The sequence below is a fragment of the Centrocercus urophasianus genome, unplaced genomic scaffold (assembly GCF_019232065.1).
Source record: "Centrocercus urophasianus isolate 14NV4802_14NV808 unplaced genomic scaffold, USGS_Curo_1.0 seq_17, whole genome shotgun sequence".
Taxonomy (NCBI): domain Eukaryota; kingdom Metazoa; phylum Chordata; class Aves; order Galliformes; family Phasianidae; genus Centrocercus; species Centrocercus urophasianus.
In genome coordinates, this window is record NW_024884722.1 from 9,570,259 (window position 1) to 9,680,962 (window position 110,704).

General features: G+C 42.2%; 1 protein-coding gene across 4 annotated transcripts; it reads right to left on the reverse strand.

Moving 5' to 3' along the window:
* Nucleotides 1–6,228: 6,228 nt before the first annotated feature.
* Nucleotides 6,229–96,873, reverse strand: ADD3 (adducin 3). 4 transcript variants are annotated; one of them, XM_042818190.1, is made up of 16 exons: nt 96,796–96,873; nt 65,873–65,917; nt 32,546–32,769; nt 18,761–18,899; nt 17,785–17,936; nt 17,579–17,659; nt 16,136–16,285; nt 15,075–15,218; nt 14,888–14,986; nt 14,251–14,433; nt 13,746–14,003; nt 12,570–12,689; nt 11,605–11,694; nt 10,120–10,243; nt 8,837–8,932; nt 6,229–7,639 (listed from the first exon to the last, which is right to left on the reverse strand). In XM_042818190.1, the coding sequence occupies exons 3-16, from the start codon at nt 32,738–32,740 to the stop codon at nt 7,341–7,343; spliced, it is 2,130 nt and encodes a 709-aa protein (XP_042674124.1). In that variant the 5' UTR covers nt 32,741–32,769; nt 65,873–65,917; nt 96,796–96,873; the 3' UTR covers nt 6,229–7,340. The 4 variants fall into 4 exon arrangements, with proteins under 4 accessions (XP_042674124.1, XP_042674127.1, XP_042674126.1 ...); XM_042818193.1 differs by lacking the exon at nt 8,837–8,932; XM_042818192.1 differs by lacking the exon at nt 65,873–65,917 and having other exon boundaries at nt 96,796–96,816.
* Between the last annotated feature and the right edge of the window lie 13,831 nt (nt 96,874–110,704).

Here is a 110,704-nt window from a genome sequence, read left to right on the forward strand (position 1 = left end):
GCATTTCCACAGAAGTCCTCCCGCCCCCCCCAGCATTGCCCACTGGGCACCTTGGCTCGCCACATTCCTTCTCTCTGCTCCAGCTGCAAACAGGAAGGACAGGACAATCAAGAATTGAGGAGGCCTTGCTATTTCCCCAGTATCACACACTCAGCAGTCATGGTCCAGCACGTCACTGTCTGCATTTGCCTTCTCGTTAACGTTGTTTAACCTTTGAGCTCACACTGAAACTTCCTTGCCACCTCCCCAGGTGGGTGTCCCCACCCTCAGACACTGCACAGCACTGGCTGACGGTGCAGGGCTTAGGGGCCAGAATAGCTCTAGATTTTGGTCAGCAAAGGCCCCTGGGTGCACCTGTTCTCTCTTTTGTGGCTGAGACCACTGTAATCCTTTTATAAAATCCCACCTGCAGCACACTGCTGCCTTTTGGAAGGATGAACCTGTTTTCCATGCGATAATTGTGTTGCCCATCTGTCAAGGGCAGACATTCCTCACTGCTCAATGGCGATTAAAAGGTATAAAAAAAACCTGTTGGAGGGCTCTCACATCTCTCATTTTATTTTGCCATGGTTGCTGCGCTCGTGGATAAGCGATGCAGAGCTCTGATGGATCTGGAGTGACCAACTCCTAAAGGGTCCACCTTGCTGCTGGATGGCCCACACCAGGAGAGGAAAATCCTCAGTCTGAGCTAAGGAACATGGCTACGAGAAACAACATTTCACTTGAGAAGCCTTCCTTTTGCTACTCTGACACTGACCTTTTCACTTTCACGTTGCACACTTACCCCTTTTGGCAGCCTCTCTGGGCTTTTGTCTGTGGTTTCCTGCAGGATGTCAGGTGCTGGAGTTCAGCCACAGTCTCTGTCCACCTGTCCTGGGGTCACTCTGTCCCTGTCCCTACCCTAAATCCAGAGCAGTAGCAAGTCAAACACAGATAATGAGCTCCCAGCCTCAGGGAATGGAGAACGAAGCACTTATTGGGATGCTCAGTGTTAGCTATGGGATCAGTGCTTTTCCAGACCTTGGCGTAGTTCACTTTTGGCTGCACCTGGGCAGACAGGCAGGGCCGAGCCTGACGTAGAAAGGCTCTTAACTTCCTTCCCAGCTGCCATGCAGATTACAGCTGTTTCACCCCAGTCCTGCTGGCTACACTACTCGTTCGGTCACTATTTAATTGCTTCTCCTTCACAACGCATTGGACAGGGTGCAATTTGCCACTGCTGGGCAAACAATATGGATTAACGTGCTTTGCACGAAAAGGCCGTAGAGCAGGGAAACATCGCTATCTGCTTCTGCTCTCCTTCCCAGCCAACGGCTCCAGACATGGGTGGGGTGTGAAGCCACGTGTCGGCCCTCAGGATCTGCACGGCTGTGTGGGCCCAGCGGGGTGAGGGAGTTCAGAGCCCAGGAGCAGGCTGTGCCCTGCCTCGGCCTGGCTTAACCTGCATTTATGGCTGTGTGTAACGCAGCCGTGTGTTATAAAAATAGGCAGCAATGGATAACGCTCAATACTGATACAGACAGAAAGGCAGTTAGATAGATAACTGGGCGGATTTTAGTGTTCCTTAAATATTGACACAAACCAAGCTATCAGACAGCATCACTTTTACAGACCTGCAAATGCCCAGACCATAGCGAGCAGATAGCTGTGTCCAGCCTGGCACCAAGAGCAGAGAACGTACTGTCTAAGTTCTGTTTTCCAGATTTGAGGTATTGGTATGCCTTGACACCAGGGAGCCACGTGGCCATCACAACTTGCAGGGATGAGGAGTGGGCTGCTGGCCGGTGGCTCTGATGGATTTCCCCTTTCCAAGAGGTGGTTCACCTGGTCCCAGTGCTAGCTGTGCTGCTGCCACCCCACAGCCAAGCTGCAGATGGGGCCGTGCAGCACCTCGCTATGTTGGGAATAAGAATCAGGACATTAAAGGTGCTCAAGGTCACAACTGAATGTTAAGATAACGTCACGGTCTCACCGTTGCATGCAACCACCTCTCGTACCCACAGGGACATGACCACATGGGCCCCCACACCACCTCCTCCTCCACACACTCCCAGCTCTGTGCCCGTGTGGTTGGCGTGGTTCTGCACAAGGATATGAGCAGCGCAGCATCTTCACAGATGTCCAATTGGCTTGCAACAAAGATTTCTCCAATTATTACATATATATTTTTTTCTGTATACTCAGTAAACAAGCCATAACGAAGGCCTGAACCATGTCGGCACACTCAGAGCAGATGCCACGTCTGGCTGTGTTGGTACCACTCTTTGACTCTGTGAACTTTTGGCCTTTGACTCACATTACCTTTGACCTTTAGGACCTTTTGACCTCTGCCAACCCTTGACACAAAGATCTTTTGACCCTTGACCTTTGAATACCCAGTGACCTTCTGGTCTTGGATCCCATGGCTGTAAACCCTGGGAGCTTTGACCTTGAGGAATCAGTGCTGAGGGTGCCCAGGATGCAAGCAAGGGTGAAGCATGTCAACTCAAGCACCTGATTTTAGGTAATGGAGGAGGTGTCTTAGTGATGTGCCTGATGAGGGGGTCCAAGAGGGTCCCCGCAGTCACGTGCATCACAGAGTCATGTCTGCTCAACATGGATGCACAAATATCACACTGAATCATGGAGAAAAAAAATCTTCATCTGCTTCATGTGAGTTTAAGCCATTGGTTTTCTCTCCCTGAGTTGACCCTGTGCAAACACTGATCAGGAACAGGAAGAAGAATCTGGAGAAACCAGGCCAGACAGACTGGAAAGGAAGTTCTGCGAAACACATGTAGAAAAAACTCCTTGCAGCCACCATTTCTGGTTTACGTGACTTCATTTACAGGCAAACCTCAAGTACAAAACATCTGACAACACACTATTTTAAAAGTCAAACACATTTCTTCTCTCCTGGAGACAACACAGAGCATCTGCCTCTTTGACCACTGTCTATCTACCTACCCTATCTACCTACCCTACCCTTGTCTGGTTTCCCCTGCACAACAGCAACAACATTAACAGCTTTTCCCTTCCCAAGGCTGGCCATCACAGAAGCATAACTGTAACGAATCAGCATAGAAGTCTGACTTACCCAGGACCCCGTTTCCCACAGAGATGTAAGGAAGACACTTGGAGAGAATGCAGAGTCAACACCTTGCTCTCAGCCTCTGACAGCCTGCAACTTGTTTTCTGTGCACATGTCCATGGCTAAAACCCGAGATGAAGGGCATCAGCAAAGCTCTGCCCCAGCACCAACGCACCCAAAGCTGCATGCTCCCAGCCACGTGCCCCTGTTTCCATGGTGCCTTACTGCTTCCACTCCAGCCATCCTGGAACACTCAGAGCCCCCAGCCCGTAGGTGAGGTTGCTAGAGAGAAAGCATTGGGCAGCAGGATATTCTTCTGTGCAGCAAGCTTGCACGTGCAAATATGTGCACATTTTTAGCTCCAAAAACCATTGAGCTAAGAGGAGAAGCCCTGCCTCCGAGTTACATCTCCTTCCATTTCTGGATTTTGAAATGAATCAATCAGAAACAACCAGACCAGCAGACAGATGTCAGCTTTCATCTTGCTGCGCTGGAACTGGAATAATGCCCACCAAATCCCCACCAAAATACTTTCTTTGAAAGCTCTTTTGTTAACAGCTTTCCAACTGCAGGCAATGGGTGCAGCAAACGCGACCATCTGATGCCACCTAATGGCCATTTGAACATCCGGTTTTCGAGGGCTGTGTTTGACTTCGGCACTCAACCCTTCAATACACATCGCTCCTGCAGATGCAGAAAGACAAGAGGAGGAGTGATTAACTGCAAAGGGACTTGGAGAACCCAGCAATATTCAAAGGTAGTGCACTCAAACATTGCTGCAGAACAAGGCTGCAGGAAAATCCAAGTTTCTGCCTTATATTCTTGCAGTCTCCAAACTGCTGCTGGCTTTGCAACAGAGATTAGAAATTTTGGCAATTGACTCTGTGACTTTTATATTAGTGAAGTGCTTTTCACTTCTGCTGTGCAAATTTGGCTGCTCTGTGAGTCCGGAGGCTACGTATGCTGAGAACCACTGTTGCTAAGGAGTTCTCATATTTCCTGGATGACCTGTTTTCTACCGAGCAGCACACAGTGTTTTGGAAGCCTGCGATGGCCAAAACAGTGGCAAACTGAACTTTTGCAAACTGAGCACTGAGAGAAAGCAGCAACTCATGCTGCGTGCTCAATGCTGTGCAGTAACCCAACTAGCGAGGCAGGAAAATAACGGTCAGAATGGCCTTAACCACAATTTATCCTGTCTTCTTGCAACATCTAGAGACAGCTCTGAAGTAAATAATGTTTTGTAATTTCTAAGTGTGGTTTATAGACTCTTGGGAACGATGAAAGCTCAGAGAAGATTTCAGACATGCTAAGCCCTGCAGTGTAAGCTGCTCTGTGTTGGAACTGCATCCATCTCCGTGTAAATGCAGCACTGTAGTTACTCCTAGAGACAAACAGTAGTAAAAAAAAGTTACTTGACTCTTCAGATTTACCTAAAATGCTGAACCAGAATTATCCTCCCCCATGGGAAGACTGAGTTCACGCAACTGCCGCCAGACGCAGAGGACTTGGAGTTTGGCTTTCTTGCAAGCAAACAAAAAGCTGATTTGTGGACAGACAACGAAAACAAGAATTTGTTGTGGTTCTTAAAGATGTTTTACATTGTTTGTATAAATGTAAATGCTTAACACTTCAAATTCTGCTGCCTCAGAGGCACTCAGGTGCACCATATGCTAGCAGGGCTTGACACAAGAGCCTCTGAATAGCATTGAAAGAAAAGATATCCTACAAAGCATTTCGTTTCCCTTACTAACATGAAGGAAACAGTAACTTCCACATGGTATTTCCCTGACACATCACCGAAACCACCTGAGCCCCGCTTCTGAGGCTGTCAAGCTTAAGCTCATGCTTAGGAAGCAGCCAGACAAAGCATGAGGAGAAGTGGCAGCACGCCTGGGGTTCAGACTCTTGCCTGACAATGCCACGTTGTTTATCACAAGCCCATTCTCCTTCATCTCCAGGATCTAAGACAGAAAACAACAGCTCTCCAGTAAGAAGTAAGACCAGCCAATTTTCCTCCATAGCTTTCAGAATAAACCCCAGAAAACTCATCTTCAGAATAAATTCTGCAGCAGTAATGTACGTAACCAAAGCATCTTTCTACAAGCAAGAGATGCAACAGCACTGTATAAACAAACGGCTGCTTCACAAAACACATCTATTTAAAATACTGTTTATTTGTGATTTAACATTAATTAGCATTACATCTATGAGCAATTTCAGATAACATTTATATATTTTCCACAGGACACAAGAGTTGGCTGGCTCATTCTTTATGCCAAAGCAAGTAAATAGAGGCATTAGCAAAAGGTGCAAATAGTTCACGGTTGCATTTTAAAAAATATTTATGCACATTGCATTCATTTAGATATATTTTTAAAAAAGTTATGAAAAGCGTAGTTCACAGGTTACTGTCTCTACATATGTTGTAATACAACACAAATAATGTAGAACATAAAAAACAAAGTAAGCAACTGAAAGTTTCTACTATGATTAAAAACACTGATTCCAGTATTTAGTGATAGCTAGAAAATTGTTTCCAGGATCCATTCCAACACTGCATTATCACACTTACACAGTCAAAGCTAACCAGCCCCCAAACATGCTATATCAACATTTGTGCATGCCAAACCACTCTCCAGCCATATTTAACAATTACATATTGTATAATATTTCAACTGGTAATTTGGGAATCACACGGATCTGTAAAATGCACTTCCTATTGCGATGACTGATTTACAGACGATTTGACACAGCGAAGAAGAACCTATGTTAATTTCTATGTTTAGTTTGTATTTACAATACAGTAAAAGTAATAAAACGACAATACCAGTAAAAATGAGCAAGTGGCAGCACCACCGTACCGCCCTACCCATGGCACGAGGCTCTGGTTTGTTCTGGGTTCATCCAAAGGACAACACACATTCATGAGACCCTTTTACAATTCAAACAAAGGTGAGGAAAAAAACAACAAGTGTTGCACTCTGCATGAATCCACACAAATTATTTAAAACTTCTAATGTGGAAATGTCACTTTGCTGATTTAATAAAAATATCCCACAATCCATATCATATATTTAAAAAAAATAATCACCAAACTTTTACTTTCTCTGTCTCCTCCTATTTTCTCACTGTTTCACTTCCCTTTTAACAGCTTTGTTTCCTTCATTTGGTTACGTTAAGAGATTATTTTTCTTCATTCATTAGCAATACCATGAGGAAAAAACCCAACACAGTAAATTTTAAACTTGAATCCAGTTCAATGTTATACATTTTTGTCTTCTAATTTCTAAGTCCCTGGATTCCTGAATCATATTTAAGTATACTCTAAACCAAGCATTCTTAAATACACTCTACTATTTAATGCCTGGTTCACATGCCTATAATATTTTTATACTGAATGGTATACAAACATTTGAACATATAAAATCTTCTTTTTGTTTTGCAGTTAAACTAAATTATCAATGTTACGTGTATAAAATCCCCCTTCTTGAAAAATAAGGGTCTCCCCCTCCCCCCGACAGACAGAATAAAAAAGAAGTCTTCAAAAATTATATTTCACTAAAACGAAATATTTGGCAAAGAAGTTGTCAATGAATGGAGCTCTTTGACATTTTGAATAATTCCAAATAAACTTTCTCTTACACAGTTTTCCCCCTAATATTATGTGCCAGTGTATAGTATTTCTGTATGATCTAATCTTAAAAAAGATTTAAAGGTGTGCTGTTAATATGCACCCGCCCAAACAGGGGTACAGAAACATAAAGCAGATGGTCAAAAATCACAATACAAAAAGGTATGATCTGGTTACCAATTCAGACAGCAGTTGTTTGGTTTTTTTTTAAAAAAGAAAGTTATACGACCACCCAACAATAACTTTAATAAAGACTTTACTGTACTGAAAATGTCAAGGTCTGCAAAATACCTCGGGCAGAACTTGTTGCTGCATACTGAGATGGTATTTCATCTCGCTATGACGGTATTTGAGCACCTGCCAGTGTAGTTCAACATGAAACTAATGAATGTTTCAAACCCTCATAGCGATTTCGGACTCAGGTAAGTGAGAGATGAATTAATTTTCACTTAATATGAAAGTCTTTTTCATTTTTTTTGTTTGTTTGTTTGTTTCTGTTTTGTTTAAAGCAAAACCTTTTCCAGTTCCTCTTTGTTTCGGTTAAAAGTCCAGTTACTGCACACCCCTAACACTACTCTGTTAATGGTCAACTTAAACGTTTAAAATGCACACCACCTCCTCCCAACAGAGCTGCACTTACACTTCCACTTTCTCTTTCTTTTTATTCTTCTTCAGGAAAGATGGGGTGCGGAATTTCTTCTTCTTCTTCGACGGGGATTTGGAAGGTGACCCTTCAGGGGACAGGGCCTCTTCTATCTTTTCAGAGCTTTTAATGGTAATCTCTACGCTCTCCACAGTACTAGTGGTTAACTGACTGACCCTCTTGGTGAGGTCTTCTTCCACATCGTGTGCATCTTCCTTGCCGTTCACCACCACCACAGGTAGCTCTGCAGATATTAGGTTGGCATTCTGGGTGTAGAGATCCTCATGATTTTCTAGAGAACAGATAATTTTACTGTCATTTAGGTGCAATATCACGTAAAAAAAAAACAACCACCAAACAAACAAACAAAAAAAAGCCAACCCCAAGCTTGAAACAAAGATGAGAGTCTGGATTGCAATCCAAAGAATGAAATCCAAAATGCTAAGATGTTGGCTTTTCTCCTTTATATACCTGTTGTAAACAGACCTAAGATGTTACCACAGGATATTGGACTGAGGAAGCTAAACTCACCTCTACCAGGCGCATATGCAGGTGAAGCCGTTTACAGTATGTTACACAAACAATACACAGATACACAGTCTCAAGCATACTTGGAATTACGTTTTAGTCCAGAGACAGGTTTACAAAAGTGTCATCATTCCATGTAGAAATCTTTGGAACACTGCCCTTCCCAAGTGCCTTCTTAGATCTTTCTGGAAAAGCCTTAGGCAAACATATGACCTTAATCATAGAATGGCTTGGGTTGGAAGGGACTCCATGGATCATCAAGTCCCACTCTCCTGCCACAGGCAGGGCTGCCAGCTGCTAAATCAGGTTCTAGATCAGGTTGCCCAGGGCCCCATCCATCCTGTCCTTAAACACCCTCAGGGATGGGGCACCCACAACCTCTCTGGGCAGCCTGTTCTAGCTCCTCACCACTCCCTCAGTAAAAAACATCTAATCTAAATCTCCCCTCCTTCAGTTTAAAACCGTTCCCCTTGTCCTATCACTATCTACTTGTGTAAAAAGTTGATTTCCCTCATGTTTATAAACTCTCTCTAAATACTGGAAGGCTGCAATGAGGTCTCCCCATAGCCTTCTCTTTTCCAGGCTAAACAAACCCAGTTCCTTCAGTCTGCCTTTGCAGGAAAAGTGCTCCAACCCTTCATGGCCCTCCTCTGGACCCTCTCCAAAAGCTTCACATCTTTCCTGTGTTAGAGGCTCACAACCAAAACCAAAACATATCTATTTCCTCCTCCTCCTTATTAAGTAAAGTTCAGTACATCACATGTTATTTTCCATTTGTGAGAATTACGTATCAGAAAAACTTGGGAAAGGCAATTTACTGGATAGAGTCCCCACCAGCCTTTGGGAAAACAAGGCTCCTTTTTACTTATTCAATGACATAGACACATAAAGAACTCAGCAAAAAAGCAGATGACTCAGGTTATGAGAGCCATCAGCATTTTAGAGAAACTATACAGAATACCTTCTAATTTTTCTGGGACATTTTGCGGGGACTGAGTTTGTGACTGAATTTGTGACACAGATGAACCGTCATCTGAGAATAATTCCTGCTCAGCATCTGTAGGACAAGAGTTTGATTAGTAGCCATGCAGAAGTAAAAACAAAGCAAGCATGTCAGTACAAGTGGTACAAGATTTACAGCTCTGCTAGCATTGTGCTCTTTATACTGACAACATTAAGAAGTTACAGTGCACAGTTCAAATTATGTAGAATGATAGATTTACACGTTTCATCTGCTAACAATCTTTTTATATTAGTTCATTAGTACAAAGCACAAAAAAGAGGGAAGGTTTGCATTCCTTTGCATTTCACATAGCATGCCCTGTGGTTTTATCTAGCCTTAAGTCACACACGCTGCTGATAGAACAGGCTATCATGCTATACCCCTATGTGGTATATAGCAAAGTTGGTTTATTACACAATACTAATGAAAAAAAAAAAAAGCATAGTAAGTGATACTGTCCAAAAAAAAACCAATAATGAATTAGTAATTTCCTGCACAATAGCAGTACTGGATAAAAGATGTAAAAAGTAAAAGCAGATGAGTCGAGCACATTGGGAGAATAAAGGAAAAATTAAAGAAGCAAAGATCAAACATCTTGCAAAACTTCTGGAGGTAATAAATTACAAACACGAGCTCAAAAAGCACTGGAATTTGAAGGTCAGAAAGCAGAGAATCTATTGACAGAGCTGCACCAAATGCGAAGCAGCACAGCATATTTTTGTTCTCAGGGAGAGCTCAGTGGGTTTTTCCTGTGAATTCTGACACTTGAACTGGCATAAAACAAACCTCGAGATGACAAAGATTTTCTTCTACCTTGTCACATTTTTCATAATTAGGTGGCAAAAAATCATTTTCAGAGAGTCAAGTATTCATCATGTATCATTTAGATAACAGAACTTCCACCAGTGCAGAAGGTTACAGGTTAGTTTACAATCATTGTCATCACAGGCGGTCACAGCTCAGCTGGACAGGATCCTCAGCAATGCAATCCAACTCTGAAGCTAACTTCAAGGAGGACAGAGTGAATGATGGGCTTTTCCATCCTAACTTATTGTACAGTTCTATGAAAAAGGTCATTATGTTACAGCATGTTTTTGTCTTTCACTGCCTTAATTTTAGCATGAACTAAATTAAATAAAGAAAAAAAAATTCTACTTCCTCAAGGAATGACTGTTACATTTTAACAGTAGATATGAAATATAAATGAACTGATGATAGAAACGCAAACCCCAACCACTGACCTTCCAGCCCTAGCTGCTTGCGTTCAATTGTTTTCTTGTACTCTTCCAGTTCCTTTTCTGTGAGATGGCTGAACGGGTTGGGTGGTGCTGGTGGTGCGTGCTCATCATCTTCAAATTGCATCGGCTTGGAGAAAGAAAACCAAAAACTTAAAAGTTACAAAGAAAGCAAGCAGCATGCACATGGCAAATAGTATGATGTCTCCAAACCTAAAGAGAGAGAATACAAAAGCAAAAAAAAGCAAAAAACAGCAAGGCCAAAGTTACCCTGTTTAATGGACATTTACACAGTAGCTATAAATCACAATTCATTCATAATGGCACAATCACTATTTGAGTGGTTTTTTTTTTGTTTTTGTTTTAAATGAAGGGGAACAGCTTCAAAAGAAACGTGTACCTCAATAGCTTACTGTTCAGGGACTTAGATTCTCTTCAGAAGTGAAAATTTTTCAACAATAGGGATTCAAATGTAACACTTCCTATATTCTTTTGCAAATGCTCCAAGTATTCTAGGATGTTTCTGTGAGAAAGTTGCTGTGCTCATGCTACAGTTTAGGAACCTAACTGGAAGACGTCTTCTGAGATCAAACTTATAATAACAAAATTAAAATTATACTCACATTCAGAGACAACTAATCTGGAAAATATTCTTTTTGACTGAGATAAACATGCAAACTCTGTGTCATTGCAAAAGAATATTGGAAGCCAAAATGAAGAAATGAATGGTTGCCTAGAGAGGCGGTGAACACAACTGTCCTTAGAGACGCCCAAGGTCAGAATGCAGGGGCTCTGAGCACCTGATGGAGCCACAGATGTCCCTGTTCACTGAAGGGGAGTTGGACCAGATGGCCTTTAAGGGTTCTTCCAATTCCAACAATTCTGTGCAGTAACTCACAAATGGTGAGAAACTTAAAATTATTGAATGCCAACTCTAGTCCAACGTGGTTTGTTACATACCTTACCAGAGATATCCATCTTAAACAGAATTAACTATATTCTATTCAAGACAAGACTGGTAACAAACCCGAAACCCTCGCTCACTCTCACTCCATTAGAAGCCTGTTTCCAATGGCAGCTGTCTTCTGCATGGTCCCATCCCACCTTTTAAATTCATGTCATTTCTGAGCCTGAAATGTTTTTCTTTAGCAGTGAGTTCCACAGAAAAATGAAAAGTTATTTTTGGCACTGTGCAATGCAAATCCATCATTCTGCAGCTTAAATGGTCTTAGAGAAGGCTCCCACTACAATATTAAAGACAGGTATGCCTACTATGCATATCTCCATCTGAAACTAACATTTCATACCTCTGAGATAAAAAAATAAAAAGCATCTACATGAGTAGAACACATTACACATTCAAAACTTGGCATTAAAACTGCCAGTTCTAACTAAGTATTTAGAAAGAAAACAGCCCAGAAATGAAGCCTGAAAGAAAGCAAGGCAAAATAACCCAAATACACATAAATCAGTGAATTATGCCCTACTCACCGGACTTGGCTTTTTATCCACAACGATCCCAGCAAGCAGCTGAGACTGTGGTCCTGCTGTCTTCAGATCGTATCGATTTTGCTCCCGAATCTATAGAGAGACAGACCAAACATAAATATAAACAGAAAAATAGATCAGATACAAACATTACACAGTAGAAAAATGGGAGTCAACTAACTAATGAGACAGTGAATTCAGAGAGTCTTAAAATCACTGTCTGGAACTTGTAGCATTAATCTCTGGATGACCACAAGATGCCTTGCCAGCCCTAAGGAAGGGAGTTGTTCCTTGTGACTCCAGTTCAATCCCCACAGATACTGATAGGGTGCTTTCCAAGAAATAAAAGATTCTGTAATCACATGGAAAGCGTCCCAAGTATCTGCTAGCACAGTGAAGCCCAGGGTGGAGTATTTGGTCAGCCTAACAGTTAGCGCCTTATGTGCTGGAAGGGAAAAGCAGTGAGATATCTGTGATTACAGAGAGGTCCAACAATCTTTCATTTTCTTTTCTTTTTTTTTCTTTTCCTTTCTACTGCCAAAAGGGAGTGAAGTGGGGCAGAGATACTCCAGTTTAATACATGCTAGAAGAATTAGCACAGAGCAGAGCTCGCGTGAGACTGAATTGTGCTGTATCCAATTTACAGCAATTTGGTTCATGCTGGCAGCTAATTATCCACTAAATATAATGTTAAATGATGGGGACTACCATTTCCAATCTATCATTTACAGAGCCAATGGTCATCATTCACCAAACTACTGCATTCAAAATTTGTATGTACGTAGCATATACATACACAGAATTCATGTAATCACATGTTTAAATACAGGCTTTTTAGTGCCAAAATCACATCAGAAACTTCCTACTAAAAAACAGAACACTTGAAAATGTTAGGTTACTGTTACACATTATTTAACAAATAACTATATATAGAAATGGTACAGTTTTACTCATTATGCATCCTTTACCTTATTTCTCTTTTCCAGCACTTCACTGGGGTTTGTGTTTAAAGGAACAAACTGGTTTGGATCTTCAATTTTGATTGGTGTTCCTCCACTAGTCTTGGAAGAGTCGTCAGCTTTCATCCACTTAAAGGAAAAAAAGAATTGCACAGCATGATGGGGATGGACATTTCTCAGTGCTGTTTTATGGCTAAAGAGGAGAAGTAAAGAGGAGCCTTCCTGACTATTTTCAGTTTCACATGACATCCATGGAATACCCCCAAATCCTCACAAGTTTGTATGCTTACCCAGGGAAATCTAAGTTGCCTTGAGCACGTACCACCCAGATCACTTTTAATGAACACCAAAACACACTCCTGTATAACACAGTGCTAACTACCTACTAATGAAGCCGTGTTCAGAAGGCATCATGCTTCCTATCCACTAGCACATTGATCTCCTGGTTCCAGAGCTCATCCATCCTCTCTCATTTCCTTATTCACCTTCCACCTCTGCTAATCACACATTCTGGAGCTTTATTCCTCTGAAGCGAGGTTTCATATCCTGTTGAGGAGATTTCTCCCAAACACAAGTGCAGAAGCTCGCTAGCCTGCCAGCAGGAGGAGCTGATGCTTTACGGTTGTGCTGCGCAAATGGGAGCAGGACAGCAAATAATGTGCTCCTCAGCCCTGCAAAATAGGTGCTGCTCTCCAGGCTGGAAACAGTGGAAGCTGAAGGAAAAGGCTCAATCACCACGAGGAGTAACAACTGCATACTCTTTCGAGCCTGTTTTTAGCAGGCTCACAAACAGGAAAAGGATAGTCAGTGGCAAATCAGACCTTCTAGAGATGAGAGCAGCTTACAGGTGATTTAAAACCTTCCTATATTTGGTGGACAGTTTAAGACATAAAAACATACAGCAGAAAAATTATTTTCTGTCTTAGGAATTGGAGGAGCTCAATGCAAAGGCAAAATAATTGCTTATTTCTTAACGTAAACTGTTGCTCTTCCAAAGAAAGGCAATGCCCAATTTATTGAGGGCCATTAGTACTGATGTCACTAAACCTCCCACAAACCTATTTCCTCCTGCTTCAGTAACTGTTTTGCTAATCCTGTTAAAGAGGTCTTGAAAAGAGCTATGTGCAGTCTGCTTTTTCCCAAGCAGTATAAAACCAGAACAGCTGTCCTAAAGTATTGACCCACCGTGATCTTGGTCCTGGGACTTGCTTCCCCATTCCAGGACTCCTCAGGCACATTTACTTTCAAGTATGTGTTTGGGGAGTTCAGCCATCTTGTCTTTTCCCTCTGTTGTCTCTGTGCCAGGAATTTCAGCGGGGAGAGCGGGACTGCATCGTCTTCAAAGGAAAAGGCAGTCACAGTGGCTGGGATCTCAACGTCACTCTTATGTCTGGGCTTTTCCCTGACTAAGGGTTGTCTGTAGGCATAGCCAGTTCTGTATCCCTATGGAGAAGGAAAAAGAAAATAATGATAATTTAAGAAATAGAAAATTTAAAAAAAATTGAAAAAGTAACTGAAGAAGTAATCAGGTTTTTTTGTGCTGTCCTACATGCCTTGGGTTGAGAAGTTGTTCTACCTTCATTTTCAAACTCGCAAAGAAACCAGAAAGAATCATTTGCCATACAGCAGCTGATCCTACACTCAGAAGCTTACAAAGGCTGCCCAGACGTTGCCACGAGTGTGTTCTCACCAGGTTGTCCAGCATCCGCATGAGAGCTTCAAACTCCTGCTCCCCTACTTTCCATTTTTGCTGTGAAGACATATTAACTCCTCCTCCTCCACCTGCTGCCACACCATGCGTGAAAGGCTTGAACTTCTGCAGATCCAGTAGTAGGAGATTGTCTATCCCACCTGCTCCAGCTAATGCATGAACCTGAAAGACATCAATGAGTGTTATTTCACTTGCAGACATGCTTTTGGATTCTCTGCTTTTCTGAATAAACAAAAGAAACACAAATGCCTGCTGCAGTATGTCTCAGGCTTTCTTCTGTGTGAACATATAATATATAGCAGGTGATTCCTACTGAAAGGATGATAATGTATGCTAATTACCACACTCTAAAAGGAGTGAACTCAAACACAACTACTCAGAGTACCCTAAGAAAGTCTTTTTTCATCACAATATTAAACATAAATACACATTTCAAAATGAATGAGCAATTGAACTCAACATGAATGTCAGGGTGAGGGAGTGCTATTCACTCCTCCCCTCCAAACACATACTTGGGAATGTGACAGGAAATACATAAAAGCAAAGTGATGAAGTTCTGAGGATGGGCTTAAGCCCCAGTTATGGAAGATGAAGACAGTTGTGTATTCTTGCTCACCTGTGTTTCACAGGCCAGTTGCACGTTGAAAATATAGTGGAACGCTTCTTCCAGTGTCTCTCCTAGAGCTACAACACCATGGTTTCTCAAGACTAATACCTGGTAAATGAAGACACTAATGTTAAATGGTAGAAACTGTCACAGGACATGAAAATTGCCTTTGGGAAGCTTGAATGAGGCTGAATACCTTGCAACTGGGTCCAAGTACTTTCTGAAGCTGAATTCTCTCTTCCTGATCATCGAGAGAACCCTGGTAGTTGTAATAAGCAACATCTCCCAGAATCAGGGCCTCCTGTGATATTGGAAGGATGCCGCACTTCATAGACGAAACCTATTTCAAGAAAATGATGTATTGATAATTAGGGGAAAAAATTAAAGTCTTAAAACCCACAACATAACACGCAACTCTTAGCAAACTGTGAACGCCAGAAAAAGAGACACTGCACAGTGAGAAAGTTGAGAAATAGTATCTTTAGGCTTTCACTACTCTAAGTTACAAGAGGGTGACAGAACTGCTGCTACACAACCTTAGGACAGATTGATGATAGGAAAAGACAAATGAACCCCAAGTGAGTTTCTGTAAATTTTATCCGCGTTTAATTTTCAACACAAGCAGACAAAATGTTTTTTTCCTTCTTTCCCATACTTGCAATTTCAAAGAACATGTGTAAAAGAAGTTAGCCATTCCTTTATTTGTCTGTTGTCAAGAAATATTTACATATGTATTTACCTATTTATCTCAAATCAACGACTTCAAGCCTTCTTACATTTTTATAATTGTTGTGTGAATCATTTAACTTATATTTTATACATATACTTATATTTTATATATAATCATATTTTAACTGCAATTTTTCAGTAGTGGAATAAATCCAAACTGAGCACAACTACTAATTAAGCCAGTTAAAATGGAGTTGTGTAATATAAATGATGATGCATACAGCAAATTATATGGTCAGAGATACTATAAATGAAGCCTGGATAACTATCTTTAGTTTCTTCAGCCTGAGCACAATCATATCCAAGCATCAGTTAATTACCATTCATTTCACTGCAGTAGCCCCGCCCTCTCTGATTTCACAGCAGAGTTTTATTTTAAAGAGGAAAACAACAACGTGGAGCTGTGTTACAAACAAAACCAAAACCGCCACAAGCAATGATTCAGCTTCAGAAAGGTGATCTAGGCTCGTAAGATTAACCTGTTGGTATTTTTTTTTTACTCTTCAAGCTAGGAGGAAGAAGACTTACAGCTGCTGTTGCAGGGGTATGTATGTGTATTATACACCTGACATCAGGGCGTGTGGAATAGATGGCCACGTGTGGACTGAATCCTGCATTGTCGATACTTAGAGTTGTACTGCCCTGGTCAACTACATCTCCCAGGATGTTCACCTTTATCTGGAAAAGTCAAACAAATGGACAACATTCAAGAAGTCTGCAACAACTGCAATTATTTGAGAACTTCCCTCCCCTTCTTACTTGATACCAAATTTTCCCCATACTCATCAGGCTTAGAGCATGAAAAAAGGAGAGCCACCCGTGTGTCATTATGCCATTCTGCAGACATCAGTAGCATTTGGAAGCCCTACCATGAAAGAAGTAAAGACAAAATCCTGGTACACCATGCACTCCTCTTTGGTCAAGCTAATCTTTTGCTTAAAAGAAAGTGTCAGCAATTTGCAAACCAGAATCATAACTGGAATGGAAACCAACTACGAGAAAAGATCTGGTTCAACCTGTAAGAATATTGAGCATGTTTATGTAAGCCTCTTCCAACCATGCAAGAAAGAAAAAAAAGACATCTTTGATATTTTCATGGAAATTGCATACAACTACAGATCACTACTGACAGCCTCTTGTAAGGGAGGCAATCTAATTCTTCGCATTTTAAAAACAACTTTATAAACACTTTCTAAACTTTGACTATGAAAAAAATTCAGCCAATAAATTTCCAATAAGAATATTAAATGTGCAGAGAACATACAAACTTGTAGAAAAATTAGAATAATAATTCCAGGATCAACATAAAACAACAGGAGCACATTAGGCAGCGTTCTTGTGTTTTTATTTTGGTTTTCTATTCCCTGCAAGTCTATTGGCCTACCAGTCTTCCAACCAATACCCCTGCCACCTCTTCCAACTGGAGATCGCATCTTCACAGATATGAACTGACATGAAGAAAACGTATGGCAGCATCTATATCAAAAGACACATGAGTTTACAGCTACAGGATCCTAAATATCAACCTGTAATTTTACCTCGTTCCTTCGTAAGGACCAGGGAAGATTATTCAACTTTACTTCCCCATTTATAAAGATAAGAACTGATTCTACTGACACTACTCCTACAGAGCGATTTCATAAGAATTACCAGATTGTCAGGTTCTAAACGGTTGCTGCTACACTGAGGCTATTTAATGAGTTCCAGGAGACAGGAGAACAAAACTTTGCTGCCGTGCATTGATGTTGGAGACAGAGCAACAGAAAGCAAAGCTATATCCAAAAATAAATAACCAGAACAAAGGATGCTGCTATCTAAATAATTAATCAGCTTTGCATAGGGCGGGTAAACATTAAAAGCAACTACAATCAAGCAGTATGATTACAGCTAAGACCATTTTAGTAGCCACAAAAGTATTTCAGAAAACAGGTTGAGCCTTGGTGGTGATGTGAATGCAGGTGAATTACATACCAAATTGGAAGCTGAAGCTTCAGAAAAGGACAGACCTCTTGGAATGATTAGAATATGATCATGTTCTTTGCTTACTCTGACCTGAAACAGAGGGAAAAAACAAATTGGATTACCAACTTATTTCTGAATTTATATTATCTGGGGGAAATTAATGTGACTGAACAGTAAGGTCCCAAATCAACATTCTCATTCTCTGAAATACTTACAGTGATGTAGGCATTTGGCAGATGTGCCCACCCAAACAAGTCAGCCAGTCTGTATAAACTGGCTAATTTGCAACGAGTAAGTTTTTCCCCCTTAACAAACGAGGAGGTGTCTATCCCAGGTAGATCATTGATGGGGGTAATCATTCCATGGCCTGACAAACAGAAAAAGATGGTAGTCAATCAAATACCTCCCAGCTATGTCATGATCTTCCAGAAGTAGTATATTTAAATTGTCAGCAGAGCAACACCAGCAACTATTAGACTGTATCTGCATTGCTGGGACTTCTAGGGTCTTTACTGAAACCTCTGTTACTTTTGACTTTGATTGCATGAACATCTTGCAAAGGGGTATTTCTCCCCTTCATGAATGCACAATACCCCTTCGAGATACACTGCCTTTCTTACAGGGAAAGTTACTACCAGGAGCGAGAAAAGGTTTGGGTTTTCAATAGCAAGAGAATGCACACTTTGAGATTAATCACCCTGCTCAAATCCCCAGGTAAGGTTGCAGGGAACAGCTGGATCTGCAGGACTGGCTAGAGACATGGAGATAAGGCACTCTGAGCTCTCTGTCGTTCTTTTCCACTTAGTCTGTTGTATGAACTCTAAGGAGCCATTTTGAGACCAGTTCTCAAAAGATGCTGAATGCCAACAGCTGCCACTGTGCCTCAGGCTTGTAAGCTCCCATATCAAGAATTCCACCCACAGTGCTCAGGCCAACTTCAGTACTGTAGGACTTGGGAAGCCTGGAACATCCCAGCAACGTTTTTGTAACTACAGCACATTCTAAAAGTGATTTTAAACTCTGGGAGATATCCGGATAACGATTCAGTTTGGCTGGAAATTCCCCGTTTTTACAACTCATATGCAAAAGTAGAAAAATAATGTCATGTCTTAGTTTACGCTCACATTAAATTTCACTGGAAATAGTAAAAACAAAGAGAAAAAGGGGCATTCAAAGGCACATTTCACTTACTGAGTGAAGACGAGGAAAAACCTGCAAAAGAGCTTGCTGTAATGTAATCAGCAATCTGCTGTAATGCAAGCAGCCCAGTTGGGTTATTGCCTTTCTTCATCTGTTCTTGAATAAGGCATTCCAGATCTTCTCTAAAAGCCTGTGGAAACATTTGAGAATCATCAAGGAAACCTGGATTTGATAGAAGTAAGATTGTTATAGGTGGGGCTGGTAGATCTGCCTGTTATTAATGTTACACGACACTTCCCCTTAGACCTTGTTTTTAGTGCTATAACTCTGCCAAACTTTAATCATCTGATCTAAACTTTGTATGCTAAATATTAGCAATTTATGGGCTAAAGGGGAAAGAAGTTTGGTTAACCATTTCCAAGAAGAAGACAAGGTAAAATATATTTCTGCAAATGTCTGTATCAACAATTAAAGAATTAAATTATTCACCATGGTTTTGAAGAAGTACTTCAAATCTGACTGAGATATGTTGCTTTTAGTGCTGGCTATTTTTTTCTTTTAAATTCAGTAATCCCTCTGAAAATCCATCCAAATTTGATAAAGTTATAAACACATGGAAAACTGGAGTTCATCCACGCTCAAGTAGGATTGCAGACGTGCAAAATCTAGAAGGAAAGTCTACTTCTTTCTTTCTCCTCGGGGGAAAAGCCCTTCGCTCTTTCCCCAGTATAAAGTGTCCACAACCCCAACAAGATAAACTCATGCCAAATACATTATAAGAAGGGTTTTCACTGTATCAAATTTCATATACTTAGCACTGCGGACCAAGCCTGTTCCTTCCAGAAGGCAGATGAACCACCACTCATAACAAGCGCCAGTCTTAGGACTACTTCAGTCTTGATGTTTCTAGACTAAATAAATTCCGTTCTTTCAAATTTTTCTTAGTGGCTTTGTTTCCTAACCCTCTCATTATTTTTTTGGCAGTATTCCTCTAGCTTTTGTCTGAACACGCAGGACACAGAGCTGCACATACCACCAGCTAAGGTGTATGGTGACTGCTCTTACTGGTTCATTCCAGAAAGACATTTGGTGTCTGTACAGTGCAACTGACTCCTATTATAACTCCAGGCTACTCCCTTCATGTAATTGCTTCTTACAGTTTGCCTGCCTTAGTAATTATTTAGTCTCAATTAAAAAGGAAAAGAGTTCTGCAAGGCCAGTGTAATTTCTTCACTGAATTTTAATTCAGTTCTCTTGGCTGGGTAAAACCCATCAGTTCCATGACATTCCCATATGCTCATGACTGCTGTTGAACCGAGTACTGCTGCCACACTCCCCAAAATATCTGCAGGACTCTGCTTGACTTGGCCTTTCAGATGGGCATCCACAGCTACATTTAATTTTCAAGCACAGGCACTGTACTGTTTTCTCAAAGTAATCTCACTGGGATCACATGCACCTGAGACTTGCCAGATGCCCACAGATAAAGCCATGTGGAATGACTGGGAGGTAAACTGCTGTATGGGTTTCTCGGTGCAGATGGGATGCATGTAGAATCCCTACCAAATAATTCACAGCCCCTTACTGTCTTAAGACACATGGGCAAAACCTGATTTTTCTCTTCAGTGTCTGCTGCAGATAAGATCTATTCATCAAGCCTAGGGAAAGGTAGGGGGAAAAGGAGAAGAAAAGGGAAATTGAGTGAAAAAAGGAACCTAATGGGGACCGGGAGGAAAGAGGTGTGTCAGCACTAGAAGCCCATAAGGGTAAATAATGGAGGTAATTATGCAGGGATAATTGCTAGCAAGGTAAACAAATATTTGGGGAAAACAGCAAGTGGTTGGAGAAAATAACCAGCACTAACAGCAGTAGAGAAAGGAGGAAAGAATAGCAAGAGGTTTGGCAAAGAATAAGACAGCTCAGTAGGAGGAAGGAAGATCTCTAGACAGAAGGACTCCCTGGGGGAAGGAGTGTTATACAGTGAGGGACTGTAAGGAGACAGAAGTGAGAGGGTCTGGCTTAAGAGTTAGAAACAGGTGAACAATACAAATGGAGGGGATGGAATGCAAAGCAAAGACTGGAATACAGTGAAAACTTTGAAGAAAGATAAATGGAACAAAGTAAGAAAATTCTTTGTTATGGAACAGCCCAGCATCGCTCCTTCAGCACTGTGTGCATCACTTGGGGTAGGTAACTGTGAAGGCTTCTCCCACCCACCCAATTCAGCTCCAAGGATAGTCTCTCTTAATGGTGACTCAAGGTGCTCAAGCAGCAGAGCAGGACTGCCCATTTTCTCAGCACAGTGAGCACCTTCCTCAGTCTGGAGCCTGAACATGGCCGCAAACCCAGCAGTGCTGGAGGCCAGATGTGCAGCCATGTTTCTTACTGCCATGCACATAACTTTTAACTGCACCACACTTGTCTCTTCCCCATGCCCCATTTAACACACAGTGGTTGGTCCACAATAGAAAATAAATTCAGTATTTTTCCTCTTTTCATAGCTCAGCACATAGCCCTGTGCTTTATCTGCATGCCTTTCATACCCTGTTGTGATGACAATTATTATTTATCTGACAAGATTTTCTCTGGGGCAGATAATTACCGTAAATCTAAACGCTTCACAAGCATTAACTTGCTAATCCCCAAAACATGCCTTTAAGGTGAAGCAGGGCACTGTCATTGCTTTTACAGAACGGCAAGGGTGCTGAGGTCCGACAGTCCCACTGATTTGGGATATTCACTGTGAGATGCTCAGGGCCTGATTTGCAGAGCACTCAGCAACAGGTAGCTATTCACATACTCAATGCCCAATTCTTGGTGAAGGCTGGAGCACAACTCTGAGTGTCTGACACCCCGGGGCTGAGTTCTCAGGGGAACAAGCAGGAGACACAAAGCCCAAAACCCAGGAGGCCATGCAGTATTGCTAGTGTCAGTTGGAATGAGGTGCTGAGGCCAGAAAGGAACCTGGGTACTTCCTGCACTGCAACCAAAGTGGCTTACAGCACTGGATGGGGCTGTGAATAACATGATGTAGTGCCTGATTTAATGGCTGGCAACTCTGCTCACAGCAGGGATTTGGAACTACATGATCCTTGAGGCTCCTTCCAATCCAAGCCATTCCATGATTCTCTGACATTCAGACACGTGTGATCTCTGTGTAAGATATAGGGATTTCTCATGTAACCAAAAAAAAACGATTTTGGTGACTGAACAGCTCACAGCTGCATATAGAAAGGAGCCAAAGAGTCCAACCTGTATGTTTTACCAACCTGCCTGGAAGAGTACAATAACCAGAGGCACTTTCTTAGCCTTTGCACATCGTATTTCTGAGCTTACAGAAAGCTTTAGAACAATAAAACAATCTCACAACAAGAGATTTTGTGGCAGCTTACTTCACTCTGCTCTTAAGCTTCACAACACAACTGCTGCTCTGCTCTCAGAGACCTGCCAGAACCAGCCATTACAGAATCACAGAATCATAGGGGTTGGAAGGGACCAGAGACCATCAAGTCCAACCCCCTGCCAAAGCAGGTTCCCTACACCAGGTTGCACAAGTAGGTGTCCAGGTGGGTCTGGAATATCTCCAGAGAAGGAGATTCCACCACCTCCCTGGGCAGCCTGTTCCAGTGCTCCGTCACCTCACTGTAAAGAAGTTCTTACGCACATTTGTGCAGAACTTCCTATGCTGCAGTTTCCAGCCATTTCCCCTTGTTCTGTCTCCACATACTGCTGAAAACAGTCCATCCTCGCCATTCTGCCCCCCACACCTTAGATACTTACAGACCTGGATCAGGTCCCCTCTCAGTCTTCTTTTCTCAAGGCTGAACAGACCCAGTTCACTCAGCCTTTCTCCATAGGGAGATGCTCCAGGCCCTTCACCATCTTTGTGCCCCTCCGCTGGACTCTTTCCAAGAGGTCCCTGTCTTTTTTGTACTGGGGAGCCCAGAACTGGACGCAGTGCTCCAGATGAGGCCTCACCAGGGCAGAGCAGAGGGGGAGGATCACCTCCCTCGACCTGCTGGCCATGCTCTTTTTAATGCACCCCAGGATGCCGTTGGCCCTCTTGGCCACAAGGGCACACTGCTGGCCACCGTTGTCCACCAGGACACCCAGGTCCCTCTCCACAGAGCTCCTCTCCAGCAGGTCATCCCCCAACCTGTACCGGTGCATGCAATTATTCCTCCCTAGATGCAAGACTACACTTGCTTTTGTTAAACCTCATCTGGTTTCTTACTGCCCAGCTCTCCAGCCTCTCCAGGTCTCGCTGAATGGCAGCACAGCCTCCAGGCGTGTCAGCCAATCCTCCCAACTTCATATCATCAGCAAACTTGCTGAGGATGGCCACTCATCTCATAGGTGGCCACCTCATCAAGGTCATTGATGAAGATGCTGAACAAGACCAGACCCAGCACCGACCTCTGAGGAACACTGCTAGTAATTCCAGCCCCAGTGCTCTTTTCTCTTAGTGGCTCACCACGTGGCTGCAGTTCTATGGCACTTTTTCCTTCTATTACAGTGATCTATTAGGACAGCAGAGACAATGACTGGACAATATATTTCATCCACAAGTAACCCTAACCCTTTATTTTCAGACTCTGCCATTCCAAGACATTGAATTACTCCTCAAATGTTCCTAAAAGAGGCCCCTGCACAAAAATTCTACCATCTCACACTCGGGAAGGCTGAAATACTCCTTTACTCTTGTTTATAATCTGTATATAAGGAAATTGCACATTTGTAGTCTCAGAGGGGCCATGTGGAAGACAGAATTCATGAAATTTATGTCAGTATTTGCTTGGGAGGAGATGGAGAAAAACAGTTATCTGTGTTACATTAAATCACCCTCAATTCAGCAAGGACTATAGAAAGGATCTGCAAAAACATTCACAGCAAATTCCTATTCGTTGTATCCAGACTTTTTTTTTTCCCTTTTTAACTTGTCTGAGGAATGTCTATTGCAGGAAAAAAAAGATAGCATAATGTATTTTGGACAACTTTTGATGGAAAGATTTATTTTATTGTTATTATTCTGCCGCCTGCACTATTTTTATTCTTCTGATCTCAGTTTTGTTATCCAGAGTTAATGCAGTAGTGTCTCTTACACACTGAGGATACACTACAGGGGAGGATCTGTGGTTTAACAAAGTCGTTGATAACAGAACAACAAGCTTTCCTTAAAAGTAATTTCAGGAACATCAGAAAATTGGGACAATCCAGGGCAAGTATCAGATAGGCAGATTTGGGATGAATGGCAAAGTTAATAAGTTGAAATATGGATACAATACAATGAAGTATGCTACTTATCTACATGCCAGTGCACAACAATAATATCTAGCAGACAGCAGTCTTCAGCGCCACACATGACTCTATGTATGTTTCCATACTTCTATTAACTCTTCTTTGCTTCTCTCTCTTTACTGCTAAGACTGCTCTTCAAGAATCCCAAGCCCTGGAGGTAAGAGAGAAAGTCTGGGGACAGGAAAACTTCCCCGTTGTCAAAGAGGATCTGGTCAGAGATTGCCTAGGCAAACTCTACGCACACAAATCCATGGGCCCCGATGGGATGCAGCTAGGAGTGCTGAGAAAGCAGAAGTGATTGCTGAACTGCTCTCTGTTTTCTTTGAAAGCTCATGGAGAATACGAGAGGTGCCTGACAGCTGGAGGATAGCCAATGTCACTCTGGTCTTCAAAAAGGGCAAGAAGGAGGAGCTGGGAAACTACAGGCCAGTCAGCCTCACTTCTGTTCCTGGAAAGGTGACGGAACAACTTGCTCTGGATGTCATTTCCAAGCAAGTGGAGGAGAAGAATGTTATCAGGAGAAATCAATGTGGATTCACCAAGAAGAAATCACACTTGACCAGGCTGGTAGCTTTCTATGTCATGACCAGTTGGGTAGATGAGAGGACAGCAGTGGATGCTGTGTACCTTGATTTCAGCATGACTTTTCACACTGTCTCCCATAACATCCTCATAGGTAAGCCTAGGAAGTGTGAGATAGATGAGCAGACAGTGAGGCGGACTGAGAACTGGCCGACTGGAAGAACTTGGATGGTTGTCATCAACACCGCAAAATCTAGTTGAAAGCCTGCAACTAGCAGTGTTTGCCAGGGGTCTTGTCTAACAGCTTCATCAGTGGCCTGGATGAAGGGATAGAATGCACCCTCAGCAAGTTTGCTGATTATACGAAGCTGGGAGGAGTGGCTGACATAGCAGAAGGCTGTGCTGCCATTGAGCGAGACCTGGACATGCTAGAGAGCTGGGTAGAGAGGAACCAGATGAGATTCAACAAGGGCAAGTGTAGACTCCTACACCTGGGGAGGAGTAAGCGCATGAATGAGTACAGGTTAGGGGCTGAAGTGAAGGAAAGGAGCTCTGCAGAGAAGGACCTGGGTGTCCTGTTGTATATCTGCACGTAACCATCCCTCATGCTAACACAGCCTTCCTCGACTGAAAACTCCTGACTGGCATTCCCTTCTTCTGCAGAAGCGCTTAACCCAACTGTCACACATCAAATGAGTGGCATTTACCAGGGCTTCCATTATATAGCATTCAGTGTAAAATCACTAAAGAGAAGGGTTCTGATTTTAGGATCCAACCCACTGAGAAGTAGGAATCTACTTCTGGAAATACAGCTGCAGCCGCAGAGGCCTGGTTCTGCTGTAATTCATGGGACCATAACTCCTACTGCCCACCAGTGACCAAGAGGCATACTGCAAGGAGAGGTATTCCAAAAGCAGACACTGCTCCAGCACAAAGCAGCTAGTTTTCAAGTGGAAAGGTCACTACCAGTTTCAGATGTAGTGCCTGACAAGATAACGCTGACAAAGGAAAAACTGTACTGTCAGATGAATGAAAAACTATGTTACTCAGCTGTGTATGCTCAGCATTGCTCAATAAAGAGCTTCAGCTCTGGGATTTATTTCTCTGTGCTGGAACAGCACCCGGTTTACATGGAGAACAGCTCTCAGTGCAGAAGCTGGATGGGACATCTGGGGGGAAAGGAGCAGCCTATCTCCTCAGAGCCATCACACACCACAGCACGAACGTCCCCGTGACTCAGGAATGAAACACAGGGAAGCTCTGCCTCACTGCACGAGCTGTGAGATATACAGACATGGCAGCTCAATGTGCATGTTGTGGTTTTGCAGGGGCCACATGCTCAGCTGGATGTGGCACTGCAGGAATTTCACTGCTTCTAACACTCCAGCCGCTCCTTTGGGTGAGGTTAGGTAGGCACACAGCCTACAGCCCAGGCACAGCTTTCATTCACAAAGCTGTTGATCACACAATTAGCTCAAGCTATTTCTAATACCATAAAACTAATTTTCCAGAAATACATACAGTCATCTTCCAAACGCACATCACAAACGCAAGCAGCTTAGATGCTTAAGTCTCCTGTCTTACACATACAAAGGCTCTCTGAAACTCAGTGGTGAGGTACAGTTCTGACTCATTTAATTCCATTTAGCGTAAATATGAGCTGACAGCGTAAATGGGGACTTCTAAGAATCGAAGTAACATTTATATGTATTGGTTGACAACTGTTTTTCTACAGCCAACAGAAGCAGACAACTACAATAACCCACAGCATGCACTGCTATTTCTCTGTTTTATATATCTATATATATTTTTTTTTTACTAGAAAAATCTCTGTATTAATTTCTACATTTTGGTAGACAGCTCTCTGAGGACGTTAAGAGGTAGACAGACTCATAAATATAATATAAGTCCATAAGTAAGTACTATCTGCCTTACTTCTGCAGTAAACAAAGTTTACTATTTCCATAGGTATATGATGACATTTAATGACTCAACAGACATAGAAACAAAATGCAGAGAAAAAGAACTCCCATGTAAACAGAGAAGAGGACGGCTGCAGGTCACCTGCTAACAGCCCACAGCAATCTTGTAAGAGAAAAAAGCACATTGCTATCAAGGATAGTAAGAGTCCAAACTGATACCTCAGCCTACAGAACTAGATGAGATATGCGAGATCCCTGCTCAATAACAGCACTACTGCATGCCTAAAAGCAGCAGAATAACACAAGAAACCCTTTAGCTTCTTTTGCCCGCTTTCGATCAGAGCACATACACATGAACAATATCTTTTAACAGGCTATAATTCAACTTCCCCACGTACAAACACACGCACATGCACACACCCTTTGAGTCCAATCACTACCACGATAAAAAGTTTTAAAACTTAACTGGTGTTTTGTTCCAGAGAGCAAGCGGACGAGAAGCAAACCAAGCGCTGTGCATACAGCTGCTCTGGGAGGAAGAGCTGCACCGCCAGCAGACTGCACGACCGCACGGCCCTGCAGCAGCAGCAGGTGCCCCGATGGGAGAGGGTGGAGCTGCCCACAAAAAACCGCCAGAGAGCTGCAGCTGGCAAGGGGAAGATAAGGGCAAGAGGAGCGTTTGTTAGCTCTACGAGGAGGAGGGGACAAAAAAAAATAAAAAAAAGAAAAAAATGGCTTTGGCATTCTGCTAAGAGACGGGCTTATTAATAAGCGTGAGGAATTCGGTAGAGTTGCAGTGATCTTTTCAGTTGCAATGAAGCATGTGAGTACCTGGGCTAGATGGAGTGACCCAAAGATGCTCCAGGACTTAAAAATGAATGTAGCTAAGGAGGCCCTTTTAACTGTTGCTCATTTTCTGCACTGCAATGGTAACCCCCCTTCCTTCCCACTCACCAGAGTGACTTGGTATCTTTATTGGGCAGAATTCAGAAAACCAGCGAATGGAAGAAAAACAGATTTCATTACAGTGCATTTTATTTTACAATTCCATATCATTTACCTACAGAATTAAGTCTGATTGTTATTTACAACTAACAACTTTAAATGCAGATAGAGCCATAGAAAAGGCTCATAAGCCTTGGAGCATGTCAAGAGGACAACCAAAGCTATAAAGGGTCTGGAGCACAAACCCTATATGGAGCCATTCAGGGATCTGAGACTGTTCAGCCTTGAGAAGGCTCAGGGAAAACCTTATCACTCTACACAGCTCCCTGAAAGGAGGTTGTGGCGAGGTGGGGTCGGACTCTTCTCCCAGGTAACAGTGATAGGGTGAGACTGATGGCCTTAAGTTGTGCTGGGGAGGTTCAGGTTGGTTATTAGAAAAAAAACTTCTTCTCAGAAAGAGTGGTGAGACAGTGGCACAGGCTGCCCAAGGAGGTGGGGGAGTCACTGTCCCTGAAAGTGTTAAAGAACCATGGAAATGTGGCACTGAGGGGCATCGATAGTGAGCAGTATTGGTGGGTATGGACTGGGCTTGGATTAAATGATCTTAGAGGTCCTTTCCAACTGTAATTATTCTATGCAAACTCATCAAGAAAAAGGAGGATGGACTTAACTGCTTAATTATTTGAATGATCTACAGGATATAGGGCCAAGAATCACAGCATGATCTGCAGACAACCCCCTCCCAAGAAGACAAAAACTTCAATTCAAGTAAGTCAACAACACAAAGATCAGAAATATGGAAGGGGAAAAATACGTATGTTCAATGTGAAAATTGCTGACATCTGAAAACCTGAGTTCTAACTAAATGGAAAGCTGCAACCTGGAAATAAGGCAGAAGTCAAAGGTAATTTTAATTTCCAGTGTAACAGAGTGGAGAACAGAGGAGCAAAAATTTAAAAAGCCATTTTGATGATAGTAGGGCAGGAGACAATTGTGCAGTTCCCCAGCAGAAAGTTATACAAATGTCAGGGGAACCTGAAGCCAGCTGGGGGAGCTGCAGAACGAGAGGCTGCTCCTGCAAAAGGTCCTGCAGGAATGGGACCAGACCAAAGGGATAGAATGAAATGCTAGCAACAGGAAATACTCCTAAAGAATCAGAAGGGCTTTTTGCCTGATGGGGAAAGAGCAGTGCAAGCCAAAATAAGAGAGCAGCTGAAAGGACTTGGATATTTCATGAAAATGAACTGCCTCAGAAGGGAGTGGTGGTGTGAAAATACTGGATGCCCATGTGATACAAACCAAAACAAGCCAGACAAATGCGCATCCCAGGAAAAAAAAAAAAAGAAAGAAAAAGCTAAGTCAGACAAGCTGGAGGCTGGGCACATGCACACCTGTGGGCAGAAAGGTCAGGAGGACATTTGGTTGAGAAAGCCAATTTTGCAATACGGATGGGTACAACTGAATTATTGCCATTATGTAACAGCAATGTTGAAGAATCATTATCCCGATTGCCTCTTGTGTTGCACAGAGCCAATCAGCACTGTCACAGCCAGCACAGAATTAAAGCAAAGCATTGGGAGATCCTGCAGGCCAGCTTCCTCTCAGGCTAAAACCGAACAGGCTCCTAACACCTGAGTGTTTCATGAGCAAAGACACAGTGCAAATTCAGTGCAGCTTGACAAGCCACAAGAAACTTTCCTTTTCAAACTAACAGAGGAGAGATTTAGTTTGAATATAAGGAAGAAATTTTTTGCAGTAAGGGTGGTGAGACGCTGGAGCAAGTTGCCCATCCCCAGAGACACCTGAGGTCAGGCTGGATGGGACACTTGAGCACCTGATGGAACTGTAAGTGTCTGTGCTCTGTGCAGGGGGTTGGTACAGATGGCGTTTAAGGCCCCTTCCAATTCAAACAATTCTAGGATCTTACGAAAACGTAAACCAGGCATGCCAATAGTCAGTTTACAGCTGTTTAGCATATAAAGACAAAACTGTTTTTAATTTTAGAGAGTGAGATAGAAAATTTAAAAAAAAAAAAAAAAAAAAAAAAAAAAAAGCATTTCCTATTTTGGATATATTACAGCTGAAGTATATTAGAACCACAGAAAGCAAAGGAAGTAGTCTATTGCAAGAAAATATTTGTTCCTAAGAAAAGAACGATATAATACCCAAGTGCTCTGAACCTGCAGACATTAATGAAATAAAATCATACAACTTCATGTCCAGTGGTATTTCTGAGTTCTATCAGGCTCCACAAACTTATCTGAATGTCATTGCTTTCTACTGACTTAACACAGAACAACAAACATGCAGGTCCTGTCAGATTGTCCAGGCTTTCAGATGTACAGGGAGCATCAAGTAAACATGTCTGAGAAATTACTGATAATGTCAGGAGATTCTTCATGGGCAGCGTTAACAGAACAAATCAGCGTTACTGATTTGTTTAAGACTTATTACAAGCATTAGCAAACATCAGAGGTAATGAGTGCAGTTTTTCAATTATTTAATTTAGGAAAGGGAAATAGAACATCAGAGGGGAGTAGCCAGGCTGCACATCAAGCGTGCATCAAATGGCACATCAGAGAGATGCAGCAGTTTGATGTCTGAGGCTGTCTGGCCAGGGCTGTAGCCCTTGCAATGACATGTACTGCACAAAATACAGAGTGGCTTCTGAAATATATTTTCTAATATATTTTCTTGCTAAGGGATGTAGATTTTCCTACTTAAAAGGAAGGAAAAAAGCTTGTTAATAAAATACGAATACCTAAGCTTCCTCCTAGATGGTAGTGATTAACCTTTTAGCTTTATAGCATGATTCTTTGCTTGGAGAAAGTGTGTGTTCACACAAGCTTGCCTTTAGCCCATACGTGCTTGCATATTTTTAGGATAAGAAAGTTATTATCTTTGCTACATACACTTCACAGTCAGTGATATGTAATTATGATGAGTCAACAACTACCCTCCAATCTGAGTACACATATGCACATGTCAGATGAGATGAATATTCACCAGTAAGAAATCTCTTCACAAAAATGTGTCTGATGACCTCTCTTCCCCCTCTTCCCAAACACCAAACTAGTTCTTACTAAAGCTTTATGCAAACCTCTAATGCAATTCTGCAGCTATAGAACAGAAACACTGTACAGAATACAACCCTGGGCTTGTGTTATGCAGACCAGTAACAAGAGAAATGTTTTTGATACTTTTGTGAGAAAAAAAAAAGTATTCATAAGAGAGAAGATAATCATTTTTCATCTCATAATCATTTTCAGTCCTGACTCAAGAACGCTACACGCCACATTGCAGCCAGCCGCTGGAAGAAGAAATGCAGTTTCTACCCCCAGATCAATTAGGAAACTTGCTTGATGGACATTGGATGTTGTACTAAAATGCTTTTATTTCCTCACATGAGGAATCATAGAAGGGTTACTCCACATTTTCTGTTTCAAGAAGAGCCAGCAAAAGGAGAAAGAAGCTGGCAGCCCAGGCTCCTTCTGTCCATGCCTTCTCACACCCTGCATTGCACGTCCTTGTCTTCTCCCAGTCAGATGAGAACGGCCATGCAGCCAGCAGGCCCCTGGCTTATTTGGACAACCATTCCTTTGCACAACTTGCAGCTTACTGGCATCTCCAAACAGTGCTGGGCTCGGCTTGTCCTACAGCAGTACACTCAGAACTGCCTGGCTTCATCCTCCTGCTGTCTGTTAAAGCACTTACCCAGACTCAGAGGTAGCACCTCTTCATCCCTTCCTAAAACCTGTACGCTGACACTGTATCTCCAGAATACCAGAGACTGCAGCAAAGAGACATTTATTACACTTGGCAGACTTGGCAAAGGGCCACCCAAAATGCTGAGCAAATAGTTATGACCACCTGATTCAGTGCTTCCATTGGAAGAACCAAAGAACACCACAAACACAACCTCTACAACTTGTTTTTATCTTGCCCTATTTAAACAGGATAAAGATCCAGTCTTTGCTGTGAGCCCTGGCTACTTGTAATGTGAGTATTTTAACAGGAAGGAGCAGACTGATCACATTTTACAATCGAGTGTTTAACATAATTTTATCATGATTAAAGCATTATGCAATACCTCCTTGGAGTATTTTCTTTATAATAAAGGGGTTGGCTGCAGAACGAAACTTGCACAAATCGACTTGAAAGTCATAAATTCCTTAATCAACAGGTTCACATTATACCCAGAGCAACACACAGATCCAAGAGGCACTCCACGACAACACTTTAGCAAACAATCCTGTTATTCATGGATGACTATAATAGGGTGATTACTAACAGCTGTTTGCAATCTCATTACATATGGAAAAGCTTCAGAAAAATGACATGAGAAACACCCCACCTTATAGTAGAGCTGAACAGAAAATGATCTGCAAAGCTGCTTAACCCCTTCCAAGTCCTGTTGTCTTTGTTGCTCACCTTATAATCCCCACCCCAAAGGCTCACCCTCTATAGCTTCAGACCACTCAGGCGCCAGTTTTGCTTTCCAAAGCATTCATCAGGTTAAAATTCACACAATGTATACATTAAAATATAAATTAAAACTATTAAACCACCTCTAGATGAAAGTGTTACACGTAGCCTACAAAAGCACTGAACTTATGCAACCAGAAAGTAAGTGCTAACATAGAATTATTAAGGCCTTATATGGGTATGATTGCCCCCAAGTACAAGAGAACATATTCTAGCTTTTGAATGATTTTAGCCAACATTAAAAACGTAATTAAAGCATTCCTGATGCAAATGATAAGTTCATATTCAAAACCAGAGTGCAGAACTCCATCTAACACCTAATTTGTTCCTATTTGACCGGTGTGACTCCTTTACTCTCTTCCTTGAGCCTAAGTTTTAATTAAGTACCCTTCAGCCAGCCAGATCTTTTTGTAACACTGTAATGAAGCGTAAGACCATAAAAGCACCAGGAGAAAAAAAAAAAACACACCAGTGTTTATTCACAGACAAGAAGCTAAGCAAACAAAATGTTGGATAATCTGCTTAGCGACCCTTCTTATAAGACAGTCCAGGGTAATTCTAGCTAACAGTGACATCGCTTTCTTTTCTTAAACCTCAAGAAACTAAAGAGGAATCTCAAAGCCAGCACTCTGTAGTTGTCATCCTCCCCGTTAATCCTACTCACGGGGCTCTGCAGTATCTGAGTGACCCTCTTCCTCTGCTCCATCATGTTGAAGTCCTGTCGCAGGTCCGGAGACATGTTCCTCTCCCGGAGGTACTCGGGGTCGTTCTCATTGATGCGGTCAAAGTACCTCTCCTTGTGGGGCATTGTGGCTGCAGGGGGAGAAGTGATCACCACCTGACTGGCATCGGTACTCATGCTTCAGCTCTGCGGATGGGAGTCCTCACCTGCAAAACAAAACAAAAGCAGAACATTTAAAATAATGAATCCAAAATGCGCGTTAGATATTTTGTGACAAAATCTCATTTTACGCCACATTCACCACTGCCCAAGTTTGTTTGTTTTTTTTCACTACAGCTCTCCTCATTGACACTTTTAGCTTCAACACAGCACATCCACAAGGCAGGGCCTGTCCTCAACATCCGCTCAGAGCTCTTCTCCCAACTCCAGCAAAGGCATTCCTCAATGACAGCATTTCCAAAGCATCCCATAGCTTCAGCTTAGAGAAATGTGTGCACTTGTAAGCAAGGATTCTCACCAATGTTCATTACATTAGTAACAAAAAAAAAAAACCTAAAACAAAACAATTTTCACATCTTAGTAGAAAAATAAGTCTAAAACGCCTTAGAAAAAAAACACAAGAAAACCAAAAAACAACCAACTGATAAACAAACACAAATAGAAAGTGGATCAAAAGCAGAAAATCAGACATTCACATTTTCACACAAAGAATCAGGCTCAGAAACCCCATTTCTCAACAGGTACTGAGAGGAAGGTTTTCTCAGGTCTGAAGAACAAAGAGAAGCAAGATTTGTAGGAAGAGATAGCATATTATGAAAATACGTTTTAACATGCAAATACCTACATTCAATAATGTATTTAATATAAGACTATTTGCATACAAAAGCATTTAGTATATAAGCAATTTACAAAACATCCAAATGGGAAGGAACACTGCCTGTCGAGCAGCGTTAAGTGATGTGGTTCAACTGATACCTTCCTGTTAGTGGCTCAAAGCATCCTTCCTTCGGGTCACTGCGGCTGCTCTTTGGGATATTGTGGGAGCAACAAACTGACGTGGCATCTGAAGTGGGACAGCTAAAACCTCCCACTACTTCAAGATAAAAACATTTGGGAGAATCCCATTAAAGCAGTTCCAGCAGCACAAGCCCTGCTGCCTGTGACGAGCCCTGGGAATGAACTGGGATGGCTTTGATACGGATATGTTCTTGGGTTTGCTGCTCTCCTGCAGCCTGAGCTCATTCACTTCCTGGCTGATCATCAGGGTCTGCCTGCAAGACTGATTAGGGGGTGCTGGGGAGAAGGCAAAGCTGGGTTTGGGAAAAATAACCTCTTTCAGTGTATGATCTTTTCCTATCACAGACTATTTAATGTCTTCTCATTTGTTCTCTGCTTAGGGCAATGTACTATAAGTGGAGGTACAAAATGAGCTAAGGTTTGCTGAAGAATGAACCATTGTCTTTTGCAGCTAAGAGCACTGATGCAGAAGGATAAAACTCTTGGGAGAGCATTCAGAGATGCCATCACAGCTCAACAACAATGAATTATGGCTTTTCCCCCAGAAAAATGCTGGGGTTTAAGAACGTAGGTTCTCATGATGTCTCCAAATGCCACAAGGTACTAAGAGCTGAAGATCGGACCTGTTCTCCATCCTCATGGAGATAACTGTCTCACTGGGTCAGAACAGACCTTCCAGCACCTCCTGGTAACCGAAATAACCAGAAATGCAGAAGACAAGCACCTCACTTGAATTGGCAACCATCTGCAACTCCTCCATAGATACTCTTCCCAGGAGTTGTGTTATCCAGCTGCTTTTCCTAAAACGCTCCTGACTCCTGTTAACTCTGAGTGGTAAAGGGCTGCCCAACTACCAACCCATTTAGATGGCAGGAACAACTTACACGCATGTCTGAGCTTCAAAGAACTTTTATTATTATTATGATTATTCTAAATAGGTTTACAGGACACAATTAGTTCAAGTCCGTTACTTTACAATGCAGCCTTACAGTGACAGAAAAGCCCATTCATCTGTGAAAAGACACAAATGTGGCTGGCAATACTTAAAATCCACAAAAGAGATTTTCTAATTGTGCTGGACTTCATTTTTTTCCTTTTTTCCTCCAGACTGGATGTTAAGATTTCAACATTAAAGTCCTTGTACTACAAAAAAACTCCATTACTGAACATAATATGGGTATTGGGTCCAGTTGTTCCTATTAGACCTGGTTCAATGCCTTCTCTGTTGGGTCTGGGCTGACTCTTGCATAACCCCTACTGTTTGGCTGGAAAACTTTCAAACAAATCAGCCATTCTTGTATTATTTATTTGTATCTTGCACTGATTTTTTTTTCTCCCCCCAAAGAAGGTCATTTGTTAAAACATGCTCTGCTTCTGGGGATCTAGGGATCTGTACCTCCTTCTCAGCACAGGACTGACAACGTATTCAAAGAAAAATGGTTGCATCCTTTGATACCCTCATATAGCTCATACATACCTCATAAACCTTATATAGCAGCCCCAGCTTCTGTATTTTTGACCTGTGACTAGGCTGCAGAAAGTAGAGCACTGCACCTTTGTCAGGAGGATACGCATCTCTCTACTTAGAAGTTTTATTTAACAAAAGCTGCCAATTAATTGAAATAACTTGGATCTGTGCCTCGTAGGCTGCAAGATTAAGTCCTGATCGTGCCCATCTGACACTTTGTAAAGTCTGAGTAACATGCTGTGCTGCTTTTGTTGGAATAACTTTTTTCAATGTCAAATCACAGAAGCAGCTCAAAAATAATAATGAGGTCAGAGAAACATGGAGCACTTAAAGAAAAAAAAAAAAAAACAGAGCAAGAGACCAAACGCAAGGAAAATTTCTTGCCAAAGAACATCCCAGAAAGCACTGACTTAATATATTCTTCATAACATACAGAACACATAAAAGAACAAATATTACCACAACAGAAAGACAGCAACAGAAAAGTGAGTAAATCATTAGACTGCCTAGCAACGAATCATTAACCTACCTTTTAGCCTGACTGTTCATGGCTGCATTCAGCCATCCCCCTTTTCTCTATGCAGTGCAATCCACCTGGTAGAGTTTCCAGCACTGCAAACCAGCAGCACACGCACCCCATAACTAACTGCTGGGTCTCATTTCAGGTCTGAGCACTCGGGTTAGATGAGACCACATCTCCTTTAAGGAGCACATTGTTTTATTCTGCTCTTGCTATTTCTCGTCTGCTTGTTTTTAAGGAACAGTCTGCTCTTTCTTCCCCCCTCCAGTATCTTGTCTGCCAGGAGACTTGTTGGAAGTGAGCTGGGTGTCTCTTGATCTCAGTTCCAGCCTCTTTGTGAATCAGGCAGGTTCCAGTCTGAATCAAAGACTTGGCTTGAACCAGCATGGTCAGCAATGCAAGCTGGCAGAAGGAAACATGCTTAAGGAATACAAAGGAATGGTTAAGAGGAACAAAAAAATAAGTGGGGGAATGTGGACTGAGATGAAGGCCACCATCACCACCATGTGACATTAGGAAGTCATCTTGCAATCCTCTCTCCTATAAATTTTAGCAACGATGTATTATTGAGTAATCACATCTGTTCTAGGACAAGAAAATACTTGAATAACACCTCAAAGCCATTTATTTCCTTCTCCCTCTTTTTTTTTTTTTTTAAAAAAAAAAAAACTTACTGATCAGAACATCTGACAATGAGCTGGCAGATTGCATTGCCCCTTATGTTGTATGAAGCTTAGATTTCATTTATCAGTCTCGCTTTATGCACTGGTAAGAAGAATAAGCTGTACATTTATACATGAGCATTCTCTAAAGGTAATTGGTGGCACCAAAAATACTAGGTAATCATAGAATGGCTTGGGTTGGTAGGGATCTTAAGGATCATCATGCTCTGACCCATGCCCTGGGCTGGGTGCCACCCGCCAGATCAGAGCCCATCCAACCAGTTCTTGAGCACATCCAGGGATGGGACACTGTGACATCTCTGGGCAGCCTGTATCAGGGCCTCACATCCCTCTGAGTAAAGAATTTTTTCCTAACATCAAACTTGAATTTCCCTCTTTTAGTTTGAAGCCATTCCCCTTAGGCAGTTAGCATTATGCAGCACTCAAGGAAGTCAAACTGTCAAATTATACCCTTAAATCGACACAAGGCAGGATTTGCATTTAAAAAAAAAAAAAAAAAAAAAAGCAGACACACCTCCTGCCTTCCCAGCCATGCTGTAATCCAGTCCTTCTGTCTCTGCCACCTCCTCCCATTTGTGCTAGCCAGTGTGTGTAAGGCTGCAGTGAGATGGGTAGGAAGCACTCCTCTTGCACACTGTGCTGCCTTGGCTGCCACTGCCAGCATGGTGTGGGCACAGTGATGGTCGCACCACAGCTCACCCTGGCTGCAGACTGAATGTTCAAACCCAGCATCACATATTTAATTTAAGCCCTTCTGCTTTTAAACAGAGGAAGCTAATGAAATATCCATCGTCTGCTGCCAGACATGACTTTAAGGAGACCTTGTGCTGGCAAGCATAAGCTCCTTCTAACTAAAAACATGGGTGTATCTGAACCTGGGTTCTGTTTTTCTGCATTAAATCTAAAGCATTATTTTTACATAATTACAGTATGTAGTATTAAAGTCAACATGAATACTCAAACAGCTCAACTCACACTTCACCCAAAAAATATAAATTAAAAAAAGTGTCCCTAAAACTTCACTTTAAGAGAATGAGGTCAGTCATCCACAGATATGACACTGGTTTGTTGTTTCCCTGTCCCTGTAATTCTTCCTTTCAAAGCACACCTTCCTCTTTGTATTTGCATTTCCTCCTTTTATTTATTTGCTTATTTTTAGTTGCAATGTATTGTAGGGTACCTGCCTTAGCAGGAGGGGTGGACTCAATCTCTTGAGTTCTCTTCTAACCTCCGAGATTCTGTGAATAAGTACCTGACACACTGCAATTTACCAGACAGTTCTAATTTAAAGGTGAGTTACGTTTTGCTTACATGCAAAGTTGACTTACATATATAAATGCATGCATATATTTTCAATTGACATTGAACTCCAGCTGGGGCTGCCACCTCAGCCTGGGAACACAGGGTGACCACCCTGCAAAACTGTGTGGAACCACTGCGTGCCAACCTTTTCTGAGGCAATTCAGAAAATCATCTCCTTAAACTGAGTAAATGCTCCAGACCAGCTAATAAATTAAATCATTTGTAAAGCTGTAATTAGCTTCTGCACTTACTTGACTTGAAAAGCATGCCAGTGCTACCTCACACCCACTCTTCCTCTGTTTTTCTTCCACCTGCAATACTACAAAGCTCAAGAACAAACACAGTAAGACTGGACTTGAATAGCATTACATTAAAATTCCACACTTTGGTAAGGGATGTGCCTAAAGCACCTCTACACCTCTCTTGTTTCTATGCCATGGCATAGAAGCAGCAGCCTCCTGCAACTATGAGATGGAGCCCAGCAGAGCTGCCAGGGAGAGCTGATCCCACGGCAAGTGTGAACAGCTGCTCTCACAGCCCCACTGAATGGCAGTGATGGATCTGAAATTGATTTTTCAATTTTTTTCTCTCACTTTTACATTTTTCTGTTATTTGATGGAAGATGAATTGAACCTTTGCAAGAAGCACCCTCCTATCCACCACCAGGAATGACCACAGCAGCAGAACTGCTGCAGAGCTTCAGCTCACTGAGCTGCACACTTTCTGAAGCTGCATTCATTCCCTTGCAACAACGAGGGCTTCTGCAAAGGAGAAGGATCTGCAGAGATCACCTGATAGAGCAGCAGTAGCACTGGTTTCCAGATGAAGAGAGAAGAACCAGTCCTTTCCCAGTCTCACCTAGGAGCTCATATATTATGAAGAATGAACTGCTAATCCACGTTTAACCACTTCTAAAAGTATATTAAGAACACAGCTACTACTGTCATCTCTAAAGTGTACTTCTGGTTGATGAAAGCACACAAACATGCATATCACATCAGTGTGTGGGCAAGGTGGGCCCACGCAGAGGTGCAGCCCCACACAACGCAGGGCTCCAACCCTTTGTGCACTCCTAAGCATGGCCAAGGACAAGGGCGAGCCCTGGCAGCCTTTTGGTTGTCACTGACTGTTTTTCTATGGGTGACAGCATTTACCCACCCACGTCAAACCCGTTTGGATGCTTGGAACAAAAGACATAAATATTATTAGCAAATATGTACATGCTACAAAGAATCTGTTGGTGATCTCAGTACTAAGTAATTGGGTATTAAGGTTTTTATCCACTCCCAACGCTGCCTAGCGCCTTAGAGTATTGGTATCAGCAAGGGATGCAAGTCAACTTACAGTGCAAAAACCAGATTACCTGTGTTTGACCTTACTTAAATCATGGGACAAAAACCCTCAGAATAATGACAGGAAGCTATAACCCCAAAGGAGTATTTCCATTTTATTCTGAAACCAGAAATGCAGATAAGACATCAGCATCTGCTTTCAGTAAGAAGAATTGCTTTTCTTTTTTTTGGTTTTAAGGATTCTGATGAAACCTTGGCAACACACACACACTGCAGCACCAAAGCAGTTTCAATTTTTGGTTCTTTGGACCTAGCTCATGTTCATGCTGCAAACCAAAGGAGGTTTAGAAACAACCATCATCAAAGAACACAGTATATCACAGGCAGAGAAGAGAAAAAAAGACTGTATTTTAAAATTCATATTGTTTCAAAGATATGTGGGACTTCAGTAATGAAAAAACTAAGTACTATTTTCCAACACATTAAAACACAATAAGAAGCTTTTTTTTTCTTTTTTTTTTTCCCCCCTCTAAAAGACTTATCTCTGCTTATCTACATAATCACTTGTGGCTAAGTTACCTAAAAATATTTCACGAGTCAGTAGACAACAGAGAGCTAAATTAAAAGATTATGTTCTGGTAGCACTTATCCGTATTAAGCTGTGAAAGTACGCAAACCCACACACACACACACACACACACACACACACACACACACACACACACGAGCAAGGGCTGAACAATCTCCTTAAATCCTTTGGAAAAGATGAAACCTAAGTTCGTCTGCAATACAGACTAAAACTTATCTGTGAGAAAAAACAAACACATTTAGTTGGGAACGCTGACCGCAGTCAAAACCTTTCACATTTTGCAGCACTCTTCACCTCCCCCTCTGGTAACTTCACTGCAGCTTCCCTCTGAATGGTAGCAATGCAGGAATAAAATGGAATTCATCACTCTTTATGCTATCATACAGATAAAAAAAAATGAAGTTAGTAATGGAAATTTTTTTTTTTAATTCCACTGATTGACACCATCCTGGAAAGCACCATTCGGAGCAATGAAGGCTGCTTTGCCGTCTGCACGAGCCCTCATTCACTGGTACAACATGTGACATTAGATCACAGAGAAAAATCTTACAGATCCCAGGGCACATCAAAAGTCTTCTTGATTTATGACAGTTTGATTATTCTGAGAAATGCCATGGCCAAAGCAGCTGCCTCCGGGGTTTGGATGAGGGGTCAAAGGCTGTGATGATGGGCAACCCCAATGATCGACACGAGGCAACTGCTGGATTTCACAAATGGTCTCAGGGATGGCAGCATGTAGCCAAACCTTTTTATAGCCCAAACCTCTGGAGCTCATCCTCTTCACTCCAAGCCCTGACCTTTCCCATCACCGATACCTGAACGGCAGCTCAGCAAGGGCCTGATGACCACGCACCGACCCTACAGCGAGGAAGGGGAAACCCAGCCAACAGCTGATCTCAGCAGGGACATTTGTAATTGGAGACACCATGAAACTGTCAGCCCTTCGATCATAAAGTCTTCAAGACAAATTGTATCTTTATTTATGTTATGCACCACACCCTACGTGATTCTTCCAGTTCATCTCAGGATCTCTGAATCACTCCACTATAAATTTTAAATAGGGAGAAACAAGGGAAATAGGGAAGCCATATAAATAGACTGATCCCATTGCAATTATGTAAAGTAAATCGGCTAACTTCTCCAAAGAAAAGAAGTTAGACATTTTGCTGATCTGTACGTATATTTCCACATTAAACAGAAAACAACAGCACCTAAAAAAGCTGATTTATGATATAGTAAAAAATTAAGAATATTTTAGATAACACAGTGGCATATATTTATTTCATGTATGAAGAATGGGCACGGGGGAATGATCATATGCATGTGTGTGTGACTATGTATATATATATATTGTCATATACATACATATATATACATATATATATATATACACACACACACACACACACACACCTGGTATTGAAAAATAGTAATTTTAGAGATCAATGAAAGTATGGAACAAGTGATGGCAGCCAGCCCCAGGCTGGACTTTGCAGCAGGCACACCATCACTAAGAGAAGCATGGAAAAATACGTAGGCATTTCCCTAGAATACAGGCAGAGATTTACCCTAGGAAATGCTCCACAAGAGACCTACAGACTGAAGAGAGAAGGCACAGTCAGTATGAGTTTAACAGCTTATATTATTCATTGGACAGCATGGGGGAAAAACAAACAAAGAAACAAAACCTGTAGTGTGCCATTCCCAAAGCACGCAGGCATTGTCTTTTCTCACTCCATTCAGTCTCCAAAGGATCTCGCTTTTCTCTTCATTACTGGAGTTTTGCCTCAACTTACGGTACAAATTTTCCCCTTCTTGGTCCATTTGCAACCACAATTAAATGTTAATCCGTGTTAAAATATAACCAGAAGTTAACAAACACAAAGCATTTAATAGAGATTGTCAAATACTTACAAAAATCTCATCTGTAGAGGACTTAACTTGATAAGCACACCTTATGATACGATTTTTCATGCTTTCTTGTCTGGCTTGAGGTGATCTCACCCTTCTAACTCCTATTTCAGCTCTCCAAATGCCATCCCCAGCTGTGCCAGCACATCTGTCCATGAATTGGATACCGAAACAGAACAAGGTTAAAGATGATTTGGGAAAGGGTGGCAAGGGAAAGTATGGAGCAGAAGGACACATGGAGGTGGAGAGGGCAGCCAGGACCTCCTTTAGGAAAGTTCAAATGACAGCTATACTTAATTAGCCGATTCAAAGCATCTTGCTTTAATTATCCTTCTCTGGGAAATCCCTAGGATTTATGGTGGTGCAGGAACACTTCTTCTGCTTTTACTCACATTTCTAATACTGTCTTCAGCTGGCTTCAAAATAATTAAGGAATACTTGACTATCAAATCCAACGAATTTCCACTGCAATCAAAGTTTTACCTACATAAATACGCACATTAATCTCAATTGACTTGGCCCACATTTGACCTGCTTCTTTTCTACGGCACCTTCTGCAAACAGTGCTAGAAGAGCAGATTGAATTTAGAGAGGCAAAGGTCTTATATACCTTCAGGAATGGAAAATTACTCAGCTGAATTTCAAGGCAGCCAGTCTGAAGTCAAATGGTCATTTTGAACTTCACCACAGCATTGAACAGAGGAACAGATGTGCCCAGAGCAACAGTCAGCATACTCCTAACGAGTGCTGAAGATTAATTACCAAAGGCTTTGGTAGGGTGAGGGGTGTGGTGAGTCAGTGTTCAGCACGGTATTCTTTAGGATGGCAAAAGCAGAATGCATAAATACTTCATAATTAGATTACTATTATTTTCCAGTTCAAGCAAGCACTTCCCTACTTTAATTCCATAATTTCCTCCTCCATCATCACTTGTGAGCACTCAAAGTCTGGATAAAATAGGAGATGCTGCACAAAGTATTCCAATATCACAGCGTGGAGTTGCTCTGCATACCGTACACAGTCCTGGAGACAGGCAAATATCTGCAGTAGTTGTTTCTAGAGTGCAAAAGCAGCCTGACAGCTAAAACTGGAAATTTACACCATGTTGCCTTTCACCTAAGTAGTTGCATGAACCCTGAATACAGCTCGCAGGTTTTCAGGTCTGATAAGGAGTCAGACCAACATACCAGCAATAGAATTTCCTAACAGCCAAGGTGGCCCCAGCAAGCGGCTTCTCAAGATGCTTACTTTCTACTAAAACACCGTCATGCAAATAAAGAAAAACAACTTCTTGCTTTCTGCTAGAGAAGGAAACCAGTCTCTTAGATGAGCCACAGCACCAGCAACTTGGACATGCAGTGTCCGAGACCAGGTCAGGGTCACACATGCAGCGTGACTCATGCTCCTGCTGCTCCTTCCTCAAGCAATTCCTCCATTTCTGACTTCCCCCTACTTTTTGGTTTATAGTTTCAAGAACATACTTAGGCAAACAAATACATTAGATGGATCCATCTGTTAGATCCAAAGATTTCAAGATAAGGTATTAAGAAAAACCTCATAAAATAACTTAGAAGTTGTTTTATTTGAATTTTCTAACCTCATTTGTGTACCTACCCTGAAAAACGATATTTGCCTGTTTGCAATTAAACCTGCTTATGTCTATGCTGAAAGCTAGGATCAGGAGCATAACCCCTGGGTAGAGAGTTCAGAATTTGTGAGAACAGAGAGGTGGGGGCACATTCTTCTCTCAGTTATGTTGTTATGAAGCAAAAGCAAACAATGTAAAATTCAGTCAACAATCACTGCAGAAACGTCATTGTAATCTTACCTCTGCCAATGCCTGTTTTGAATATTTGAGAAACCCATGGAAATCATCCCAGGTAAACATGGTATTTTTCTTTACAACTTGAGAAAATTAATGAGAATACAAAAATGACAGGAAGGACACAGATTACACCTGCTTGAAAAGTGAAAGAAATCATATTCTCTGTGGCTTTCAGCCATCTTGTTCTCTTATATCTCAGGTTATTTTCAACATCTGCAAAAACCTGACACTGTTTTTGTTTTCATCAAGGAATTAGAAGCCTCCGTAGTAATGTAGGAACATGCCAGAAAATACCACAAAAGCTGTTTAATCAAGAACTGAACAATGATAGGTGATTAGATGCCTGCCAAAGGCTGCATTCACAACAGCACCCACAGACGTGCTGGAATGCTGCATCAAGCACTGCGCCCTTGCTGGCACTCATCTCCTGCTCCAAAAGGAAGAGCCGTCTGCAGGAGGGATGTTGTCTCCATAGTCTGGTCTGAAAGGCTTCCTGAGGGGTAACAGTAGATGCTTCTTTTGGAGGCACACTGTATTTAGACATTTTCTCTGTAATTAAGATGCATACTTTTATCTAGCTAAATTCTTGTGTTATTTTGGACGGCAAGGCTGCAGGATTTCTGTTTTTTATCATAATTACCAGGTAGCATTTTCAGTGTGCACTGGAGTAACTGTCTTCAGTGCCACTGTTGGGTTGTTGTGGGTTCTTTTTTCACTCCCTAACACAGCTATGTGTGTTATTATTTCTGCCTGCCTCATCAGTATTGTGTTCTGTGATAAATGACCAAAGTGGCTCAGTTAGCACTGCAAAGCAGTCAGAAAGAGGTGAAGGAAAGCATGCAAAGTGTTGTGCTGAATGAACAGGCTTTTTCCTGTGACTTCTGGCTTCAAGCTCAGAAAGTTGAGATTGGTAATGAAAAACACTCCTACCTGGAGCACAGCCCTACTTCAGAGCAATTATACTGCACTTGAAGATAGGTCTTCATTATGTGTATCCTATGTTCATTCTCATGTTACACTGAAAGTGCTTTTTGTGATCGGGCGATCTGAACTACAAGAACAGTGGTTCCTCAAGCTCTACAATGGGTGGAACTACTCCAAGTGGTCCATTTTTTTTCCTTTTCTTTTTGAAGTTATTCTCAACTGTCACACTAATGAGGCATCAGATACAAAGCTTTGCTTTCAGTAATTATATATATATATATATATAAATATACATATATGTATGATACCTAAAATGACAGAAGGGACAATGATAACTAAGTAAACAAACCCACCCTTTCCTGGTCTCCTCCTCTGTAAAGCAGCAAGTAATGCAGCATGCCCCACCGCCCAAAGGTATGCAAGCAGCTCTTGGAACTAACAGCAAATCTCACCCCTTCATTCTGTATCAGAAACTGAGAATAACAACTCTAAGACAGCTGACACAGTATTATTTTCATCCACATATGGGACACACACAAGGAAAAGTAATTACCGAGTGCTGCCTCATTTATTATGACAGCACAAATTTTTTTTTCTTTTTCTTTTTTTTCCCAAAGCTACCTTGTTTGGAAATGCAATCAATGCCTTTTGGTTACTTGTTTGCATTAGATATACTCCTAAGAGGTTTTGTACATTTTGCATTAGAATATAAAACACATTAAAAGTGAGAAATAAATTTTTCTCTGCTAATTTTATTTTGAGTTTGATTATATCCACTTTGACTAACCTTTTCTCACTGCTCTATGAACAGATGGAATGAATAACTTTACACCTCTCCGTAACCTCAGCAGAGAATCCTACATCTTTATCTTCGAATCAGACATCAACTTATGTTATGTGTCAGAGAATTATTCTCTACATTTGTACCAAGCTTGGCTTAAAGCAGCCAGCAGGTTCAGAAGGTACGTGATAGGAATGAGTACGTGCACAGACACTGTGATCACAGAAGACCTTCTTTTCTTAGAGGAGATGAGCATCATGCAGCTACCTGGACTTCTTGCTGATGCATGACATGAACCCAGACATCAGGGCAGAACCCAGTTTGGGCAAAAATAAAATAAAATCAGCAACTCCCGTTATAATTAAGCTTAACATATGAATGAGGATACTGAGTACAGTTTTGCAAACAGGGACCATCCAGGGGGAATCTGGGGAACCATATCAATGAGCCAACATTCATATTTCCTTTAATAATTAGTAATATTTGTGCCCATGGCAGTAGCATTTCCTGAAATGTGAACAAACATTGCAATAGATGTATTTGGAAATTGATGTTTGTAGTATCAAGACAGCATGAACAATCAAAGCATAATGAACAGCATTGCAGAGGTTCACACTTCAGAGAGGAGACAAGCATTCAAAATTTTTCAGCAAGTGCCAGTGAATTATGGCCTCAGACAGTTGGTTCTACCTGAACAACAGAAGCACTGAACAGAATGGGGAAATGTAAGAGCAGAATTGCTTGAAGGTGATTCTTTCATATCCTGTTCTTCCATTTACAATTGCATCATTATCACTAACAAAAAGATAATTCAGATTGTGATATTTGAGTGATTCCATGTTTCAAAAAATAAATCATTCACTATTATTCTTGAAGCCCGTTTGACCTCAGTACAACCATGACAAACATTCAGTTAAAAAAATATATATATCTGAAGAAAATGTGTGCTCAGAGTATCAGTTAAAAAATATAACTGCTGTGAAATATTAAAGGAGAACACAAAAGGGCCTCTACAATAGTATAACCTTTGCCTCTGTGTGCTAGCATCACAGTTTACACAGTTTCCATGGAAACTCTCTGCAAACATATGAATGTTCTGGTTGCATTAGATGCTGAACAGAAAATCCTTTGTGACCATTCCGGATGGCCATGGCCAGTGCCAACCTCCCAGTGAAATAATGCCCCTCACTATGCCTTGCCCAGCAGGCTCATGACACACTCACTCACATGGTACAGCTGCTTCCACAGCTTGTTTTTCCATCTCTGAAAAAGAGAGATGTACATCGTAACTTCTAAATGTTTCTTCCTGCATCGAGGGAGCGCTTTGCCCCTGCCAAGCTGATGGCCAGCTCCCCAGGACTGGACCTGCCGATGCAATCCAAGAGCTGTAAAACCAGGGCACTGGCTGAGAGACTTGCAGCAGGCTCCGAGTCAGGGCACTGAGGAATACATTTACATAACGAGTAGGCAACTGCCCAAAGTGAACACCACAATTCTTCATTATTAAATATCTTGAGAAAAGCAAATTAAAAACAAACCAAACAACAACATGGAGACAGAACATTCTCAGGAAGCAACAGGTATACCAGTCCAGAAGACAAAACTAGTTTCATCACATTATTCCTCACAGTGGACAGGTCAACTGATCTGCACATCACTTGGAGTCACAGAATGGCTGAGGACAGCAGGGACCACTGGGTCAGTGTGATCCAACCCTGGCTTAAGCAGAGCCATTTAAACCCACGTCCAGAACCACGTATAAGCAGATGAACAGTTCGTGTACTTGATGGACTCCTCCTGCAATGGAGGCAGAAAAACTCCATCCAAGAAAGCAGAAGTCTCAACAGAATGACAGGTCTCTGCTTTTGGCAGTTAAGGGTGTGTGCTTGAGAGAAAGCTGAGGGACCCACAGCACTTGTTTCCATTTAACATAGGAGGAGCTACAGTCAAACATCTAAACGTTGCGTACCTCCTGCACGTCCTCCTCCGCAGTTATAAATACACCAAGGTAAAAGCACATCTACTGAAGTGAATTAAAAGTGCACATTCAAGAGGTGCACCTGGCTGGGCAACATCTTGATTCTAGACTGAATTTTGTATTCTTACTTCTCTGAAACTGAGCAAATGGACAGTAGAGCGAGTTTGGCTCTAATTTCTGAGGTATCAGTGGTGTCACTCATCAGATTGCATACAGATGTGCCCAGACTGTGGCAGGACAAGATCTCCAAAGGCTGCATTCAGAAGACAAGCCTGCAGGCAGCGTGGGGAGGTGAAAGCCTCACTGCCTGAATGTGGGTGAAACAGGGAAGGCCAACACCTTTTAGCTTGTAAACAAGCACTTTTGTGATCAAGCCACTTTCATACGCTACCCAAGACCCAATGTCAGAAATCAGTAACAGTTTTGTGGTGAGATCCACGGAATGATAACCGATTTTGCACCGTGAAGAAAGCCACACTCTTGCATTGCCTCCACCCTCGATTTGCACGTTTATTTTTGTCCCCTTACAACAGGAAGCTCTGGCAGGAAGCTCCCGAAGTTCAGGCGGACACCACCCACCCGCCCCCCACCCGGCTCTACACGCACTGCTACCACGTTCCTCCCGCCCAGCCCGCTCCTCCCTTCAGCAGCACCTGCAGAACAGAGTAAACATTGGGTCAGCCCTAGCTCTGGCCGTTCCCCTGCTTTAATAACCCATTGTTCGCCTGCAGTTGCCTCGGTGAGATAAATCACCAACAGGCAGAACCTCCAGAGGGGAAGTGCCATCCCACGCATGTCACTGGGTGTAAGCCAGGGGCTGTGCTTCACGAGGGGCAGCCCCACGAGCAGCAGCCCCAAGAGCAGGTCCACTGCACAAACATCTGCCCTGCCCAGCAGCTCGGGCCATTTCTAACAGGTTTATAGCCATAACTGCTCCATATTTACTCCTCAGTGTGGGCTGGATGGGGCTCATGCCATCACCCCGCCTTCTGCTGTGGTCTGTGTTAGCACTAGGCTTTGGGTAACAGTGGCTGCAGGTAATGATGAAGTACAGAAGGTGATCACAGAGAATATTTGACCATTGGAGAAAAAACAGAATGGGCAGAGAAATTAATCCAACCATACAGGAAATGATAAAACTCGAGAAGTCACTCATTTAAGATTTTCCTCATATCCTCATGTCCAATAAAGAAGAGCACTGAACATAGTTAACATCTCACTAATGAGACATCCGATTGCCCAGAACAAAGCGATAATGAACATGAGCTGTGTTTCCACCAAATCTACCAGAAAGATTTTTAAGGGTCTGCTTTCCCACTGACACAAACACATGACTCCCATTAGCCTTAATAAAGGAAGGCTGCATTCAATGAGAGTAATTTCCCAGGACTGCAAAAGCAAACTGTGGCAGGACTGAGACACAGGAGAGATTGCTAAGAGAAGTTGTCTGCCACAAAACCATACTGACAGACCAAATTCTTTCATAATTTTCCCATGAATTTCTTCAGCTTTTGTTAAGCGTTTTTCACTTTAGGCCAGGAAAAATATTACGGACTTTTCTTATGCCAAAAGTTTGGAAAAACAAATCAGATAGTGGAACGCTTAGCTCACTTTTAGACTGAACTGAATATAACTTAAAACACGCACTTTTTGTTTACTTTAATCTTAATGCATTGTTCCTGTATACTATTTTTGACTCCGTGATACGTTAAATCTCACTTCTGTAACAATGCAAATTTGTTGACAGGATGGTAGGTTAAAGTTTATCTTTCAGCCTGCTTCCCTTGCACCAGTCAGAGAAATCTAGTTATGTCAATTTATATCCCTCTCTGTGCTCAGTGAGGCGAGGAAACGGAGCGGAATGCCAGAATGTGGAAACAATGCGAAAAACTAATGCCAGCGCTGAGCATCTGACGCTTCGGCCACGCTCTGTGTGCCCCCATGAGACTTTGAGATTAGTACTTTGCATCTCAAACCTGTGTTAAGAGCCGTCATTTATTCAACCTTCTAATAGCAGAAAGTTTGTTTTGCGGTCTTTTTTCTCCAGTTCAAATTTGGGAATTCAAAAATGAGTGCTTTTCTTTTCCTTTCCTCCCCCGACACCAGAAAATTCAATTTGGCAAGCAACATAAAATATTTCAGCATGTGTTTTCCACGAGAAACATATTTGATGCAATCAAGACATTCAATACAATTATAGTACACATCTATGAAGGCTGCTTCATGCACTCTCCTGTAACTTTACATAAGAATAGACTCCTCTACTTAGTGCACTGGCTAACACAGGAGAATATATAGTTTGTTACTACTTAAACTCATGAAAAAAAAAAAAATCTATTGGCACATATACTCACAGAATCTGAACTGCTTTGATATAAGAAACCAAGAAAGTGAACTGCAGTGCAACACTTGCTATAGCTGTGTGACTGGCACAATGCTGTATTTTAGAGCCACATATCAAAAATGTGTCTTGCCAATGAAATCAAAATTAGCTGTAAAGAAACGTGTTAAAATTAAAATCTGTAAGGTCAGTACAGCAAACCACAGTACTGTGCCATATTACAACCAGCCCTGTGCCCAGTGCAGCTCTGGCACATACTTGAAATCCAGCACCAGTTCTCCAGAGGCTGGTGCCCCGGTCTGCTTGAATGAAAGCCAAATCAGATTTCATACTCCTCAAGAAATAATAATAATAATAATAACATGCAGAACAACTGAGGCAAAGAACAGCTGATTTAAAGACAGGTACCAGCTTCAGTGAAAAATCTTACTCAAAATGAAATCATAACTCACCAGCCATGTTGCTGCTCTAGAAATAAAGATCACTAAAACGTGAAATAGAAGACAATGAAAATACAAGACAATTTTCTGCAGTTTCCATCCCCAACTGTTCTGTCAAATACACAATAGCACAAAGCATCTTTATGACAGGAATAAAAGACTCTTTAAATGCTCCTTTTATTTTTTATTGAATGAACGCACTCTCACACATAGCTCATGGAAGATGGCTTAAGCACTGGCACTGCCAAATCCTGTATTTGACTAGTCAACTATAGCATGCAAGTTACATGCAGAACAATCTGAAACATGTATTAATTGCACATAATGTGGCAAGTCAGGTGTTTGATCAGAAGACTGAAGCTGCAGCGTTCTGAGACACGCAGTCATCGTTAAGGTTAAAAACTGGTCAGTGGGTGTTTCACCACAACTGACAGAACACTTCTCAGCTCACAGTCACTGGCAAAAAAAACCCTCAAACTAAACCAGAAGGGTGTTCAGACCCAAACCCTCAGACTCCTCCCAATAAGTGCTGGGTTTGGTGTGGTTTGCCCTTGTCGCAGAGCCATGACTTGTTGCTAATGCTGCTGCTCCCTTCAGGAGGCACCGCACACCATACCAAGCCACACCTCCCCATCATTTGAAAAGATACCATCAGATGAGGCACTTCCAGAGAAATCCTCTCCTACTGAGTATTAGAGTTTACTCATAGGCGGAAAAAAAACCGAAGTTCAGTTGGACTCGCATACATGAACTCCTTCGCAGTTTGCACCAACCTGTCACGTAACCCACAGGCAAGTGCAGCCGCAGACTCTCCAGGTCAAGGTGTTCTCTGTATGATAAAATTACATTGCCCATCTACTCTATCTGTTATTAAAACTCTTTTTTTGACACTTGTAATCTCTCAGACAGAAAAGCACAAGATTAAAGTGCATCGGGAAGAACAGGGCATGAAGCCAGAGCAGAAACCAATCAAAGGGCCTCCAACCCTTGTTTCAGCAGCCCTTTCACTGGAAGGGAAACTAAAAGCGCTGCATGGTGCTTGAAGTGGACATGGACACGTTACTGGCCGTAAAAAACAAGTGCGGCTCTTTAATTTCTTAAATATTTACCACTCAGACATTACACAGTATAAAACTCAGAGCTGTGTTCCTGATGCTTGGACCCTTCTGTCAAAACACATATTGACATAAGACCTCCTGGTGAAAACATTTCAAAATGCTTTCACACTTTTGTTTTGAAGTACAGATCCGTTTTCTCTTCCCTTCCCCCTCCACCCACCCACTCTTCCAAACAAGTAAGTAATCCAACCTTGCACAGGAATTTTAATTGTTTCCATAACTCCTATCACCTGCCAAAAAAGTGCTCAGTATGACAGAGATTGGACAGGGTGCCTCTGCTGCATATATATATATATTTACAATATAAGTATGCACATATACACACACGCACATATATACATGAATATGACTTACATAGCAGTTCACTTCTGCGTAACTGTAAAGACCAGAAGACTTCGTAAGACCCAGCCTTACTCTCTGAAGTAGCAACCATGGCTTAAGCATCCTTGGGCTCAGATTTACAGCCAAGTTACTACAGCTGAACTTCCTGCCTCCTCCATGAGCCAGGCTTGGCGTGCTGTCTCCTTGCACAGCATTAGCCATAACAGATCCTAATTAGCAGTAGCGTGAGAGGCTAAACTAAGACACACACTGCAATGTTTGTTGCGAGTGAAGTGCGGTTCCACACATCTCCCAACAGCCTCCGAGAGCTTGGCTGATGTGGGTACTGTGATTGGACGCCTGGCTCCTTCCAAGAGTTGTGCAACTTCTTACATTTTATTTTTGTTCTTTTAATTTTAAGATCTTGGCCTGTCAATCCTTCCTCACACCACACATCATCTCTTACCACAAATAAGAGCCCTGGTTTCAGTGGGACCTTTGAAATACTCATCTTGTGGCAGGACTAATTGCACAACGCAAGCTTGTAAGGATATTTTCAGCATACCCATACAGCTTCATTTATTTAGTATTTTGGACCAGGTCTAAAGTAAAAAACACCACAACATTTCTCTAGCATTTGTTTAAACAATTCATTTTTTAATATCACGCTCCTTATAAATTTATGACATGTGATTACTGAATCTCAGTAAAATCCTAAGGACTGCTGTAGTTATTTAGGCAAAAATGCTTTTGTTACTGGAGCTTATACATGTTCCCTTGGGTAAGTTGCAAACCAGAGTAAGTTTGCTGACAGGGGAGGCCTAACAATTTCCATAGAACAAAAGTGCATTTAGAACAGTTTAATAAACAAGAGGAAAAATATCTCTGGGATTTACAGCATACTAAATTATTATCTTCAACAGTAGATACTACATTTTTCCACTTATGTTAAAACTACAACCAACATGCTGCAGCTTCTGACACTTCTGGCATTCAGAGAAAACTACTTTCTACAGCATCCTTTGATTTGTGATGGGTGGTTTGTTTTTGAATTGTTATTGGCTAAGTGAAGCCTTGAGGCAGATGTGCAGCATTGCTGATAACGTGCGTTTTCCAGCCCTGTGATAAATTTCCCACAGCTGCCGGCCTGCAACCTGACGACTTTCACAAGTTTGACTGTCTCACATTTAGACACAGCAGCGTCAGTCCATTTGATGTATGAGCTCTAGAACTCTAGATGGAAGACAAACATTTTCAGTACTGATTAGTTTCAACTGAAAACTCCTTCTGCTTCATTTCAGACAGCACTACATCTTGTATTCAAAAAGCCAAATCTTGCTGAAGAGACATTTCAAGCTGGAAGTCCACAGTCAGAAATGATTTTAGAAGCTGCAGTCAGGATTTGGATACTGATGTTATTTCACAAACAAACCCAAATGAGCACACACATTTCAGCACCTTTGCATCACTACCACCAAGGTCTATGTTGTTTTCAAAGTCTACAAAACTAGCTTTTCACAGCTGCAAAGGAAGTGACACAGGAAGAACAACGTGGGCAGCGTGTATCAGCAATAATTCCATCCGCTGCTGCCCAGCTGTGTGCACAGGGAGGAATTGAGCTGCTTCCTCTCCCTGAGCTGTCATTCGGGCATTAGGAATGCATGTGCTATGGCATGGGGCTGGAGGAGGGCACAGACACAGCGGCCAGCCCAGTGCGACCTCTCACAGCCTGCTCTCTTCTCAAACAGGACCTACCTGTGTATTGCTAAAAAGCACGTAAGATGTCTTTCAGAAATAAAGACCACAGTTCCTTAGTCGAAATGAGGTGTGCTGTTTTGGACTAGAGTGACTAAGGCTGAATTCAGATGCAGTGCAAGCTCCAAGCCTACATACGACTCATACTGCAAAACAGACCCAAGGTGACTGTAGTTGTGGGTTTGAAGTGGTACACAACTCTCAGATGTGCTACACACCAAGGATTTCACAGGGAGAGAACGCAAAAGGTGTTTAGAAAATCCATAGTTTTCCCAGCCAGCCACAGTGCGAGGAAGCTACAGCTACTCATGCTGTGAATGAGCTCACATGAATGGCCAGATGTGTGCCACCTACATTACTCAAGTATGGGAGGTGCTCAATGGTACCTAGAAAAAGCTACATCACGTAGGGGCTGAGGACTGACCTTGCCAAGTGAATCACCTCGCCTCACATGTAGCAGTAACAGCTCAAGAGTCACTGGTGACAATTTAATTTTTTTCTTCCCTTCTAAGTTTAAATCAGAACCAAAGTTGCCCAGCAACTAAAAGTTCCCAATCTGAAAGAAAAATTCCCGAATCCTGAAGTAATCGAGCTCTCATTCATCCTTCACATGATGCATGAGCTACATTGCTACCCAACATCGTCATGTGCAACACCCATGTTCACAAATTCACAAAGTCCTAGAGGGGGATTCTTTTTTGCTTCAGTTTGGATGTTTACAAACATTTGAATTACTTGTCTAAAGTCTTCCTTCAGGCTGCAGTGAATCATTTTCTAGACTTTGCTGGCTGTACTGACTTAACATAAATTGTAACCGAACTTGCAACTTGACATCCATATTGCTGCCATCCCAAGTTATGCAAGATGAGTGCTGCTCTAACACACCAACAGGGTACATGCAAGACAGGAAATATGTAGCAAGAAGAGATTGCTTAGTCAAATACCAGAGAAAAGAAGGAAAAAAAAAAAGATCACAAATGATGGCTTTTAAAACAAGAACTCATTAAATTCTTGCAACTCACACAGCAGCACAGGCAGGGCATTTTGGCATGTGTTTTTCCATGCTTTTTACTATCTTCAGGGGGTTTCAATCCACTCACAAAGCTCTATTACATCCTGATTTTCTGCACTGCGACACAAAGCAATGTAAAATGAGTGCACAGCAGATACCAAGCAAATACTGAGATCTGGCAATGGTGGTGTGAATGTAGATGTACAGCTAAAATATGCTGTGAGAAAATGTCACCAGCACAAACAGGCTTTCAGAACATCAAGTGCAGGAGCTGCTAACGTAACAGGCGCTAAGTGAAAATACATCTGATTCCTTAAAAAAATTGTAAGTCACAAAAGATGTCAACAAGCAGGAAAGAGAGAAAGAAGAAAGGGAAGAGGAGGAGGGCTGGGCGAATATAATAATTAAAGCTTTAGTGTTCCTGTGGTCAAAATATATGTTTATTTGATTAGGAAGCTGTATTTCCATGAGGAATACTACAGAGCAAATAAGCTTAGGAGGAAATGATGCCTAATGAATTCCATAAAAGATTTTTAAAGCAACTGTAACATTTTCCTTCTTGTTCCACACAAATACTTGAAGCTAGCATACATCCCTAAGACCAAGTTTTCTTGATTTTAGTATTGCTCTCATGAGAGAATAAACGAGCCAAAAAGCAAATGAATTACACAGCTCACACTGCTAGACCTCAACATGGTGTCAAAATCTTTGCATTTCACTGTTAGTATGGCACGTAAATAAGCAAAGTGCTGGTCTATACCAGAAATCCTTTAAAAGTTACTGTGAAAGCAGAGTTAAAGCAACAAACCCACACATCTATCAACCCACTACAAACATCCTGATACGCCATTTGGTAAAAGCTAATTTAAACCCAAGCCCTTACACCACTGCTTAGATATTTTGGGCTGAATTGGTATGATTAATGGCAACCATAGAACGTTATAAATTACAGTGAAGATGAAAGGATGTCTGAATAGTTTTCTGAAACATGGAAGTTTATCAGTGCCCACCTACTAACATATGCTTTCTCCCTATGACACAACGTGCGCAGCAAAACAATGGCGCACACTTGTTTTAAAAAGACAGCATGAACGTATCCACAGTGCTTTTCCCTATATCCTGAAAGCCAGATTTGGTCAAAGAAAATGCTTCAGTGGGAGGAACGTGATCTCTTCTGTTATTTTTCCCCATTTTACAATTCCTTAGTACAAAACTAGTACATAGCCAAGCAGTGGAGGAGTGTTTCTTCCAGTCTAGTTTTACTTCAAAGCCACCTCTCCATCTGTAGCAATTGGACAGATCAATACAGTGGGAAAGGTGTTACAACAAAGGTGTGATGACGGAAGGACCCACACGATAGAAAGGCGCTACAAAGGAAGGGAAGAAGATTGCTCACCCATATCAGAAGATTCCAGGTTCACAGGGGAAAGCTCCACCAAGGAGGGATCTCCAGAAAGAGATCCTTCCCCCGTGGCAGTCAGCCCTTAAATGAGGTCTAAGAGAGGTGCAGCCAGGCTTCACGCCTTCTAGTCACACAGCTGAATTGCCTTCACCTGTGCTCCCAAGGCTGACCCGGTCCTTTCCCCAGGTGCCCAATCAGTGGTTCAGGCTGTGACTCAACAGTTCCCATATACCATCATTACAGTATCACCATTTTATGAATGGTTGAGAGCTTTTTTCAGTTAATAATTTTTCAAACATTCACAGGTCATCAGCACTTCATCTGCAGTTAATGAAATGCAAATCCTCCCTGCTTAGACGGTAAATAGCTGCAACCCTCCCCCCCCCCAACCCGCAGCAGACAGCCTTGTTGCTTTGCAGAACTTTTTACTGTTTCAGGGGAGATATCATTGGAACAACTGCATCAAACATCTCTTCTGTTTGATTAGGTATTTTTCTCTCTGTAAAGCTCATTAAATGCATATTTTCTCTTTCAGTTCATGAATTTGTACACATATGCTAGACTATAAAAAAAAAAAAAAAGAGGCGTTTTATTCTTATACGGACTTTTTACATGGAAAAAATGTAAATCCATTCAGTCTATAAGCAAGGTTAGACATCTTGGAAAGGCTGCATCTATGGAAGATCCAGTACAAACCTAGAATTAGTCCCAAGAATCCTTCTGGAACCTTTGCCCCAAACACAAAGAAGACACTACACCTTCTTTGTTTTGTATCCTCTTACCAAGAGAAGCGAGCATCAGCAATTAAAAAAAAAACAAAACTAAAGATATCCTGCCTGACTCAGGCCACTCACATCTGAAGACAGCAGAAAGCTCAGACTTGGCAGATTTCATAGGGCTGTACTGACCGTGCCACATCCACCACTTGCTACAAAAGCAAGTTTACCTACATCTTGTGGTCAGGACTTGACCAAAATTCAACAAACATTCACATCCAAATATAGGTCTGCAGTCACAGACTTAAACCACATACTGGATAGTTAATGCATTCAATATAATACAGTTTATTTTAGTCCACTTTTTCTTATGACCTAATTGTTTACTGGCATCCAAACATTTTACAAGGAGTTACGCTGCGGTACGGCATATTGTCTCTGGTCATCAGGTTCATGTATTTCTCACAAAGGCACACAATTGCATGACAAATAATTGCTTTTTTTGTATTTTATGATACTGGCAGTTTCAATTCTGTGAGCTGAAGGAGTGGAAGAGACCCAGCAACCTGCATGTCTGCTGTAAGCTTCAAGAGCATCTAACTATTTGATGTACTTGTTCCCTTTTCCCAACACAAGATAAGTAATGTAAGCCCACGTATTTACCAGTTCCATAGTTTTTATTTGTTTGTAATGACACACACCAGCTCGCCTGCATAGACTGCTCTGTGGTACCTTGACTATTTCTGGAATGCTTTTAAGATACTGAAATTGTGTTTGCCTATTTTCATACCTCTGATCCTAATTTTAAGGAACAGATCACAGTTGCTAGCGTAGCATTTTCACATGCAGCTACCAGCATTTCACAATGAAACTCATTCTCAAGATTCACCTGTAAAGTTTCTGCACGAAGACCTCTCGGGAAAGGCAACTTGGATATAAATCATTCAGCTTTCATTTTGCACCTTATCTTCTCTGAGGCTTTCACACTTGGGCCATCTATCAGCTCTCCAGTCTGTCTGGCAGGATTTCTATTTCTGATGCATTCGAAATGATTCAATATAAGTGATTTATCATAGACTCTCAAGTCCTTAGTGATTTTTTTTTCTCGGAATATATTTAGCCAGACTCATTATATTTTAAAATTTAATTTGCAAGATGCTTTTTTTTCCTGTCTATTTTCTTTGTTTGGATATAACTTCAACTTTTGAAAAATGTTTCCTTGTTTCTAATGGATTCCTTAACTCTGCTATAAAAACCTCCTTGCCTCTTAACAACAACAAAAAAATGAGTAGTAACAATAATAAAAAATGAATATGTTCTGTTTGAGACATGGCATATATTTTATCCAACTTTTCATGTGAGGTCTTTAAAGAGCTGCAAGGTTCAATTTCCTTATAACAAGCCTCCTTACTTTATGCAGCACTTCTTTTCTAAATTCAAAACTCTACTAGAGTGAACTTTCTGGATATTTCTGAAAAGACCTTAAATTGCAATATATTATGGCTACAGATACAACATGACACCAAATGTTTGAAACTGTACTCTCTACCCAGGTCAGGATAAGCTCGAGCTGCTCCCCATCCTGTGGGTTCTTCTACTGGTTGCACTCTAGAGCACCTCTTTGGTCCAAAATGTTATTCTCTTTGTTCTCAATGAGTGATAGGTATTGCAATACCTAGGTATTTTTCATTGTACAGAATAAGAAATTTAAGTGATGACTGAAATATATCCCTTCTTTCCCCTCAGACTTTTCTTCATTGTCCAGAACTTAACAACACCATCACCTCTGCCTTGAAGTTATGAGATTTCTTCTGACCATCAAATTCTAACTGATGTATGACCTCACTGAAAGACACACATCACCATCTTTTTCTTCCCATTGGCATTCTATAAAACTTTAGGTAGAAGCAAGCACATATTTGGTGTACCTGCAGACTTCTCATTCCCTTTGTCTAACGTATTATTTGTTGTATCCCAGCTGATTTTTGCTAATTTGTGTCTTTACTGTTTGATGATTATTTATGATTTTGCTCTCAGAAGACAGAACACACCAAACTCAATAGCTGCCTTCCCTTTTCCCTGGAGCTTGAAAATTTGTTTGCAAGCCTTTGTAGCATCAACTGCCTTTTGCTGGCTCCCAGTTGGTTTAGCACAACGTCATCCCTACTTCTCAGATCTTTTCATTGCAAAAGTTTTTCCTCCTACTCCCAACTGAACAAAAGCCTTTTTTTCCACACTTTCTCAACCGTGCACCAAAGATGTCCCTCTGCCTCAGCAATAGTTCATCATACATAACACTGGGAACATCTCAGATCACTTCACCAAGGTCTCCTATTTTCTGCCAGTACACATTTTGCTTTTGAAATTCTGTCCTACCTGCACTGCTTGTCCCTGAATCCTTCCCAGAACTTCAAAAAGAACGCATCTAAGCAGAAGACCTGAAGCCTACGATCATGGCAGCCACAGTACTTTTTCCAAGTACATCTGATAACCAGCTCAGCCTCTGCAGTCTGACCTATCTTTAAATGCGATGTGACTTTGCTTCTGCCTAAATTATTTGTCCTAATTACATATGTTAGTTGTAACTGCCATGGAAAACAGAAGCACTGGGGCGGAAGTGGCAAAGAGCTGCAGGGAGCCACTTCAGCCACAGGTTGAGTGTTTTTGCAATAAATCCGTCTGCTAGTGGAGACATCCAATTTTCAAAGCTCTAGTTTAGTCCAGAACCTCTTTACCCTTGCCACATTGATTGTAAATACTAATTTAAAATCACCATCATTACACGATTCCAGCTGCATTTCTGTAAATTATGATCTCAAGCTCAATGGCTGGGGGTTAAGGGAGATACCCTTACTGGTGTGCTTTTGCAATGATCCAAATGTTTAGGAATAAGCAAACTAATTATAAGATGTGAAATTTAGATGTGGTCACTGAAGGATGAAACTACCACTGACAAAAAGGACATATTAAATGTTTTCTTGTGTATTTCTGCTCTGAAGAAACAGTTGCTGTTGTGTTCACTGTAAAGATGACAAGGTAAATTTTACTAGAACTACCAAGATCTTGATGAAATAAATTCATGAAAATACCTTAATGTACAGTCTATAGTTTAAAAGAGCTGGAGGAAGACAGTATTGACTTGAACAGCTTATTGGAAACTACAAGTTAAAGAGATAAAATTTAAAATAACACCGATCAGCTGAAATATGTAAGATTTTCAGCCTTGTTCTTCTCATGAAGCATTTCAGTCTACTAAAAATATTAGCACTGCATTCACCTCTTTGCACTGATAAGTCCATCCACAAAGTGCCAGCACCATTTCAGTAGCTACAGTGTCCTATTGTACTCATTATGTGAAAATCTCAAAGCTACGGACAGCTAATCAGAAAATCTACACTTCTTATCAACTCTTGCCCTTCGGTTTTAATCTGGAAAATTTGTGTGGCCACAATAGTGCATGCATCAGGCATGGAAATGTCTTTAAAAAGCATCAATTAATTGTAGTGAACCAATGAAAAATACTTTCTGACACTAGGAAAGGCAGGAGGCTGCCACAGGAGCTGCAGCGTTCAGTTCCCTGCCAGCCATGCAAACTAAGTCTGAACTCAAGCCCCTGTTTTGAATTAATTCAACCTAAATTTACAGCCTATGTCAAGTATAATCCTTCTCTTCATATCTTTGCAGATGACAAAGATGGAGTAAGCTGATAATAAACAGATTTGATGCAGCAATCATCGTTCGCCAAATTGTGTAGTAGTGCTAACATTAATTCAGAAATACGGTTAAATTATACTTAAAAATCAATGGGTCTAGTTGCAGTTAACTCCCAATACCTGTACAGATGAACTTCACACTGAAGTGTTTAACAAGGAACCCTGTGATGCTTCTCTATGCTGAGGTGCTGACACCAGGCAATAGCAGCAACTCTTGTCCACTGAATATAACTCCCCATTGCAGACAGAGCATAAAGAAATCAGACTCACTTTACATTGGAGGTATTTTTCCCTCCACTGAGACTCTCATCAGCTTAAAAATAACAGGACACAAATCCCACTTTCCAGCACCTCATGCTGATAGCAAACAGACTACAGCTGTGGCAAAACTCAGCTAGCTGACAGCACTGGCACTTTAGGATCAGAAATCAGAGCTGCAAACCACTTGACTGACACTGTTTTAATGTGACGTACCAAGAAAGACAACTGAACCCAAACTAGTTCAGCATTTAGCAAAGTTAAACACAGTTTTATCTCTGTGAAGAATTGCTGCTCATTAGCAGAATGACAAAGGCATCATGTTACTACAACTGAACTGTGAGGAAGTAAGCCCAGCTTCAGCAGAGGGGAAACAAAAAGCTGTGTGTTTATGAAACTGACTTTCTAAATATCAACATTTGCTAAGGAGGTCACCATTACAAAATACAGTGCAATGCGTGAAGGGAAAAGAATAATCCTAAAAAGACAGGATGTTGTTGAAATTATTAAATCGGTATCGGGTGGATGGGAGTTTTGAGGCTTATAATTGTTTTGGAAAAAGTTCAACTTTTAAACACTCATTTTTCATTCACTCCACTCAGCTTGTGAATAAAGCCAAACCAGACTGGCTGGAAAAAAACAACCAACAATCTCCACTGCAAGTCACAGTGATGAACTGATACATATCTAGCTGCATTTTTTATGCTCAGAAAGATACGGTATTTTTATGTCATCAAGCACAGGCTTGCTCTTAACTAAGAAATAATTTAAAAAATAAGCAGAGTCTGGTGCAGACAGGGTGACACATTTAAATCTCACTCATAGGGATAATGCTGGCAAAATTGAATGATTTTTGCCTTTTGGAAACAGTATTTAATTCTAAACTAGATCCGTACTCTTGTAGTTGTAAGCTTACTGATTTAATATGTGACAGTCTGAAATTTTAAATGAGCTTTTCCAGCTTCAATTCCAACATCTTAAAGTAATAGCTGAAAATCTGATGAGCATATCACAAGCTAGTGAATAATTACATCACCTCATTTTTCCAGAGCTGGTCTTCGTTAATTCATAATTAATGGAATGAGATAACACAATCTGTACTACTAACTTTTAACAGTCTGTTTGTGTCAACTGAGAAAGCTGAAAACCGACAAATTTTTGTTGTTTGCTGCAATCCAGAGCTCCACTGCTTCCCTCCCACTGCTCGGCTGCATTCCCTCCCCAAAACTCCCCCTGGAAATGACAACAAAGCTCCTCCAACCCCAGTGCAGTCAGAGACTTTCCATTCATTCTGTCCTCTTCCTCCTCCCGCTTAGCATGAAACTGCTTTATCACACAGCCCAAGGAATTTGCCAGAGAATGCAATATAGAAACTTGCCTGCTGGCAGACAACCGTTTCCACAACAGTGGCATAGGAAAGGGAAGGGGAAAAGAGCAGTGAGTCTTCCAGTGCTCTTCAATACCTTCCAGGCACTTGCGGAAAAACAGGGCAGCACCCAAGATTCAGGATTTAAACTTCATGAAAAAAATGTCTTTGACATTTTTGTCTTTTTTTTTTCCTAAATCCATAACGAGAACAGTACCTACAGAAATTCTGCACAAGCCCTGGGGTCATCTATTAACAGTTTATAAAGTTGCATGAACGTGCTTAAGCCTTGCTTGAGACAACGGACCACAGAAGGAGCAGCAATTCTAGCAGCACCCCAAGATGATGTCTTTCATTTTACTTTGAAAGCCTCCTCATCCTCCACTAAGCTTTCCTCTTACAGTTTTGCATGGTGATGAGAAAAGTGGTGTGAGGGATCAAGTTTAGTCTGGTCCTGCCAGAGCAGCTTTGGTTTTGGCTCTCTTGAGATGGAGCAATCATGGCTTGGAGCTGAAGGCACAAAGAGCCAGGTCCTACTTTTTAATGGCAACCCACACCAAAAATGTTTCTCACAAGCCTAAACCACACAACGCTGTCATATGTGTAATAAAGCAACGGGAGGTACAAACAAAGAAGTGCTTTTTCAGGAGAAAGTTGTTCTACAACAACTGTAGAAACAAACAGGATCTCCTTTTGTCTTTTTTATGTTCTCTTTGATTACTTTAGCTTGCGCAATATATATCTCACATTGCATTTCATTTGTTTATGAGTATCTGGGCAGAGCTCCAATGCTTTGATGCAACTGGTCACAGTGCACAGCCGGGTTCAGTGCAGGCACCAGCACAGCTCATGGCTACAGCCAGCCCAGCAAGAGCTTCAGAAAGTTTTTTCACCTGAACAGGCAAGCATGCCAACAAATGAGGAATGCTAGTTCCAGAGAGGTACAGAACAATATAACTGTCTTCATGCTATGTACTAAGCTCTTCTTTTCCAATCAAAGTGAAAAAGAACGCTGAGTGCAGACAGAGCACGAACAAACATTACTGTCTGCATTTACAAATATTTAGTGAAAAGGTTAATTTGAAGACTGAGAGACTTTCTCAACCTGAAACTTCTCATGCTAGTGAAAAAAAGCTTCAAACTGATCCACAGCAGAGAATGAGGCATCAGATTACACCATTACTTTATGCAATGTGCATGAGCCGAGCTGCATGCTTAATTTTGTTTTTGTTAGTGGATGCGAGTCTAATTTATTTTCACGAATATTTACTGGGAACAGGCATCTCAGGCAGAAATACATTTGAATCCCATATCCTGCTTTGCTATTCATGTAGATGTGACTATCGAGTCTTTGATGGTTGAAGAGTGCTACCTGTGCACTTAAAATGGCCAAGATTAGAAAGGTGACTGAAAGAAGAAAGCCGTGCATCAGGCTCAGGGCTCCATGGGGACAAGGAAGTCACGTTCAGCAGGATGCCAGGCCTCAGATACTAAAGAATGGTCAGGGCTGGTAACTGATGGAAGGGGAAGGACAAGCTTTTTGTGCTTGCCTGAAATGACATATATCCAGGAGTAAATACTAATTTCCTATTGCTAGAGCCTGGGAAGGAGTGAAATTGAATGGATTTTGAGTCAATGGTCATCACAATTGCTGGCCTGGAAGGGTGAAGGTTGGTAGAAAAATAGAGACTCCTACACTCTGTGTAAGAGACAGATGTGTTGAAAGATGTGTTGGGTAGAAAAAAAATAAATCACACAAGTGTTTGCTTAAAATAGCCCCACAAGCACCACCTCATCCCCATGTGGGCTCTGAAGGCCCAGGGCTCCATAGCTCAAAGCAGCTGGGCAAGAGGCATGACCTTCATCTGCAGCGGAATGGTCAACCTGCAATGGAACCTTAACCACACGAGCATGAGCAGAGTAGCCCACTGACACTCTGAGTAGGACAGAGGCAAAAAGCTTTATCAGTTCAGACACTGGTAAAATATAAAAATACTTTGGTAGCTGCCTCAGACTGCCCTACCGCGACCTTGTCCTCAGTGCTACGCGTAAGGTGTTTAAAACTTCAATTTCTAGCAAAGTTAGTAATGTCCCCTGGACCTTAGAAGCACGCTGCATCCAAGAGGGACATCACCCACTGTTCTCAAAAAGCAAAAGCCCCCACAGCTTCACAAGCACCTCTTGACAGGGGCTGTGCAGGCAGAAGAGAGGCGGACGCAATTGGCCCCACAGCTCAGGATCAGCACAATTTTATCTAAGCAGGCTCAGTGCTTCTGGGTAATGCCTCTCTGCACTTCAGGGCACGGCTGAACTTTTTTTTCCCTCCCTCTAAATCTATTTAGGCAAGAAATTTGGACACAGCCTTACATTAATCTTCCATCTGACTGTATTTTTGAACCATTTGCCTTCAGCCTGATGCTCAAACAAGGCAGGAAAGAAGAAGAGGCTGCAGTTTAGCCACGTTCTTCCATTTTTACAATGCGATGCAGAGGCCTGATGTGAGTGAGCAAACCCAAGCCCCCAGGTTACATTCTTCTGCATCTACCACGTTGCCTTTCATGCGAGCCCTGTTCATATTAAAGGGATCAGAGGCCGTCCTCAGGCAGCCCCTCTCTTTGAAGACAAACCCTCAGCTTCATATAATGGAAAAGCCCTCTCAGTGCAGGCCTTTGCCAAACAGCACAGCAGGTTTAAACAATTATGCAAGACAGTGGATTTGGATTCCAGGCTCTTCTTGCTCGGTCTCCAGCTTTAAAAATAATATTTTTCTTTCTGCAAGGGCACTTCTGAAGTAAATGCTCAAAACAGTGACAGTCCAAAAGGCATTATGGAAAAAAAGTCAAAGCTTACACAGTGTACCACACGTCATGAATAGAGAATCTCTTCCAACACTGAAAAATTGAAAAAAAAATCTCTTTTCAGCATGTGTGAATCAAAGAAAGACATTAGTGAATCCTGACAGCTTCAGACAGAAGGGAATCAAAGCTCTTGGGATACATTACACAAATGAGCAATGGTAAAGGAGGGAGAAGGATCCTATGGTTTCTTTTAACACGGAGCGATTAGTGGTGTTTTCTTAAACGGCTGGGAAAGTCTGCAGCATGGAGCCAGCCACATGTTACTTATCAATGTTTCAGAGCAGGGCAAGTAAGAAAGGCCATGTCTGGTTCCTTTTCCAATAGGGAAAAATCTCTTTTGAAGTCTTTTTGAGGGACCGATGGGGGAGAAAGTGTCAGGAAAAGGATCTGACAGGTTTTACACAGTCAGGAGCAAGACGATGTCTGGAGTAAAATCTCCTGTCTAAATTGGGCGAGGAGATAGAAACCTCTCCTTCAGCACCAAGATGCCAGATAAAAACGTCTGAGACTCACTTCTATCTCTTTTCCAGTTGCACATAAATTCCTTCCCTAATGTTCTTCCAGCTCTTGTCTTGCAGGGAGTAAGTACCGTGCTGCAGCCTGACCAGACAGGAGGACATATGCTGGCACGGTGAGCACCCTAGGCACTGTAGAAGACACAGCTTTAATGGGGGAAGAGAGCATCTAAACCAAAGCCAAACAGCTAAGGAATCGTTCTGCTCCTTGAAAAGAAAGGCACCGCCGATGGACACACCACAGCTAACTCCATCGCTTCACTCTGGGACAAAATTCCTCTTCTGTATTGCCAGTTCTGTGCAAGCAACTAAGTGGAGAAGTACTGCAACACCTGCTGTGTCAGTGTAATTGCCCTCTGCCAGGCAGGAGCCGGACACCCTGCATTTTTAGCAGTGCTGAAGGCTGCTCTGCCCTTCTTTCACCTTCCCACCCTCTGCAGACACCATTCAAAAGGAAAACACCTATTATTTTTTTCCTCTTCATAAAGCCAAAACAAATCTTTGGTATAAACAGTCTCTAAGAGATGTGTTAAAAGTTTGGGAGATTACTTCTGTATGAACCTTATTCCTGCCTATATCGGACTTTGGCATTTGCAAGGTGTGTAGAAGAGCTTACGTTCCAACTCAATAGACAGTCAATGGGCATAGATAATTTTGCTATACTCCACCCCCTCCTATCAAAGCAGTTTCTCCTTCATGGATATGACTTTATTTAGGGAGATGGAGTTCAATGACTAACATCTGCTACAGCTCTGCCTGTCCCTCCTACATCCCCCTTCCCTCTCAAAAAAAACAAAACAAAACCCCACAAAAAAGCAACAGAGTGGCAAACAAAAGAGATAAACCTTCTCCAATTCATCAAAATAAATAAAAATTAAAAAGTTCAAGCTGCAAGCAATGCTTTGGCTTACCTGGGCTAGTGCTTACCCCAGCTGTGAGCACACAGCCATACAGGTGGGCAGCACCAGCACATGCTCCTGTACTCATCCCAGAGCTAATGCACTATTTCTTCCCCACAGAAGTATTTTACACAACGTTAGTGACATCAAAACGTGCAGATAAAAACCACAATTACTTTAATAAGACCGCCTTAAAGTGGCAGTCTGCTAGCTCAGCCAACTCCCAGACCCCCAGTTAAAATCATTACACTGAAAGACCAGCGAGACCACAGCCAAGAATTCAGGTAATAAAGTGCTTTAGGTACCTTGATTTTTTCCACAGCTCTCCTTGCTCTATTAATGTAGTTGACCTGTAAAGCAGAAGAAAGAGATTATTGACTTCTGGAAGGCTTTTTGGTATTACTGGAATATACTATACATTTAAAACATAAAGCAGAATTCACACAACGTTAGGTTTCTTGAATCCTTTTTGGACTATTTCATTGAATTACTTTGATACTACACAGCGCATTCTTCATATTAAAAAAAAAACAACACAGCACAGGGAAGCCTCAAAGAGCTCCTGGGTAGAAATCCAGCCTTGCACACACCAGGTTGCAAACAGAAACAAAATCCAGCTTCCTGCTGAATGCTTGCAATAGGGCATAGCCACCACAGCCCCTCTCCTCGCCTCTCAGAAGCTGAACATCAGAGGAGCACAGCTCCCACTGAACTGCTGAGCTAACTCTGACCAGGGCAGGAGTGAAAAAAAAGGGGAACACAATACCTCTTTGAAGGCTGATAACTACGTAGCCACTGGTATGACAAGTTCATAAGGCAACAACTGCCCTTCACTGACCCCTTCCCACCACTGAGCAGCTATGGGTTCTCCTCTCACCTTCATCTTTTAACATGTAAGTAAAACACGTTAATAAAAAAGCAATTGTTCACTTCCATCATCTTTTGTCTTCTCTGTCTCTGAGTACAAATTATCTTCAGTAGAACCCAAGAAAATCCATTTCCATCATCTTCCCTTTTCCCCCATCCACTTCTCTGAGGAAAAGAAATTTCCTGGTGGACAGAGGCCAGACTCCTGGATGCATCCATGCATTAAAAATAAATAAACAAATAAATGTATCACGATTTTTTTTTTTTTAAGACCTATACATTGCAAAGTAGACATTTTATGCATGGTGAAAACACTGAGATCCATCTACCCATCAGGGACTTGTGCTGCTTCTTTCCAAACTGTGACCATTTGTATTCACTGAGTTTTAATGCTACTTCAACCACTATCAGCTCTCTGTTGTTAACTCTTGCACGACTTCAGTACACTACCCTCAAGCATTACTGCTTTGGTCTTGTCAGCATATACAAATATTTCAAAATAACTGGGAGCTGTTGGAGAGGGTCCAGGAGGGCCACGAAGATGATCAGGGGACTGGAGCTCCTGCCCTATCAGGACAAGCTGAGGAAGCTGGGCTTGTTCAGCCTGGAGAAAAGAAGGCTGAGGGGTGACCTCATTGCAGCATTTCAGTGTCTAAAGGGAGCCTACAGAGAGGAGAGGAATCAACTCTTTGAAAGGGTTGATAACTGCAGGACAAGGGGAAATGGTTTTAAGTTGAGGGAGGGGAGATTTAGGTTGAATGTCAGGGGGAAATTCTTTACAGAGAGAGTGGTGAGGTGCTGGAACAGGCTGCCCAGAGAGGTTGTGGATGCCCCATCCCTGGAAGTGGTCAAGGCCAGATTGGATGGGGCCCTGGGCAGCCTGGTCTAGCATTAAATGGGGAGGTTGCATGTGGCCTGCATGTGGCAAGGGGGGTTGGAGATTCATGATCCTTGGGGTTCCTTCCAACCCTGGCCATTCTGTGATTCTTTGATTTACAAGGTTCAACATTTTAGCACATTGGCTGTCCCATTCTTCATCACTAAATCAGAGTTTCAACTGCAAAGAACTGACTTCCAAAAAATAAATAAATAAATCAACATGCACAAAAAGTAAATAGAATTACACAAAATTAATGTGTGACAATTGTCATAAGATACTCCAAAACAAAAAAGTTCGCCACAAGAGTCAAAATGAAATATTACTGCATGTGTGCTCAGTTTGCTTTCCCCTGAGTTATTGTGCTAAACAAAGTCCTTGCAATTGAATGTTGCAATAAATACAGCACTGCTTTCAACAAATGTGTACTTCAGCGTGAGGGATGTTTTATATTCAGCATCAGCAGTACAGGTGCACAGCCACAGCACAATTCCACTCCCTTCAGACACAAGAGGAACACAGCCTGGGGCCAGGAGCTCCCTGCAGGGCTGGGGCACATTTGCACACTGGCAGAGCTCACAAAGCAGTGGTGCTGGGGAGGCAGTGGATGACTATTGGCACCAACACGTGTTGAGCTGGAGTGCTCTGCAGCATCAGGAATTTAAACACTGTAAACGTGACTGCTTATTCTCAGTGTGAGTATGGTTTATTTTTCACCTACTTCACGCTGCCTGCGATAAGGGAACGCTATTTCTATGCCAGTCCTTGATCAGTTATTTTAAGCATAGCCAAGACCTGGTTTTGCAGGGCTGGCTGTTACGGTTTCTTAAGGGCTGTGGGTGACCACCCTTCAGTATAAAAATTTAATGTTCTCCGCAGTGCTGTCAAGCCCAGGGCCCAACAACAAAAAATCCACCCAACAATTATGAAATTACCTCGACATTTTGTGCCATGTCTTAATTCAGCTTAACTGGCCTAAACCCACTCCTTCTACCTTTCAGGAAGGTAAGATAACCTTTGGTTTCACTGAGCTTAGCACTGCACATAGCCTTCATTCACTATGCTAATATTAATTAAATACCTCTACAGCCTAAATGAAATTGTGTATCTAATAATGAAGAATAAAGATGTTATCAAGAATGGGAAAAAGTTATGAAAAGGACTAATAGTCACATAGTAAATATTCAGCTCAAAGCCACCTTTCAGTGCAGGGAAAATAACAGAAAGAAATTCTTGGATGAATAAACTAGGAAGAGAAATTGACTTTAACTCAAGATGTGGCAGCAATAAGACAAATACTGAACATGAGCAGCTCTGAAAAACTGGAATACATATGAATTAATGCATATGTCAGGAATTAGGCATATTGCACAAATCCTGACAGAATACAGGAAGAGAAAAAATTAAATGTTAGAAGGCTTCAGCCTACAGGATAAAAGGATTTGTGTCAGAGATACCATTTCACTTCTTGAGAGTTTAGTGAAAGCCACTTGGTTATTTGAGAGTTTTCCCCAGTCACTCAGAAGTATTGTCTTAGAGCTGCATCCAGAAACCATGAGTAATCACTATGATGAGTAGTAAAGGAACTGATGGGATATCCCAAAGAACCACCCTTTGGAACAAAAATATAACCTTCAGCTACTCATATTATAATGGTTGATCAGCGTACATTAAGAAAATACACTTCTGGTTTGAATCCAAACCTTGAGTATAAAAAGCAAGGCCCTGGTAAACATTTAAGGGAATTCTGAGTTCTGAACTAGAGAGGGCAATTTTTTTTAATTTTTAATTTTTATTTTGTTGTCGTTGTTAAATCACAAACAAACCATCAGAAGATTGTGCAATTCTAGAAGAGCCCTTAAGGAAACAATTGGGAGTTTTTCATAACATGGTATTTCCTTATACCACTGACCACAGGAATGCAAACAGTTCCACCAAGCAGAGATTTTTTCATTGGAAACAAGTGACAATCTAACTGTGTTTCCATCTTTTCCACTCTGAGCTCTCAGCATACAAAACAGATTATATGATAGGATACAGAAATGTAATACAAACACCATCAGGGCCACGAGATTTCTTCACTAAAACTCAGCACCTGAGAGCCTTTATAACAATATACTTCTGAAGGGTTAGAGAGAATTATTGACCATGTTTGTCTAATCAATTATTATTTTTACTGCAATTTCTACTCCTCTGTAGGATTTTCCCAAAACACTGTTAGCACCTGTATCAGCCAGAAACACCAAACCTCAAATAAAACTCAGTAAAATCAGTAAAAAGACTAAATCACACAGCTTTCCCTGGCAATGCTATTAAGGAGTACTGCCATGAAAACAGGTTGTTATTCACCTTGAGAAGTGGAGGAAAAAAGCACTACTACTGATCATATATCCCTTGTACCCCATACAACATCATCCCCTATTAGTCTAATTAATAGATTTCCTCTCTGGTTTCTCAGTTTGCAGTTATTTTGGCAATGCCTATCAACACTATAAATCGTCCCTGAAGAAAACCCCAATAAAAAGCACACAGGAAAGGGCAATGGCCTTCCTAATATTGGAAACCTAATGGCATTTGGATGCTGGCATGATGAGAATAAGCCAGAGGCACCTAAGGGAAAGGCAAGACAGGTCTCATGACAGCTAATTAACAGTCACTCTATCATGGAAAAAGCAATTTACACCCTGTGCTGAGCTTCATGCAGGGGAGAGAGAAAAAGAGAAGAAATGAACATAATGAATGGTAAAACCGTACAGCATCATCAGGATTCAGAAAGGTAGCAGGAATGCAAGGAGGTACATGTCATCAGCACATTGACAAATTGCTGTCATCACAAATTTGCAACTCAATTAATGCAAGATTTTAATCACAGCTATAACTGAACTTAATTCTTTCCACTGCAGCTGAAGGAAAACGAGTGGAACAAGTCATAAAAACAGAACAAAACCAAAGCATGCTTCAAAGAGACTGCATTAATATCAGAAGGAAAAAATACCCAACAAATAAAACAAACAAAACCCATGAAAGACAAAACTTTACATATTTAGTGCGTCAGACACAAGTCAAGAACTTTGGATGGTAAGAAGACAGACAAATGCCTTAACTACAGAGATGTTAGAAGAATTTCCTTGTGTGGGAAGCTGTTGACAATCTATGGCAGAAGGATTATTACACTAGTAGTCAAGGAAACCACTCTTAGAATTAGAAGATTGGAAATTTTGGAATGCTCCATTTTGGAGTGAACAGAACACGGAAAAAATTGCTCCGTGATCCTCAGAAAGGAGGCTGGGATATGGCTGTGGCCTCCCACGCAGCCTAAAGGGCCAGGGAAGACATCTCCACGCAACTACACCAAATGCGGCCTTCTGCAGGAGTTACAGCTGGGAAAAGGAACCGCTTCTTTTCACTTATGGACTCATCTTTGGTCTTCAGGGGAGGTACAAAAACACTAAATCCAGTCTTCTACTGAGAGGTGAATGTACTGCACTCATGGCCAGTGGGCTACTCCCTCAGCTTCTGCCAGGATGTCATTGCTCACACGACCCACAGATACTCTACAGGAATGAACATCAAAGATATTACTGAGACTCACTCACTGGCCACCTGAAGTACTAAGTGTGCACTACCCTAAGCTACCAAAAAGGCCCCTGCTCTTGGATAATTCATCTTTTCTAAAGTTACAAACACACGAGTCCTCCCCTCCTTTTTAGATGTTGCTGAAGATCAAAACATAAAGAATACAAAGAAGCAGCTTGGCATAATGACAAACAGTATAGCAAAAAATATTTTTCCAGTTACTGCCATAACTAGATAGCAAAATAAAACAAGATGATACGCCAAAGTCTGTGCTGAGATTTAGAAGAGGACTCAAAAGCCATTTTTCAGTTTAATTACTGTCAGCATCCTAGAGGAAAACAAGCACTAAAAGCTTTTCAATTTAATCTTACTGAAGATGCTATACAGAGAACTACCCAGTGCTTAGAACGACCCAAACTATGCAAGTTTGTAAGGCAGGGCAGTATTTAGGATACACGGCATATTTCCACAGTTGGATCAGAGCATTATCAATCTATGCCAGAAACGATTTGCTGGTTTTGATTAAAAAGCACAGTTCATTGTTTGGTCTGTTTGGTTTTTTTTATACCGCTGCAGCACTTAAATGCATGTTCAGAAAGACAAGAAACTACAGAGCAGAGCCTATGTAGCACGGCTGCTCAGGCTGAAATTTCACTGCCATCAGTGGCAGCTTTGATGTTAATGAGGAAACAGGGCATAATTTTAGATAAATGCAACAAATCAAAGCTATTCAAGAATTTTAAAAAGGCTGTAATTATGAATACTGGCTGAACTAAATACATATGAAAATAAGATGCTAATTCAGATTTACCTTATTGTTTATAGCTTACTTTTTACTTCATTACCCTTGGTCATCTGGCTCAATGCTCAACAATTCAGTGTTGTGGAGAATAAAGCTGCAGTCTGCAATACATTTTAATTACCAACAGTTTTTAAGCAAGTACATAAAGAATTTTTCAGTCGGATATTTCAAGTGCTGCATTAGTACTTAAATTAAACTTAGTTCAAATAAAAGTGGTCCAAATAGTCAGAAATGAAAGTTTCGGAAATTATCCGAATGGGCTTATGGGTCTGGATGTCAGGCACAGCTCTGCAGCCCTACCCAGATTTGGGAAACATCACGTGTGCATTGCATTTCTCTGCCTCTTTATTCCCTCGAAATGAGATGAAGTCGTGACTGAGATTGGGATTCATCACGCCGTTCATTCACGTTTGTAAATATACTGCATCTCTTTTGGTGACAGGCATTTCAAGACAGACAAAATACCAGCGCTACCTGCAGCTTCGAAAAGTTTGTCAAAGAGAGGTGAACTGATCTCCTTCATCCTTAATTACAAAAAAAGAAAACACGGGTGTTAAAGCTACACACAATGCAAAATGCATTTCCAGTTATGCCCAAGGTTTGTATAATCATCACCAAAAAGCCATTTGGCATTCTACAACTGCTATCTAATGGTCTTGCCTACCTATATTGCATGCTAATACGAGCTTTCCCTGCTTTCTTTGCCCCAAGCTACGCATATTGTGGTATTCAGATTCTTTAGATTTTTAAATCTATCTGGAAAGATAATTCTGTCTACCTTATGTTCTGTTTTACAAAAGAAACAGCATCGTGAAATCCTGGCATGACTCCTCATCTTTTGCTGTCACAGGCTTCCTGCCTTCTTTCTGCCCTTGAGCCTCATCATCTACCAGTCTTTCACTAACAACTCCGACTCATTAGCTTTTGCTAAAATCTCATTACCACCATAAGATTTCATCTACTAATATGCTGCACTCCACATCTTAAAAATCATTCTTGGCTTCTTACCAGAAGCCAACCACTCCCACTGAATGGCTTCCAAGACCCTACTCTTAGCAATACACAGGCGTTCAAAAATGTGAAGAGTGCTAGAGGCATTGAGAAATCCTGCCCTCCACCCTTCACAGCTCCTTCACTGCTTTGTTCTTGCTCCTGCATTCAGCTTTGAATACAAATCCTCTGCACTCACAACTTCATCATCAGCTCTCTCCTGCCACTGCCACTCGTGCTCTTGGTATGAGAATTGCCTATGAACATTACTTTATGATCTCGTAGGTCTGGGAATTGTAAATATACCTTTTATTTTACCTTAGGAAACAGTAAGATTGAACATCTTATCACACTCTGTTTCCTTTCATGGTTTTTGCAAACTTTGTCACTCTACTTAAGAAACATCCATTCAAGATGTCCTTACTGAGAAGCCATCCTTGCTAGCTAGATGCTTGGACCACCTAGGCAGCCACTGATTCCTCTCGATTCTCATCTTTTCCTTTCACACACGTTCTGTTTTTATTTCTAAATCATCACATCTCCTCTACACCTGCTCTAGCATGCACATTTCTCCTCCAGCTCTGATGTGGAAGTTTTACTCTCATTGTACTTAGGCAACATTATTACTGAGCAATTCCAGCAAGGTTACTGTGATTTCACATCTCCTTCAGATGCTGTCCTAACTTGTCTCCTACCACACCCCAAACAAAAAGAGAGAAGTGGAAGGAAAAAGGAAGCCCTGCAGCTAAAGGCTGGAAGGAGGACTTTTCCTAGGCTCCATGCGGTGTGCAGCACAGCCTATGTGCCTGGTGACTGATGATCAGAACACATGTCACAATATAAACTTTCAATGTTTGGTGCTATTTTCTTCCTGTAATAATTTTTGGATAAAGTCATAGCTGGATTCATAACAACAGTGCTGCTGCAAAGGTAATAACCATCCCTGCACGTACAGATCTTTATCCTCAGTTGCAAAGTACAAATCCCTGTATTTTGTTGAAACAGGCTGTACTTGAAAAGTAAAATTATTATTTGTCCATCACTGACCACCTCCACTGCTAAAAAAATAAAACCACAGCAAGTTCCATCAAATTTCTTTATTCTTATTTATCAACAGAAACTTTTCCTCTTCAAACACTGTCATTCAGACACTATTGGGAAAGGCTCAGTCCAGCCCCAAATCTCAGGAAGAACAGAAATCAACCAGAAATCAACTGTGCTTTACTTTAAAAAGCAAGGAGGAAAAAAAAAAGAAGAAAAAAAGAAAAGAAAAAAGAAGAAAAAGAAGAAATGCTCTGTATCTGCGTTTTCATCTCTCACTTATTCACCTCTGACTTCCACAAAGCTTAATTCATCCAACCTCCACCCTAACCCCTGGGAGCATCGTGTACTTTCCAGCCATCTGGACTGTATTTACTTTACTAAGAAGTTAAATTCGCTCATGAACAAAGAAAACTCCTTACTATCTTCCTGTCATGTCTGCACAGTTATTTTCTAAATTCTTACTTTCTCAAAAAGTTATTATGCCCTCTGGGGAACTCTCACAATCTTTCTTGCGAGCTCTGCAGGGTCACACAAGTTCTTCATTCACCATTTTCCAGTGCTGCTCTTTTTGCAAGAGGAGAAATTTGCTTCTTTTCCCCTTGGTTTTCACCCGCACTTCACAAGAGCCTGTACAAACAGCACTAAATCTCCCATGTAATAGAGCAGAACCGTGGCACTTGTACCAAAGCATTTATTTAGGGAAAGTGACAGTTTTACAAACGAAACCAGCCACTGCCAAAATAAGATCAGAAATGAGTTTTAAAAGGAACACGGAACAACATGTGTGCTTATAATCCTACTTACTGTCAGAGTCCCCTCTGTAGCTCTGCTTTCTGCACTACCAGACAGCCAGGGAACACCAACTTCCAGCTGGTGCTATCTGTGCTGCTGTATAACTCTTCCCTTTCGGTATGTTTTATAAGCCCATTTTTCAAAGCATGTTACCTTTTCCTACCAAAAGTAGCCTGCAACAGCTTATCATTAAAATATATTCTGCCACTTTCCTCCACCCCTCCTGACATGCACCAAAATCTGCAGGAAGTTTCAACGAAAGCCAGATTGGCACCTTTGTTACAGACAAAATTCCTGAATGCTGTCAGCAACGTGTGATGGGCAGCTAGATTTTAACTGGGAATGGAAGGTTCTTGATGCTTTGTAATGCTTGACCCAAACACTTGATTCATTTGAAAATGTAATGTAATGAGCTAATTTAATATCTGTGACAAGGGAGAAGTGCTAATGTAGAACATAACGTACGTGAGGGAATACGTACTTAAAAGGAAACAACTTCTCCAGGGATGACTACATAAAGAGAACAACTTGCTGTTGTTTATTTTCTAGTTGAACCTCCAAACATAATTCAAAGATGTGAGCCTTTCGAGGCATAGTGATTTTTAATGACCACGTCAATTATTTCCTCGTTTCTTCAATGGCTCTTCTGGAATACCAGGGAGTAGAAGTCCAATTACAAACATGCAGGAGGCTGCACACCACAATAAATTCATTAGAGTAGGAAATGTACAACGTCAAGATAACAATGAATGAAAAACGCGACTCAACACATCCCCGTCAAATGTAACCACAGAAACAATTCACCAGAATACCCACCATACATGAAATAAGGCAAAATAAAGTAATTTTGCATCCCAAAATGCTTGAACCAGCAGAGTTAAAGGGACAAAGCAGAGAAAGAAACCCTGTCTATGGAGATAGGCCTTAACCCCACATTAAACAAATACCCAAACATTCTGTCTCCTTGCAGTTGCTGTTTCCAATTTCTTGGTTGATTCAACCTTATTCCTTCCCAGTTTTTTCTTCCCCATTTCCAAAACCCACAAAGGATCATTAGCATGAATAAACATATTTTGTCACTAAAATCATCTGAAAAACAGTGAAGATGCAACACATCTCTGCTTTTGGGAAGCACTATCATGTTATTTATCAGAAACAAAACCCCAGGAGATCTGTTACCAGTTGAGCAATATTCTCCATTAACAAAGACTTCTTTCCCCTCTTGTATGTTTTCAAGCTGTTCAAATTTTCTCTAGAATTTGTAATATTTTTTTTTTCCCCTTTTGAAGTAAAGACAAGGACTTTCATCCATTAGGCAACTGAATTGCCTTTTCTTGAGAAATGAGCTGGACATTTCAGGCAAGCTATTAAAGATGCTTTATTGCAAGCAATGACAATTCCCAGAGCATTATCAAATGAATGGCAATCACAGCGTATGGCACTCTATTCTTTAAAGCATCTTGTTGGGAAATGATCAGTAAGAGTGGATTCTCTGCCACGTCTGCAAAGAAACAAGGACCAATACATTTGCACTTTGTGTGCATCAGCTTGATTTTATGTGTTTCTAAGAGAAACAATGCAAAACACTTTATTGCCAGTCTGCATCTATGGCATGAAATTAGTTTCTATGGAGATCCGATAGAATCTGAAGGAATTTTTCTTCTGAGCTACTTCTGTAGCAAACAAAGCATCGGCTGCATTAGGTACATGAAGCAAAATCTGTCCAAACTGATGAAAGTATTGAATGCTGAGTATCCTGCAGAAGCAGACTGGCAGCAGCCAAGGTGTTGGACCATTGGTCTCATGGGCACACCCATGTGCTCAAGGCAAGATAAGAGGATGGGGAGCCTGTCTGCAGGCCCAGCCTCACAGTTCCTCTTTCAGAGATAAAGTGCATTTTCCACCAGCAAGGCAGAAAATCTTTCTTTTAAAGAACTCAAGGGGGCAGGTGGGAGGTGCTGGTCTCCAGGAGGGGTTCCAGTAGCTCAGGCATTTACAGCCCCAACCTGAAATCCTGGCTGTGTTACCATAGCCGAGGATATTTTCTTAGCAATCCCAATGCAGATTGTATTTCACCGCCCGTCTTTATTTGTTAAGTCAGTGGAACGTAGTTTAGGCACAAAAAGCTTCAAATAAATCCTTTAAATTAACTTTCCAAATTAATTATTCAAATGCTGTATTAAAGTGGACAGATTATTATTACTTCAAATTTATAAACCCCAGCACAGATACTCTAAAAGGGAAAGAAAATAAATGCTTAATTACATACAATGAATAATCCAAACAATGACCTGTCACATGCATCACAATGAATCTTAAGGAGAATGATGGTTTTAGCTGTAAATACAATTTGAAAACGTCAAATAACTTGGAACCTGTCATTGGCAAGAACACATTTCTTTAAGATCTCTGTACTCTGTGGTAGATTTCTATATACATAGATAGACATGGACACATATTTACCATTTTTCCCTGCTAAATTTCAAAGCCTTTCTCTTATAACGTAACCATACAAGATGTTCCAGTAGGTGTGAATAACTACATTTCCTAAAGTAGAACAACACTGTCATCACTGCCTTGATAAAATAAACAAAACAAAACACTAGAAACAACAACACCCTGCTTGCTGATTTCCTATTGTTCAAGAAAACAGCAAATGTTTTCCATACTGAAGACATCCATAAAGGAAGACTACACAGAAATTCCTATAATGAGGAGCACTTGCTGCTTCAAAGCGTGAAAGAAACTCACAGGTAAGAGCTAAATTCCTCACTTTTGCCTCAGGAAGGAATCCCTAGCATGCAATGCAGGCATGTTCAGCACATAGGATTTTCCTCGTTTCATATCATGCTTTACACAACAATTACCTTACCTGCAGAAACTGAGAGATGTAGGAAAGGAAGGGCAGGTACCATCAGATGAGAGCACCCAGGATGGCAGAGGCAGAAGGAATGACAGCCGCTCTCTGTACCTGGCACTGAAAAGTTCCACTCACTACTGCCTATGGTATAAAACAAATTCCCACACACTTCAAATGTTTCGAGACAGTGTTACTATGCTTTTAATAGGACAGTTCTACAACTCAAGGAATTCCAGGTAATGGTTAGGGAAGAACAAGTAAAGAACTTCTTTATGTCTATATGATTCCAGTGGCTATCTCAACTATAGCAGTAAGATTGTCTATCTGCTCTATGGAATAGAAGCCTTTCTTTCCTCTCCATTCTCAAGGCTTGGTTTCTAAGAACTTCTGCCACTTACAAGAAATACAAACTTACTAAATTTCATCCTGAAATTAGGCTAAATTTAAAGTTTTGAGGAAATAATAGTAATAAATACTAATGAACATAATACAGGAAAATAAATGCACTCTTTCTTAAGTGACAGATAATTGGAATAGATTTAGGATCAGCCAGTGAAAATACTGCTGCTGTACAGTTTGGTCTGGTTGATATCACCAAGCTGAGAAAAAGGATAGATCCTGTCATTTGCTGCTGCAAAAGCCATTATAACGAAGTCTAGCTGATGCAATTCTTGTTTGTCATTCACCATAGAGATTCCAGTTTTCCAAAGGAGAAGGGAAAAAAGAAAAAAGAAAAAGAGGACCATTGAAAACGCACATAAGAGGTACTTTTTCTCTTTACAGAAAAAGTAAATGAGAATAATACCCAAATTTACTTACATTCAGAAGACAAACCCCTATTTTGATGAATGCCTGGACAGCACGAAGTTTCAGAAAATTACTCAACTAGTTCAACACATTTTGCCACCAAAAGCTAAAGGAAATTCTTATGTTTTGACTCAGGAAGAGACAGCATTTCACAATACACACATTATTGTCCAAATCCCTTAATCCCAACTCCAAACTGGTTGGAACACTGCAGTTTAACATATGTCTAATATTCTTGAAAATTTAAATTATCGGGGTAAAAGAACATGACCAGCTAACCTACCTCCCTGTCAGAAAGAAAGCTCTTTTTTTTTTCCCCCCACTAAGTTATGAGACAGAGCATTATTTGCAGCTTAGTTAAGCTGACTCACTTCCCCAGGCTCTTCCAGCATAATTTTAACAAAACCCATTTGGGAAGGAATTATTTTTCCTCCTTCAAAACTATAAGTCAAAATGGCATTCAAGCATATAGTAAGAATAATACAAATACACATTATTGCTGCTTGAAAAGGATGCTATTTAATTTTATAGGTTCCTCCCCCAAAAAAGGTGGTGTTTGGTTCCAAGATCCCTTCCCACCTCCGAAGACGATTTAAGCCACACAATCCTCCCCACCTTCCAGAGTCCATCTTTCTAAAAGGATCCTGAACTTCACCTACCAGAATTTATTGCACACACTTTGATCCCTTCAACAGAAATTATTAAAGAAAGAAAACACGCACTGATCAAACAGAGCACGACATGAAGCAGTGATGTGAGGCTGCACAGGACAAGTGTCAGAGGTCAACATGATTTACTGAGTTTGGGTCTAAAATAAAATAGCTCTACAGAAGCATAACATTTCCTGACTATCTGCATCTCAGTGAATTTACACAAGCCCTTTACTTATCTTTGTAAATCACTTCCATTCCTAAAACTGCTAGACCAGAGAAACAAAACAGTTGATACATATAAAACACTGCCATAACAACAACTTGTACATCAAATTCAGTTACTTGAAAGAGCAGCACACCAACAGAGTTAATTTACTTCTCTGACTTGCGTCTGACTGCTGAATACTTTGTTATTGATTCTGGTCTAATCCTAAGGTTTTATCTACATTTTTCTTTTTAGTATTAATAGCAATATTTGCCTATTCAGATCGGGTTGGGAAATGCAAACAGAGGCTTGTTACCTTGTTAAACAGAAAACCCATCCACAGTAATGTTGCATTAAGTCTACACTACACCCTCTACACCACATTACACACCCTCTATATTCTTCCCCTACAGTCTTCCTGGCCATCCACAGAAACTTCCACAGTTTCTGTCTTTCTGCTTTCTCCTATTTCTATTCTACAAAATGCACAAATTTGGATCTTTTTTATAAAAGCAATCAGAACTGTTGTCAAAATTATGCTATGATATTACAACGTGCAATTCATCTTAGAGTTAGGTCGATGCTCAACATAGAGCAATTGGCTTTCCAAAGTGCTGTCATATGCTTAGGTCTCCTATTTAAACATTCTCCTCCAACTTCTTTTTTTTTTTTTTTTTTTTTTTTTTTTTTTTTTTTTTTTTAAGTAAGATTATTGTCATCCTTAGGAAGAGGAAGTCATTATGTACAGAATGTTTATGCTAAATGAAAACATACATATTTCCATGACTGCTATTCAGTGACTGTTGGGTGGTCTCAATCACAATTGAGTTTCTGACCAGCAAGTGCTTCCCTTGGAGGAATTACCAAAGCCAGTAATAGTAAAGCACAGCCTAGGAGATCAAGGACTGGAAAGGTATAAACAATCAACTGTTGTAATTACAGCTCAAGATTAAAAGATTTTAAAAAACTTTTTTTTTTTTTTTTTTTTTTTTAAACACACCCACAAGAACCTCCCAACCATCTGTTTTCACTAAGTATTTAAATCAGTGTTTTCCCCAAATTGTATCAGAAGTTGGCTTGTGTTGCACATTTCTTGGGATGAGGTCAGTAACGTGCACTAATGCAGGGCTTTGGTTGCAGTAACAAGTGGATGAAGAGGGGAATCCACCGTCTATCAGCATCCTCCACCAGGAATCAGAACACTGTCTGAAGCCACATGTGATCGATCTCTCAAATGTACTCCTCAGGCATTTGAATTTTCCTTTTAAATTTGATCAGTGTAAGAACTTTTTATTTCAATATTTGACAACAACGCACTAACGGGTGTTCTTCTATAAGGGAGGTCTTTGCAGGCCACCCAACTGTACTCCTCCCCAGCCTAACAGAAAAAGCTTTCCCTTGTGATTTCAGTTTATTGTCCATACTGATCCTAATATCCTGCTGCTTACCTTTCACAGATAAAAATTATATTCTAGGAGAAATTAAACCCAAGTCCATCAGCACAAGTTTTCAGCTGCTCAACACCATCTGTCCCTATCACAGGAAAATTCACTCCCTTTCAAACTCAAGTTTTTAATTACTAAATATTTTGAAGAACTCTCTTCTGAGAAGATAACTGCAAACCAGTTCCTCAATAACCATGGGCACTTTCAGAAAACTTGAATGCTCCTCCAGCTCTCCCACTTGCTTCCCGTAAAAAAGCAGTATTTGGACTTATCATCTGGAGAAGTGTACAAAAGTGCTGAGAACAGTTTCTTTGTATTTTGATGCTCTATGAATCACCAAGAATGGAACATGAAGCCAAAAAACTGTGAAGCACGCACATGTACAAACAACATCTAAGATCTGGGAAGACCTATTTTAGACAAACCAAAATGTACCCTTGACATATCAGGAAGAGACCAACAGGAACTCACATTATGCCACTTCCACATGAGACTGTTTACATTTGTTTGGGCCCACAAATCAATACGAGCATCAGGAATTAATAAAGCCAGCAGTACCGAGCAGCTCTCCAGAGACCAGCCACATCTGTTCAGCAGTGCCAAACTGCCAGCTGGAGAGAGTCCCAAAAGCCTTTACAGGGTCATCATGCACAGCAAAAGCTCATGCTTGGCTAAAAACTTCCAGCCTAGCAATGAAAAAAAAAAAAAAAAAAAGGTAATATGCATTCTGCTAATTACATTAAGTAATTGAGTCATATTTAACTCTGTTAATTAGGATGCTTTATTTTAATGGCTCTAATAACCACAGTGTTTACATTCCTGTTTTGTTTCGGTATTGCAATGAAAATTTAGTCTGAAACAACATCATTTCATGACAAAAAAAAAAAAAACAAAAAGCTTACAAGTAATCTATTGAAAGTCCAAAGTAAGACACCTCAGGTGAAGATAGTTAAGCACACAAGGGCATTTTATTTAAGTATAAATTGTAAGAATGTCCTTTCCCTATGACCGTTTGATCGGATCCTATCACAGGATGGAATATACCATAACATAGATGACATCTGCTGCCATCCCCATGACACCCCTTGCTGGCACATAAGACCTTACAGGGCATAAAAGTTATTGAAACAAGACACTATTTCTGCACCAACCATCTGCTGGCCTTTATGGAAACTCTCCCTTGCAAACATGTCTAAATCTGAAGTAAAGAATCATCTATGCACAGCTAAAAATCCATCATACACGTGTTGATGAGATATACTGTAGAGTACTACAGTGAGTTAAGTCCCACCACATACCTTCCTCCTGCTTTGGGGGTGCTTGCTGCCCATTGCCGTTTTTGCTACTGAATTTCCAGTTCTTTTCTCTCTGCTGCTCTCTAAAGCTAACCCAAATGGTTGGTCCGTACTGCAACTCATCACAAGACCCACAGAGATGGTGCTTTTCCCAGGTGAAGATCAACCTGTTGAAATTAGTCTGAGCAACTCATGCCAACAATTACTGCGCAGCCTATTTTATTAAAAGCAGATCACTGCTTCCAAACTTAACTCTTAGCAGCAAACTGCATTGCGGGTTGCTACTTACCCTCAAAGGCACAAAGTCTTCAAGGTTTTGTCATTGCATAGATTCATGGTTTTTGAATCTATGCACTGTTTCAGAGGAGCATCATCAGTGCAGCCGCAGCACATGGAACTCAACCTATGAAGGCATCTGAAATTATGAGGCTCAGATTCAATTACCAATTCAGCTCCTAACTTTGTATTCCTTTAGGCAGAGCTCGTTATCCACATTACATCAAGCCATCCATCTGGGAATGCAGAAGTCATTTGCCCACCTCTGCAGTGTATTGTGAAGTTTTTAAGATGAAGACATATTTCATCTTGTGGTGCTACATAAATAAGCAAAGTATTATAAACAATCATTTTTATCTGACTGGGGTTATGTCATATGGTTTGCTTTCTCTATGAAAGAAAACATGTACATAAAGTGCAACCAGATGCTGTTGGCAAAGAGTCCATTTAATATGGACTCATTTCTAAAAACATGATTACAGATGTGGCCTACATCCTGAACCCAATGTTTAAGGGAAAATTCTCTCTGTATGTAATCATTTAACTTGTCTTCTATGTTTTCTCCAACTCTCTTACACAAAGTTTTTAGAGCTACAACATTAAAACACTCTCACCTTTTCACAATTCCATCACAAAAACAATTCAAGCATACTCTTACTTACAAAAAACCGAACATGCTGCTTAGGAAACACTGCTTTGTAGCAGTCCATTCCTGCATCAGCTGTAAAAAGAAACTTTTCAGGTGAGAGCTAAGGTTGGAATCAGCTTCCTCACCACCTACTTCCCTAGCACTGCCCCAACGCATGAGCTTATTTTGAGAAGTCCATGAACGGTTACTATAACTCTACTCACGGAAGTAGAAGAACAAAGAGGCTTCAATTAAACATTTGTAGCACTTTAAGGAGAAGAGAAATTTATCTGATGCACACCTAAGTTTTAAATCAATAATGACATATTTAAAATCTCTCAATAGAGCTTTTGGCAAGCTAACTCAAATTATATGACAAAAATTGGTTTGTTCTAGCGTCCCGTAGAAAATTAAACAACTTTTTATGCTGATAAGAACATAATCAACAAAATTAATAGGAACAGTAACAAGTCCTGAGCTGAAAATCAGTAAGTTCTACTTACTGATCTTCCACATGAACTGATTTATAAAATATTATCACCTTAGCTCACAGAAGTTTTATTCAAACTCATTCTCCTCTCAAAACAGAATAGAAACAGGAAGCCTGTCTGTATCATCCCACATGTAAAACCAGAAGATCTGCACTGGTTTTGAAGTATTTAAGAACAGCACTCTTTATAAACACACTGCTGAGCTGGATCAGACAAGTTCATATTCATAAGAATGCTGAATCCTGTGCTGAACAGAAATCTCTCTGTACAATTATTTTATTCTCACTCTACATTCATGTTCATACAAAACTAAATTAGTAAAAAATCCCAAAGTGGTTCATAGTTACTGAGGTTATTGTTTTGGCAATGTGTTTATCATAGGAATTACAGAACTTGAAATAAGGTTAAGTAACCACCAGTGGCATCACTTAAATTAACAATTGAAAAGAAAATAGTCCCTGTCCCCATATTACCTCTTGGTTGAACGTTTGAAAAATGCGTAACTCTTTCAGAAGGCACTGGCATTTATGAGCACCTGCATTCCTCACTGAAGCTCAAGTACTTGATTAACCTAGACCATTTTTTTCCAAGAAGTGTATTTGGAAAGTCACATGAAATGATGAAAAAAGTTGAAGAATAAAATCAAAGTGGGGATAAGTTGGATTCTCACCGAGGAAACACAATGCAAGATGACATGAATGAAGCTTCAGGTTGAAAACTCTCCCAGGCAGGTAATTTGGAAACACCAAGACATCACTGCATTTGCCTCTGAGCTCTTCCAGGGGGACTGGGGTGGGTATGCAGGTGGGCAGCACTGAAGATTACCTCCAGCAAACTTCAATGCTACCCCTCATTGGAAAAGAAGAGCCCACCCAGGTATGGAAACTTAATCACTGCTCGTAACAGAAGCCTTGCTAACAAAGCTGCTTCTTCAAACATAAAAGAAAAGCTTAACTGAGAGTATTTGTATCCAGTTCTGAAATCGACCTATGGATGGAGGGCAGGAGAAACACATGAGGATGTGCTTGTCTGTGTATTTCCTTAAGTGAGAATACAAACAAATTGAACTGCTTAGGAACTGAACACCTCCAGGTGGATACTGACCACACTGAAGTCAACAGCAAAATCCCTTTAATTTACTGGATGCCAACAGTTTCACACTATGGGCTGTCCCCAGCCAGAAGCTGTCACATTACTGAGGGCTTCAAACATCCTAAATAGCAAAGGATAAAACTGCAGCATTTGCACAGCTTATATTAAGAAGTTAATTAAAAAAAAAATCTCACGGTCCGAGTCTTTCCATAGGTTAAGCCAATATGCAGATGGATTAATTAAATATTAGAGCAATCTAAGTAAAAAACTGAGAACTAAACAGACTCGTGCCATTCTTAAAGAGCTGGGAGGACCCAGAGTTTGGATCCCGCTGAGCCATGTGTAGGCACAGCACCATGAGTGGGTCACTCACACTGCCCCAATGGGGCACCCCAATCAGCCAGCTAAGGATTGAGTTTGCCTCACTGTAAGGCTTCCACTGTCAATAGATTTCTCTAGAAGGCAGCTCAGACCAGGGATGTGATTAAGGACACCAACAGCTCCTGCCTTCCTCTGCCTTAGAGATGGAGCCAGGTGGTGCCCAGAGAGCTGGATGCCCCATCCCTGGAGGCATTCAAGGCTGGATGTGTCTCTGGGCAGCCTGGTCTAGAGCTTGGCACCTAGACATAGTGGGGAGTTGAAACAAGATCATCTTTGAGGTCCTTTTCAGCACAGGCTGAATTCAATGACAAAGTTCCAGACAAAGCTGAGGAGCCCTACCCAGTGCAAATCCCACAAAGACCTTGAGGTGCTACGAAACACAACACAGTCCTGGAATATTTGATGTGAGAGATGCAAAGACAAATTAGCAAGCTGCACAACTGCACACTTCAGTAGCTCCATACTACTATGCTAAAAAAAAAAGCAAACCAAAGCAAAGAGATATCAGAACCTCACACATGCTAAACACACTGCCCAGGAAACTGAGTAGCAACGTAACTGAGTAATGTAAGGATGTGAACTGTAATATTCATTCTTTCAGCGAGTTACACAGCACGGTACCCCTCAGCCCACAGCTGCTTGCAGGTAACCAGGATTTTACATGCACCCGTACTCATCCACCTGCAGGACTGACATGGATGTTCTAATACCTGCTACAGGCAGACCTCACTTTTACAAATGCTTTAATAATTTTGGCACTTCAGGGCAAACTTTTCTTCTCTCTTATGTAACACACATTGCTACAGTCCACAGAAATATTTCCAGAAGTTCATCCTTGGAGCAATATGCAGTTTTACCCTTTCTGCCAGCTTCTTTTTTCATCAAGAATCTCTTTGTGTTCTACATACACAAGATATAACGGCAAAGAAAAAAGGAACTGCTAAAAATGCTGCAATCATTGCATAGAACTATAATGCACTGCAGTTGTGTACTGCAAGTGTTCATCTCAAATCAGACACAGTGTTTTGCTGTGTCCAGTTTGCATCTGCCAATGCACTATATTCACTATAACCCACTGTAATGGCTTTTGCTTTAGCAGAAAACCGCTTCTAACATGGGCAGTAAAGAAATAAGGTTAGAAAAGGAGTTCAGTTATACAATTGGAGTATGAGGGAAAGGTTGGATATTAGGAACAATTGCTCCTGCTGAATTTATGTGGTGTTTGAATCAAAGGGGCTTCCTGAGTAAGCCAGAATTCAGGGTAAATGCATACAGACAGGATGCAGCGATGGCACATATTGCCTGAACTGTTTGCTCCTGGTCTTTCAGTTACTTCAAACATTCATGCTCCTTCAGTTTTAAACTCTGCTAAAATCAAAATGAGCAATTGTCAATTAACAAAAAAAAAAAAAAAAAAAAAAAAAAAAAAAAAAGATGGAAAAACTAGCATCAGCCAAATCTGGCATTGTTTATTTCAACTATATAGACTCATTACGTCCGGTCCTTGGATCCTCTTTATTATACCCTCATTTCCCCCCTGACTGAAGAAACTTCTGTAGCAGAAAACCCTAAGGAGCCATAACTTAACAAAGACAGCATCCTAACTTGATACAAAGACTGCATGAATGAAGCCAGTAATCTGGGTATGGTTTAAAAAAAAAAAAAAAAGAAAGAAAGAAAAAAAAGAAAGAAAAAATTCCAGTGGACAAAATGAAAAACTACATTCAATAATAAATCTTTTTATGAGTTAGCTTAATACCCTTCCTCTTGGTACCGGAATGTAATGTTGTCCTCCTTGCCAAGAAGGAAAAAAAAAAAGAAAGAAAAAGAAAAAGAAAACCCCACAGAACAAGAACCACGAGAAAATGAAATAAACATCAGATACACACTGCATTTTCAAAAAACATGCTATTTTTTTGTATGAGCTTACATGGGATGCAGTGGTACAGTGGGGTGCTCGCACCACTTTCTCTCTGCACAAAAGGGCCGAGATCCCAAACCCAGAGGACAGTGCCTGAACTCAGGCACGAAGGCACTGCAGCTCTGATGTAAGTGAGAGGCAGAGGCACCACGCTCAAAATCTGTGCATTTAAATGGTGTCCAGTGTAACACTGAGCCTTTGGGTGATTCACAGTGAAAATTCAGGAAAATTCAGCCTCTCTCTTTTGATTCAGCCCACATCGAAACCAGGTCGGCCAGCGCGCTGACACAGCCAGGGCTGTTATTTTTAAACACAGCCACAGTCTATTTAGCTAAAGCATCTTTACTCTGACTGAGCCAGTATTACTTTGATAAGACTCCTTAAGTATCTGCACTGAACCCTGTGCATCACACCAACCAAAAAAAGCACAAACTTCTGAAGATAAAGATAACACTACGCTGCAGTTAGGAGAGGGAACAGAAAATAAATAAGAAAAAAAAGCACAGGAAAAAGTGAGGACACCCCACTGAAGGACATGGAGCTATGTACAGGACGGCTGTGCACACTGTGAGTGCGTATCATTCACCACCTGCAGAGACAAACTGGAACAATTTCAGTCAACTTCACAGCAAACAGCTTTCTGTTCTTTGGAAAGTCAGCATTAAATTTGTTAAAACAATTTTGGTGCCAAATTTGTTAGCAGTAACACTAGGCTTTCTTACACATCATTTAACTGCTGAAAACCTGGACAGGAGAAGACAGCCAACACTGTTTTGAAAAGCACATAAAGAGACCACAAGTTTTGATTGTGGGACATTTTGGGAGGCAGCTGAGCAGTGCTAAACCTGCCTATCTGCAGTTCTCAATGCAGTGGTTACTTCTTCAAATAGAAAGTCCTCTTACAACCACAGGTTCATTAGCAGAACCAAGCCCAACCCCATCCTTTCTCTCCAAAAAGCACTTTGGTCTACAAATTGCAGGTGGTTAACATAAGAGACCAAGACACCTTGGTCAACTCGATGCAATGAAATTTTACTGCGGAGACATTTTAGCCTCAGCTTGTTGTCAATAACCATGAGATTGAGCCAAAAAGTGAAATGAGCAATGTTACACACTGCTTTTTAATTTACAACAGAAAAATTAGCTATGGACTTCCATGCTGTACAGAAAGGCTGCAGACTTAAAACAAGGTTGTAACAGAAAGCACCCCATCCCAAGCACTGAGCCCTTATGCTGCCCAAGACCCTCCACTACACTAACACCTGCAGAGCCATGCAATCACTCGGTCCCTTTAACTCCAACAGCAAGCTGACTTCAAGGACTTCATGCAGAATGGGAAATACCTGAACTTGCAGGGACACCTTCCATCTGCCTGCACACACACATACTCTGTACAGCCCCCTCCTTGCAGGATTAAGGGTTAGGTGAGCACTGATATGTGCCTAACAGACACAACTGCATGATACAGTCTAAGGATAATAAAACAAGCAGACATGCTTCAACGCTTATTCCTATGTATTTGTCAGCTTTTTCACTCCTCCACATTCTGTGAACCAGTTGCATTGGCAAGTCCCACTTCGGTTATCCCTATTTTTCTTCTTTTCCTCCCCTACATGACACCTTCATTCTTCAAATCTAGCATCTAGGACAGGAAACTCCAAACTATCAGATAACAGGAATGGCTTTTCAAAACTTGGAAGGTTCTGACACATTTCTGAGCCTCTTAAGAATTGCCAAAACAAACAGTGGACAAGGAGGTTTTAATTAAAATAATTCTGAAGTCTCTGTAGTTTCTCCAAAACGTTGCCTTCAACCCAAAGAGCATCCCTTCTAACAAGACCTTTCCCCTACAGATTCTGGGAGTAGTGGAGCAGCCACCTTGTATCCCAAAGTCTGGAGCCACGGCTTCTTTCATTTGAGCTGTCTACAGACAGCATTTACACAGCTTTGTTTACTTTCTTAAATTGTTTTTGAAGAGACAGAGAGCATAAGCAAAAGTTTAGAAAGAAGGTGAAATAACCTTGGAGGAAGGACGTTACATTACACCACATCACCCACAACAGTCTCCACAGCATAAGTATATGCCAGTAAGCATTCTTCAAGTTAACTAACAAACTGAAGAGTCATAAAAAAGAATTACTTGCATTACACATTTACACATTATAGCTGGTAATTCTGCAGCTTTCATTTCATCTTTGAACCATCAGTTATACTGACAAATAACAGCGGCAGCAGCACATTATTACATACAGAGTAAACAAATGACCTTTATCTAACTTTATTAAGGTAATAAAGGACAGATTTATTTTTTTTTTTCTTTCAAGAAACTTCCTTCAAAGGGAGTTTTATAGCTTACCACCAGCAGGGTGTGGATTGAAGCTAAAAACTTTGAAATGGGTCCCTGTGAAATCTGAAACCAAAATACAGCAAAGGTCACCCTTCTGTGCAGAACCATCCCATCTGCGTGCATGCTATAAGCAAAGCTCTGTTAGCTGAGCCTCGCCAGCAGCCCAACTCAACTCACCCCCCCAGGCAACAGCAGCAACATCAGGTTTCTCATACAAAGATAAATTTACTGCCTACAATACCTGTTACTATACATTTGCAGCATGTTTGATAGCAGCCAGGCTCTCCCGTTACATGGCATACCTCAAGCTATTTTTTTCTTGTTAAAAACTAACCCAGGTTATAAATATGACTCTGTTATTCTTACTCCCAACTTGAGCTAACTCATTTTGGTCATAATTCCACAGACAGCAGAGAGTCTTACGCAGAGTATTATCCAACCTTAATACGAAAGGAAGCAATATATCTGAATTATTATTTTTTTTAAACACGAAAGGAGACTATTTCAACAAGGAAACACGGTGAATTTTTCCAGTCAGAGAGGTAGGATCACCAAATCCAGATCTGGAGACAACCAGACTGTTACACTTCACTCTGTCTTTGGGGCATCAGCAGGAGTCCTTTCTTCTGGAAAGGTTTTTTGCCTATGTTTTTGCCCACAGGTATGTAGGGGCATTCCCATTTCCAGCTGTGGGACCTCACCTGGGTCTGTGTGAGCTGAGCCGATGGAGATGGAGCAGCTCCCACCTCTGCCCCCAAGCACTGAGCTCTCTGAGCGCTCCCTTCCCTTGGCTCAGGTCGCATTGCGTGCTCCTGCCAACCGAGGGAAGATCTGGCATCCTCTGCAGCACAAAGATTTCACAAGGCGTGGGACTGAGAGGCTGACTGCCCTTGCTGGAGGGCACAGTTCTGGCAGACAACATCACAGCACACCGCATGGCCACTGGAGGTGGAGATGGCATCTTGATCCAGGCACTCAGAGATTCTCAGGCTTAAGGCATTGTTGAGAAGAACTGAGCAGCCTTAGACATTTAGCCTTACGGAGGATTTGCCTTAGGGCATGTAAAGTTACAAGCACGATTGTTTAAAAACAGCTAAGTTGAACAAACACACACCAGGAGGACAGCATGCACACAAGCCAGCACCTGAAGAGGAAGCAGCACTGCAAATTTCCCCCAAATCCTTGGCTCACAGGGAAACAGCTGACACAGACAGGGAATCCATTGCCCCTCTGCTGCCATAGGGTGACTTCTCCAGGCACCTCTGGAGTTTTACAGCTTAAATGTTTTATACAGCTAAAGCACATTGTCTAGAGTTCACATTTCAACTTGGAAGCTCCCTGGATTCATTTCAAGACGTATAAATTTTTTTATAAACTAACCTGGTTTTGAGCACAGAGCTCACTCATTCTAGCACCGTACAGATGTATTCAATCTCTTAGCACACTGCAAGATTATTTAAACAAAGTTTGAAAGGGAGAAGTAAAGGAGGAGGAAAATCCAACTGCCAGACTGCTGGGACTGTTGGCTTTCTCTGCGCTGGATTGTTGTTTTCTTTTTTAATTAAAGATCTTATTTTTTGCTCAACACTAGACCCCTGATTTTGATTAGCTCGATAATGAACAAGCCAACCTTATAACATGAGCTGTGCTGGCTGTGGGCTTACTTTGCCTTAGAATCACTGCACTACCTACCACTGAAACATGTCTCACAACTTCCTTTCTCCTCCTCAGCCACCGGGGGTTAAGCCTTCACAATGAAAATATTTATGAAAATTTTATTGAAAGATCCACCTCGGACACTTTGCCTTAGAAGATGGAGTGCTCCATTCCAAGCCATACAGACGCAGTAAGTGGGGTCTGTCGGGTGCCCCAGCTGTGTCCCTGCAGTCCTCAGCCACTTAACACTGAGCACATACGTGTGCCTGAATGCCAAGCCAGCTACACAGCTCTGAATATTCAACCTATAACAATCAGCATGCTTACAAGAAATCTAATTTGTATTCACTATTACGTCCATTCATGGGAATGGAAAAACAAAACCCAAACAATCATGTATACGCAGATCCTTTTGTAACTTGGAGAATTTTAGGAATAAGCAAACTACAAAGCTCCTGGAATGAAAATGCAGTTTGCCCTAGGAGAAAACTTCCATTTACTGAATGAGTTGTAGACCATAAACATCTCAGCTTTTTGCCTTCTTGCCCAGCAGTTGGGCCAGAAAAAAAAAATATATATATTTAGAATCTCTTGAAGAAGAGTTTTGTCTTTGTATATATCTTTAGACAAGCATGCATTTAAAGCAAGCAGCCAAAATTCCATAGGCTAACCATGAACATTACAAAGACTTAAGACTCCTCAAATGAATATTTAGCACAATACTTCATATGCAATAAAGATCTGAAACATGATGATGAGCCTCTGGGCACTGCCACAATTTGATCATGATAAGAGAAATACTTGACTGGTTATTCATTTATTACGGCAGAAATACTATATCACAAGGGCTGATGCTGTGTTCAGTTAACTAAGGAGTGACGGCTGTGAATCTGATACACAAATCAGCTTCTTGCACCCTAAATTTCACAAATACCACAGAAATTGCAAATAAATACATCTGGAAAAAAAAAAAATCATGAGAGAATACATCATTTTTCGCTCTTTAGAGTACTATGTCATGAAATCTCAAAGAGAAATTTGAATGTTCTAGCAATTAGATACTTTGGTTTGGATTGTAAAAGTAGCAGTTTGTCCTGCGCATAGCAATGTTTACTGTATTGATAGTACACCAACAAACTGGCTTAAATCATGTCTCACTCCTGTTTTAGAATTGTCTAGGATTCTGGAGAAGTGACCACGCAATTCATAAGTTCTCATGGAAATGGCTGTGCATTTGTGCTGGAAAAACCACAGGTTGTCACCATATCACCAATGGGGTGTCACTGCTCAGCCCCACACAGAACTAGATGCACCACCTGCTATCATCCACTCTTTCCACCTCTGAAGTCCATTTCCAATTTCAAATTTCAGCTTATTTTTTTTCCATATTTTTTCTTTCAGGCTGAAGGTTGCCTCTGCCAAGTATCTGCTAGATGTACAGTGTCTGAGACAAAACTCCTACTCTTTCTGATATGAGGGCTCATGAGTATGCTTTCCAATGCTATAGTTTAATTTTCATGTTTAAATCCAGGATATTTTCTTTGGAATGCACTATCTAACTTTCAAATACTTGACTCTGTGACCTTAATGAATCTTTAAGCATAGAGTTTTTTGTTTATAAATTTATAAAGACTAAAACGTGGGTGAGTTGTTGCTGTTCATTCCCAAGGCATGCATCTGAACTGGGCACTTTCTGAAAGGCTGAGGCATTGACTCCTGGCCTCGAAGGCAGCCTGCAGGCTGTGCTCACCCAGCCCGTGTTTAGAGGAGAGCAAAGCAGGAGGTTGGCTGACAGACTTCACCCAAAGACTTGGACCTGTGGTTGTCTTTTGCTTGGGATCTGCAGAGGAATGGGGGAAGCACTGGGACTGGAGCTGAGACCAATCCCAGCAGCAGAAAAAGAACTGGAGAAAGTGAAAGCCCCCAGCATACACGTCTTCACAGGAGATGTTATAATTCCCATTGATCTAAAATTTGTTTATTTCAGCCACACAATCAGCATCAGCACCGAATGGTTTCTACAGGCTTAGGTCAAGGCTTCTAGAACTGACAAAATAAAAGTCTTTCTTCATCTCAAGCGAGTCTATGGTTGGAGGGGAAAATATAAATACTTTGAGTTCTATTTTGTTTTTATTGTTTTTAATGCATTAGCACAAGTAAAGAGAACTTTATCCAATAAGCAAGGCCTTCTGTTTCGCCCCGTATTTACCATCCAGCACAGGAAGGCTTTGCTGGTGCCATGCATCTTGCAGTCAGACCTGATGCTGACCACAAGCCTGCAAACACATGAAGATACAGATCTGGTGGACTTTTGAAGAATGTCATGCCCTGTGTAATAGCCACAGGTGACATGCATAACTTTACCTATTTTCTACAACAACAACAACAATAATAAATGTACTGCTCTCCTAGGCAACTTGCTCCTAGTGGCCACGCTTGAGCAGACGACCTCTAGAAGTCCATCCTAACCTAAACCATCCTATGATTCTGTGATAATACAATTAAGCATATGCAACAATAAAAAGAGCCTTAAGATGAATTACTGCACATGTAAATTAAGATGACAAACACAAGTTTTCACAGTAATTCAACAGAACCCTCTCGCTTTGGCCAACGCAGTCCAGCATTCAGCTGAAGCTCCAGCCATAACCACCATGCTGTGCTGAGGACTCATGCAAGGCAGCACACTGACAGGAAGAGAAGCAGCAAACTGCAATCTGACAGCTGCTTAAATGCAATACCTCAATTGGAGAAGGACCTACAGTGCATGCTGACTGCAAAAGGGGAAGGGCATTCTACCAATTGCTCACTGCTGCAGGTCAAGCGAAGGCAAAGTGAGGAGCCATGGAGCTGCTTGCCCATTTACTGACCTTGCCCTCAGCCTGCCAGCTCATCCAGAAGTTCCCTGCTGCTCTGAAGTCCCCAGGAATTTAACATGTTAAACAACACAAGGCAAGAAAAGAGTTTTTTCCCAGCCAAGATCAGAATAGGTGAAGACTGGAACAGTGAAAGAGGCTACTATAATGGTGCCATATTTTGCTCTTTGTTCCAGCTGATTGCATCCCTGTAAAGCAGAGTTTACACTACTACCATTTGAATGACATTAAATATGATAAGGAATCTTAGATGTTCCCAGAGTCTTGGTAAAGCAGTTACCTACATCACATAGACTGAACTGTGAAGATGCAGGGTAAAATGAAACAGAGGAAAACACCATCACCCTCAAATTAAGGGGCTTTATTTCAGAAGATTGTTAAAGAATCCCAAGGAAATCCCGACTTATTCGCAAAATATTTTCCAGTTTAGTGATTATTTTAAGTGACAAACCTCCCCACTGTAGTCTGGGTTAAAAGAAAGCTGTAATCGAAGACACTTTCATACCTGACCAAATTTATTGATGTAATTCAAAATTGATTTGTCTTAATATTAATCAAGAACTATCCACCATACAACTACATTTGTCATGACTTCAAAAGAAAGATCTCGAATTCTCATTTGTGCAAGGTAACAGAAATCGTTGTGCATCACAGAAGTGCTTCCCCATGCTGTCGGCCTCAAAGTTAACATAGGAAATAGATCTGCTTGCCTCTAACTTGAACATGAACATGTTCCTTATGAGTCAAAAAGATTTTAATCCATCTTCACGCACCAAGAAAATGCTGCATGAAGACACTGCCTGCTGAGAACCACCACCAAAAGCAACACTACCTCTTCTCCCAATACGACAACCCGCATTTCAGAGCAGAGCTTGCAGAGAAGCCTGTGATGTAACAGCAAGCAATGCCGCTAAATAATATAGATTACATTCTTCTGAGTCAATACCAAAATACCGACCTACTCCATTTTTGAAACAACGACACTCAGAGATTGCAAAATTGACTTACAAGAGAAATAACAGCTTGACGTTGCTATGGCCACTACAGTTACAGGATATTTCTTAAAGAAACAGTTTTTTTTCCTCATGTTTAAGCTAGCAAAGGCAACTTTGTGTATCAGCTCAAGGTCACATAGGTTGTTCCCTATGCCAATTTTTTTTAAGCACCCTAATTCCAATGCCATCCCTGCGAAACAGGCTGGGAAGGATGAGACCTGCAGCAAGAATCGTAACAAGGTGGCCCCACACTCACTTCCAGCAGTACATGCAGTGGAAATGAGCCCAGCAGAGTCAGGATCCAGCTCACTCCATCCCACCATCAGTAAGCCCACACCACTTGCCTGGCTCCAATGGATCCCAGCCACTCCACAAGCACCACAGATGCATCACCCCCAAAATCATCCTTTTCTTAAATAGAAGACCAGCTGTGTCAATCCTCGGGCAAGAGCGGAGCATAATAAGCAATTTAGCCAAGGCATCACTGCACCCCCAGAGATCCTGGAGCACAGCAGCACTCCATCTATTGGCCAAGAATGAAGGACTGCTCAGCCATCAGTGCATGCACTGATCCTGACACCGAGAACCCTCAGTCCCTCCCCACTTCAGGTTTCACATTCCCCCAGTGAAAACTAAATATCAGCAATGTCTTATTCTAAAACACAACACGAAATCCTGAGAACCTGAGAATGCAAAAGCTTGTAAAGCTATAACTGGTATCCACTAGTAGTGAGTGTGCACAGAGTTCAGGAGCTCACACACTTCTTACTCACAGAGCACCCACCAACCCTACAGGGGAACAGGGAGGCTCCTGGACCCTGTGCCCTCCCCATACACCAGGCCCAGCACAGGAGGCATCTGTACAACCCAAAATCTCCTCAATCTCAGCAAAGCCTGGAGTCTGGGGTCACAACTTCACTCTTCTGGTACCAAAGCCGATTGCAGCAACAACTTGTCCTGCCTGAGAGTCATTCAGCAAATATAAACATGGAGTCTTTTATAACCTTCTGGCAATCATTTTTTGGTATTTATTTTACCTATTGATTTTATAACTCAGCTCCCCCACTGATGAGCTCCACCCAGCTGAGGCACAACCTTACACTCTTCCCTCTGCTTAGGATCACACCACCACCCTCTAGGTGCTCTGGGGGTGCTGGTGGACACAAAGCAGCAGACAGGGGCTCAACCCACCTGTAATGTACAAATGCTGAGCAGAGCCACACTGCAGTCATGCCAGCTGGTAATGCAGATGCTGCCAATCTGCTGGACTGAAACGAGCTCCAATTCATAGACACACTTACCAAACTTACTCTGAATTTTTATATAAGAGAAGAAAACAGTCTGCAAACTCAGGAACTGGGAGCAAACTCCCCAAGGCCCTGTGTAACCCTCCTCACTGAAGTTAAAGGCATAAACACCCAATTTTCTCCTAACATACACAGACATAGAGCACCGCAGGACACGGAGCAGTTCCCAAAGCTGTAGGAGCAAAGTGTGGAGAAGAGGAGGGCCAGATGTTGGCCACAGCTTTTGGGGGTGCTGCTGGTGAGCAGCGCCGTGCTAAGACGGCGTGTGCTTGAGAATGGGATCCCTGGCAAACGGCAAAGGTGCAGCTGAAAGCGACGGAACATTTCCAAAGCCCAGCCCTCGTGGAAGATATAAATTATAAGCCGTTTTCTGAGCCTCGCATGGGCTGCCGCGTCTCGTGATAGCGCCAAGCCGCTCCATCGTTACAATCGCTTCCAACACCGCCCTGCATTAGCAATTTCTGCACAGAGGCGCGCGCTATTTCAGATCGGCGCTGAGGCAAAAAGACAGCATTGCAGCACCCGGAGAGCCCGCGGGCGGCAGCGCGGCCCCGCAGAGCCCCCCCCGACCGCGGGGCGCCGCACCCGGGGAGGGACGGAGCGACCCCCGGCTCTCGGCGCGGAGCTTCGGGAAGCGCGGACGGGAAACGGCGCAACTCCGCAGCGACCGAGCCGGGCGGCTCCGCGGCGTTACGGCGGTCGGGTCACCGCTCGCACCGGGTTAACAGGGGCAGAGCCGGGCCGCGCAGTGCTCCCGCTGCGCGCAACGCAGCCCCGCAGCCTTCGTGCGCCCGCAGCCGGGATGCGCGCACTCACAAACACACACGCACACACACGCATGCACACGCTCAGCACGCCGGGCCGCGCGGCCGCAAACTTCACCCCCCAGAAGCGGCGGGGGGAGCGGACATCTTGGGGCAGCCCCGCACCGCCTCCCCCCATTCTCTGCTGAGCAGGGAGACATTTTACCGAGCCCCAGCCCCGGCGGCTCGGCTCCCGCTTTCCCCTCCCCACCCCGAAAGGCAGCGGCGCCGCGCGGCGTTACCTCGGAGCCCCGCGCCTCACTCCATCCCTCCGGCGGCGGCGGGCGCGGGAGCCCAGCACCGCGGTGGGCGGGGAGGGGCGGAGGGGAGGGCCGGGGGCAGGAGGGGGCGGAACGATGTGGCAGGAAGGGACACCTGGGCTCCTCCCCTCCGCTGCTATCTGCCCGCGGCCGTGCCCTGCCCCCAGAGCCGCTCGGCCAAGTTTGAGGGGCCGCGAGGAGGAGGAGAGGGAGAAGGAGGGGGGAGTGAGGAGGAGGGGGGGTTGAAAAAAAAAAAAAAAGAAAAGAAAAGGAAAAAAAAGAAGGAGGAGGAGGTGGTTCTGACGAAGCCCCGCCCGCCGCCCTCCATTGTTGCCCAGCCACCCTCACTGCCGATGGAGTGGGACTCGCGGTGGGGGGAGCTGCATGGGGGAGGCATGAGGCATGGGGGAAGGCTCTCGGAGGAAGGGAGGCAGGGTGTGTGTGTGTATGTGTGCAGAAAATGCAGAGGCTGCTTTTGGCCAGTTCTGTTCTCCGTTTTATGCGGCCGCGAGGCATTCTGTGGTCGCAGCGCTCTGCGGCTGCTGTCGGCTCCGTTCTGCTCTGCACCCGAAGTCGGTGGTTTCTCGGGTTCGAGGTTTGCTGGGCAGCATCCGGGCGGTGCTGGGCAGCCGTCGGGATGTACAGAACCGTGGGGTGATATACGGCTTTACATGCAAAGAGTCTGTGATTGTATTTTTAATTAATTTTAAGGCTCAAAAGTTGCCTAAAACGTGCTTGGAAGGCTTAGAAGTTCCTTTTGTGACCAGATGTAAGGCTACTCGCATAGCTCAGCTTTGAGATGTTTCAGGGCAAACCTCATAACTCAGGGATCTGCTGACTGTCGTGATAGCATGAGAGGAAACGTCCTCGGGTTGTGCCAGGATGGCCCAGGTTGGATACTGGGAAAAGTTTCTTCTCCAAAAGAGCAGTGAAGCACTGGCACAGGCTGCCCAGGGAGGGGGGGAGTCACCATCCCTGGACGTGTTCAGCCATGGAGATGTGGTACTGAGGGACGTGGTTAGTGGACGGGGGGGGTGGGATGGTGTTGGATTTGGTGATCTTAATGGCCTTTTCCAACCTTCGTGATTCTATGATTCAGAGAGCTCCTCGGGGTCATTTCTGATGATGATGATGCACCACATCCCTGAGATGCTGGTCCCTCTGCAGAGGGCCTTGGAGACAAAATGTCTGCAGGCACCGCACTGTGCAGCCTGGGGTGCTTTAATTTGCAAATTGATAGCCAACGCTCAGACAGCCCCACCTGGCTGGAGCAGTATGTTGGGAGCCTGTAGGTGCTGGCCAATGATAACAGATGCTGTTCCAGCTCGTCCCTTTATTTAATACAGGATCTCTAACTATCTGGTGCTTGTAGGGAATGAAAGCTTCCCTTGGGTACAGGAGGAGCTATACCTGCATGTGGAGTGCACTGGGAAGGATGGAGCATTTGGCTTCCTCATTCATATTTATTCAGTGTAGCACTCATGGAAATAGCAGGGCATGTTTACCCCCACTTTTTTACTTCCTTTTAGGAAAAAAAAATACAGTTGTGTCATGTTTTGATAAACTTTCAACCTGAAAAAATCCAAGGAATACGACCATTTAGCTGTGGTTTGGAAAGTGAAGGCAGTAGTACAGGGAAGTCCTTGGATCAGGAGTTCCCTTGGCTCCTGCTCTCTGCTCTCAGCACTCACACAGCCAGGGGACAGCCCTGGCATGGGGACAATGGGACAGGAACTGGCTGCTGACACATTTCAGCTGGAAATCACAGGAGAGTTGGCAACATCCAGTGGGGGTACTGGGAATGGAAAAATCTCACTGCTTTTGAGATGAAGCTTATTAAGTCATTACAGGATGTGGAAGCAGGGGACAGACCTGGTGTCTGGGGAGGTTGGTTTAAATGCTAAGGTGCTGCATGACATTGATCACACACCTGGGAATTTGAATTTCAGAGGCACTGGTGCTTATCCCAGCAGAATGCTTTCAGACATGTAAAGATGCATTCTTATGTGTTTATTGTAGGACAAGTTTTCTTCTCCTGGGCATGTGGATGAGCTTCACTATTACTTAGTCCTGAAAAGCTTATGGAGATGACAAATCCTTATGATTCAGTCCATAATTGGCTCACAAGCAGGACCAAGAAGAAACTTTCCTGCATGGGAGAGCCTTTTCCCATTAGTTTGGGAGGCTCATTTCCCTCCTTGGAGCGGTGCTTGGCCATGCCATCAGGCAGGGCTGTGCTGCAGGCTGCAGGGTGAGGTAGGGCAGGGATTGCTGCCACGAGCCCTGGGTGCTGCTACAGGAAGCGTCATGCTGCAGGGCAAAGCAATGGCTAGATACGGTGGTAACAGCCAGGATGAATCTGCTGGGTCAGACCTTAATGAGTGAAACCAAACCCATAGTAAGCTACAGTAGCATTGCAGTTTTGGAGTGTGGGTCTTTGGGAAGAGCTAGTGCTCTGTTACTCTTTCTGGGCTTTGTGCTGTTGCTCCCTGTTTGTGGTGTCAACTAAACCCTCTCTTTCTGCACTCTTCTTGCATTCAGCTAAATAATCCCCAAAAAAGCAACCAGCAGATTACACACAGCAGATAAAGTGCTTCCTTTTTGGGTGCCTGATCCCACAGACATGCTTTGCCACTTGCACGGTGCCGCAGCCTTCTCGCCCTCTGAAAATCTATGTGTCTAATCAGGCGACCTTGCAGAGCTACTCATTAGAAACTTGGCCAAACCACAAACATTTGTTTCCTTGCTTTATGCCAAACTCTGAGAAAGGAGGAAGGAGTGGCACGGAGCTCATGTTAATGAGTTCTTCATTCCCCACAGAGAGATAATCAGAGCACTGCGCTGAGATTCATCAACATTTTTTATTAGCACTTTAATGGCCTACATCTTTTTTTTTTTAATTATTTTTTCATTTTTAAGGAGTTCCTTCGGCTAAGAGCTAGATAATTCCTCCTGCAGCTGTGCTTTAGGAGCAGCTCAGGGGGTGTGCATGCCAAATTACTTTAGCTCTAGTTAAATATACATATATATATATATACCACAAGATTTCCTGGGTGCCTCCTTTTTCAATCAAGGGCATTATGCCCTCAATCCATCTCTTCTCGGTTGCATGGAGTTTGGGGTTTCTTTCATGGTCAGTTCGGGTCTTTCATAAGATTCGAGGCAGTTTGTAGCTCCTAAAGTTGGGGCAGTGTCCCTCCTCCCATAGCAAACTGTGGTGGCCAGCAGCAAGGGCAGCTGTTCTGGGGTCCCTTAGGCTGGAAAGGGAGAGAGCTGCTGCTTTTATGCTGTCACTTGGGATGACTGTTGGCTGGAAACATCGCTACAGTTTCTTCCCATGCCTCCCCCACTCCCCAGTGACCAGGTTTCCTTCTGGTCTTCTGGAGTGGGCTGTGAGAATATATACATTAAAGACAGACGGGCAGTGAAATGCTGCAGGATAGCTGGGGTTATGAGAGTATTATAAAGGAATACTCTGTACTTTTTCCTGAATCGAACCCCAAGTGTTTCCTGTCAGACCTCAGCACAATGGGACTCAAATGTCCAGTTCATTACATTCACATTTCCTCCAAAGCGCAGCCTCTTTCCTTTAAATGCAGAGGACAGGAAGGAATGCTCTCTGCCCCCAACTTGTGTCTCTCCACTGACTTTGTCTCATTGGAAAGGGACTTTGAGGCATTCAGCATTCACTGCCATCAGTTGGTTGCCTCCTTTCAATCCATACTGCCTTGGGATCTGAGAGGTATAAATATGGAAGGATCCTGCTGAAATCAAAGAGAGCTTCGCTGGGAGAACACTGGCATGAATGAAGCAAAATGAGATCCGTAGGGAATAAAATGCTACTGCTGGGGGGAAAAAAAATCAAGATTCACAGCACTAGTCCAGAAGAATAGTAGCTCATATCACATTTAAAAAAAAACATAGTTCTCATTTCCTCCTTATCGCTGTAGGACAGGAAAGAACATCCTGCCTCTTTTAATATGAGCAAAATACAAGTTATTTTTGGAAGAAAAAAATCATGCTCAGAGCACATTTTTCAAAAGACATCTCTAATCTGTGATTCTGATGATGCACGTGGAGCAAAGCACATCCTTCTGCATCCAGAAACCCAGCTTTATCAACTCAGCACCATCCGCACTCAGGTGTCTGTCGTTTGAACAGGGGTTAGCAATGCTGTGCCCAGAAGCCATCTCCAGGGGGTGATGGGGGCAATGGTGGAAAGCTCAGCCCAGATATTGGGTCTTTCATGGTGAGCTCTGCAGGGGGCTTCTGTGATGGATTCCAGGGCAGGCTTCCACTTCTTTGTTATCTCCAAATGTAGGACAAAGCTCACCCCCTCAGTCTTTCTGCACTGGAGTTCTTGTGCTAAGCACAGACCAATAGAGATGTGTGTGCTATCATCTCCTGGGCTGAAGTTTGGAAGTTTTGAGCATAAAGTCAAACTCAGGGCCTTTGGGATGGGCTGTTGCTTATTTTGTTTGATGGATTGCTTGAAAGGACAGCACAGAGATGAAATCAGCCTCAGATTTGTTAATGTGAATAAACAATATTAATTCATGAATAATGTTCAATTCTGATTCTGCATAGGTGGCTGTTAATCCCAGTGCCTCTTTTGAAGTAAGTAAGTAAGAGTGAAGAATATATGTTTGCACCATCTCTAATGATGAGGATAAACAAATTGTTAATCATTTACCAGTGCCAGATTAACAGACTCCAAATGTACTATAAAAAGAGCTCTACTTTCACTTTAAAAACCATTAATTGAGTGTAAGATTTTAGCTCCTCTCCACGTGAAGGGCCCCAAATACCTAAGCAGGCTCTGGGGAATGACCTCATCTATAGTTTCTGAGCATGTTTCCGAGGATACTAATGCTAGGAACAGATGCTTGTCAGTGATGAAACCCTGGGGTGCACAGCAGAGGCCAGGCGTGCCCATGGGACAGCCCAGACCCCAGTGGGCAGCATGGGTCAGCAGCAGACCAGTTGAGCATCCTGGCACTCACCCATGATGTGCTGCAGCCCCTGAGAGCACGCTGAAAAAATCCATCCGGAGCTATTCCTATGAAGTCAGTGGATTACTCATGTGCTTAAAGCAGTGATTTCCCTAGCGGGACAAATTGTGTTCCATGGTTTTCATCCGCAAGGACGTGAGGTTGTTTCTGCTGACCGTCTCAGCTTGTTCTCAGACAGGAAGCAGAGCCGGGCAGCGCGGACCCAAAGTCAGCTCTGTGCAAACAGGCGGTGGAAACTCCCAACAGATCCACCACAGAGGTATGTGGATGGTTGCAAGGGGAAAACCCGCGCTTGTCTTTGCCCGGCAAATCCGGATAATTTTGCAGAACGTGTTTTAACCAGCTCCACGTCTGGCTCGTTCCCTGCTGCTGGCGCACAGTGAACTGCAACTTCAGGGGTTTTGACCGGGGTGCCTGAACTCTCTGGGACTCTGCAGGGAAAGACAAATGGATCTGCACGGCAGGCTTCCGTGTCACTGCTGTTCCCCTAAGGGAGATAAGGCAACTGCGGGGGAGGAAAAGCACAAATCCCTCTTAACAACAGTAATAAATAATTCTATGTGCAATCACTTATGTACTAGAGAATAACGTACAGTCACTTGTACGCTAGAAAATAGAGCACAGATCCATTATCTAAGAGAGGTACTAAATCTGTGTAAATGTACAGCAGAAGAGGAAGCTCAAACCACTGTGCGGAAAACAGACCTCGGATTGTCTCAAGATAGATGGTGGAAAGACACCAAACATCAACAGAGTTCCCGAGAGTGGGAGATACATCAGTGCAAATTGAGTATCTGGTCCCCTGGAGTTCTGCAAATCATCAAAAAAGACATTAATGTCATTAGTAAAAGCAACAAACGTGCCTATACTTATTACTTATTTGTAATAAGATTTGGCTAATGTATAATTAGCAGGCTTCAGAAGTCTTAAACGACCTCTGAGATTAGTTTCTCTGTCACACTGAAGTTCACCAGAAAATTCCCATTGTTTCAATGGAGCTGCAGCTTCCCCGTCAGCTCCTACACCCTCATCTGGACTGCCATTAGCATATGCAAAACGTCACATAAATCCATGAGAACTGTGTGTATATATACATAAACATGCATCAATTTTGTTTGATTATTTACTGTATGAGGATAGTCTTTGATCAGGAGATTTCCCAAGAGGAAATAGCACTCTTCTGCTAAGCAGGACAGCAAGCTATGCTATGGATTTGTGATGTGTACACACAGGATTACCCATCAGCTGGCTTGAACACATCCAGTTGTGCATGGCTGATGGAGCTGGCTCACTGTCCTTGTGCTGTGATGCTTTTCTCCACATTTGAGCACATCTGAAATGTTATTTAAACGCAAGCCTAACTAGGGATGCACATATCCAAAGAAATGGTGCACTGGGATGGGCACATCCTCATGCACCTGCTGGACTGGCTTCTTGACTTGGATCCTCAGGTCAAAAAGATGAATTGGGTGACACCAAAAGGCTCTGTACAAGACTGCAGTTTGAGTTACTGCTCCTCAGAAGGCTCTCAGGACTTCAGTCTTTGGTAGGCTTGTGTGTGCTTGTTGGGAAAATGGTACCGGAAAGCTCAGATGACACTAAAGCAGATGAGGATGGTAATGTTGGAGCTGGTCTTCTGTCAAAGCTGCTGCATCCTCATCCAGCATCCTGCCTGATGCTCAGGTGTGAAACCAGCTCCAGATCTGCCAGCTCTGCTCTGTGTTCTACAAGTTTGTGTCTTTTCAAAGCTGTTGAATGCATGCACAAGAACCATCTGTTTCACTTCCTTTGCACTACCAGAGTGTGATTAGGCTGGTCTGGCACCAAGAAACTTGGGCTGGGTGCTTTCTGAACACCAGATGATGCTCTCACCCTCCGGGAGCACCTCTGCTACCTGGGGCTGGGGGTGCAGCTCTTGTACAGAAGGCTTGGTCTTGGTCTCCTTTGTGCTATGCTCTGGAGCTAGGGGAGCTCAGGGCAACTTCAGCTGCCATGCTTGTCTTAGAAACTGTTCAAATGCCATCTTTTTCCCATGTGGAGTTTGTTCCATGCAGAATTTGTTTCATGATCCATCTTCTGTTGCTGGCAGCAATGCTGTGCCTCTGATGCTGTCAGAAAGCTACTCCTGCTCCACAGGACATGCAGCTGGGACATTGCCTTCCCATTGTGGGGACAGCGCTGGGACAGCTGCAGGCTGGGCATGGGAGGGAATCCTCCCTGTCCTTTCAGTGAACAATGTGGCCCCTTTACTGATGATGTTGTTATCAGTAGTTCAAAACAAGATAGCAAAAATACTTTCCATGCTGTGCAATTGGCTTCCTAGATCCAGCTACAGAAATGATGCTGGTGTTGTCAAGGGTTATCGGTGAAATTTCTAATGCTAATGAAAAGATAACACAGTGTTAAAAAAAAAAAAAAAAAAGAGTAGATTCATGAAGTGGGATTGTATTTCTGTCTCTGCTGTAAACTTTGTGCGTGAACACAAGCAGGTTCTCAAGAGGAAATGCTTTCACTGAATTTGCATCTCCAAGCAAATAAGGCCAAGCTTTCAGATACAAGAATTTCCTTTCAAATCGGAATGCAGCAGGTATTGCCATAATTCACAACCTGGGTGTTCTTTTTCCCAAGCCCAGACTAAAGTGTCCTGGGCCTCTGATGACTCCAGTGGGATCTGACACTGTATTTCTACCGCAAAGCCTGCTGCCCGGCAGGCAGCACCAGCTGTGCTTGCAGAGTTCTGTGTGGATCCTGCATTTCTCTCAGACGAAGTCAAACTGTTGATTCGAGACTGATGAACTGCTGTGAATACTCTGCTTTATCAGAGGAAATAGTTGGAGGCTGAAGTCTTGGTCCCTGACAAGTCTTTGCGAGGATATTAGCATGTCTTGCCAAGATCTAGTAATTCCCTCGCAGCCAATGCAACATTCCTCAGAGGCCATAAGGCGAGATGGGAAAGGGGATCATGTGGCTCTGTATAGGCTCAGTTAGCTACTACACAGAAAAAGATACATCAAAACCCACCGCATGTTGGTGGATCTATTAGAAGCATCTCTCTTACAAATGTCTAGTGTAAGAAAGAAAAGGACGTATTTTTGAATGCTGTCCATGCAATTTGATATACTGAGCAAAACAAATAGTGTGGAAATCTAGGGATAATACAAGGGAATTGGGGAAGAAGATGTATTGTACAGCTATTACTAGCTTTTGTTTGCCTGCTCTCTGGTGAAACCAGAGTGTCAAGAGAAGAAAAACAGAGAGATACTAAACCTGATCCCTGTATGTAACAGTTCATGCAAAACTCTGCCCTTCTGGGAGCTCCCCATGGTAGGTTAAACCCAACTTTCAAAAGATGAGAAGCAGGTTTTCAATTATGGCATCGAGAACTCCGCAGTGGGGATTACAAGAGGATGATCCAGTGAGATGTGCCCTTTGAGACTTGCTATTAATTCATCCAGAGGACAAACCCTCAGATTGGTTCTCTTGTAAGCATCCAGGTCTGCACAGAGCAGGGCAGCAGGCACCACCAGTGGAAATGGGGCTACTGGTGTACTTCCATGGCTGTGCAGTGCTCATGCTAAAATATGGTGTGCTTGGTTATCTGTGAAGACAGCCTTGCTGCATGCTGATTTGGGTACCTTTGTGCCACACACCATTGCCAGGCTGTTTCTCCAGCCTGAAGGGCAATGGGAATTGTACCAGCAGCTTCAGAGAAAACAGGCCAGCAGGGAGGGCTTTGCATCTCCTACGCTAAGGATCTTTATTTGGTTCAGCACTCATTATTCTGACAGTTGTCTCATTTATTCACTTTTTACATCAAAATCCATTCCTTCAAAGCTTATGTTAAGCCTTAAGCTTCAGCATGTGCTAATAGTATTAATCACTCTGGAAATACCTCTGTCTTCTCCACTGTCTGTAGCTATGTTGATGATACTGCTTTGGCTCAGTGTTTTGTCCCAGCTCTCTGGGAGTGGCTCTTGAGTGACTAAATAGATGCACAGCAAGGGGCAGGGGCAGGAGACAAAAGAAAGTTGAAGGGATGCCATTTGGTTGTGCCCCCATGTTTCAGAGTTTGTGCCGAGGCACTCTTAGCTGCAGCATGGTTCAGCCCTGGATTCTTCCAAATTTCCTCTATACATTCCATCTGTTGTGGAGGAAACATCACACAGCACACCCAGGGTGGCAAAGACAGACCAGACACCTTCCACGAAGGGTCCTACCATCACTGGCATCAAGGGCACATGAGATCTGTGGACAGGAGAGCCAGCTCTTGGAACCAGTTTGGGATCCTGCAGATCAAGTTAAGCATCCTGCCCATATGTTTTTTGTCTTTTTATTAGCCAGGCTCCTGTATGCGCATTTCTTCAGAAAAATGGAAGATATTCTGGATGGCTTTGAAACCTTCTCTTGGATGTATTAAGAAGTAACATAATGTGTGGAATCACCAGCAGAGAAATTCGGCTAGGACTAAAAATGGTTTTCTATTTCAAAAAAATTCTTGTTCAAAAAAATGCTAGTGTCCAGTTTTGTGATTTTTATGTTTCTTTTATACAATGGACAGTCTTAAAGTAAAAACATCCTCTTGGGCACCATCTTATTTCTTTCACAATTGGCTGAACCAGGTTCTCTGTTGTTCCTGATCACAGAATATCTCACAGCTAGCTACAGCAACTGTGGAAAAGTACTGGTAACAGCAGAAAGGTTGCAAGTACAGCATGTTAGCTTATTGGAATATAACTTAACTGCTGAAAAACAAACGATGGTTACAAGCACATGACCAGTCACTTTGTGCTTCTTGGCCCATGGCTTAAGAACTGCAAATTAGTAGAAAAATGTTCACAGTTAATTAAAATCTTTACTGTGGTAGAGGTCAGTAGAGATGGCTCTGCCCACAATTGCACACAAAAAACTTTCAGCACACTTGACAAATCACTTCCCATATCTTATTTTCCCATTTTTAGATAGCACAAAATGCTTGCAGACCTTTTCCACAACCCACAGCAGGTTCCAGAAAAACAAATTCCACTATGGGACATTTGGTAGACTCAGTATTACTATGGATATATTACTGTTGTACTGCAAGTTGCACATGCTGAAATAGTCCTTGAGGTGGAAAAGATAAGGCTATTTTTAGACATTGGTAGTACATGAAAATGTAAAATGCATGGTGTGGTATGTAGGTAAGACTGGATCAGAATACTCATTTCTTCTTCACTGATCATCTATTTTGACTCTTTGGGGTAGTAGTCTTCTTTCAGCTCAGAGCACATTGTCGTTGTTTATGTTAACGTTAGCATGTGATTATAGCTAGGAAAGACTAATCAACTTGCAGCCCAGCTCTTTTCTAGTGAATGTTTTGCCATGAGGCATGCTTAAGAAGTCTGGAAATGAGCATAAAATTGAAATGAGCTACTTCATGCCTTTTACTACTGCAGGAACAATAGCCATGTCCCAGAACAAATTTATTGAGAAAATCATTTTTGCTGTCAACACTAGTGGGGAAAAGTCCAAATTCCCATTCAAGCTCAAGTACAGTTGCCCAAGTTAAACAAACGTTAAAAAATAGTATTTTGTGATTATTTTTACTTCCTCCAAAAAAATGCAGTACATATTTTCATTGCAGGCTAAGATGTTCTCGTCAGATGCAACACTTGGTATTACCTGTTGCTGATGCTTCTCCTTGGGCTCTTTCCCCCCATCCCTGCATGCCCCTTGTCCTCGTTCTGTGGCTGTGCTGCTAGAGTCACCACTACTTTTAAAAGTTCCCTTTGAACCAGACGGATCCTGCTGGCACGAGCCATCGGCAGCCGTCATTTCTCCAAGCTCTTGCCTTATGTTGCATTGCCTTGGCAACAAGATTTGGCAGCAGCCTTGAACTTGTCTGGGTCTGCTGCAACGCGTCGAGTCGTACTGCTCGCTGGCACCTCGCGTTGCTATAACGACTGCTAACAATAAAACTCATCTCTCGTCTTAAAACAGGAACTTTTACACTGTGTTTTCTGGCAGAGCTGCAGCTAGATTATGGGAATCCTGGCTGTGTTGCTTCTCCTTCATCTTCCTTTTTGCATATGATAATAGAAGAGTGAGGTACTCTGCTCTCCTTCCAGTAAAACATATATAGGAGGATAGAATATGGACTCTGGCATGGGGGGACAGGTTCTCACAACACACATGTCACTAGTTTGGTGGAGATGAGGCTTTCAGAGCCAGAGGAGCCCTGTAATGAATGAGGAGCACTTTTAACCTTTGGAAATGTACAGCAAAGATGTAATCAGGCAGTGCAGCCATAGGCTGGGTGGAAGTTTCCCACTGCCCTAACTCACCTCCTTCCTGCACTTCCACTCACGAGGACGGTGTGAAGCATTCATCCTTTTCCTGTACGTCATAGCGACGTGTGTCTCGTGCAGACTGTCTGTCACCCTCACTTTTTCATAACACGGGTCATCTTTCTTCAAAGGGGCAGAATCCATAAGCCAACAGTTGAACAATGGGAAAGCTTGTTTAGGAACAATCAGAACTGTTTATGGCTTTTTTCCCCAGCCTCTGCTGCTCGGCTCTTTTGAAGGAGCCACAGTGTGAAACAGCCTCTGGCAGGAAGAGAGGTGGCCCACATAGGACAGCAGAAGCATGCAGGCCTGAAAGACCATCCTCCAGTGTTATAAGCAAAGCTAAAACCTCCCTGTAGCTTTCAGATGAGTGATCTTAGACTGGTATCTCACAGAGGTTTTTGGGACAGGTGTCATGTCCACTCAAGCCCTGCCCCAGCCCTAGTGGGCCTGAAGATGCTCCTGCTCCCTCTTCCCCATTTTCTTACAGGCGTCCTTTTAATTGCTTCTTTTTTTCTTTCTTTCTTTCTTTTTTTTTCTTTTTTTTTCAGGCTACTGCTTCCTTTTGAGCCTCCATTGCCTGTGCTGAGCTGCTGAGGGCCAAGCAATGACCAAGGGGATGTGCTTGCAGCCAGACTTCTGTGGATGTCATGTTTCAGTTGAAACACAAAATCGTATGAAGTTTTCTGACTCCGCATCTGGAAATTTGGTTTTGCAGATTAAAACAACCAATCAAACATAGTGTTTTAAAGAAAAACATTTTGTTTGAAAAGCCTGGGGATCAGCTCTGTGGATAGACCTCATGGTTGTAGCATCTAAAAGCTTCCACAGCTGGAGTACCATACTTGAGGTCCTGGATGATCCCAAACTGCCCATGGATGTAGGCTGTGGATTGTCCTCCCTTGGGCATGGGAGTTCAAGTGGCCAGGCACACAACTAAAGCCCTCAAACAGACTCTCAGTTTGGTGTATAGCAGGCAGGGCACGTGTCTGTGTCCAGGTGTGAAATACTGATCACAGAATCGATATGGTTAAGCTTCAAAGTCTACTTGGGACACATGCAGCATATTTAATCCCAGCTTTTCCACTTCGCCCTATTATCTGACAAAACACTTTGTGCCTGGACTCCTGCAACCGCTGGAATAAACACGTGTTTCTTGTGCTGTGATTCATTTAATACATTGCATAGCATGGTATTCCAACATTCTCAGACCCAAGGGGGATTTCTGCAGGTGCATTTCTGCATTTTTATCTGGGGAGATAAGAAAGCTTGTATGATAACAGTGCTTTCTGTTGCCAGGCCAAAACATAGGCATGTATGTCACTGAACCCTAGTAGTGTTTGTGCTGACAAAACCTCATGCTACAAATTTCCTATTGCTGTCTCTCCTGCATGGCACCCTGCATGGGCAGTCTATGGGGAGCTGCCTTGTTCCACTTTCACCTTCCCAGATCCACTGAGGTGAACCAAGAGCCAAAGGTGACCAATGTCATTAAAAATCTCTGGGCTTGCTTGTGGAAATGGGCCATCTCAGAAGATTAGATTGCAAAACAGGAGTCTCAATTTCATCTGTGCCCAACAAGAAAAGAAGGGAAGGAAAGCTACAGCTGTAATAAAGGTATCATGGGTATAGGAGGGCTGATAAGATAATGGCAGTTCTCTTAAGGTTTATTTCCTGGCCTTGATCTCTTGATATGGATCAAGATTACAACAGAGTTAATGGCTCTGTCACATGGTAATTGGTCTCAGGCAATTTTGGTTGCTACTTGCCAGACTGCCCTCTCTCTCTCCTTCTCATATGCAATCTGATGCAATATAGCATTGTAAGAACATAGAAGATAGCTCAACTAGGACGATTTAATTAAAAGCTAGGTATTTTGAACAGTTTTCATAAAACACCTTTGCAACAGAAGTTGCACCGTTTAACTGAGATTCAACAGCTGCTTAGAAAGGGCAGTTTAATCTCTTTAATCATTTTAGATCATATATCATTCACAGTACTGCTTGATAAATGAATTATTAAAATATTTTACATTATCTACATTGGAAAGCTCATTAGAAGCCTCCCAGAGACCCATAACGCCCAGGAAATAAGCATCAAACATTTGGGCTTAACAGGAAAGCTCATTTCACTTTCTCTTATTTAACTTCCTAGTCATTTACTATTCAAGTGAAATGAGCAGTACTGCCAAGAGTCCTCTGCTGACTCTTTCAGCCTAGGGATCCATCAACCTCTGCAGGGGTTCATCTCAGCACCAGTCCTCAGTGCACCCTGGGCCCCCACTGCACTCATCCACAGGCTTGACGCTGGTCCTGCTGGGTCAGGCCACTGGTTCAACCAGGATACTGAACATCCAGGGGTTTCCACTGCCTGATGAGGGCATCCCACCAGGATGAAGTAAAACTGGGACCCAGGAGCCTGGAGGTCTCTCGGTCTGCTGAGTGAAATAAGGGCCCTAGCACTGGGAATTCAAGAGTTTTAGGTCTTGCTGCCTTGGTCTGCACTGGAGGGCAGAAAATGCAGTAATACCACATTACTTTTGTACATCTTCCGCCT

Excerpts from the sequence above, each read along its gene's own strand:
- ADD3 (XM_042818190.1), bottom strand. The coding sequence starts at position 32,740 with ATGAGTACCGATGCCAGTCAGGTGGTGATCACTTCTCCCCCTGCAGCC. Across the intron at positions 16,286-17,578 it reads AAGCTTCAGCTTCCAATTTG|ATAAAGGTGAACATCCTGGG; the intron begins GTATGTAATTCA and ends TGACTTTTCCAG. Across the intron at positions 15,219-16,135 it reads ATACCCCTGCAACAGCAGCT|GTTTCGTCTATGAAGTGCGG; the intron begins GTAAGTCTTCTT and ends TTCTTGAAATAG.